This window comes from Diadema setosum, chromosome 11, assembly GCF_964275005.1.
Source record: "Diadema setosum chromosome 11, eeDiaSeto1, whole genome shotgun sequence".
Classification (NCBI taxonomy): domain Eukaryota; kingdom Metazoa; phylum Echinodermata; class Echinoidea; order Diadematoida; family Diadematidae; genus Diadema; species Diadema setosum.
The window spans coordinates 17,001,771-17,133,373 of record NC_092695.1 but is presented as its reverse complement, the minus strand read 5'-3'; the positions used below and the strand labels follow the sequence as shown (position 1 = coordinate 17,133,373).

The 131,603-nt window shown below is 37.8% G+C and overlaps 4 protein-coding genes across 5 annotated transcripts; 2 read left to right on the top strand and 2 right to left on the bottom strand.

Annotated features, from left to right (window-relative positions):
- Positions 1 to 11,492: 11,492 nt before the first annotated feature.
- Positions 11,493 to 14,882, top strand: LOC140235319 (leucine-rich repeat and fibronectin type III domain-containing protein 1-like protein). Its single transcript, XM_072315344.1, has 2 exons — positions 11,493 to 12,108; positions 14,104 to 14,882. The coding sequence occupies exons 1-2, from the start codon at positions 11,493 to 11,495 to the stop codon at positions 14,880 to 14,882; spliced, it is 1,395 nt and encodes a 464-aa protein (XP_072171445.1).
- A 6,355-nt stretch (positions 14,883 to 21,237) lies between these two features.
- LOC140234784 (putative defense protein 3) lies at positions 21,238 to 36,012 on the bottom strand. 2 transcript variants are annotated; one of them, XM_072314819.1, is made up of 5 exons: positions 35,872 to 36,012; positions 31,585 to 31,793; positions 28,135 to 28,354; positions 27,144 to 27,211; positions 21,238 to 22,401 (listed from the first exon to the last, which is right to left on the bottom strand). In XM_072314819.1, the coding sequence occupies exons 2-5, from the start codon at positions 31,784 to 31,786 to the stop codon at positions 22,325 to 22,327; spliced, it is 567 nt and encodes a 188-aa protein (XP_072170920.1). In that variant the 5' UTR covers positions 31,787 to 31,793; positions 35,872 to 36,012; the 3' UTR covers positions 21,238 to 22,324. The 2 variants fall into 2 exon arrangements, with proteins under 2 accessions (XP_072170920.1, XP_072170921.1); XM_072314820.1 differs by having other exon boundaries at positions 35,876 to 36,012.
- A 9,712-nt stretch (positions 36,013 to 45,724) lies between these two features.
- Positions 45,725 to 69,912, bottom strand: LOC140235318 (coiled-coil domain-containing protein 22 homolog). Its single transcript, XM_072315343.1, has 17 exons — positions 69,863 to 69,912; positions 68,182 to 68,353; positions 67,391 to 67,523; positions 66,301 to 66,428; positions 63,375 to 63,459; positions 61,919 to 62,088; positions 61,139 to 61,342; positions 60,682 to 60,747; positions 57,962 to 58,081; positions 55,486 to 55,605; positions 54,504 to 54,620; positions 53,094 to 53,195; positions 52,401 to 52,508; positions 49,804 to 49,899; positions 48,683 to 48,742; positions 47,756 to 47,830; positions 45,725 to 47,211 (listed from the first exon to the last, which is right to left on the bottom strand). Exons 1-17 carry the CDS (start codon positions 69,910 to 69,912, stop codon positions 47,098 to 47,100), a joined length of 1,920 nt encoding a protein of 639 aa, XP_072171444.1. The 3' UTR covers positions 45,725 to 47,097.
- Positions 69,913 to 76,710: 6,798 nt separating this feature from the next.
- Positions 76,711 to 106,410, top strand: LOC140235227 (uncharacterized). The gene is made up of 2 exons (XM_072315261.1): positions 76,711 to 77,320; positions 105,860 to 106,410. The coding sequence occupies exons 1-2, from the start codon at positions 76,711 to 76,713 to the stop codon at positions 106,408 to 106,410; spliced, it is 1,161 nt and encodes a 386-aa protein (XP_072171362.1).
- Positions 106,411 to 131,603: the final 25,193 nt, after the last annotated feature.

The window sequence follows — 131,603 nt, the reverse complement described above, 5'->3', positions numbered from 1 at the left end:
CTCTAATATATGCTAGAAAAGTGAACATAATATGTTGAATTTTCTGTACACTTTATACATGACGTAACAAAGTGTTGCAGTCTTTTCCATCCATAACGATGGCTAAAAAATAAAAAAAATAAAAAAATCATTTTACAGTAATTTAGTCTATACTTTCCAACGGATTGAGGAGTGTGATTTTCCTAAACTTCGCCGATGTTTTTGAACAGATTGTCCCTTTTTTCTTTAAACTTCCTGAAGTACAATTATACTTGTTGTATTCTCTTATTTCACATACCATATTTGGATCTTAGTCTCCATAATATGCCAAAAATTTCTTCACGTTTCCAAAATTTCTAAGATCTATGTGGCCATGACTGTATAATGGAGTGTTACATGAACTATATATACGTTATATAATGCAACTACTACATTGGCGTAGGTTATATTAAGTACTTTATGGTGAGTATAAGGACTATACTTTGCTAATGCTACGTGCATAACATTAACACCGACTTGAAATGACAAATTAAATTAACTTTAAGGGGTTAATGGTCCTAGGAAAATAACATGTATGAATTGCCAACAGGAATAGTTGGGTTCGATTAAGCAGACAATAATTGCAACAACGGGCGTAACCCACCGAAACTTTTTTTTTTCTTCGTCAGAGATTTAGATCAACCTGCTAACGGGTACACGTCACAAGTCCGACACCACGGGTCATACAGCCACGAGTCCTACAGACGTAGTCATACAGCCCACTATAGGCATACAGTCAATGAGTCACACAGCCCACGAGTCCGACACTTTGCAAATAATTCCCACGAGTTCGACACTACGCAAAAACGGCACACGAAGCCGACATAACACCACGGGCTAACCTACAGATATATGTGCCTTGCGCAGATTGTTTGTTTGTTTTTTGTTGTTTGTGTCCTAGTCAAGTTCAAGTTCAAGTCAAGTTTATTCAAAGTTTCCACAATACTAAAATTTACATATAAACAATAATATGTAACAAGGAATACATTGTTGAATATATACAATTAAACAATTTGCAGAATATTTGAATAAAATGACAACATGTAGATGCATTATAGATGTAACGTGGAGGGGTCTTAGAAAAGCAAGCTTGTATAATAAGACCCCTGAAAGGCAAGTTAAGACATGTATATAACAACTCACTAATATGTACAAACATATTAAAGCCACAGAATAATTTTAGTGGAATCCCTCAAGAAGCGCAGCAACCCACCCCAGAGACCAAAAAAAAAAAAAAAAAAAAAAAAATTGACAACAAATTTTATTGCCCCCCCCCCCCTTCGAGTCAATTAAAAATTTATTTTATCGGCTAGTGATATATGACCACAAGAGGGAGCAGTATTTTTTATTTTTTTTTTAACTATTGGTATGGTCTCAGAACCCTCACTTCTCCACAGGTAAGAACCCTTTCAAAAGGAGAGTTTCTAATTTTTACCATAAACCAGAATTATACAGTGCTTTAACATACATGGATGGATTCTAAGTGCACACACACACACACACACACACACTACCTATGGAATTTTAAAGCAAAACATAATTGGCATTTAGACTATGTTACTCAAATGGAAAGCGATGAGATGAGTCATGTATCTAGAATTTAAAAGGAGCAGCATCAATGAGACTGAGAATATCGATGAAGCATATACTTCCGAGTCAACACTTTAAATCTGGAAAAGTGGTACTATCTTTAACATCTGAGGGTAACACGTTCCAATCTTTTATGCAAGACACATAAAAAGAATTAGGGCAATACTGGTAGCTACATAAAGTAGATGCAGAAGGTTTTTCTGACGTGTATTATGGGAATGAACAACTGAGTTTAGACAAACAAATCCAAAAATAAGGAGGGAGAACTGGACATGTGAAGCTTATACATGAATGCCAATGAGTTAAAAGACACTAACTCGTTTAAAGGTAAACAACGCAGTTGTAAGAACTGGGGGGCACTTGGCCTAGTAAAGTGTGAGCTTGTTATTAGCCTGATAGCTCTTTCTTGTACAATAAACAAGTTATGAAGATGGCTGTTATAAGTATTACCCCAAGCAACATTACAATACATCAAGTGAGGCGTTATGATGCTATTATACAGTGTAGTCAAGACACTTTTAGGAACAATACATTTTAGCTTATGCATCACACCAACACCCCGAGAAGCTTTGGACATACATTTAGAATGTGTTGCTTCCATGACAGAAATTCATTGATAGTAATACCAAGGAATAATACATTTTCGCTTGTAGCTACCTGATGTCCACCAATAATGAGAGAAGGGTGTTTAAAGGTATCCTCTGATTCCTTGTTCTGAAAATAACACATTGTGTCTTCTGAAGATTAAGTGACAATTAATAAAACCAACGATAAAGTTTATTAAGTTCATAATTTGCTGAAGATATTAACTGCCACATCCTTGTGGGAGGACAGAAGACTTGTATCATCAGCAAACAGTGAGTAAGTAAACAATGATGTAGCACTGATGATATCATTGATATAGATAAGAAATAATAGTGGGCCTAACACTGAGCCTTGAGGCACTCCACAATCAATTTGGGTGGAAAGCGATTTGGTCCCATTGACAACACAAACTGCATTCGGTTTTGCAAATAGCTTTTGAACCAGTCTAAAAGAACTCCACGAATACCATAAAATTTAAGTTTGCTTATAAGAATGTGGTGGTCAATGGTGTCAAATGCCTTGGACAAATCTAAGAAATGCCCAGACAAAATTTCCCTTCATCAAGTGCATGAGCAATAATGTTAGTTAAATGCAATACACCCATACTGCAGGGCTCGACACTAACGGTGGCCCCGGTGGCCGGGGCCACCAAAAATGAAAGTCGGGCCACCAATTTAAAAAAGGGCAATTTGGTGGCCCGCCTCGGCCACCAATTTTTTTTGAAAAGTATGTCAGTAAATTCCTAACTTTTTGCGCCGGAAATTAGCAGTTAAATTTGTTTAAAGGATGGATGAAAAGGACTGAATGAGTGCCTGAGAGTGAGTGTTGCAAGTTTGTTAAAGTTTATTTATGAGTAAATATGTCCAACTTCTAATTCTTACTATCATAAAACTTAAATATTTGACTTTTAATGTTTTTTATTTTTTTTTTCGGGAACCAAATTTTCTCTCGGGCCACCAAAAATTTGAAATTTAGGATTTTGGTGGCCCCATCGGGCAACCAAACAAAAAAGTAGTGTCGAGCCATGCATACTGGTAGAAGAATTTTTGCGAAAACCAAATTGCTCGGGGATCAAAATGCCATCTACAGATAAATAATTATTTACTCTTGAGCATACAATCTTTTCTAACATTTAGAAAATACAGGCAGCAAGGCAATGGGTCTGTAGTTTTCAATGTTTCTGTTATCACGTTCTTATACACAGGAACTACTTTGGCAATTTTCATCTTGTCTGGAACTATTCCTTGCTAAGAGACGTTATTAAATATGTCACACAATGGGACAGCAATGCTATGAATACACTCTTTGACAACCCTATGAGCTATATCATCAGAGCCTGATGACTTGGAGGATTTTAATGACAGAGCTAGCGTTATTATTTCAGATGCAGTAGTGGGCTTCAAAAATAAGGATTTGCTTGTTTTTTGCAGGTTTCAAATAATCCTGAAAAGTATTGGATGTACTTGGGATCTTTTCACTTATCTTAGCAGCAATTCCTGCAAAATACTGATTGAAATGTTTCTGCCTTTGGCGTATTTGTACTTAATGAAATATCACCATTATACATTTCTGAGGGAAGGCTTTGACATTTCCCCTTTCCGATCAGTTTGTTATATGGAACCATGTTTTTTTGATATCCCTTTTATATCATGGAATAGATTTCTAAAATATTTTTGCTTTGAAATACGCACAACATTTGTCAATTCATTCTTATCAACATAATTCTTCTTATTTATCCAGGTTGGATGTTTAATGAATAATATCATAGAGCTTATGCTTCTTCCTAATGGACCTAAGCAAACTATGTGTGATCCAGGGTTTCTTACATCTCTTCTTGGCACATAATTCAACAACAGGAAAGCATTTGTCATACAAATCACCAAATACAATAATAACATAATCATATTAATCATTTGCACTAGTTAACTTATATATGTCATGCCAGTCAACTTCTAAAAGCTTCTGTTTGAAGATAGATATGTTCTCAGCACTGACTGCGCGCTTAGCTTTTATACTTCTTTCACCATTTGATATGCTTACTTTTCCTTTGTCTATCAATAAATAGGCAAATGATCAGATAGGTCTGAAAATATAAGACCACTCTCAACATTATTTTGAATACAAGTTGTAAAATGAATTATCATCAGGGTAGCAGAGGTGTCAGTAATGCGAGTAGGTTTAGTGATGAGAGGGAACATATTATGTGAATACTAGATCCAAGAACCCTTCACACTATCATCATAATCAGAATTTAACAGATTGATAATGAAGTCACCCATAACATAAACAATCTTGTTCTCCCTAGATAACGTTTGCATATGCTCTTCAAATTATCACAAAATGATTCAACATCACTTCTTGGAGCCCTATAAATACACCCAACTACATATGCTTTTCCTTATCATCAACTTCAATAAAAATGACTCATAACCAGGTTTACTACCAGACAAATCGCACCGTAGCTTATAATCAATGGAGTATTTATATATAAAGGCAACACCAACACCAATGCTATCAGGTCTACAGATATTGATTAGGGAGTAACCTTGTAACTTGAATAAATTAGCATCAGTTGATGTCTTAAAGGGGCATTCCAGACGATTTTCATAATTTCACATCATGCAGTACATAAATCGACAGCTCCGTGTATAGATTCGTGGAATTTATTGTGGTCCTTTGAGCAGAGAAACCAATGAATTTAAAATCTTAACAAATTACTGAACAGTGTTGATGACATCGGAGCCTCATATATTTCAGAAATGTAGCAGTGTAATTCCATTACAATACCACATGCTCAACAAGTTCACCTGTGAAAAATCTATGCATGCCTTCTTCTTTTGTTCTGCTTCCTTGAGCCCCAACTCCTACATTCTTATGGTGAGGCTGCCATGTCATCATCCTTGTTCATTGCAATTTGTTATAAATTTTGAAAACATTCTCATTCCTCATCCCAATCACTATAAATTCTGAAACTCTGTACTCAGTTTAACTAATTTATTGTTGTTCAAATGTAAAAGTCTGAAAATCGTCCGGAGGTCCCCTTTAAACCAAGTTTCAGAGACACAATGAAAGAAAATCATGGTGTAAACACTCAAGCAACACTTGCAAATTATCATGATTTTTAACAAGGCTGCTAGCATTTATATGAAGCATAGTAAAATTCTCATGTGGTTTGCAGCATGCAAACTTACATAATTACATTCCCTTACTGTGGAATTTAAGTCATCGTCAAGGTGAACACCCGGTTCAAAGTCATTGGGCAACATCTTTCATGTTATTTCAAATCTAAACATGACAATCTACATGTAGGCACTTGAAAACAGCATATTGCTGCAAGAAAGGTAGACAGTATAAAAACGCTTGCATTAAAAGGTTCATAGGCACACATACACACATAAGAACATACACACATACACACTCAATAACACAAAATATTTGCAAAAACTTCAATGAACAAACACATTAAAGGTAAAAGAGGCAATGAATAAAAACCTGGGGGCTTTCTGCCAGGAGAAATTGAATACTTACATGTACATGTATCCACCCTATACTTACTATAACTAATAAATGAACAAGACCCATTAGTACAATGTACCTATGCATGTAGGAGTGGCAAATAGTATTGAAACGTGAAGTACTAATAATACAGTACTAGGTAAAATTGTAATGTGTCAAACTGATGAGCATATTCCTCAAAACTATAGCATCGCTCAGTGCCTTAGCAACGACAATTTTTTCAACTTTACAGTAAATGCATGTTCCGTGTTTTTGTGTCTATAATGGGTGTGTGGCGCGCGTGTGTGCGTGTGTGTGTGAATGCGTGTCTACAGTGCTGCTCTGTTGACTTGAATTAAACAGGATAATGGATAATATGCTTGGTTGCATTCATTCAATTCATTCAGGTCTGCTACCTGGTTTGATCAACAACCTCTCTGGATGGGTATCTGTTTCCTGTACAACACACAGGTACTTAGTACCGAGAGAAGAAGAGGAAATAGAAAACAAGAAACACCAAGATGCAGAAAAACCCCAAACACATATACCGCTTTGAATAGTCAAGCATTATCGGGCATTCGTACCATTAAGATGGAAATAATGAAATGCCCTAACCGGGAAGCTAGAATATCTAAAATCTACACTGATTATTGTAACAGTTGTAACATTGCCTGTCTTTTTGCGTAGGCTGCTACACGATTCATGAGATTTCAAAAATAGCTTGCAAAATGTGCAAATGTATACCTGTACATAATGGTCTGGTGTGATTTTAGAAAATGTAAACGCAAAAAGGATTCGAAAATTAAAGCTTGGAACCGAACTTTCACTTATACAATGAGAGTGCTGAATCTTACAAACCCAGTTCTAAAGCGGGAAGTTAGACCATTGACGCACAAAAACAATTTAACTGTCTACCGGATCATCAATTTCTTGAACTCTTCGAATGATATCCTCAACAGACATACTTTGAAATCTGGGTAACAGACGAGGGGTTTGCAAAAATCAATACGCTCATGATATTGATTGAAGGAGACTTCCGGATGATTTCCAGGACTTTTACAATATAAATCAGTTATACTCAGTATGAGGAGGTTTCAAAATATATAACGATTGGGATGAGGAATAAAAATGTTTTCAAAATCTATTACAAATTGCAATGAACAAGGATGATGACATGGGTAGCCTCACCATAAGAATGCATGAGTTGGGCTCAGAGAAGCAGAAAAAGGAAGGCATGTATAGATTCTACACAGGCGAACTTGTTAGGCAAACAATAAACACATACAAAATTATGTCCATTTTGATCTAGGTGGATGCAACAGGTTCTACCAACACGCTTCAACTCTCATCAGGTCACTTCATGATTACACGGGTAGAAGTATTGGTCTCTTTACGGCCAATGTGACATTCTACCCTGTCCAAATTAATCGTCAAAAATGGAATGCACTTTAGATAGATTATATAAACAAGTCCGGATAAGACGTATGTAGCCTGATTGAAAACAGACAAACAACAAATCTAGTATTGGATACGAATGTTGATACATGGTGGCACTTCGCAAGCAGTAAAAACGCCTGCTTCATGTACTTTGTCCCTCATATTGTCATGAAAGGTATACGTGAAATAGAAACAGATTTAATTGAAACCGGGCGCTAAAAACTAAACTGCAAAAGATGCGAGAAAAAAAAAAAATCTGCTTGTTTTGCTTATGTACCCCTCTTTAGCTGACTGGCCCCCAGTATTCATCCTCCCCGGAGATATAATTAATTTGATGTGACTTTTGCGTTTTCCTAACAACAAAAATCATCTCTATAAGTCTTATGCGTATAGGCCCTACTTTGTTAAACTAATCAAAGAAGAGTCATCAGTATTTTTTTTTCATGATATAACACTGTACACACTAATGAATCTCAGACCAAAGTATATCCTGTCTTCAAACTTATAAAAAGTAATTTTAATACAAAACAAGTTATATTATTAGATTTTTTCTACTCCCGAACTGAAACTGATTAAGAGAAACAAATTAGAAGCAGTCATAATATGGCTGCTCCTCGTAATGATATCGTTGCAAAGAAGATATTAAACCTTCAGGCTCTTACACAGCGTAATTGTAATCTCATGCGATGTAGCCAACCTATTATCTCATTTCATTTCATCCAGAAAATTGCGTTCGGCAGGCAGATACGTCTAGAAGAATTCAGGGAATGGCGTGATATGAAACCTTCCATTTGATTTGTTGTGGGTCTTTTTTACCAAGCGCTGGAAGGACACCTGATTTCACCAGAAACACTGACGGTATATTATACGTGTAGAAGCCAAGTCCGAGAGTATAATCTGGAAAGGAATGCGCGCAGACATTCATTCACAGACTTAGCTCTTTGGAAACCGAGTCGAACCTTCTTCCACGGGCATATTCGTAGTGAAGGGGTAGGTATACGCTTATACATGTATCTGCTTTCGTTCACTTAACTCGAAAGTTTCAATTGGGGTGGGGGAGGGGGAGGGTGTCGCTGATCATGCCGCTATAGAAATAAGAGGAAATGAACCGAATACGGGCAAGCGAGGGAAGGAATACCAAGACTTCTTCTGCAATTCTTCTAGAATTTCACATACATGCGATTCCTCCGTGCGTAGTCAGTGAGATAAGATAATGATTGTATCATAATTAAATGCTAAGTGAGAAAATCAATTTGATTTGCGACCTATTGAAAATAATCAATGACTTAAAAGTACTAGGAAACATGATTGATCACACTTGATTTTAGAAAGTGATTCAAAAGATATAATGGTGCGTACTAACGAACCTCCGGAATGATACAAACCTTATTATATTTCGTTTTCGGATCAGCGAACCTACGGAAAGAGAGTGAGTTTTGCCTCTACTGGAGGGGACGGCATGATAACACACAACGTTGCTGAGCAAGACTCACTGAGCTTCTAATTCTAGTCCAAACCCGAGCCCGGCAGATACTCTATCGAATGAGCTACCTCCTATATTTTGATGTGCTGGACTGAAAGCGTCAATAACGGAAGTAACATTGTTTGGAGACTGACCTGATAATTATTATGTGAACGATGACTATTGACATTTATTACTCAATCGCTCGATCTATATTTTTTCCTGTATTTATAGCCAGTGTGACACTCTTTGATAGTAAATTTGCCATACCAAGTGACTCAAACAGTAATTCATTTCATAACTTTCATTCAGCAATAAATCATGTTTTTTTTACCACTTTACGAAGCCATCCATCTTTTCTATGCACTGTTGGATTACTGTGGTATAATTATTCTAACATAATATGTCTTCCTAGATGAGGCTTCGAATTTGAAAAATTTGTATTCTTTGTTCGATTTCACTCGAAGCGAGATATCTTAGCCAGTGTCTATCATGATCTGATATACCAACGCGTAGTAGGAGTAGGTGGGCTTTATGAGAACCTGAAAATACTGGGGTGAAACCCGTAATAATAACTGTTCTAAACTTCTTGAGGAACCAGTCCACTATGTGTTCGCCGAAAGATGTCATCTAAATTAGATGAATAACTGTTCTCATCATTTCATGTCTTATCATTACTATCATCATTCCCATCAAAACTTTTTTTTTTCATGCTCCATCATGCCATATCTTGAAGATGGGCGTTCAAAATCAGGAGTTGCTAACATTCCTCTGATGACCTGGCCCCTACCTGTAACTTGCCAATCGGCTATTTGCGCTTCACCTCCGCAATAGCACCTGTCGGGAAGGACCGTAGAACTTTCCAATGGAGTGACTGTTCAGCGCATGCATCTTGGCGCCACAACCCGCACTAATTGATGCTGGATAGAATAGTTGTGAGTATGCTTGTATACTGGTTGTTGTCGACCACGCTGTCTATATAATACCTGTTTTATTTTGTTTTCTTACACTGCAAAAACTCGGGTGTTAAATGTAAAACACCAAGCTCGACTTAAATTTCCCGTGCTCATTCGTGGTGTCAAATTAACACCTCTGGGTGTCAATTCAAAATACAAAACTTTTTTTTTGATAGGTAATTATTCATTGTTTTCTTATTGATTTTGAAGTCAGCAAGACGGACACCAACTCTTCGATAAAGTAGGTATACTTGATTTTTGAAAAAAAAAGTTGTGAACACATTTACACCACAGTAACACCAGTTAGTGTGGTCTCCTATTGACACACTGCGAGTGTTATTCTACTGACATTAAGACCAGTAGTATCAAAATTAACACCATGCAATGTCATTGTTGATTGAACACCAGCGCAGTGTTAAAAATATCACAAGCTACAGTGTCAAATCAAAATCACGAAGTGCCAGGTGAGCACTTTTCAAAATCATCACAACATACTTTGTATAATATACACCTTTTGGTGTGGTCTTTTATTGACACTTGATCGGTATTAGAATTGACACCCATAGTGTTAAATCTAATACCGATCTTTTTGTAGTGTAACAAGTGCGCCTTCGCGTGAGGACAACGCTGTTTTTCTCCTAAAAAGAGCAAGGATGATTATCTGTAGCTGCGGCAGGCTTGGCAACGGGAAAATTCTACCTTGATGATAATTATCATTAATTTTTCTTTCACGAGTCTGACATGAGTGCATTTTTTCAAAGTTGGAGTGATGAGCTAAAAACTAAGTGTCCACGGAATCTATGACCATTGCAACGTGTTAGGTTAAAGGTACTGTTTACCATTGGGAGCAGTGATTTAAATAAAAGATGTTCAAGATATCACATTTGATGCATGTGTGTATAGGTTAGTTGTATCACAAAACATCCTTCCATGTGAACTATTGTTCACATTTTGTATATTCAACAATACTTAAATTAACTATACTGATTCAAATATTTACATTGGTTGTTACTATCCCTAACTCGCATTTAAGAACTATTTTGAGCACTAAATCTGGGTTTTTGTTTCATCTGCAAATGTGTTATAATGCAGGGCCGGCGCAGTGTTTTCAAATGTGTAGGGGCCCACTTCCGGGTTTCATGAGCTAACAAGCAAAAAAAAAAAAAAAAAAGGCTCATCTCTTCTCCCCGTCCACTTCCGGGTTTCTTCAGCTGACAAGCAAAAAAAAAAAAAAAAAAGTCTTCAGAGAAAACATAACCTTACCGCCGCCATACTTCAAGATCCCTATCTATTTCTATTTTAGTGCCACTTACGTATTTCCGGGTTAAAAAAAGTGTGGGGGCCCAAAATGATGACACCTTATGTATTCCTTTGTATGGTGCACAAAAAGTGTGGGGGCCCGAGCCCCCACGGCACCCACGGCTGCGCCGGCCATGTAATGTCTTTAACCGTGTCCAATCAGTTGCGTTTTACTTGTTGACTTTATTTTCTTAAGGAGGTCAAATGTCCTCTATGGAACTTTCATCTTGTGTACCATAAGATATTTTTTTTTTGAAATAACAATATTCAAAATCATAGGGACTTCAGCATGATAACACCACATACCTTGGAAGTGAGACTGAGACCAGAAAATCGCTTTTATTCTAATTTCATGACCGTCAAAATGATGATTATGATTCTTTGACATGTAAAAAAAAAGTAATCCTAATGATCCTTGAAACAAATACCTTTGCTTCCAAATTTTAAGTGGCATTTTTTTTTTTTGTAACTAACATATTTCTATTAGGAGAATAATCTAACGGAGAGAGAGAAAAAAGATATTACAATTTGAAGTTCTTTTTAACATTTTCTTTTTCATCTCTGTTGATATTAAAATCACGTTTCCTCGCCCCCCCCCCCCCCAAAAAAAAAATCTTCTTCAGCTTACGGTGACTGACTGAATGTCCATAATGGCTCTTACATCTCGACACCTCCTGGACCTTAAGTCTTGCTGCTTTATGCTGCTCCAATTGGCAGTTTTTGCTCATGGCTCCGGGCTGTCAGCCTGCCCCAACGTCTGCAAGTGCTACGCATTGCGCATGATTGATCCATGGGTACGCGTTGACTGCCGGCGTGCTCACTTGGACAAACTTCCAACATTGGGACCCAAAGTCACGATTTTATATTGTGCAGAGACACGGGTTGATCGCCTGCTGCGAGAAACATTCACTAACGCTTCTAACCTGGTCTACGTGTCAGTTGTCAACAACCCAATCGTGCATATTGAGGGCGGATTGTGGAGTGTTTTGCAAAGGCTCACCCACCTAGAACTTGTAAATGCTGTCCTGACAGACAGTCAGGTCGCTTTGCTACGTGATTCGCCTTCGGTTCGTATACTTCGTCTAAGCAGCAACCTCATAACGGAGATAACCAAAGAGCACTTTGAAGGTATGCCCTTCTTGGAAGAGCTCATACTTGACAACAACCGCATCAGTCGATTTGCATTTTCTCATGACTCTGTGAAATTGGTGAATCTCAGCGGAAATCTCATGTCAGAGGTCCAAGATGACTCTTTTGCTGAGATGAGTATGTTAGAAACTCTAGATCTATCGAAAAATCGACTGACTCATGTGAGCAGAATCGTATCCCCAACTCTAAAGACACTCATTTTATGTGGTAACCAACTTGGTTACATTGACAGTCTAATCTGGCTGCGCTGCCCACAGTTACTTTCAGTTAATGTCAATGATAATCGGCTGGAAGACTTTGGTAATCTTTCGAGGTTGTTACACCTCGAAAATTTCAGGGCGAACGGCAATATGGTAACTAGCATCGCCAACTTTAATGGACTGGGTAGGCTGAAAAGTTTGGATCTTGCGTGCAGCCGAATCAAGTCAATCATAGATGTGCCCTTCTTTCCCAGTCTGCGTAGTATTAATCTGAGTAATAACGAGATAAATGAGTTGCCCAACAACCTGCTTACTAACACACCAAACTTGCGGTATCTCCGTCTCTCGAACAATGCCCTGACGAGAATTGACGGAGTTTTAAATGCGCCGTTGCTCAACGCGCTCTACTTGACGAACAATTCCATTCATTACGTGGACCCTCTCGCGTTTTCAGTGGCAGCGTCATTGATGGTGCTCGATGTTGGACAAAATAAGTTACAGGATCTTCAGGCCTTCTCTAACTTGCCCATGCTTTATTCACTCAATATCACCGACAATGAGGTCTCTTCACTAAACTTTCCCGCTCTTCAGAATTGTCCCCGTCTCACAAATCTTGATATGTCTCGAAACAAATTCGAATCTTTGCCCGTATTTCCAACTATCTATGATCTCGCCCAGCTCGTCCTCGATTCGAACCCAATCCGAAGTGTCGTGTGGGAAAACCTGGGCAATCTAGTCCGGCTCAGGCTGCTGTCTTTGATGAACACGGAAATTGCTCATATCCCTCGACTGACAAGTCCTGCGACACTAAACGAACTGCGTCTGCAGAGTAATGTAGCCATGACGATCCAAACAAATCCGTTCTCTTCTCTTCGGAGCCTTCGAGAGTTACGCATCGACGGATTTAGCCCTCCGTCACTTTCCGCTATTGGCACACCGTTTGTTTTAAACACACTTATTTTGCGTTTCGGAAACCTGACGCAGATTGCAGAAGATGTTTTTCTCTTATCTGTAACACATATTGACATCTCTCATAATAAAATATCACATTTTGATATTAATTCCCTGTCCATGTCGCGGCTAAAGTATCTGAATGCCGAAGACAATAGGATTTCCAACATTTCTTTTATGCGATATTTGCCTACTGTCGAAACAGTAAATCTCAGAAATAATAGAATCCAAAGAATTTCAATCAATACGTTTCAGGGATGCACTGATTTACATACGCTCGATCTATCACTCAATCCTGTTGAATTTGTACCCTCCACTACTTTCCATGACTGCCAAAGTTTGCGAAATCTATATATTTCGAATACGGCGTTAGCAAACTTTTTGCCGGCGTTGCAAACTGTAGAGATAAGTGATGACAGGAGAGTAACTGGACTTCATGACCTCCACCTCGACGGAAACGGAATCACAAATATCAATTCTTCACTTATCCCTCGTTTCTCAACCCTGATGACACTGAACCTTGCTAACAATCCTCTTCAGTTTATAAGTGCGGATTTGGGACTCTGGATGCCGTTGTTGTCATCTCTAAACTTATCAAACACAATTCTTCAAGATGGTCCCGCTGGTATTTTGCAACACCAACCTTTTCTGAGGTATATCTTTCTCAATAATATCACTACATTACAGAGAGTTGACGACATTGTCGATCTGGAACTGCCTCATGAGATACATATCGAACGGCTAGAACTGAAGAACAATCTGCTCTCAACCTTGCCGAATCTTACCGGCACGTTTGTCGCAGAGCTTGTTGTTTCTCACAACAATATTTCGAGTGATTTTTGGCAAACAGTGGACAACAACAGTGACATCCTTTTTCTTGACGTGAGTTATAATAACATAGATGCATTAGAAAGGCAAAGTTTTCAGATGTTTCCTCTCTTAACAAGTCTTAACGTGACAGGAAATAGACTAAGACGGGTTCAGGGAGATGGCGTGAAGACAACCCCGCTGCTGCGGTCTCTTGACTTCACACACAACTTGCTTCACCACGTGCCGCAATCGCTCTTAACTGATGCTCACCACCAGGCAAGAATCAATGTTTCAGACAATCCGTTAGAGTGCGACTGTCGTGCAAGATCCTTCTCTAGACGATTGAGGGATAACTTTCTTCTCTACGGCGACACAGGTCCAGAATCCGGGGTCGTCTGCGCACAGCCAGACAGGTTATCGGGCAAGCGCTTGGCTGAGGTTGCTGAAGAAAAAATGCAATGCGTTCCCATCCAAGACCCGACGAAATCGCAGTGGGTCGGAGCTGAAGGCGACACGGTGAGACTTGAGTGTCCCGTCAATGATCCGACAGATGTAATGGTATCCTGGACCATTCCTCACAGCGTTCCGCACACGACAAATACTACTCATGAGGGCATGACTGCTTTCATTGGCGGTGATTTTATCATAACCAACATGAGTTCTGATTACGTGGGTACCTACAAATGCAACGCTTCAAACCTCATGGGATGGACTATTTTGAACATCAGTCTTCAGCTGACGCGCCAAGCTCCCATGTCCCAAAAAATCTGGCCAAGTAGCGGAACTGCAGATGATGTCAAAGACGGCATTTGGGAAAATAGTTCTAAAGAAATGCTCGTGTCAAATTCTCCTACATTCAAGCAAAGCTACCTGTTGGTGGCAAACTGTTTCTGTGCCACTTTGTCTCTCTCCTTGACAACCAAAACTTGATCTGGAGATTGCTTTTCTCTTCGTGTAGTCATGCGTTCATTCGATAAAACGCTCGTTTTTCCCCCTGTAATTTGTAGTCATACATTAATCCAGTTTTTGTAATGTATGTTATGAGAATTTATGGCTTAAGCCAACATTTTCAAGGAGCCACGTTTTAATGGTTTGTTTCTTTTTTTTTTTATTGTACATGTAATTTTCTTCTGTATTGAAGTGTATCATTGGACAGGATGAAAAAAAAAGTCCTTTGTTGTTCATGTATATTCTGCACGTTTTAACAACAAAAAAAAAAAAAAAAAAACCTTGCTGTATCCATAAATGATTTGTGAAATTGGCAACACGTACATTTTAAAGTTCCCTTTTCTCTGTCAGATTTACTTGTTTATATACATATATTTCTTCTTGATTTTGCATAAGTTTCATTAATCTATAGCAAGTTGCAGCTATTCTTGCTCCAATGTGAAATTTACAGTTAAATTCGGAGTTGGCTTTTTAAGGATTACAAGACAATAATTTCTTTGGGAAAATTACCCCAGGACTTAATGGGTTAAGGCTATACAAAGTCCAAAGCACCGTCTCAAAAAGATCATCCTCTCAATCCAACCAATCGGATTAAAAAAAAAAATGTATGTAAACATTGTGAAAAGTTTGATTAAAAAATGGGACAAGTGCAATCTTTAAACTATGCCAGTCAAGTATTCGCTCTAAAAAAAAAAAAATCTCAATTAAGCACAGTATAGATTAATGGATACGAGTTGAATACTTTGCTGTCCACTCCTTTTTTTTTTCTTTTTTTTTGCAATCATATTCAATGTAGATATTGGACCTGTGAATTTTATAATATATGATGTTATTCTTGTATGTGTGTATCACATGTACATCATAATCATTTATGTTGGTCAATATGTATGTATTTGAATATTTCGATCTGTCTTTAATGTTTATGACACAGAATCTCCTTGAATTCTCAAACGAATGTTTCAAAAAACGATGTGTACGCAACAATCTAGGAAGTGACTGTCCTGAAATTTCCAAATACTGAAACTAATTTTTGACCAGAAAAATGATATCTATAATACTTGTCTCAGATTTTGAATTTTCAGACTTCTATCGCTAGAATAACTGCAGCTAAAACAATATTTCCAAGTATCATCCTATAAATGGTGAATGAAATTTTAGTGTGAATGGTGTGAAGTATATTCAACACGCCTTTCTACTTTTACTTGATATGTACAAAACAATGAAAGAGTTGTGAGATGAAGGCATCACCTAATCTAATCTCATCTAATCTAGTTACAAACAACATTACAATATTATATCTTATTTAATTGCATGAAAACATTAAAACTTTGAAAACTTTCTTATTAATGTCCATTTCTTACATTGTGCATATAATCACTTTGATTTTATAATATGTTCGTTTGTGCTCTTTTAACAAGGGTAGCTTAGATCCGACAGATCATTGCACTATACCCTTTTTTATACATGAAAATAATGGCAGCTCAATGTCGCAATGGAAAATCAGCCGTTGTCGCATAGTAACCTATTTTAATGTCTGTTCGCGACTAACCAGAATTCGACAGTAACTTCCTAAGATATGCACTCCTCTTTCTCATCCATGTGGTACCACTTACACCTTGCATGTAATCTGTGAATGTAGAAGTGACATAGAAAAGTAGGAATGGATCAAGAAATTAAGGGAGGGAGGAATTGGTGCTTATCATCCGCCCATTTACTAGAATTAACGTATAGTATAGCATGACTTAAATTGTATTTCTATTTATCGATGCAAATACTTGTAGATATTCCTGTAGAGAATGTGTACTCGAAAACTCACGCACACTGTATATCTGATACTTTATACGTTTGTATCTATGAACATTTAATATTCTGTAGCTTTTGTCGAATTTGCGTAATACAGTTGTATAACTATCGACGTGAATGATCAACAGCTTTATAGTCTGGTCTTACAACATTTATAGTCCGCATTATACTCACATATTAGTCAAAGCCATCAATGCTTCAGATCAATATACATCAACTCAAAACGTTTCATAAAAAATATGTGATGATGATTAAAGAAAAGGTTATCACTTTGTTAAATAAAGGGAAAATCCCCAAACTGCAAGAGTGTTTTTTTTTTTTCAATCAGCGTCGTTATGAAGTGTGAATGATGATCACAATCCTTATATCATTCTGTCGTTTAGGACAACGTGTGGTTGAGTCATATACTCTTATTTTATTTCTTATAAGGGTGAAGAAAAAATGCCGTCACGTCCAAGTCGTCCTATCGGCTAGATTTCTAATTTTCATGATTTTAATTCAATCTTGCAGTGCCGAAAATTAGAAACAACAAACATATCAATGTGACAGAGTACCTATCCCCAAAACAATAAAGAAATCATTTGGACACATGAACATCGGACTACATCAACCGTTCATATTTCAGTATGATTTCCACATTGTTGTGATTGCTTATAAATAATAAAGATGTGGTTAGTAGTTCCACACTTGCGTAATATGCTATTTTGTGTGTTTAATGTTTATGTATATTGATACAATGGTAGGTTACGTATGGTCCTGACGCATGCTATTTAATGCCCCTCGGCGCCTATGTAGATGTCGACGCACGCACACATGCAAAAACAGATAATTAAGATAATTATTATGTAGAAGTGGCAGTTCAAATTTCAAATCAATCAAAGCCCGCATGCAGATATTTCAGCATAATTACCGTGGCTCAGTGGGAAAGTGCTGGATGATATATCACCTAGTTGCTTTTTTATGTGTTGTAGTTTTAAGTTTCTCCTCAGCTCCCCATTGGTCACGAATATTGTTTCATACACACATACAGTGGCGTAACTACGGGGGGGGGGGGGCATGGGGGGGGGGGGCACGTGCCCCCCCCCCCCCCATCCGCTGGTTAAAAAAAAAACAAAAAAAAACAAAAAAAAAAAAAACCTACCAAAATGGTAATTCAAGGGTTAGTAAACTGCTTTTGAAATCGACATGAAAGGATGATCAAGAAAAACGATATTTTTCTAAGATTTCTTTTAACCATATAATTCAAGAGGTATTATAGTGAAACATTGTTCAAAAAGCCCGGAGACGACAAAAGATTGTGATTCAGTGTGATTCCTGGTTGGCATTTTGAATACAAGCAGGTTGTGCGCAGTGTACTCAGAACATCGGAATGGCAAAAAGAGTCGCTGCAATGTTGCGCAATGTGATGTTTGATAGGTTGTACACATTTGCTATCAAAGCTTGATCATTGATTTTGCAGTGTCTATGTTGCTTTACATACTAGTCTATATTAAAATGCCTTGCATTGCCAATAATAAGACTTGACCTTGGCTATTTCCTAACTTTTTCATCTATATGAAACACACACACTCACAAACACAAACAAATTAGGGGATGCTCTATATAAATTGCAGATTTTGGACAGCCTTCTCCCGCTTGGTCACTTCGACGCCCCCTCGCTGGCAGGTCATACCTCCCCCAATCATAAACATAAACCGACACCCTTGACTACCAGTGGCGGATCCAGGGGGGCGCACCGGGCGCCCCCTCCCTCCAAAGCGAAAAAATATATATGTAGCTACAACGACAGTTTTTGGACTGTAAAATGTCAACATTTTCAAGCTCACTCGCTTCGCTCGCTCGCATTTAATCGTTATGCCATTCTCGTGATGTTACTGCCAGCAACTGCCAGCAGTTGGGCCCGGTGCAACCCCCTTAATTTCCAAAGCAAATATATATATATATATATATATATATATATATACATACATACATATATTATTATATATAGCTACAAACGGCAGTTTTGGGACTGTAAAATGTCCAAATTTTCAAGCTCGCTCGCTTCGCTCGCTCGCATTTAATCGTTATGCAATTCTCCTGATGTTGCTGTCAGTAATTGCCAGCAGTTGCGCCCGGTGCGCCCCCTCCCCTTAATTTCCAAAGCGAAAAAATATAGCTAAAAACGGCAGTTTTGGGACTATAAAATGTCAAAATTTTCAAGCTCGCTCGCTTCGCTCGCTCGCATTTAATCGTAATGCAATTCTCCTGATGTTGCTGTCAGTAATTGCCAGCAGTTGTGCCCGGTGCGCCCAGGCCCTCTCCTTAATTTCCAAAGCGAAAAAATATAGCTACAAACGGCAGTTTTGGGACTGTAAAATGTCAAAATTTTCAAGCTCGCTCGCTTCACTCGCTCACATTTAATCGCTATGCAATTCTCCTGATGTTGCTGTCAGTAACTGCCAGCAGTTGCGCCCGGTGCGCCCCCTCCCCGTAATTTCCAAAGCGAAAAAATATAGCTACAAACGGCAGTTTTGGGAATATAAAATGTCAAAATTTTCAAGCTCGCTCGCTTCGCTCGCTCGCATTTAATCGTTATGCAATTCTCCTGATGTTGCTGTCAGTAATGTATTTGCCAGCAGTTGCGCCCGGTGCGCCCCCTCTCCTTAATTTCCAAAGCGAAAAAATATAGCTACAAACGGCAGTTTGGGGACTGTAAAATGTCAAAATTTTCAAGCTCGCTCGCTCGCATTTAATCGTTATGCAATTCTCCTGATGTTGCTGTAAGTAATTGCCAGCAGTTGCGCCCGGTGCGCCCCCTCCCCTTAATTTCCAAAGCGAAAAAATATAGCTACAAACGGCAGTTTTGGGACTGTAAAATGTCCAAATTTTCAAGCTCGCTCGCTTCGCTCGCTCGCATTTAATCGTTATGCAATTCTCCTGATGTTGCTGTCAGTAATTGCCAGCAGTTGTGCCCGGTGTGCCCAGGCCCTCTCCTTAATTTCCAAAGCGAAAAAATATAGCTAAAAACGGCAGTTTTGGGACTATAAAATGTCAAAATTTTCAAGCTCGCTCGCTTCGCTCGCTCGCATTTAATCGTAATGCAATTCTCCTGATGTTGCTGTCAGTAATTGCCAGCAGTTGTGCCCGGTGCGCCCAGGCCCTCTCCTTAATTTCCAAAGCGAAAAAATATAGCTACAAACGGCAGTTTTGGGACTGTAAAATGTCAAAATTTTCAAGCTCGCTCGCTTCACTCGCTCGCATTTAATCGCTATGCAATTCTCCTGATGTTGCTGTCAGTAACTGCCAGCAGTTGCGCCCGGTGCGCCCCCTCCCCTTAATTTCCAAAGCGAAAAAATATAGCTACAAACGGCAGTTTTGGGACTATAAAATGTTAGAAGTGCTGACCATCAACGCTTTCGCGCTTCATCACCTGCACACGCACTCACAGGCACCACTCCTGTTTACCAAGTAATTGTATAAAACTGGATTTACACGCACTTTAACATGGCCCATCTGTATTAGTGTTCAAGTACTACAATAAAAAATGGTAATTTAACTCTGGCTGTCCGTCTGTTCAAGCACGGCTTATAACGGCGGCCCTCTGCATCATATGTATATATTATATATTGTACTGTGAATTAAGTCATTATTGGCCATATAAACATTTTGTATGTTATTTAACGTTTCATTTGTCTTTACATACAAAATATGACTTACTATGTAATATGTCAATAATTTTCAGAATTGTATTTGTGTAATTGAACCTGCCTTTGTTATTTTTGTTATTCTGAAAGGAAATATGAAATGCAGAAAATAAAATCTTTTCAAACAAATGTAACCGTTATATGCCATTCTCCTGATATTACTGCCAGTAATTGCCAGCAGTTGCACCCGGTGCGCCCCCCCCCCCTGAATTTCCAAAGCGAAAAAATATAGCTACAAACGGCAGTTTGGGGACTGTAAAATGTCCAAATTTTCAAGCTCGCTCGCTTCGCTCGCTCGCATTTAATCGTTATGATGCCATTCTCGTGATGTTACTGCCAGCAACTGCCAGCAGTTGGGCCCGGTGCAACCCCCTTAATTTCCAAAGCAAATATATATATATATATATATATATATACATACATACATATATTATTATGTATAGCTACAAACGGCAGTTTGGGGACTGTAAAATGTCAAAATTTTCAAGCTCGCTCGCTCCGCTCGCTCGCATTTAATTGTTACGTTATGCAATTCTGATGTTGCTGCCATGAGGTGCCCCCCCCCCCAATGTCTTGACCCACGGTACGCCACTGCACACATATCTAAGTACATGTGATGATTATGTATGTATACACATACATACACACACACACACACACACATATATATATATATATATATATGTATATATATATATATGTATATATATATATATATATATATATATAGTATATGCATATCATATAAATGTTTATGTAGTTAGAAATGAAAAGCAGTTCCATTTCATGTCTGTATTTGATCAACAATGTTTAAAATAACATTTACATATTCATGTGGATTAACACCACTTGACATGTGCAACACAATGCCAAACAACATTCACAAGCACATGTATTAGATATTTATTTTTGCTGAATCCAATACACTACATAAATGTAAAAAAAAAAAGATAATAACAATTATAATAAACATAGTTGAGTGAAAGATACCGTACTTGCTATAATTCAAATTAAATGAAAGGAGAAGTCCACTGATTCTGCTTCACTCAATGGCTCACTGAAACATCGCGATAGTTCCCATAACTCGGGGGACAAGAACTCTGAAAGATAATGACAAATAACTACTACACAAAGTACAAACCCAATAAACAGGTAAAGAAGCTTATAATGCTTGAAAACGGCCGACGGTCGGAAATGATCCTTAGGCAAGTGAACAGTATACGAGGCATGGCGAGAAATAAAAGGACGACTTTGTTATTACGAGGATCTTACCGCAGCTCTTATAGTCCTTGACATGTTTTTTAACAAACCTTCGAACCGAGACGCCATCACCTCCTTCCCGTTAGCCGTGTGACACAATATCCCATGAATATTAACGTATCAACGTGGACACTACAAACGGTTTTAACTTGGGTAAGTTGAATTTGAGTGTTTTCTAGTGATATAGTATGTTCATTTTCAGGGACCTAAGTAATACAAGCTGTGCTTTTAATCTACCTTTTTTGTGTGTTTTTTAAAAATCTAAATTACTATTTTGTTTTTGTGTTTTTAATCTAAATGACTATTTCCTTTCACCATTTAAAGTAAAAATATACGTTATTAGAGTATACGTTTCGATTATTTTAAACGTCATGTTATTGTACAGTAATATAATCACTGTAACTCGGTTAGGTTTGCCTCTTTGATTCTGTGAACACAAAGTGGAAATAAATTCAAGTCTAATCAAATCAATGCCAACGTCCGTGGCTTCATTTCCTGGTATAATATCTGTCTCATAAACTTCAAACGTTTTACGGGTAGTATATACAGAGGAGTGTTGTAGTAGCTCACTAAGGTCATGTACATGTCGTTGAACAACGACAGGCATCATAACTTGAGGCCATAAGCTTGATATTTTGTTCTTTCTTTTATTTTTAGCAAGAAACTACTGATCTTCTACTGTCTCATAAGATATGCAGCAGCTAACAGCAGACCAGCGAGCAACCCGGAGTTCACAGAGTTCCATGGTGCACCTGTATTTGAGAAATAATGAATCACAATATTATGAATATTATATATATGTACAAAATTCTATGAAGGCTTCCTTTGAAAAGACGTTATCAAAGACAATCAGACCTGTATCTGAAGTTTGTAGAAGAGTTTGTCTAAACTTGAAAAAAAAAAAAAAACCTCATAAATGCACTTTAAACTTTCTAGAATCTAAGCAGTAGATATCAAACAGACGGAGAACAAAATTTGGCGGTCAAACCATGGGTCAAAGACAAGCACAAGCGTAGATCTTGCGTTATTCAATTAAATCCATTTATTTCATTCTCATTTTTCTCCAAACAAAACAACACAAAGTAAATCAGGAATCTAAGCATTGTACTAAAAATAAACAATTGTAAAAATAATAATGAAGATAAATCATGTGTACATACCGGAAAATACAAAGTTATGTTTAGAGGGGGGAAAGAGAACTGAGAGGTCAACTAAAAAAGCAATGCTTGTAGATTATTATGCATTTTAATGGATGCTTCAGTCATAAAGGAGAATTGTTGAGGTTCATTATCCACTTCTTCCGACGGTACTTTTGAAGCAAAATTCTTTCACATGCCTTCATGTCCCTGCATGGGACATTTTTTTTCCCCACAGGGGTGCTGAACCCCTAAGCCACCCGATAGCATAAGCAGCATGTCATCATGAGGGATGGATGTGTTTCACCGCATCCTCACGCTGTCACGCTGATATCAGCATCTCTCGCGCAAAAATAAATAAATAAATAAATGAATAAATAAATTGATTAATTATCAAATTAATTAATCAATAAATAAAAAACACCAAATAAAAATGCATTGAACATATGCCCATGCAAAAATAAGGAATTCCTAGACTTCGATTCTGTCTTTACTTTGGAACAACAATGAAAAGAATTCAATTCTATTGCCTTCTCAAATCGAGAGATTGAAGATTATCAGTACAGCTATAAATAGTACAAAAAAGTAAGGAAATCCGTTTTGATCTGTTATATTTCTGTAGAATGAGAATAACAGACATCTTGGTTTGGTATCGTATTACAGCTAAAACAATTTTCTATCCGACAGTACAACACTTGATATGAGTTTGCGGGCGGCGTAATTATGCGGAAGGATCAAAAACAAAATGTTGCAAAATAAGCGATATTTTAACTTTGAGTGTACATACATTATGATGTTCTTACAATATTTGAAGATTTGGATTCAGTTTCAGAATCATTCGCCACGTAAACCAGAACTTTCAAATGACATCTGAATATCGCAAAGGAACTAATCGTTTATATTTTGTGTTAATTATTATTTTAGGGGGGGTATAAAACATACAAATTCATCTGAAGACATAAACCGGGGGGGGGGGGAGGGAGGTTGCACCCCGCGGTTCAACAGCCCTTGTAGATACAACTCCACACACAAACAGTTTTAGCTATATACCCAGCACAAAAACTGAAGAGACTCGACTTTGATCGATATTGTGGTCGGGTATTTCTGTAATATTATTATTATTATTATTATTATTATTATTATTATTATTATTATTATTATTATTATTATTATTATCATTATTATCGTTATCAATGTAATTATACGAGTAACAGTTGTCATGTTTGATATAAATCGTAAAGCTTGAATGATTGTTTCATCAAACAGTGTACCGTACCACATTTTAAATGCTTATTTAGATCATGGGCAAAATTCCTCACATTGGTGTCCATGCCAGCACGGAGTAGGCCTACTTACACTGGTAACTGACTTCGTCGCATGTTCGTGCAATGTCTCAAGCGGACTGTTCTGAGTATAACCCATACATACATTGATATGCCTTTCTGTTATACCCATTGCCCAGCATAAGTTTGTAAACTCAACTCTGATCGATTAGATTTTTGCAATATTAGAATAACAGTCACCATAATTATGTTTGGTATCATCCCAAAGCTTACTGTCTTCGCTGCTGTATGGTCCGAGATGGATTACTTAGTTACGCACAACATGCCTCGGTGATGTCATTGTGTTCCTGTAGTATTTATACATTCAAACTCGTTGTTCCTTCAACTATCTAAGAAAATAACTAGTAGATCAATCACAATACATCACAGGGGTCCACAATCAAATTCGTGAAACCATGTTCAGTGGTCTGGTAATGTGTTTTGTTTTGTGTGTTTTTTTTTTTCATTTTAATTTTACCAGTGTAGTCACTGTTGATGTTTCATTAGATTAGAACATAATACGTCTATGCCTCCAATTTGTTTTTCTTTCTTTTTACAAGGTGCGAGCATGGATAGCAACAATAGTGTTAACAGATATTCGGGCCAGGTGAGATTGTTTAAAATCAGTTTCCATGGCAATGAATTGGCTATAACATAACACTTTGGTACTATGTTGTAGTTATCTAAATGAAAATGCGCCAACAGTGCTCGCCAAACGAGTTTTGAACAAGGAAAAGTAGAAATTACGCGGTACGTAATATATGTCCCCGCCGGAAGTAGCATTTTGTAGCAAAATGTACAATATAGGTCAAAAATCGAGGTCAAAGGTAAAAAAAAGTTAAAGGTCAAAATTCTGTGTAGAAGTTTTGAAGCCCTCACCTAGTGCCATCACATAAAGCAAACGGAATCGAAATCGGGTTAGAAATGGCGGAGTAGCATTTTGTAGCCAATGTACAATATAGGTCAAAACTCAAGGTCAAAGGTCAAAGAAGTCAAAGGTCAAAATTCTGTGTAGAAGTTTTGAAGCCCTCACCTAGTGCCATCACATAAAGCAAACGGAATCGAAATCGGGTTAGAAATGGCGAAGGAGTAGCATTTTGTAGCAAAATGTACAATAAGGTCAAAAATCAAGGTCAAAGATGTCAAAGGTCAAAATTCTGTGCAGAAGTTTTGAAGCCCTCACCAAGTGCCATCACATAAAGCAATTGGAATCGAAATCGGGTTAGAAATAGCGAAGGAGTAGCATTTTGTAGCAAAATGTACAATATAGGTCAGAGGTCACAACTGAAATTCTGTGTAGAAGTTTCAAAGCTCCCATGTAGTGCTATCATATAAAGCAAACAGAATCAAAATTGGCTCATAAATGACAAAGAAGTAGCAAATTGAACATTTTGATCACACACGGACGCACACATACACACACACACACACACACACACGGACACACACACGTACGGAGCCCGTTTCATAGTCCCCTGCTCGAACTCGTTCGGCGGGGACAATAAATCCAGTCATTTTTCAACCTATATTTAGGAGGGGGTCATCATACAGGGACTCGTTACAAGCACTACAACGAGCAACCTTAGTCCTCGTGACTTGTATGTTGTCAAAAAGTCTGTTTAACACGTCTAACTTACAAGAATTGAAACGTGCATCATCAATACTTCAGCAACCTTAAAGGAGGCCTCCGGATGATTTTCAGATTTTTACATTTGAACAACTATAAATTAGTTATACTGAGGACAAAATTTCAGAATTTATGGTAATTGGGATGAAGAATAAGAATACTTTCAAAATTTATAACAAATTGCAATGAACAAGAATAATGACATGGCAGGGTCACAATAAAAATGCATCAGTTGGGGCTCAAGGAAGCAGAAAAAAAAAGAGGAAGGTATGCATAGATTATACACAGGTGAACTCGCAAGCAAGCCCTATTATAATGGAATTACACTGCTATTATACATTTCTGAAATATGTGAGCCTCTATGTCATCATCCTTGTTCAGTGTAATTTGTCTAAGGTTTTTCAAAGTATTGTTTCCCTGCTCAAGAACCACAATAAATTTCACATCTCTATACTTGGAGCTGTTGACTTATGTACTACATTGATGTGAAATTATGAAAATCGTCTGGAATGCCCATTTAACCCTTTCTGTGGCAGAGTGTTTGGACAGTGTGTATAACGCTATGGGGGTTTCTGTGTTTGTCAGCACTCAAAGCACACAATAGGTTAATGACGATGGCTTGTGCCGAAAGGGTGGGTTGGGTGGTGGCGCGTCGCGTTAATGGGAACACCACCCTTCGTCCAAAGCCCCCCCCCCCCCCCCGGTTTTGCCGAAAGGGTGCGTTGGGAGCGTTGGGTCGCGTCGCGTTGACTGGAACCCCACCCTTCGTCCAAAGCCCCCCCCCCCCCCCCCGGTTTTGCCGAAAGGGTGCATTGGTCTAATAACCAGTTGGTCTAATAGACTGTTTACTATCAGTTGGTCTAATAACCAGTTGGTCTAGTCATCATTTCGTCCAATTACTGTTTGGTCTAATTGTTATTTGGTTTAATTACTATTTGGTCTACAGTCAATTCGTCTAATAAATGAAATGGTTGTTTGAAGGTTAAGTATAAATTAAAAACTCGTCTTTTAATATTACATGAGAAAAAGTACCAACGCACCCTTTCGGCAAAACCGGGGGGGGGGGGGGGGGGGCTTTGGACGAAGGGTGGGGTTCCAGTCAACGCGACGCGACCCAACGCTCCCAACGCACCCTTTCGGCAAAAACGGGGGAGGGGGGGGGGGCTTTGGACGAAGGGTGGTGTTCCCATTAACGCGTCGCGCCACCACCCAACCCACCCTTTCGGCACAAGCCAATGACGATATCTATATCGATATATTCAGATTCAAGAACCGCATGTCACGTCACTAGAATACAGGCGATGAAGATAACAGACAAAACATCTTATTCCTAAATTATGCGGAAAGGAGATAGATACACGTGTAGGTAAGATACTCTGGAACAAAGACTGGTTCTGTGGTGGCCTTACCTGATGCTTGCAGCGCTTGGGATTCAAGTCCTACCCAGAAAATCTCGTATTCCTGCAGCAGCGTTGCCCTGTGACGTAGGGAATACAGATATGTATACGGCGTAGTAGGAGCATTACATCAAAGGTGAGAAAAGAAGATTTATAGAAGATTTATAAATACCATATCCCTATGATTTGCATAATATGAGACATCGTTTTGTTGAGCAAACTTTGTAATGTAAATCACTGATCTCCTTGCTTTATTCTAATGAATTCATATAACATCAATCATGACAGAATTTAGCAAATTCCATTCCCTAATTTTATCGGACACCGGCGTGTCGTTTGAGAGACTAAATACATTTTCTTTCACATTCCGAGGTATATGCATGTGTATTGACCTACTTATGTAGTTGATATATCTGCGTTCTTTTTGAGGGCCTACCGCATATCTAGCGTAGATCGTAAGATACTCCGTAGCCTGATATCAGTGTTTGTATCCTTGCAAATAGACGTATACGCTGGTTGCCATTGTATCTAGCTGTGCATACTTTCTGATATAAGTACTACATTATTATCATTATCACCACGGTTGATATCATCATTATTATTGATGTCCTCTTCCCCTTATTGCTATCTTCATGGATTTAGCAGCATTATTATTCTTTACAGAAGTTTACTTATTATTGCGAGTGAGTTTTTGTTTTGTCTTGTTTTGTTTTGTTTTGTTTTGTTTTAACTCGGTTAGGTCCTACTTTCAATGAAAGTCCAAGGGAACATGAGTTCCAATAATGTATTTTGGTTTTTGTTAGTATAGGTCAAGTTCATAGGGCTACACGGGTTTATATCAATATCTGACCATAAATTGCTGATTGCTGTAGGCCCTACACACTGTAAAGTATTGCACCGACTGTAGGAATCAAAGCGGTCACATCTTAATGTTGACGGCAGCTACCGGAGCGACAATGGTAACGCTAAATGGATATCGTGTGAAAAGATGGGTTTTACGCACGTGAACTTGACCGCGCCTACGTCAGAGTCTGGTGCGGTCCAAGTGAAAGACGTCCCATCGCTTTTCGGGTCCTGGCTCGAGTGCGTGACGCTGTCGTCCGCGTTGCTACACTGCAGCAGCTTCGTGTTCATGGGAGGCGAGGAAAACGTTCCGACCACGGAGTCGTCGTCTCGTCTGGCTTGGAGTAAAATGCCTCGGAAATCTGCTCCAGTTACCGAGACTGTGAAGGAATGAAAATAAATGTACAAATATTTTGTCGTTTGTGTGTTAATTTGATTCAGTGTGCCTGCATATTGACTGTGTAGGCCTATTTGACACGACTAATAGTGGAACACATTGATCTACTGGATTTTTTCAACGTCCACCTCGTAGGAGGTGGACGTTCTCTTTAACGATAACATATAGCTGCCCCTGCTGACTCAGGTAGGTAGATGCACGTACTAACATATTCCAAGTTATGCAAAGTCTTTATGCAAAAAATGTTGATCACGATAGCCAGAAGAAAAGTTACATTTGGCGCGGCCGGGCCCTACTTATATAGCAGCAAACGGCATAAGCACTATGCACATCGCATTACGTGCAAATGATTTACGCACATTGGACACCAGACTGCACTGATCAGCTTGTCTCTTGGAATTGAAATTATTCATCAAGTTAAAAAAAAAATGCTGTAACTTGTGTCTTATTCGCGTGTGTATGTGTGTGTGTGTGGGGGGGGGGGGTGATTGCGTGTGTAGCCGGATTTCCCCCTGAAACCCCTTCCGCCTCCGCTCTCTTTGGTCGTCATGGTAACGGAAAATAAAAGTAGGCCTACCCATGATGATGACCAAAAAGATCGGAAATGTGATGATGGAATGCTATGAATTTTTTTTTTCTCATAAAAATTCTTCTCCCAGAAGTCTCGGTACGTGTCTCGTTGGATTCCGCTGTATAAGTAAAGCAAGACTTTACCTTCGACTTTTCTCCGCCCCCCCCCCCCCTTGAATGAATACATACGAGGAAGACTGCAAGAACAACTGGGGAATTGTCGCCTCATAGGGTATATAAGAATACGCATCATGGCGGCACTGGCGTAGCCAGGGAGGGGGGGGGGGGTGGGACGATGGGAGCGGTCGCCCCCCCCCCCCAAGATTTGGACCGGGGATTTGCGGGGGGGGGGGGGGAATACGTGTATACTGTATGCATGCACATGAAGCGGGTCTTCTTTTCAACCTTTCATATCTTTCATCAAATAAGATCATCATTTTTTGAATATTTCACTCAAAGTGTGCACCAGATCGTTGAATTTCAGTTCAAAATATGCAAAATCTCTCGTGCTTGGGAGGGGGATACCCCCTCCCAGACACTCCTCCTCCGTGCCTCTTTCCCTAGCCTTAGTACACTTTTTAGATTTACAAAAAATTATGAATAATTCTGAGTGCACATGACTTATCACTTATATTCCGAAAACTCAATGTTCCCTCATGTACAAGGGGAATTTCCCCTTTTTATCGACCCTTTCCTCCCTAAGCCCCCCCCCCCCCCACATCATTTTTTTTTAATGATTTCTCATATATTCCATCAAATATGCGTATACGAGATATCACAATTTCAACCTTAAAAAGCTCCATCGTACGGGAAGGGTGGAGATAACACTCGCCCACGCCTTCTTCCTGCTCGCCCGCCCCTCCCCCCCCCCCCAGCATGTATAGACTGTGGCTACACTTTGAACATAAACAGTTTTCCAAATATGACACAAAATGTGTGCACCAAAACGTTTAACTGCAATCAGAAAATTATATAGAATCTCTTTCCACAGACTTGCTACACTTCTCTTTTGATTGAAAATTTCCAGATATTCCAACAAAAATGTACGCCAGATTGTTGAATTTCAGTTCTAAAAGCTTAAAACTGAAAAAAGGCTCCTTTGAATGTGGGAGAGGTATCTTGCCACCATTCCATTGCTTGTTACTCACTTTAGACCTAGTAGTAGTACATTTTTGGGAATGACAATTTCCGAATTTTCCACAAAAAGTGTGCTCTAGATCGCTTTATTTCAATTCTTAAAACGCAAAAGCTCCGCCGAGCGGGAGGGGGAATCCCCCTTCCCCTAAGCCCTTCCTCACTAGATTTTGTACATATACACACAGATGATGCACATTCGGAATAAGAGCTTAATTCCGTGATTTTAACACTTCGATGAAAAAGTATTGCACCAAAAATTTGCACCAGATCGCTGAATTTAAGGTCTGAAAATGCAAAATCACCTTCGTGTGGGAGGGGAAATGCCCCTATCTACACCCTCGTGTGCATGCTTTTTCTGTTTGGTTGCTGAACAGACAGCGTTTATGATATTCAGTGTAAGAATTGATACAAGACGTTTATTTAAATAATACCATTTTATAGCCATAATGTTCAATGATAATCGACATGAAAATATATTGCTACCTTAAACAAGTGGGACTGTTTCAAGTGGATAAAACACGCAAAAACATGCATCAAATTGCACCATTTGCAACATCATAATGCAAAAAGTTCTCACCGTGGGAGGGGGCCCCCTCCCACACCCTCCCCTTCCCCCTCGCTCGCTCCGCTCGCTCGGGCTCAGTCGCGTTCATGATATTAAGAGTAAGAATTAATACAAAAAGTTTATTTTAATGATACCATTTTATATATATTATTGGCAAATTGTGCAATAATAATCTACGCTAGAATATACTGCAATCTTAAACAAGTGGGACTGTTTCAACTCGTTAAAACACGCAAAAACATGCATCAATTTGCACCATTTGCAACATCAAAATGCAAAAAAAAAAATCTCACCATGGGAGGGGGACACACCCTCCCCTCCCCCGCTCGCTCCGCTCTCTCGGGTTCAGTCGCGTTTATGATATTCAGTGAAAAGAATTAATACAAGAAGTGTATTTAAATCATACCATTTTATAGGAAAATTGTTCAATAATAATCTATATCAAGATATACTGCTACCTTAAACAAGTGGGACTGTTTCACGTCGATAAAGCGCGCAAAAGCCTGCATCAAATTGCACCATTTACAACATCAAAATGCAAAAAGTTCTCACCGTGGGAGGGGGACACCGCCTCCCACACCCTCCCCTCCCTCCCTCGCTCGCTCCGCTCGCTCGGGTTCAGTCGCGTTCATGATATTCAGTGTAAGAATTAATACAAGACATTTATTGAAATGATACCATATTATAGCCAAATTGTTCAATGATAATCGACATGAAAATATATTGGTACCTTAAACAAGTGGGACTGTTTCAATTCGATAAAACGCGCAAAAACATGCATCAAATCGCACCATTTACAACATCAAAGTGCAAAAAGTTCTTACCCTCCTCCCCGTCTTTCAAATAACCAAGCAATAAGTAAAAAAATAAACAAATGAACAAAAAGCATTTCAATAACATAAGAAGACAATTACACAAGAACATCACTGTGTAATTCTCACCCGTCACGGTCCCCGATAGACTATAGGTGGCGGCATCGGTGCTGACGGTGTACGGACTGGCGCCGCTCTGGGGCGAAATGATAGTTCCGTTATCTCTGTGACCTGGAGTCATATGGCTGCACGCACCGGCTGGAGCCCCGGATGGAAAGGCCATGGCAACCGGGAAAATCAAGAGGAGGACGAGGTTCCTTACATCTGCCATTGTTATGCTGTGAAATCGAGATATCATAAGAAGAAAATGATAAATAACTTAAATTGACATGTGAACTGAAATGGCGTGTAGATAAAAGTTTTGAGTGACACACGAAAAGAAATGAAGAAGAAAACAAAAAAGAAAAAATCGATTTCTTAGAAGAAGCTCCAATGCAAACAAAAACAAAACACAAAAAACATACAAATAACTGGTATATATATATATATATATATATATATATATATATTATATAACGCACCGTTGACTGGTCTGACAATTTTCCAAAATATCTTGTACACTGTTGCTGATTTTCCAGAGAGTTTAAAATCCATGCAATGAGACACGGTCGAGCTTTCGAGGCAATTAATTTCTGGGCGAGGATATTGTGATCAATGCGATCAATTTCAGCATATGCTGAAATTGCCGGGGCAACTATATGCGTGTGTATGTGTGTGTGTGTGTGTGTGTGTGTGTGTGTGTGTTTTCTTTCGCAAAACATCTCAATTCAACAGAGATATTGATATGAATAAACATTTAGGTAATAATAGTATGGCAACAATGATGAAAGTGATAAACGTTGCTGGCGATGGTAACATCTGTATCAGTGACAAAAATGATAATGATAATAATAATGATTAGAAAGAAACAAGATGGTGAAGAACAAATTAGAATGAAAAAGAAGTTTCTTTATCACAGATACAGACATGAATATCAGTGAGCTTCAAATCGTTCAACATAGCATGTAACAGATAATCATTATAGCAACAATTACAGCAAGGCAGCAAACAATGGAATTCTTCCGCGTCAGTGATCATGAGCGTGAGTGACGACACAGATACGTCATTACGAGTCGTGACGGTTTTATTGCGCATGTGCAGCAATAGGCGAGGTGTTGTAGAATACAGACAGAGTATAGACTACTTAGTATCAGATTGCAGCATCATTATAGACGGATATTTGATCGGATGCGTCGAAGACAAGTTATCTAACCGCGACAATTTGCTCCTGGCACTCTATCACCATTGTTTGCTTTGTGTGTTTTAAAGGTAAGGGATACCTTTTACAGACCTCCCAAAATGCAGCAAAACATTAAATATGAACTTGAGGGGACTTGTTTAGGCCACTGCTGAGAAATTTGGAAGTCAACAGTTATCTACAATTTGAATAATGCACAAAACTCAACTACTCAGTAGTTCTGTGTGTCAGCCACACTTACATGTAAGCCTTTTTGTTGCAGTCTTCTGTATTTTTTAATCTATAAACACAAATCTAAAAGTATAAGAGCTGATGTGATAACATATAGAGTGTGTGGCAAGAATGTATATAGAAATGTGTGTAAGTTTTGATGAACTTTCTTCACAAAATATACATGATGGACAAACATGCAGTGCATGGGTCTGCAAAGGTAGCCTAGTAATGTACTGGAATTTACGGTGAGCCCCGAAAAAATTCAATTCAAAATCAAACGGTCAATAAAAATGTGCTAAATGTTACCTTCCACTTTCAATACTTTATGGGAGTTTCTAAAATGATACTCTCTTCAACATACCACTGTATTTATACAACTCTTCATTTAAGGCATGCAAATGGGATTCCCTACCTTTAATGTCATGATTTGCTTCCCTGGATTTTTTTTTGCAACCCTTTAGAAATTAACTTTTTTTAAAGCGAACTTAATCCATCCGGGAACCTGTGGTGGCCTGCATATTAAGTCTATGGGGATTTCAGAATTTGAGTATGGAAGGAGTTAATGTTTTAAATGCGATGATTGGGACGATAAACGAAGTCTTACCTTCTTGCTTGTTATAATCCGGTATGTCCTTCCAAAAGCCTATCCTTGCCAGTATTTAACTTCTTTCAATGTAAACCATCATTTGAATATTCATGAGGATTTGGTAATGATGATGATGATGATGAGGAGGAGGAGGAGGAGGAGGTGGAGGAGGAAGTACATTAATTTTGTGTGTTGGTGAATGAAAGGGCTTGGTTTGGGGCAGGTATTTTCATTCTGTGTTTTCATGATTTATTTTTTTTAAATCTTGAGACGGATTACGGTTTTTTTTTTAATGAAATATATAAACGCAGCGTGTGATCTGCATTTTGGACCCCTATACCGGAAGGAACGTTTCGCCTTTTTGTCGATGGAGAGCTCTGACCTGTTTTCATCCATAACAATTTCCCCCTTCTATTCGGGTTTTAATTTGAGCCCTTTATCACAATAACGAACATTGCAACCTATGCAAATTGTACTGTAACCTTGGAAACAGGTATATAGACATTTTCGCACTTGTTCTAAATCATGTATACTTGAAAAAGACTTGATGCAGTTGGTGCTTGTTTCACAAATTGGTTCTGCACAGGGATCGAATGCTCCAACTTTACTTATTAGTCTACGCCTGCAGTGTCGTTATTTTTAAAATCGTCCTTGTCATCTGCTCTTAATCAAACAAGCGTGTGGTATCGGTGTTGTACTGACATACACTGGGATCGAAGATGTTACAACTTACACTCATAATAGTTTACACCTGCATTGTCGTTACTAAAAAAAAAAAAAAAAAAAAAAAAAAAATCGTCCCTGCAATCAAGTAAATGTGTGTGTGGGGGGGGGGGGAGGGGTAATATTTTAGCAGTTCAAAAGAATGAGATTTGAGCAGGTGCAGAGTAAACATAACCGTAATGACCCGAGTTCGGTTGTGAATCAAGTGTCTAAGCCTGCTTAATTGTTGGCATCGCAGTCTTAAATGAGGGGAAAAAAGATAAGAAAGAATTTCCACTGATAATAAAGTAACGATCCTAACTGCAACACCGTATCTACAATAAGCCAGTTCGGAGTTCCACTTTGCGCATGAGCAGAAACAAGGTCATTCGGACCAACATGCATGTTGGTTTTTAAATTCACTCGGATAAGCATCTGTGATGTAATGATTATTCATGTAATCCTTATAAATGCCGCTTGCCAGCACATCCACCTGACAGCAAAAGTGGTATTTGGCAATATCAATAAAAAGAGATTGTCAATACATCCAATGCAAAATAACGAAATGAATGCTTTCTCAAGTGTAATTGACAGATCATTCTGCTATCTGGTCTTCGCAAGTTTGTTCTTTGTTTGAACAGGATTGATGAATCCCATAAATTGTTACGTAAAACTTATATGCATATGTCAGGTGTATGAAAACGAGTGAAGTGCCCCTAACCAACTGAGAAAAAAGAAAGGTCATTCGTACCAATGTTCCCATGAGCTAACTCCGAACTGGCTCATACAAACAAAATGCGTTATACTGGACAGGATGAGGAAAAGAGAACGAATGACCCAGGAACTATTTAATGACTTAATCCGCTGAGTAATGCAGTTCGCAGATCACAACAATCTGGATGACATGAGACATAGGGCACACCTGTCGTCAGAGCCCTATGGCTTTGGGTGTATTGCGTTTCCCCTGTCGATGGAATGCCGTAGATTACTTTAACTCGTTTATGCAAGGATCTCACCTCACTGGTTTATTGCCATAAGAAAACTGGGATTCTTTTTTTTTTTCCATTTCTGTGCTCGTAAATTTTTGATACATTAGAATTAATGAAGGAGTCAACAATAATACGTGGCTTTGGGCGTTTTCAAGATTGCTGGCGCGTATACTCGTACAAAGAAAACCATTCTGGCGTTATACCTGCGGGCATATCAAGTGTTATGAGCCTGAATCAATACGGAAAAATAAAAAGATGTTTACATATCTTATCAGTGCAAGTCCAGTCCAGTACGACTGTCTGTTATTCCTTTCAGGTAAGTTCCGTTGAGGCCTTTTTTTTAGGCCAATTCATATACTTACTCTCTGAATCTTCACAAAGTAGGAACAGAAGGAAGAATTTTGCAATCTTGGCATTGATCGGTTGTATGATTGATCGAAGCACTACACGGGAAACGCGTGTGTTTGTCCAAACAGTAAAAGGATCACCATATCGCGCTGTGCAGAAATGGGTGAAAACATAATGTGCAACTTTGCAAGATTAGCGCTAACGTAATCTAATCTTAATGTTGGGCAAACGATCTTAAATGCATCGATACGTAGTAAAATTCAAAACAGTAAGTGACTCACCTACGTGGTTAATTCTCAAACGAAGAAAACTGTCAGTGAGCTAGAGACAGGACTTGTCAACCACCTGCTGGAGCGCCCTGGGTACACTAAATGACAAAGATACACTTAGCGATGGGAGCGCAAATTTCTCATTACACTTATACACCGCTGCACAGCAAGAGTTTGGACCAATCACATTGCATTTTAGTCGACAGGAGGTAAACCACCACAGCCCCCCCCCCCACCCTCCACGCACACAAATGCGATCATTTTTATTCACCGATACCTTCAGTCACCCTAAAGATCGTTTAGTGGGTTTACCATCAAACTTTAGTAGTTTTCGATGCTATAATACATATAACTCACTAGAGAGAACCATTGGATTACGAACAAAACCTTATGGGACACTGTATTGAGCATGCTTACAGCAACAACTTGCTAAATCGGTATGTACAGTGGTTCACACCACTCAATAATGTGTTGCCATGCGGTACCCATTGCTTTTTCGTTTCCTTGAGGCGCAGCGGCGCGGCGCTTTGAATGCGGAAGTAAATAAAATGATCTTCCATAAAAGGTATGACGGTGTTCATGTATCAATACAATTCGCCCCTCTTCTCTTACCCCCCCCCCCCCCCTTTATCCTGGCTAAAATTGTTTTCCCATATAATGTATGCAGCCTAATCAACAGTATAAGAATGCTTCGTTAAACCTAACAACAGCAAACAAACAAACGTTATTTTTTGTCACCGTATAAACACCATTTAATTACAACAAAAATGTTCATCTTCTTATGGTAGACACTATAAAAAGTTTCACTTTGGACACTGTACATCACATATAATTGCTTAACCCTTTCCGTAAAAGTTTATAATATATCTGTGCCTGTAAACTGTGGGCATGATCCCGAGTTTTGCCTCAAACTGTGGATAAAATTTTCCCTTGAAAGCAACGACAGCATAACAATGTTGATCTGGCTACTTTGTATTTTTTAAAGAATGTTAATTAACTTGAAATAAACTTTTGACAACTTTGATGCTTAACCATTTCTTTTTTTTTTTTTGCATAATACACTTTAATGTTTCATATGGCTTCTATTAGTATTACGAAATAATGCAGAACTGTGGTTTGTTGATTTCGAAACGATGCAAGCTGAAATTGAATAAAAGTATATGCCAGGTTTAAGCTTGCCATTCTTTAGCCTCATTAGCAAGCTCATTAGACCCATGTTGTTCGAGCCAACGTGACACTAAGACTCTACAGAAATGTTGTTAATGGATTACGTTTCTATTCATTGACATACTGGGTACATGCCTTGTGACGTGAAGCAAAAACAAAAACAAAAACAAAAAACAAACAAACAAACAAAGACAATATTTAGATATAGTGATAATGATATCAAAATACTTGTTTAGTTTAGATTTGTCATTGTGTCGTAACTTGCACCGATACCGGCAATTTTTGCGTGGTCATTCAATATATTGTTGCATTACAAGAGACATTATTCACTATCAAGTTAGTTGGGTAGATATATCTGCACACAGTCTCCGATTCCGAACAATAGGTAATGCATTCTATAGCTACAGCAAAAATGATCACTTTTTCACGATTTTACGACATGCATGTTATAGCTCATTCGTTTTGTTTTGTTTTGTTTTTTGTTTGTTTGTTTGTTTGTTTGTTTTTGTAATTGTGACTATGCTACAGAATGTCAAGATTCATGGTGTGCAAATTGGGTACATTCCATTCCCGAGCGTGCAGTCATAATCATGTATAACGCACAAACGCGTGGTTTTAACGAAATTTGCATCGGTACGTCTACAGAGCCCCATATACGTTTACAAAGTCATGTTTAATGTCAAACAAAGCAGAATTATCCCATTAGATCACTTTCATAAAATCAATATCACTGGATGAGTATAATTATAGTCCAGTCAAAATAGGGTTGCACCCACCACTAATTGCAACAGTAGGAATTCCACTGCAGTGCAACTTGTAATGGGCTCCTAAACACCATACTAAAAGTCCCAAGAAATTCAGTGGGGCAAAGTGGCTAAATTTGCACAATATACAAATTAGCTCCCGTAATGATAAAAATACGGTGTTTCCATAAAAACTAGGCTTCTAGGTTTCAGACTGGAACACCAAAAGTGTTGAAACCTATGTTTACAATGTGAGTTAGTGCGATGCAAACATTTCCACGTACATAATCTGGGCCTCATTTGCATAATATGCAAAGGGTACCGAGCCAACGGAATGTTCTAATGCATCAAAACTTTTCTACAATGTGTATATTATATCTAAAAAGTGGTGCACAGTCAAAGCGACTCGCAGGGAGGTACCCGAATTTATCCCTGTACCCTCACGGCCCGATACAAAACATAATTATACACACGTGAATACAGCTGTTTGAAGCGAAAAAAAAAAACCCTCTATAACGTCCTTTTCGTTTCATATCCATTAAGATTCAGTGAAGTTATAGAAGAATTATTGTTCTACAATATCTATAAGGTGAAATGGTTCACATACGAAGACAACCACGTGGAGGTGCCCAAAATTACCCCACCCAAAGGCAGTCTAAGACATGCAATAATCTTGTACCAACGCAAATGCATATGGGTCATGCCTTTAAACAGTCCTCCTGGTCCTCTAGCAAAGAAACATTTATCTAATGAAATTCAATGGAGTTAACAGACAATATATTGCTCTGCAATTTTGACTAACACTGACATAGTTAAAGTGGTTATCATTCGAAGGGAGCCTACTATATGGTAAGTGCTCACATTAATTGCCTATATACATGACCCTTGTAACGCAAATACCAACGCAATTACAGTCGTTCCAAAAGTGCGTGTCTCAAAAAAGGTCGTTCCTTGAGTTTTATGACTATCACTTGAGTTTTATGATTATGTATAATTATCGTAAGGTGCTACAATCATTGTACATTCTTTTCATCCGACATAGTTTTACGCACCTCATTTTCTGTTACAAAAAAAAAGTGATGTCTATTACACTTTGTTCTTGTCGAAAAATGAAATAAAAGTTGAATTGAATTGTATTGAAATGGATTCCTGCCATATCAAGACACTTTTTTTAATATAAAAATTGCCGGGGTAGAGATAAAATAACAACATTTATCTACAATATCTATGCAGTCCAAAGGGTTCACTTGCAGAGACCACCTTGTGGGAGGTGCTCAAAGTAACCCCATGCATCCTAAAGGCAATGAAAAACATGCAGTATACGACCGCGAAAAATTGTCCAAAGGTACACCTACGCTCAAGCCCCCTTAAGACAAAATACAGATATTAGCAACGCGAACACAGTTGTTCTAGCGTGGATGGTTTTAAAAGTAGTCCCGGCAATATAGCAAATACACTTTTTAACAATGAAGAGTCGTGAAAATGATAGAAGAGGTTTAACTTTACAAGATCTATACAGTGAAGAGGATGCACATTAAATGGCAACCCTGTGGGATGTGCCAAAAAATATTCCACCCTCACGGCAATATAGAAAACATATAATATCATATAACGCGAATATATATATGTTCCAAACGTACATGTTTTCGTAATTCCATCGTGCCGTATAGCAAAGGCACTTTTGTATCCAAAAAATACAACCAATTACTAGAGAAAGCATTGCTCTACAATAACTACATTGTCAAAAAGGTGAACATTCAAAGGTAATCTCTGGGGAGGTGTCTAAATTTACACCTACGCTCACAGCCTTTATTACAAAATACGTATGTTAGCGACGCAAATACAGTTGTTCTAGCGTGAATGGTTTTTAAAAGTAGGTCCGGCAATATAGCAAATACACTTTTAAACAATGAAAAGTCATGGAAATGATAGATCTATACAGTGAAGAGGGTGCACATTGATTGGCAACCCTGTGGGATGTGCCAAAAAATACTCCACCCTCACGGCAGTATAGAAAACATATAATATCATATACCGCGAATATATATGTATCAAACGTACATGCTGTCGTGCCTTATAGCAAGGGCACGTTTGTTTCCAAGAAATGCAATGTTATCAATACAGGAGACATGTTTACAAGTACATTTAAAGCGGCCCCTTGAGAGGCGCCCAAAGTTACCCCTCAACCCCGCGTCCCCTTCTGCAAAACGTGCATTATGCCAACGTGAGTACTGTTGTTATGAATGTGCTCTTACAGTTACAGCTAATTTGCATTTTATGTAAATTATTTTTGTATGACCAATTCGAAAAGGCATCCATCGTGTTCATTGACCTACAAAATATAAGTTTATAAATCTTAATCTTTAAAATTGGATAACGGGAAGCTGAGATCTGTCAATTTTCTCTCATATACAGGTGCTAATTTTACTATTTTACCCCACTGGATTTTCTGGGACTTTTAGTATGGTGTTCAGGAGGTGTCAACGACTTGCACTGCAGTGAAATTCATGCTGTTGCAATTAGTGGTGGGTTACCCCCTAAAAAGCGCTAGATTGACTGGACTAGTTATTTCACGTTCAAAGAAGTCGCGAATCTTTAAACGCGATCATTTCGTAATCACGTTTCAAATATTTGCCGATTCGTAATGTCAGCGACAATATCTATTATCCTTTCTCGTTACTAATCAAAAGGGAGAGGAAAATGGGAACAGTTCCACACTAGTTGTTGTTATTTTGTTTTCTCTCTCTCTCTCTCTCTCTCTCTCTCTTTCTCTCTCTTGATGAATATTTCGATTTTGTTGAGACGCATTAGAACATAGACGTTTCTTGACTGAGCGCTGTAACGCGATGCAACAAACCCTTGCGCATTTCCTCGTATCACATAGTTTGCTTTTGCAAGGTCAGTTTAATTGATTAGCTTATTTAAATAGGCAGTCTCGGAATAATCATCAGTCGGGGCCCTTCAATGACCAGGAAATTAACTGATGAGACTAGTGTTATGTTCTTGTCATCTTGTCTGTGTTTGATACGGGCATTACTTTTGTTCACGGTTGGGCTGTTTCTAATGAAAATTGACTGGCCTTTTATGAGTAATGTGGACACCAAATCACAAAGATTCATCAAATCTGATGACTTTTGATGACTTTGGCAAGCTCTGATGGTATTTAAGCAACAAGCTAGGCATCATGCACCTTACGAATAAAGGTTTGCACGATTATGTCCCATAGTGTGGAGCCCCGGGTGCAGAGCCCAGCCTGTTGTCGGCGGCCCTTGCGCTGTTGGAGTTCGCACCTAACAAAGATACTAGTGATAAACCAAGGCTATATACAGCTCTCTTCGCGCACCGTCAGAATTTTTGTCTTGATATCGACTGTACGGACTCCAACAGTGCCAGGGTCGTCGACATGAGGCTAAGCAGTGGACCGGAATGATGAAAATGAAGACTGCCGACTCTTTTTCCAATTTCCTTTAATCTGTCTTCATTATCATCCTTCTTGTTCGAAGAGTGACGGAATGGTGGGCAGCAATTATAATCACCTTTGTCAGAATTTATCATCTTGGCTGTGATATGTCCTTGAGAAGATCAGCGTGGCTTTCATATTTATAAAATTTTTAAAACCTTTATGTTTGTTGATGTCCTTTGATTGGTAAATGACAGTTAACTAGGGCCTACTACTGTATACAAGCTGTGACAAATCGAGCTTTTCACGTAGGACTGTATTTCAAAATAATGAACTGGATTCCTTTCCTGTTTTTACAGTATCATTGGGCGATTCGATGCATATTATGTACAGGAAATCTAGATACTGAGGTCCATACACTGAGACAGGCCTTGGTTATTCATGGGATTTGGGGTGGAGTTAACAATAGATCTTTAATAGCGACGAAAGTAGACCACGGTTTGCTATTAAGGGGTTAAAGGGAGACGTGTGCACTTTTGGTTTGGTGATCTTCTCGAAACGTTCGACTCGTGTACGGGATAAATCTGCCTTATATCATTAAGAAATCAAGACAATGAATTACCAATGGAGGTGATACAAACTGGACGGGAGACGGAAAAGTCTCAGTCCATGTTACTCCCTCCATAAGTATCCCACAAACCTCCGCTGATCCACATCGAAATAGTGTGAGCCACTTCTACCAATTTAAAGTCCATACTCCTGGTTTAATGGTGGATGAAACGTAAATCTTTCTTTCTTTTTGTATCTATCTATCTATCTATCTATCTATCTATCTATCTATCTATCTATCTATCTATCTATATCTATCTATCTATGTCTGTCTGTCTATCAATCAATCTATATATCTCTATTTAGCCTGCAGTGACTGAAAACAGACAATACGGTAAAAACAATTCTTTTCTTTGTATGTGCATGTTACATTCATTACAAGAACTCTCTTTTGTGCCATCAGTATCATATATTTGTTTAGTTCCAGACCAACTCCCCCTGCTGCCGTTGCAAATAGTCATATTCAATTCCATGCAAGGAGCAAAATATTACACAATGTATAATCGAACAATACTCATGTAAACTAATTCCATTATAGGCACTATATACTTTTTCAAAACTAGGCGCAATAGGAATGCAAGAAATATTAATCGTTTTCTTTACTCCAAAATTCTTTCATTTACAGACTTAAAAAAGATAGCTGAGCTAAGAATTCCTAACAGCTGACCCTGGTTCAATGTGTACCTTTCTCTAATGCTCGCATAAGAATAACTCAATTCAAATGGACTTGACTAACCTGTCTAATTCCTGTATTGAGAAAAGAGGCTCCGAAGTATAAGATCTAATCAATAATTTGTAGCGAAATCAAATGTATTTGATGTCTCAAGGTTTCTATCAAATAGAGCTAGCTATACCTATACGAACTGACTGGGCAATCATTGGCAATAGGGGGTTATAGACATACCATATAATTCTTATAGTATTATTATGAATAAAAAAACATGACAATCTGGTGGTTTTTTGGTGCACACAAAAAATAGAGTGATGCGCTGCGGCTTCGATCACCGCAATTACTTTGCATATAATGAGGTCACGAGCGATATTACTGTTTCGTAGGAATGGGAAAATTAGGGGGTTTTTGTACTTTATTTCATATGGCCTATTTCAATGAAATTTCCACCCTTCTGTTCTATTTCATATGACTTTATTACAGCAAACTGGAACAAGGAGCGGCATTTTAATTCAAGTCAGATTTACTGAAGCACACACATCAGTATTACAATAACACACACAAACATACACGCGCGCGCGCGCACACACACACACACACACACACACACACACACACACACACACGTACATGCACACAGATCGCCATCGGTCTAAGAGAGGGGTTTCTATTGTTTACATTTTGTTAATACTTGGATACTAACAGGTATACTGCCCTACTTTGGCAAAAGGAAACAAGTGACATAGCATCCGAATTTGAGTTATTGATATTTTCATAATTCATAATTCACATAATGAGCTCTTCTTCCAGGCCAAATTTCATGCAGAAACACTCATCCTACTAAGAGATATGTTAGATAAGACATCATGATAGTCCATTGACGTCAGTTGTAAATGACAGACACATTTTGTTCTTTTATGAGAAATGTCACTTTTGTCACTTGCTTCCTTTTGCCAAAGTAGGGAAGTATAATTCATGATTGCTATCTGTTTTTGTTCTGTTGAGGTAAGGCACATGTCGTGTTTGCATGTAACAAGTTTAAAGGAATTGTATAGTTTTGGTTGAGACCTTACTTCAGGTTTCTAACATTTTTTGTTGAGATAATGAGAAACCTCTTACGCAATGTGAAAGAGCGTGTAATTCCGAGAAGAATTCAACTTTTATTTGATGAAAATTGGTTTTGAAATGGCCGAGATATCCAAAACAGTGCCATCCAATTAAAAGGTGGGACCCACCTTTTATCACGATGGCTTGTTTTACTTTGTTTTTGGATGTCTCAGCCATTCCAAAACAGATTTTCTTCAAATAAACTTTGAATTTCTCTTAGAATGGCATGCTCTGGACTATTTAATACACTTCAGTGGTTTCTTGGCATCTCGCAAAAAGTTAAAAGTCCAATACATGTACTATACGATCCCTATAAATTTTCATGTTTTTTCCCCAACGTCACATCAACCCCCACCCCTTCCCCGCCCCTAGAAAAGAAGAAACAGAAGGGAGAGAGAGAGAGAGAGAGAGAGAGAGATGGAGGGAGAAAGAATTGACTACTGCTGCGGGCTGCATTCAAGACTTTTTAGACTTACATGTCCCCCCCCCCCCCTTCCCTCGACATGTGGCGGCTCCAAAAGCCCTTTTATTTCATTTTTCATTTAATTTTCATTCATTTCCAATTTCATCATTGGATTAGCAAAAAAAAAAAAAAAAAAGAATACATGCTATCAAATATGATAGTGGCGGAATCATGAGAAGCTGAGACATGTATGCTTATTGAAAATGATCCTTTTTTGCGTAGAATTTGAGAGTTTACGTTACATAGGAACTACACTGTACTTTGAAAATATAATTACATGTAATCGCCTTATAGAGAGTCGAAAGTCTCTTCAAGTCCTCTTTCCTGACATATTCTGTTGGTTTTAGTCCCTCCTAAGTCAAATTTTCTCTGAGTCAAAGCTTCAGTCCAAATACAATGTACTATATACAGTTTTAGATAAATGTACAGCATGTATTGATGTGTTTTTGTTTGTTTTAGTTGAGTTGTTAGTTTTTTCAGTGGTTTCGTTTAGTCTTTTCATTTCTCTTCCATGCAGTTTTTGAAATCTTAATTTGCACTTATTTACACAATGTAAAGGTTATTCTTTGACCTGTTCTTATTCTTGTTTCTTTGTTTCACATTTACATATGATGGGAACATGTCATCATATGTACATGTACAGTTTGTCTAATTTTGTGACTGATGCACTAAGAAAGCAGAAATTAACATGATCTCTTCCTGATAAAAGTGGAGTATAAAATCTAAATGGCTTTCATTAAATAAACACCGGCTTATTAACTGTTAAGGTTTGAAAAACCTCATTATTATAATGCCACTGAAAAAAAGAAAGGTCACAATTACAACATACACTGTACCATGCTCACTGTCAATACAATTTATTGACATTATATAGCATGGAATCAATCAGTGATCAACAATAGTGATCACAAAAGCATCAAGATTATTAGTAATTTCAATGCCATCTGTGGGTCATAATGTAAAAAAAAAACAAATTCTCTGACTTGATTAAGCCTGGATGATTCATATATGTGTACATAAATCGTACATTATGAGTCAAACTTCATGATTAAAATTTACCCCACTTGGTTGTCTGATTAATCTCTTTAACATACAATGTAAGACTTAATAAACTTGTATGAAGCATTATGCTCGCAACAGGTGAATACCTACAATACAGTTGTATGCATAATTTGAAGAAGATGAAACAAGTTGTAAAGCTGCCTCATGGAAAACACAAATGATGACAAGATTCAAAAGGCTACTAATTATTAGCCTGAACCAACAGTATCATGAAAGGACAATTACAAAGGGTTTTTCACTTTCACATTCAACACACACTGGAAAAGTACCAATGTAATTCAGTGTCTTTCGGTTTAGCACCTAGAATGGGTTTCTATTCTTTCAATATATCAAAACCTCAAAAACAATGTGGTCTCCAGGGAGTATTTCCATCTCTCCTTAAAAATGAACCATCCGCCATATACCACATGTCATTGGGCTTCTACAGTGTAAAACTGGGTTACGGTTTGCGAAGTACATAGCTTGAACAATACTGGATGGTTTCAGACAACAGCCAACTGAGTTTAAACAAATTCCGCATCTGCTGCTGCTAGCAATATGTAATATATTATTCCTGATAATTTCCCATAGAGTGATAATGAGAGTTCCAGTGGTTAGTTTTGGATCGGTGGGGGAGGGGGGGGGGGGGATTTCATCAAGTGTTATGTCAGATATTTTTTCTAACAAATTTGCTCTCAGACAATCAGATGCAGGGATTTCAGTGGCTTACAATAGTTTGTCAGAAAAAAATATCAGACAAAACACTTGTTGAAATGCCCCCCCCCCCATATGATGGCAACTACCATTATAACAAAGTTGTCAGGACCAGCAGTCTTCTCTCGTTATGCCAAATAAGAAATTTCCTGATAGCCAAACAGTAAAGAATATAAAGATATATAGATGATAATTTTGGGACCTGAATTTTAATTTCATTGCACCAAAAATTTTGATGTAACGATGTTGGCTATAATGGGAGTGCACTGTACACATACTATGTCAACAAATTTCCTGTCAACATGGGTGATTTGTTATTCATGTCATTCTTTAACATGTTAATAACTCAAGATGCAGGGCAAAACATTGGTTGTCAATGGATGCTAGGATTGTTAAGTAGTAGTATGAATGACTATAAAATAAAACTATTTAACGACATTGAAAAAAAAATACCAAAAAGATTTGATCTGCACTTAACTACTGCATGCACTGGCATGCACACTAAGAACGATTACGTTGGGCCAAGATCGTTCTTTGGTATTCAATATTAGTTTGTTATAATAATTAAGACCAAAATGGGCAAACCATTCCCCAAAGCAATGTTCATTGTCTCAATATCATACGGGTTCATTTTCCTCATATATGTTGCTACATGATTGGGCATTTCACAGACCTCATCTTTCAGAGGATCTTTTTTTATTGTAAGACCTATCAAAAACAAAAACGAGAAAACTGAACAACTGAACATACATAAACTGAAGAGTTGAACAACAGAATAGGTGGAATACTACACAGGGTGTATCATGGGAACATAAAGCACACAGAAGGATGGGAACAGTGATAGTTTCTGATTTCTCTCACATTCAACATTTCAATGTGTATTCTCTCTCCCTCTCTCTATAATATATGATACAGCATCATTGATGGGGTAACAAGACCTTGTTTCTCAAATTTTTGGTAAAAGTCACTTTTTTTGGATAAATCATCAGATAGGCCTACACGAATAAAGTAATCAGTTAAGTGATGCCTGGTCAAAATCCTGGTTGTATCACCCAAATAATGAAGCCACCATGGCATGTCAAAGGAAAGGTGATCCCATTTGTTATAGTGTACCATTGGCTACCATGTTGTTTTTGCTCAGCTAAACATTTGACATTTTGTAGGTACAAGATTTTGTCACCCTAACAGCGTTATATCTCTCTCCATCTCTCCCTCTCCCTATCTCTTTCTCTCACTATCTGTTTCACACTCTCATGCCATAAATGCAAATGTGACCACATTGCCCCCCTCCCCACACCCCCCACTCCTGGCTGGATGGGCGGGGCTACTTTCCCTTGAGTTTGGCAATGAGGGCAGCATTCTCCTGCTTCATTTGTTTGTAGTCTGTGGAGATCTTCTCCAGGTTCGCCACCGTCTTCTTGCCACTCTCGCTGTCAATCTGCAGCGGAGGAACAATCAGTGCAAAAGGAGTGAGCTGACAAGATCAGCCAATACACTTGCAGCCAACACCATCGTTGCTTTCAATGCAAATGTTATTCAATTTCTAACATTCTTTTATGCTATGGACTGTACAGCTGTATTTGCTTTGCCCGTTTGAAGTCATTGCATGCTGAAATGAAGGTCATTAAAACACTTATAATTGACATTCAACCTCTGTTTAGTACACAACAGCGATCACTTGAAACTGTGAAAATGTTACAAGCAAGGCCTTCATCTTTTGATACCTCAGTTCAAAGAAAACATTCCGAAGAAATTATTAAGATGCTGATTGTAAAAAAAAAAAAAAACTAAAATAATATGTGCTAACACAATACCATGTCTGTATGAAATAAAATTTTTGGATGATTTCTGGGACCACAGTGTTGTAAAGGTGATCACACAATCATTTGGAGCATATATAGGTAATGTGGGATTTAGAAAACAGGAAGTGACAATCAACTAGTTCTTTATGAATCTTTACCATCCCAAGGATTAATTCTCACCTGGTCTTCAAGCTCTCTGATTTCTCTCAGTATGGTTCCTGTCTCCTCCACTGTCTTTATCAGCTGATCAAAACTCTAGTTGGGAAAAAAGACATAAAATTGTTCATAAATAATTGTCCAAAATATCAATTCAAAAAATGTGATATGAAAATATTCAAACTTCAATTACTTTTTAAAGGCCACAGATACGAATGCATATCACTCCCAACATACATGAAAGTGTGCAGATACAAATCTTACCTTTTAAATTCATGTTTCTCTTGTCAGTGCAAATCCAGTGGTATAAATCAAAATTGGGCTATTAAAGCAGTATGCAACTGAGTAAACCAGAAAGATCCCTACTATTTGCTTAGGCTCTTACCAGCAACAAAACAACTACAAAACAAAACACAAAGCATGAAATTTAAAAATTCTCCATTTTGAAGAAATATCAAACACATTACAATTTTGATCTTCAATGCAGGAAAGTGGAATTTTTTCATCTAAGCTGTACTTACTTAGATGAGGAGTGAAATCTTTCCTCAAATTTATTTACAAAATATATGCATAGTGTTTTGAAAAGATGGTAAACAGCAGTCACGTTACAACAAACATGCTTTATAATGAAAAATTTGTTATAATAAAGTAAGAATTCCGGTTCCGAAATCATGTGTACATTTCATTTGTTCGGTGATACAAAATTTCTGATATAATGAAAGAAAAGTGAAGGTCCCGAGAACTGCATTATAACGGGAGTCTCTTGTATTGAATGGATGATGGTAACTGAAGAATGCATGCCATATTGGTTCAAACCAGAATTGTTCACCTTAGTATGTGGCATTATTCCCTGCAGAAGGAATATGAATGGTTTAAGTATTACTCTGCAGCACTGGAACAAAAGAGACATCACATAACATGCTAGGGTTGGTTTAACATTATTTTTCTCACCTCATGTAACGCCGCAAGGTATTTGTAAGCCTTCCTCACTGCTTCGTCTTTCTTGGCATCCTGAGGGACACGGGAAGGAAACGTTCACATTTCAGAGAACATATTGCTGTTTGTTTGTTCTTGTTTATTCTTTGAACAGGTGAAGTAATCAATAAGATAATCAGCTTGACTATTCCCTCAAACTTAAATAGTGGGCCAGACATTAATAATGAATGCTACACTAACATTACACTAAACTCAATTAAATCATTCACTCAAAACTAAATGAACATATTATTAAATACATCGATGACAGAGAGAAGACAACGGTGAGAAAGTACATCACACCACACTAATGAGTGGCGGATCAAGGCGGGGTTGCACCTGGCTCGCGTCCCTCCTTTAATTTTTGTTAAAACAAAAGAAATAAAACTTAAAAATGGGGGGGGGGGGGTGCATGCACCCCCTTTAACAGAATTCCTGGATCCACCCCTGCTAATCTTCTTTGATGTTTTACACAGAGTACACTAACTGTGGTATTTACATATATGTACCAAGTGAATTGCTAGTGTCTGTGATTCTGTACATATGTAGAATTACATTCTCTGGTATATAGTGTACAATGGGGCTCTTGATGTGTTGCACATGAAAATTTAAGCATATTGCTCTACTATGCCAACAATTTTTTTTTTCACACAAATGTAGATGGTACAAGTTGATGATCCCCTTATTAAAGAAAAAACAATGCCATTATACATCAAATAAAAGATATTTGCTAGCATAGATACAAACTGACTACATTTAAAAGTCTAATCAAGTCACATATCACATATTACACACAACGAACACAGAAGATTACATATTTCCATGATTCTTTTGTAGTCCCAGGTCATACTGTGCACTCCCATTATAACGAACACAGTCATAACGAAATTCCAATTACAACAAAATAAAAATGCAGGTCACAAAATCATTGGTTGTATTTTTTTTTCATTGTTTACTTGTTTGGTTATAATAAAATTTTGACATAACGAAAGAAATCTGCTGGTCCCAAGGACTTCATTATAACGGGAGTCCACTGTACCACAAAATGATGGTAATAACTCTGTATTGCATACACATACAACTATACATCCCCTCACCCTAAATATGAGTTCATCAGTGACAGTAAAGGTTCTGTCAAGCTTGCCAGAGAGTTGATTGATTTCCTTCTGTAAGGTCCTCGTGTCAACCAGAACCTATGACAGAGACACAGAGAGAATTATAAAGGAAATATAAAAATCACATTCATAAAGATTTAAAAGACAGATTTGGGATACAAGAAATTACAGTTGAATGTTTTCCATTTTGACACAAGTTGTCCCCTAAGAGGTGAAAGAACTTTGCATTTCATCATGGGTACGCACAATAGCTTTGCACTAGAACCATGACAGGTGGGTAATGCCTTATGACTGATTCATACTGTAAAACGAGGAATGTTTGTGTGCATTTTAATTTTGCGAATTTTGCGAGCAGCAACATTCGCGAAATTAAAATGCACGCGAGAGTTCTTGCCTACACAATATGCATTGGATACCAGTGGCAAGTCATGAAATATCATGCTGCGAGAAAGGCCGTCAAATCCAATTCACGAAATTTTCATGCAGCGAATATATTGTGTTTTACAGTACCTCTTTCGTAAGACATTTTCATATGATACAAGCAAGCGAGTACAATCTCTTATCGCCAAATCTCTACTTGCTTCCCAGCACATATTCAAAAGTTGCTGAATATTAACCCTATTCTCACCAGGGGGGTTGCCCCCCTCCTCGACGTGATTATTCTGCAACGCGCGATGCTCTCGCCGCGACATTTTATGACTTTTTTCTTTCAAGTATGGCGCAACTTTTGAGACCAAATTTGACGCTCTCACGCATACCATTTTGAAGCCACGCTCCTTTGAAAAAAATTTGTCGACCCAAAAATTGCTCAAAAACATGATTTTGTGTACAATCCAATGTAAATTGTGTTTTTGCAATTAATTCATATAAAAATAAATATTTTTACTTTCAATGGCAGAAAATGATTTACTTTAGCCTGATTATGCTTTAAAAAGTTTCTGCGACAAACAACAAAAACAAAAAGTAAAAAACAAAGAAATACATAAGAAATGCAATAAACAATAAAATACATAAGAAATGATTATGAAGCCAAATTTTTGCTTCAATATTATTGTTGAGGATATTGAAAAGAATATGTTCACCAAAAATTAGAAGTCTTGGAGCTTTATTTCTTAATTTATAGGCAAAAAAATATTACATATATTTGCATAAATTAGCATAAATTAATTGATATAAAATACATAAATTAAAATTTGAAAAATGTAAGTATACAGTCTTGTAGGTTACATTGGCCTCTACCTTTAACCCGGTGGGATTAGGGTTAATGAGCAGCATTTGTAGTGACATGCGTAATCACCACACAATTGAGATTTTAAAAACTTAAAACAATAACCTCCTTTCTTCTCTATCTGGTGCACACATTAATACCTTTTTAATTCCAAGATTTACATTAGACACAGAAAAAGAAATAAACTGGAGGAAGAAAAAGTACTCGCTGGTTTTCATACTCCTTTTTAACACATATGTACATCATCTCTAATGTTTAGAGACATTTCCTTTCTCACAATGATGCGAAGCATCGGACGGACTCTCTACACGCAATTCAGCCTCAGGCCTGCTAGTATCATTCTTGTTTTGATGAAATAAACCAATATCTATCTATCTATCTATCTATCTATCTATCTATCTATCTACCTTTCTATCTATCTATCTACCTATCTAATCTATCTATCTATCTATCTGTCTGTCTGTCTATTTACTCCCAAAGTGCAAGTTTGACCTCTCCAGCCCCTGCAAAGTTAGTCATGCTTTATCATGTTCCCCATCAGATACTGAAATTCAAATTGACCTCTCACACGCCTCCTAAGGTTCCCAGAGACAAAGGATTAACCCGTTGTGTGCATTGAGAGCCCATTGGTACAGATCCCATAGCACTATACACACTGTCAAACGTCCCTGACACAGAATGGGTTAATACAGTATTCATCGCATAATCGGGCATCTGATAATCGGGAACCTCGCTTAAATGACATACGCTTCCCAGAAATATTTCCAATGCATGTTATTTTCACTGGATAATCGGGCGGGGACCTCTGATAAACGGGACAATTTTTCTTCAAGCGATCTTTGATTTTGTTGATATTTTACACAAAAAATCTACCAAAATACCACAACAATATTTCAAAGATTCCCTATCAGTTGTCGTTTACATCGAACTTACAAAGCAAGCTTCGGACTGGTGTGTTTTGACCTCCGTCCATCCAGTACACGTACATGCATAGCCACGAAAGCGCCGTGTATAAGTATCCATGCCATTGCGAAACACATGCTTTTGCGAACATTCTTCTCCCCTACATATAAGCAAAGCCATGTGCAGGGAGAGCTAGAGGGTCGCGCCGAGGGGTAGCGTGGTTTTGTATTCATGTAAATGTACAGTACGTCAGTATGCATGTGTGTGTGTGTGTGCACTACATGTACATGTCGTATGCCGTTAGTGTATGGTGAGTACTCATCGCGAAATTGGGCACCTCGCTTAAAGGGGCCGTGTTTGCTACTCCCAACCTGTCCCGATTATGCGATGAATACTGTACCCCCAAAAGAAGGACATAAAAATGATCCCACTCTACTGAGCTCCTCACTTTTTCAATGTCATCCTTTTGTTTGTGGATGTTGGCAACGATCTCCAGGATCCTTCTGGTGTAAGCTGAGCGGTTCACATCCTTGGCCATGCGTTCATATTCGGCAACCTGCAAGATTGGGATGCACATCAAGACACTACGTAAATATTTTCCTCATTTTTGTTTTCCATTCCAGGTACACATTAGTAAGACTGACCATAAACACTTCAGTCTGAATTATAGAAATACAATTTCTAGATGGATATCAGAGTCACAGCAACAATCTTTTTTTTTTTCCAGGAAATATGCAATATTTGAAACAGTTTATTATTCTACATTCAACAGAACATCAAAGCAAAGTCCCACTGAACCAACTTTTCTATTTTGTGTGTGTGTGTGTGTTCAATGAAGATCATGGTACAGTTAATACGGAACTAAGTCTCATCCTAAATGATTCCATGTTATTTAAGAAACTAATGGCAGTAGTATATCTTTAAAGTATGTTCGCGTGTCATTGTAATCTGATATTTCAATTTGATGCTTTAAAGAATGTCAAATATACATTGTTTTGAATTAAAGATAACAGTAATTCCTTTTCATCAAATCAAAGACAAACATTACAAGAAATTTAATACAAAAATTGGGTTCCTTGTTACATGTCTGATTCTCTCCATTATTGAGATTCATGAATCTGCAACACATGAGATTTCTCACCAGTTGTTTCAGCATGTCCTCCTTGGCCCGCGTTTCCTCGGCAACCTTCTTCATCTTCTCCCGGAGTGCCTGGATATCTTCTAGTCTCTTCTGGGATTCAGACTGGGGTCAAGAGGAATGGAATGCAGACAAAAGAGATAATATAATAAAATAATGAAAAAAATGATAATAAATGCTATAGACTGCACTGAATTGACAAGTTGTACATTCTCCTTCCATCTTAACCCACTAATTCTTAAAAAAAAAAATATGACTTGCATATTTATCTATTTAAGTCAGGGACCAACTCTCAGCAAGTGTCACCTTTTCCAGCTCTATCATGTTTCAGGACATGATAAAGCATCAAAATGGATTGTACTAAAGTTTAGGTCAAACTACCATCAGGTCTACCAAAGAGAACTTGGAGGGCACTACTTCTTGTTGTGATAATGAGAACATTGTAACACCTTCATGTATGGAGTCCTTAATAAAAGCAATCACTATATGATCTCTGCTCATGAACACGTGCACTTAGCACTTTGTGAATTAAAGGGGTGGTACAGTTCTGGTTGAGATGGGGGATGCAGCTTCTAAACCTCATATGAAATATTAAAGAACATACAATTCTAAGAGGAACTCAAAAGTCTATTTCATGAAAATCAGGTTTGAAAGGGGAAAGACATCCAAACTAATGTCAAACAAAGTGGTCCTAATAAGAGGTGGGTCCCACCTCTTATTAGGATCCCTTTGTACTGGATAGTTAAGCCAATTCAAAGCTAATTTCATTAAATAAACTTTGAATTCCTCTTAGAATTGGATACTTTTTCATATTTCATAAGGTTTCTCATTATCTCTAAAAAAAAAGGTTGGAAACCTGAAGCCCCATATCTATAACAACTCCAACCTTATTGGACATCATATACCAGTTCTTTTACTTCAGCACAGTTAGCTGCATTTTTTCCTGACGTCTGCTTACATAATCTATTATACATATCAAATGTAGGGATACATGCAATCTTAGCTACCCAGGACATTAAACTTGTGTGTAAATAAGACATCAAACATTTATGAGAGAGAGAATATTTCACTCTAAGAGCGAGGTCATTGTAAATCCCTACCCCCCCCCCCCCCCCCCCCAATGCCTGTGGACAGGGCACACTTTATAATAAATATATTGGTTAATTTCAACACAGCAACTGTACAACAAATGTCCAACAAATCATGGTCCAATTTTAACAGATGGCCTTTCCGGGAGAACTGATATCAATTGGCTCTTTAATGGCTACATGTAAATTCACCAGATAACAAACAGAATTGCAGTTTTTATTCTGCAAACATAGCTATGCTTGCTAATGGGATGAGTACAGTATGTCGGGGGGGGGGGGGGGGGGTGGGGGGTGGGGGTGGATGACAGTGTTCACTCCATCATACCTCTTTGTTGGAGACAGTGTCCCTTGCCTGGCGGTAGTCCTCGATGAGGGGCGCCCTGTGCTCCTCCCATTGGTTGGCTAGACTCACCAGCTGCTTGGCACTCTTCTCCACCACACCCTGGTAACAACAATCATTGTTAACCCATTGAGGATGAACTGATTTTGCTACAACAAGCATTTCCCACAGACACCCGCCCGAGTATAATCAGGACTAGTCTTCAATGGGTTAAGACTCAAGACATTCATAGCATACACTGTCATTTGCACACCATTTTTTTTTTTGTTTCTTTACAAAAGTGCACCTTCCTTAGCAATTGCTATTGAGATATAATAGCATATAGAAATATATAAGAGTATATTGTTACAGCAGTTGCGCAATATACATATAAGTGTCCGTACTTGTATACAAATAATGAAATATTTGCAAATTGAAAATGCAACTTTCTGTGTCTTCTGCAGGAGCTAGGTTTACTGCTCTTTTCATGTCTCAGAAAAATTGTTTTTTGTAAAACTCTTTGTATTTCATTCCAATAATTCTGCTATTGTGATGTCATAACATGTTTTGACTCCGGAACTAGAGAAGGCAGTACAAAGCATTAAAACCAAAAGTTTAAAGATTCATTCAGGCATATCTCATGATCCTCAAACCTTTATCTAAGTGTTGTTTTTTTTTCTCTCGTTTACATCACTGCACCCATATGTATATCCGGGGAAAACTTCCCCTGTAATTCGTAGAAACCCTTGTATAGCTAAGTCAAATAATGTGAAAAAATTATTTGATTTCAATGAATTGAACCAAACGAGTCACAAAATAATGTAATGTCACTGCATGTGCAAGTGCTATGTCCAGCAACCATTTTAGAGAGAGTTTACAAGTTTGTCAAATTTATGAAATTCTTCCGTCGAGATGTTTTCATTGCAACTGATTGACAAATTGCCCTACATTTGTCAATCAGTTGCAATGTTTACAAGTTTGTCTTTACCTGTAGTAACTTGATGTTGGTCTCTGCATTGGGCAGAAGGTCTATGGTCTTCTTCTTAACTTTGTACGATGCCTCCTTTTCTGAGTTGCTCCGTTTCTTCTCAATCTGCTGTTCGTCCATCTTTTACGGTGAAGAAGAAGCAGATTGAAATCCATTAAAACCTACAAGGCTTCATTGTTCAAATAAAAATACAACTCATAGTAGATCTCTCTCAAGATAAATACAGTTGGGAGAGCCTGTATCATAGACTATGCTATCAATGGGGACTGTTACAGTTGAACATCAACAAAGCAGACTGCTAAGGGATGACATTACTATGAAGTGCTTCCCAAGTTGAGGAGGTGTCAACATCATCTTGTCATCATAAATCCAGCATACCACGTTTGCAAGTGAAGTCAAGCTCAGCTTTACACAACATTTCCCTCATTTCCATCACTGCTTGTCGATGTAAGCCTACCCATCACAGAAATCGAAGCAGGAGCAGTTGTGTATGTTGAATTGAATTGAATTGAATTGAATTGATTTTCCATTTCCATGTCAACATGAACAACATGAACAAGAACAGAGGATATGATACATAGCATTAACACACAAGTAAAAGTACAATTTACATATAGACAATTGCAAAAAAAAAGATAGAGACAATATGAATGGCAAATGGATGGATCTCCAGAAAGTAATAAAATAAATAACACACATGACCAGTTGACACATAAACCCACACAATCTGATAGTCCCTAATTACTTCTTTGATCACTTCCTGCATCTTGTATGATAAATTGTGGCATATTTTGAATTTTTAAAAAACTCTTTGTGTGCCACAGTGTATTAATCTCCCGTGTGCCACGATATTCTGAGACCGCAATGCACAAGTGCTTTTGGTAGACATTCTTTTTTTTTTCAAGGCCACAAATGCAGTCAGCAAAGTTGTAGAGAAAATTGCAAAATTTGCTGTCATGTCCATTTCATGACAGAGCTTCTAGGGCTTTGACATTTAAGCATATTTCTATTTATCGATTGGTTTGTGTGCAGTTGTGTGTTTGAGCAAAGTACGTGTATACAAAGTTGTAAGTCATACTGTATAAGCCATATATTTAGCGAGTATAATTTTTTTGCGAATAAGGATTTCCCAAGAATTTCGCAAGTGGTTAAATTTGTGACTGTGGAGTAGAGTACTAAACAGAGAAATGAACAAGATGTATGCATGCACGTCACATTCATGTTGGGATGAGAGTTAATTATTTTGCGTGTTTTTTAATTCGTGAATAGCATCTCACTCATAAAATTTACGAAAATAAAACCCTTACAAACTATTAAGAATATACAAACAGTACATTGAATCAGGCATAAAACATGGCACACACAGTGAAGCTGATAGGTCTGGATCCTTGCTGCTACCCTCAACCAGTATCCATATCACAAATTCTTATCCTAATCAAAATCCCAAACATTGATTATCGACACTTTATCCCTGTCCCTCAGAGTCTGGACATACTATCATTAAGAATCGGAAATAGGCGGCATGTGATATGACCAAATGGCAATTATCTTATATCTTACAGCAACCAGTTTTACCGTCTATCTAATCTGTGAGGTATTATCTCATTTTCAAAGCACTGTGTTATTGTACAGGTTTTTTTTTTTTTTTTACAACATGACAGAACATTACAATCAGTGTATGCTGCTGATGGCATTGTGTTACGACAGTATCATTACAAAAGCTGTGTACAAAGACCATGTGTAGCAAAATTCCACTTTGGATTTTGCTGCTAACACTACTAACCCCATTTCCTTTCTAAAAATGTATACAAAATACACAGACACATGGACAAATACTCACACACACATCCACACACACAGATCAAGAAAGAACAATAACAGGGACTAATCTAAGCTCACACATCCTATCACTTTGACAATCACATGTGGTAATCCTACAGATATACACAATCTCCACAGTATCATCATCCTTATCTATTGCCAGGTACTTCTTGCCTGGACCAGTCACAGCTGTGGTATCCTTTTTACATCCTTTTCTTTCCTTTTAGCAATTCTTTTTTAACCACAATAATCAGCTCCCTAAAGTATAATCTCGCCCTTTTATCTAGCACCAATCCAGGCCATTTTTTCTTCATGTTTTGTATGTATATAAATTTTTTCTCTCTATGTGATCTTTTTTAATCATTTTGTACATTGAACCTGTTGTGTTATGTTTCTTCTACATTGTGTATGAGGACTTGCAGAATAATAGTCACTAGCTGAGTAACTTCCTTTTTATCACCGTGTTGAAATAAAATGAAAATGAAAATGAAATTAATTTAAATTAAATGAATCCAACCCTCTGCTTTAGGGGAAAAAAAAATATCTGCCTCAATCATCAGCCATTACAACTGACAGTGTCTCCATCCCGTTGCCTAGCAACAGCCCCAGCTTCCACACCCCCGCCTCCTCCTCTTTTGTAGGACATGCTTAATACCTGTTGCACACTGGCTGAAAGTTTCTTGGATTCTGTCTCCATGGATTCCAGCTGTGACGTCAGCTGGCTCAGCTGCTCCTTGAGTTCAGTCTGTTCATCCTCACGCTTCTGTCTCAGTTCCTAGGGTAAAGGAAAAAGACAGCAAAAACTTACCTCATGTGGAAGCACAATAAAAGAGAGCTGGTTCACTATCATGGTGACCTCAGAAAGCATGTCTCACAATAAAACTCATTGTACGTTGATATTGAAAATTTACTGTAGCATTCTCAAAATATAGGGTAGTATGTGTTGAAGCTCGTATTATGAAGCTGAATCTTTACACAGTCCTTCCCTCAAATTCAATAACTGTAGACACACAGACAAATAAGGGCATCCACAATGAATGGCGATTATAAAGATTTATCGTACTTATCAATCTATTTCCCCTTGCCACTGTTTTGAGTATTATCACATTTTGATATGGTACATGAAGAATTTGGTCTGCTCTCCTACCCCTCTCCCCTTTCTCTCAATCTCTATATCTATATCCTATTCATTTGATGGGGGTTGGGATGGTGGAGCTTATTATTATGTCCTGCTATGAATCATCTTGACAATGTTTTAATTATAATATTTGCACTTGTAACTTCTATTTTTCAGATCTTTTACCACATGTATGTACACCCCTGAACAAATGAGAACAGTCTTGGAATGAAACTACAATGGCACCACTTATACGATCACCTGAAACTGCTATTGCATGTACTGCTCACAGAAAAATTGCTACTGTAAAGCATCATCACTGAGCACAAGGTTTCATAAATTCCAAACATCAGAGTACACTTTTTCACTGTGAATGAAGCAGACCAATAAGCCAGTTCGGAGTTCCACTTTGCTAATGGGCAGAAAAAGATCATTTGTACTGACAGGCATGTTGGTTTTAAAATTAACTGATGTAAGCACCTGTAATAACTAATTATTCATGTAATCAGCACATTAACTTGACAGCAAGTCTGGGAGTTAGCAAAATTCATAGGAAAAGTTTGCTAATACATTAAATGCAGAATAATAAAATGGAAGCTTTCCAAAGTTTTAACTGATGGACCATTCTGGTCACTTGGTCTATGCAAATTTGTGCTTTGTTTGAACATCATTGATGAACTCCATAAATTGTTACGTCGGGCAAGCTAATGCATTATATTGCTTTGAAAACAAGTGAAGTGCCTAAAACCAATAGGCCGGTTTACTAATGTATGCACGGATCTTTAATTTTGCACACGGCCGCAACCTCGGGCAAACAAAAGATGCGAGCCTGCAACGTCGGCTGCTGCAGCCGTCCCCGACACGTCCCCACATGTAGACTTACGTGTATGTTGTGTACATGTGTGCGATGCATCAACTTCGACTTTACCTCCTGGCATTTCGTGTGGCTCTAAATCAATTCCCAACCTTAGATGAGGGAAAATTCTGCTGTGATCAAACGCAATTTGGACTATAGTTTTGATTTTATTGAATTTTGGCTTCGATTTTGTCTTCAGTAGTTCTGAAAATGGGTGGAAAACACTGCTGCTACGGAACATACAGTATGACCGCATCACTTCAAACTTCAATGAATTTAAGCATTATGATTGATTGTGAAATCTAAACTAGACCACGAATCTCTCATATCGATATGTTTCCAAGGATTTTTTTAAAGTTAGACTCAGACTGATTAGACTTCATGAAATAGAATGACGATTTTGACCTATTTTTCTATTAACAATAACAGTTAGGGGGCCTAGCCCTATATAAACTAGATCTAGAGTAGATCTAGACGTAGACCTAAAATTAAAAACAAAAACAATGATAAACCTAACCTCCCTGACATTCGCAGTAGGCAACATTTATTTCCCCCGTTGACTTAATATTCATCACGACCCAGGTCTGGTACATTGGTTTGTTGAGGTATGTCCGGTCGGCCTAACCTCACTCAAGGGAAACACGAAGAGGGCTCATGTCCGAAACCTCATTGAACTTCAGGCTTGAAACACTTCCATCCGCGAAAAGACGGTAGTCCTCAAATGACTTGTATCCCTTTAGCTTTTCCAGTCATAGTCAGTCCGATTGATGATCAGGTAGTTGAACACGTCAGAGTCCAAAATCTGGAATACTCTCGATGTTGGATGTAAACCCAGCGAGCTTGTTAGGATCGGAGAACGAGCAGCCTACCAGAGCGAGTTTCTCCTGCAGTGACCGGCCAGTGTCCGCCCGGGAGAGGTCGAGATCGATGGGCAAATCTAAATCGGCTACGGCAGTTGCACTAGTTTGATGAGTTTCTCCTTGTTGTAGCCGCTTGTGCTCACACCTATATCCCTAAAATACTCAGTTAATTCCTTAACTGTCCAATTCTTCCATGGCTTGCTCGAACTTTGGCTAGAACTTGAAGCTGACGCCATCTCAAAGCAAGATTATAGCAAACAAAAGTTGTCGATTATCCGCAGCGAGTAATGATCGTAGACAATACACGCGTGAATGCAAAAACAGTGTGGCGCGCGCGTCCGCGCTTATTTCGCTTGCCCGACTTAGTTACAATCACTAGGGTCGCGTGGGGTTGACGTCATTATGCATATCATTAGTAAACCGGTCTATTGAGAAAAAAAGAAAGGTCATTTGCACCAATGTGCGCATGAGCTATCAACTCTGAACTGGCCATTGTGTCGCAGTACAGACAGACTTGGGAGAAAAAGGAGGTCAAAGGTCACCTCTTCAGTGTCCGCTCTTGGCACGCCTTCACCGATCCCAATCTGAGCAGCTGTCTTTTCCTCATCCTGTTTAAGGAAACAGACAGAGGATAAAAAAATGACATTCAGTCCAAGTATATCATTACATCTGATGATAACATCACAGTCTTAAAACATCACAGCACTCACAGAAAATCGAGATTGGAGTAACACAGACCAATGGCTCTTCAGTAGCATGAAAGAGACATTAACATTATTTGACTTTATTTTTTAACTTGTGTTAACTTTTCCTTGTGCATGCCTTTTGTTGTGTTCCTTTTCTCATTGATGGCAATAAATTTCTAATTTCTTGCTCTCCGAAATATGCACTTGACAATCATGCTTCAATGTAGATCATACACCATCATCTAGTAGTACCACAGGACTAAATGATACTGAGAAGAAAACAAAACCAAAGTTTGGGATGCTGGAATCTGACCTGAGCAAACTGCAGCTTCTCTGTGTGGGTGAAGCGCGAGCCCTTCGTACCCTTGGTGGCACCCTTCTGTCCCAGGAGGTCCAGCATCTGCATCAGGTCGGCGGTGGCGCTCTTGCGGTCGCCCTGCTCGGACTTCTGTAGCCCCTGGCGGAGCTCGCTCACCATCCTCTTCATGAGGCGCTCCCGTTTCTTGGCCTTGTACTCCTGTGTTGGTGGGGTCAAACAAATGGCAAGAGAGGACTGATATTTTTCTTCACTTCTTTCAGGAGCAAATCATCCACAGTTTATACGCGACAGGAATGAAATATGAAATTTATATCTGAATGTCTCCGAGGAGACTTACCCCTATTCCATTCAAAGATGCTGAATGAATCATTACAGTGGTTTATTAGATGTGCACTCTCGCTCTCTCTCTCTCTCTCTCTCTCTCTCTCTCTCTCTGATTGAACAACATCAACATATAGAGTTAAAGGACACCTCCAGATGATTTTTAGAATTTTGCATTTGAACACCTATGAATTGGTTATACTGGGTACAGAGTTTCGGAACTTATTGTGATTGGGATGAGGAATAAGAATGTTTTCAAAATCCGTAACAAATCACAATGAACAAGGATGATGACATAGCAGCTTCCCTTTAACAGTTTCAGAGGAAAGAGCTGTCATCTCTACAACTTCACAGCAAATAATTCATGGTTAATAAAGACTGGAAGGAAGAGAATTTCCTGCAAGACTTTCCCTGTGTGAACAACATAACACCACCTATTTCTAATTTTAATACCTCTTGTGACAGTCGAGATGGAAGACCTGTTGTGTTCCATTCTGTCTCCCACTCCTGTGCCGCAGTTACCGCGGCAGCGTTGCGTTCCAACAACGAGGGCACTATGTCCTCTTCTCTCGCTGGCTGATCTTTGACCAAAGGCATGTGGTTGTTGTAGTAGCTCATGATGTCTGTGAAATGAAAGAATGTCAGAAAAAGGGGTGTTACATCATCGATAGATCATATACACATGTACCTCAGACTGGGGTAAGCACATAAAAATCATTTGTATGCACCATGAATTATCTCTGTGTTCATGAAACAAATACATCCAAGTTTTGGAAGTGATTACAAAAATTTCAGAATTTATCTTGGCATCATATGCATTATGCTGCATTAAAATGACTCATAATGTGAAAGATGCCACAGCTGATGTCTACTTTCAAACATAAACTCACTTTGAAATTTCTGTCAGTCAATGACATTTTCCTACAGTTGTACCATCACCTCACATACACATTTAATCACTTCACTCACTCAACACTGATCACAATTTCCACAACCTCTGTCATTCATTTCACACACACTTTCTTCGGTAACAAAGAATATCTATACAATTGTTTAACAGCTGTGCAAACACAGTATCGGTCCTTTTGGAATTATTACATTATTTAACAATTATGGCCCGAATTCACGAAAGTGGTACAAATGAAACCACGGTTTAAACCATGGACAAAAACCATGGAGCACCAAGTGTCGCATGGAATATTTCGTTATGAAATCAGTCATTTTGTCGAAATGATTATTTTGTAACAAAATGACAACATTTTGTAACTAAATGAACATTTCGCCCACGAAATGATAATTTCTTTAATGAAACGGTCATTTTGTCGACGAAATCACCAACTTTGTAACGAAATATTCTGTGCGACACTTGGCGCTCCATGGTTTTTGTCCATGGTTTAAACTATGGTTTCATTTGTACCACCTTTGTGAATTCAGGCCCTTATGTTTATCTAGGTCAAGGCAGAAGAGATGATGAAAGTGGTTCATGAATGTATAATCATTCAAGAACTTGTATTACACAGTTTTGCCATGCAGTGCATGGCTCAGCGAATGAATCAAAATGATCATGACAAAAATTCTCGGCAGTTGAGACACCTGATTGGTTGATTTGAGCCACATAAATTTGTGAGCTTTCAGAGACAGATGTCATACTGGAAAACTAGACATACATGTATTTGGGGCATGAAGCTTAAGCAAATTCGAGCTGATAGCCTTTTTTCTCGACATGAAAATTTTGCAAATCACCTCTGGCATCCAATGCCCAGTGTACACAAACACTTCTGTGTGCATTTTGCTTTCATGAATCTTTGCTCATGCGAAACTCACCAAAGTTTCATGCATGTGAGAATTTCTAGTTTTACAATATTATTTTCTCATGAAAAAGTTTTAAAATCTACGCAAGATAAACAACCTTTTGGAATCTTCCTGGTAAGGTCTCCCAAACCTTCTGGAACAGCCAGAGGAACACTCCTGAAGGCATGGCTGCCTGATGCTCCCTGTCACAATAATAAAAAAATAAATAAATAAAATATACACACTTAAATATGCATATCAGACACACATACTTTAACCCTTAAACGGCTGGGGGGGGGGGGTTTGAATCAACCCCCCCCCCCTCGACATTTTCTGCAACCATTACGGCAACCATTACAGTGGACAACTATTTGATCATGTTTTGAAACCCCATGCATCCAACATTTCATCTCGCTCATCCACTACAAAAATTGAGGAATTCAAGTTCACCTTGAATGCACCTTTATCTTAAATCTAGAGTTACATTCTTAATTGTGACATCACATCCTAACTCTCATAACATTCATGCACCCCAAAGACCTTGATTGAGATGATGTAGAAACACTTTTCAATAGCACTTTAGTAGTTGATACCTTTACTATTAACACCACTGGATGAAAGTGGGGCTCTTGTTTACTTAACTGAAAAATGTGTTCACAAATGGAACATGAAAAATTGATGATATCTACACCCAAAAGAATGACACCATTAAGGCAAACAAAACACTGCAGTAAACTCCCAATCATTTCACATGGCAAAGTGAAATTATGTTTTGGTGCAATGTATATCTCTCTGGATTTGACAGAAATTATTTGACATGAATACTGAACTGAAAAATGCGTTCACAAACGGGACATGAAAAATTGATGATATCTACACCCAAATGGGTGACACCATCAAGGCAAACAGAATTCTGCAGTAAACTCCCAAATCATTTCACATGGCAATGTAATGTTATGCTTTGGTATCTCTCTCTGGATTTTACAGAAATTACTTGAATGCACCAGAATGAGCACAACAAATTCTCCTACCAGATGTAATAACATCATGGAGTTACCTACCCAGGTTAGCTCTCTTGGATGCCATTATTATTATCACAGCTTTGCCTGATAACCATCTTTACACCTGGGTGGAGGGGGAGCTTTATGGGTTAAAACATGTTGGACATATGTTACCCGCCACAACGAGAAGATCAGAAAGTCCCTGACGGCTGAGCCAAGAAAATTGAGTTTGAAGTCAGATCATCAAAATTGGTCAAAACCATCAAATTTCTTTTGTTGGCATAATGTTGCAGTCTAATGTTTCACCCAACATATGATGCATCACGCGTTACCCTGAGGTACCGTAGTACCCCGGGTAACCACGTTGTGTAGCGCCACCTCACGTCCACTCGAGGACAGCCAGAGAAAAATGCATGCACTGTGTGTGCGTGTACATAGCATTCCCATGCCACTGCATGTGATACTATGCGTGCATGGAAGCTGTGATACCTCAAGCGTGTGCTTTAGTGCAGTGCAGTGCAGTGGCTAGCGCGCGCTAGCTCCAGCACCAAAATAATTTCCTCTTTTTGGCACCCAGGGTACAACCTTTTTAAAAAAATAAATAATTCAACAAAATGGCTGATTTTTATTTGGTACCCCGGGATACCATTTATGTCATCATATGCCGAAATTTCGGAGTTAAATGATCAAAGGAAAGGAAAGAAAGTAGCGTTTGTCTGGGTCATGATTTTCTGGGTTTTAAGGAACAGAAACTTGTCCAAAGATTTGGATTTAGCGCCGCAGATACATGTAGACTCTGCCCCTAGCAACAAGGGAGTGATCTCATTGGTCAGTGTGTGTTATCCTGGTTACTGATTGGTCGTGCATAGACTGCTGGCGCTAAGTTTGAATGAATATTATGGAGGTTGCTAGGAGCATACCTTCCATTGTTGAGAGGTGAAAACTGTCTTACTCCCCTTGATCACGATTACGTCAGAAGGAAAACTTTGAAGGCAGTTTTCTCGAAATGCCGATTTCCTAGACCACTCGACATGCTCGCATAAAATCATCGATATCTCTGCACCCGAGTACATTTATGAGTTGTGAAAATTGACCTCCCTCAACTTATGGATCCTTTTGTTGAAGCAGTTCACATATGCACTTGGCAGGCAGGACTTCTCCACTATACCACAGATATCCTTCTGGTGATAAAACAATACCCCCATGTAATTGCTATGGAAATGGTGAAGATGCCAGATTTATCACATTTTTCTCTAAATCTTAACAGTAAATTGCCCATCATTCTATGTCTGTTCATTTGCAGTGTGACCACAAACCCTAGTGGGTATTTATGCAAGGCCAAATTTTCAATGGCTATGTGACCACCCAGCTCAAAACCTCTCAAAAATGATACTCTGAAATGGACAGAAATATGTGATTTGGCCTGATCAACTCAAATCTTAAAATTTTGTCTTACCTGGAAGAGTAATCTTTTCTCTGCCTACTCTCAAACCAAAATCAAGATATTCATAGTTTTTTCTAGACCAATTTTTTTGGGGCAGGCACTGCTTACACTAGGAAACAGAACAAGTTTTCATTAATACCTCTGACCCTAATCTTTAACTCCTCTTTTCTTCCCTTTCTGTGAAACTGCAACTCCTAACTCTCTCTTATTTCAATCACTAATTGAATGGGTTTGGATGGTTCAATTTCAACAAGTTTTAATGTATCATCTTCAAACTTATTACTTACTGTGAAACGAGGAATGTTCGTGTGCACTGTAATTTCACGAATTTCGCGAGCACCAACATTCGCAAAATTACAATGCGCACGAAAGTTCTTGCGTACACATTATGCATTGGACGCCAGTGGCAACTCAAGAGAATTTCATGCTGTGAATATATCATGTTTTACAGTATCCTTTTAAACTATGCAAAAAAGTGGAAATTAATTTTGGCCTACTTTTTTGTGGGTTTTGAGCTGGCTGGTTGCACATGAAGACGGGGTGGACACAGCATTACACTACCTGTGGTGCATTTAAAACACCAGTAGAAGCCAACTGACCTCTCTATGCCACTCCTTTGGCCCAATCCATCTGACAGACCTTCTCTTACAGGGCGGAGGCACCCATGGACACTGGAGCTGGCGTGAGATTTCTGCTGATATCCTCCGGCTCAGCATCGCGGATGTTCCTGGTTTGATGAATTAAAGAGAAAAGTATCAAGTTTGGACTTCTAACTCTCTGTTTATCTTGACCTCCCTCACTCTCTTACTCTGTCTTTCTCTGCTGAAGAATAAACCTGTCATTTCAGTCTATCACAACATAGGTTACATTTAACTGAGCCTCTTGATAAGATCAATTGTTTGAAATAAAAAAATTAAAACTTCCCTGTTTAATGATTACCTAAATTGACCAGTATGAATTTTTCCACTTAATGAAATTGTAACAATTACATATAAATCTTTATAGATCAACGACAGAGTTCCAGCATCCAGAGGAATTAACATATCAAGACTAAACATTCAAATATTAGGAATTACCAAGCACATATATTTCCTTTTTTCACTACTTCCATAGGATGGTGATAAAATGCTGTCCAGGAAAGACTACAATAGTTCTTTTTGGCCATCAATATGGTTCTCCAAACATGTCATTTCTTTTGCAAATAAGATCTATCGAGAATTACTCTTTGGCATGCAGGACAAGGGCATATTGCCATGGTGACAATGACAGTGAAAACTTCACAATTGAAGAATACATCTATTGATCATATATGCAAATACAAGTGTATGCATGTATGTGTGTGTGTGTGCGCATGTGCGTGTATACTGTAAAGCTGTTTATTTCTAGGAGGGTTTGATTTTCAGGAAATTTTGCAAATCACTGTAGGGCTGCAAAATTATCAACAATTAAAAATATCACCATGTGCAGTAAAGTGGTGGAGTGTACAGACAGGCATTAGTGCACTCAGGATAGCCTGGTGTCAATCGCGAAAACAACATCTCGCAAAAAGTGTGTTTGACCTCCTCATTTGCAAATATATCTGCCCACGAAAATAACAGCTTTTACAGTAAAACAACATTTTAAATTTCCTGAAAAATAAGAGAACAGAGACCTACAGATCCCTAGTATTATCAAAGCTCTTGTTCTTGCCTAATGGCTCATCTGTGCTTGCTGCAGACTCCTTGGGCAGCTTCTCCACCAGAAACATCATGAGTCGACGGATGTCTGCCTCGTTGGGGTACAGGAATGTCTGATAACCCATGTCGCCACGGAAACCAAGAGACTAAAGATGAAGACAGCAAGGATGTATAAGCATTCATTATGTTATTCCTCAGCTGGGCCATGAACATTTTTCAAGAACTGCAATGAATTTATGTGGTTTTGAAAAAGAATCACACTACAAAAGCCTCATATTAATATTGTGATGAAGAGCAAAACAGAACAGAAAAATCTTACTTTGAGAAAAACTTTTTTTTTTTCCTGACAAAATTGCAAATGGTATTTTTCAGTACAAAGAAGACATTTTTGTGATATATTCTATTCATCATAACCACAAAAATAAGATGATGAATATAATTGTTCTGAATACCTTGCACAATCTGTTGTGTACAAATGACATGTCAGGATTTCTGTTTGGTGTACAGGTCTGTATACAGCCATCATTATGACTGTGACTCCTATTCTGTTGTACATTTGTATATTACAATCTTGTGAATTTTAAAAGGGATGCCTTTTATTGCTCCCATAATTTATAAAGATAAATTCTTTCTATTTTAATCTCAGCAAAACATAGCAAAGGAAAATATCTAAAAAAGGGACAAAAATACATAACTTTTACTTCAGGCTTATAATTGTCTTCATCATCTTGATCACACATGACATTACTTATTTTCATGTAACAAAGTAACAATGCATACTGTACATGATGGACCTCCTCTTACCTGCAATGCATTTGCCAGATCTGTGCCCAGTCTGAAGCGAGCTGACATGCCCGGTGGCAACGAATGGGGGAGGTTGGTGTTGGTGTCGATTAAACGCAAACATCGTACGGTCGCTTCTACAACATGCTCAGGGGTAAACTGGCGAAGAGTCTCGATGTCTTCATCCAAATCACTAGGAGGTCAGAATTTAGATAACATAATTTTCTGTTAAATCATTTACATGTACAGGGCTCAACATAAGCGGTGGTCTGGTGGCCCCGGGTCCATTAAGAATTGATGTTGGGCCAATCTGAACCGAGGGGTGCGTCATGGTACGTCACTTGGCTATGGAAAACTGCACGCATTTTTGCACGCTACCAGTACCACATACACGTACACCGCGAGTGAAATTACAGTGAGCGCTTTCCCGCGGCAAGTGAAAATCAAAGTCGGGAAGCGTTTTGGAATGAGAGGGAAAAATGCTTGCCCGAATCTGGCAAGCAAATAATTCAAAAGCCATCCTTTCTCCTCACATTTTCCCTCCAACAAACCCATGAAATCATGCATACTCAATCTCAAACCAGACAAACTGTTTAGCGATGTAACGATTTCAACCTTAGTACTAATGTCAAACACTTACTTGCAGCCCTAGTGCCTATTTGCTATTGCATATTGCAATGCAACACCAACACTCATTGCTATCAAAGAAAGTTCGTTTATATTCCAATACAAGGTGCCTCTAAATAATGTTTTGTGGTGACAAAGGCGAATTTTTGACAGTGAAAGAAGCGGCAGCAGAAGAAACTCCTTCATGAATATCTTTATTAATCTTGGAAAACTAAAATACAAGGAATTATCGTAATCTATGATAATCATTCAATAATCGGTATGCGATTCTTTGTTTAATTACGTTAAAAACTCACCGAAATCTGTGGCTGAAATCAGGTCTGTAAACGTCCTTATTGCTTCACTCCTCATCTGCGTGTTATTATGAATGTCATTCACTCTCGTATACATGTACTACAACGTACAACGTAGGTAGTTGGAGAGGCGCCCTCTAGCTCTCCGACTACCTACGTTGTACGTTGTAGTATACGAGAGTGAATGCCATTCAAATAACACGCAGATGAGGAGTGAAGCAATAAGGACGTTTACAGACCTGATTTCAGCCACAAATTTCGGTGAGTTTTTGATGTAATTAAGCAAAAAATCGCATACCGATTATTGAATGATTATCATAGATTACGATAATTCCTTGTATTTTAGTTTTCCACGATTAATAAAGATATTCATGAAGGAGTCGCACAACCACACTGAAAAATGACAACGTCTGCGAAGGAATACAGGTGCAGCCGCGTCGCTTCGCGACAGCGGCTGCGTGTAGTTAGTAGTGGGGTGCATCATTACATTGACAAGTGCATTCTGCTTTGCTCTTACTTTGGTTGATGGAAGAGCCAGTGGGTACTATATTATTAGTGGTAGTGGCAGTGCGCACTCACCCTGAATAGAATGTAACGTAGACTGAAAGTTACTGCACGTCTCTTCTCTACGGAAGAATGCTCTACCACACAACACAAAAGCGAATATATGGGATCACAGGATATGCCATACAGACCCTCCCCTTCCGGTCAATGATCTCCCGCTCTGGTCCTACGACACGAAATAAGGTCCATAGATCTACAATACTAGTTGAAATGCTTACCAGCCAATTTCCCGAAATGTGTGAATGATAATGTTGTCAACTTCAGCCATAATTTCTCCTGTTTAGCTCTTTTTTCTTGTAGAATTTTACGACGTTATCATGTCGTCTACCCTGTCCCTGGATCTGGAGCAGCTGCAAGCTGAATCACATGACTTGAGATCACCTGATCAGTGTTAGGGCTGGTGGCGCAGTTCCACTGCTCCGGCGCGCGTGTTTTTTTTAGACGGCACAGATTGGGGAAACTAAAAATCTATCGGGGACCCTATCCCTAAACCTAACACTAATCCTAATCCTAACCCTAACCATCAACCCTAACCCTAACCCTAACCCTAACCCTAACCCTAACCCTAACCCTAACCCTAACCCCAACCCTAACCCTAACCCTAACCATAACCATAACCAAAAACCCTAACCCAACGTTTTTCCCATAGGTTTAACACGCGCCATGCCCCAATCTGTGCCGTCTTAAAAAAAACGCCTCCGGCGCGCGGCGCCCAGCGAGAACACGGCCCCGTCTTATAAAGATATCTATTGATTGAAGTCAATCGCAACTTTACGATTGAATGCAAATCCATCTTATAAAAAAAAAAAAAAAAGTTATGACTGAAATTAAGACGGAGAACTGCAATCAGTCAATTACAGGCTGCGATTGATTGCAGCTTTCAAGAGATTTGTGATTGATTGATTTCTATCACAAGTTTTATAAGACATGCAGGGCCCTGGATTTTAGAAGTTCTAACATAAAAGCAAAAAGTCAAGTTCTATTTGGATGTTAGTTCTTATTTTGTTGAGCTTAATGTTGTCTTATTCATATAATAAAGAGTTTTGTATTCATTGATTTATTTCATTCAATAGAGAACATCAAATTACAATTTTTTTTTTTTTAAATGGGAGGTATTTAAGAACTTCTATAGGGCCCTACATTTTTTTAAGAGCTTCTATAATATACATCGTTTATGTGTCGTGAATGATAACTGGCAAGAGTGGAGACATTTTGGATAGGAATGGATATCGATGATAAGATGATGTGCGTAATATACGTACATAGTAAATATGTACATGCATGCAATACATATGACTTTTCCCTCACTACTCAAAAAAAAAAAAAAAAAAAAACCAAAACAAAATGGACTCCTGAAAATGTTTGGTGTATGATAAAGGCAGAATTCTTCTTAAAAGCAGTGAAAATAGAATGCAATGATGAAACGCTTATCCCGGCGAGATATCACACTACCATCAGTCTGTTCACAGCTTAAAAGTAATGGGCTGTTGTTTAACATTAGAGATTGCCGCTTTAGATTGTTTTTCCCCGTTTGGTAGGGCCTATGTTGTTTTATGTGTGTATGAATACATGATGGCACACCAAGAATTGTTGAGTTATTGATCCAAACAAGTAATATGACAGTCAGTAGTCCCTTAAGGTCCTTTCCCCCTCCCCCTGGATATTTGTTTTGGGATCATTAAATTCCACAAAAATTCACTCACGACTAGCAAAATGAAAAAGCATTTGACTAACCGCTTTCAGAAAGCAGGGGGAATAAAAGCTACCCTTAACATAATAATTATGTCAGTATCACGTTGATGGAATGTGTAATTTTCTTGAAAATTATTATCATTATTATTTTTTTTTATTTTTTATTTTTTTTTTTTTTTTTTGCGGACGTTCCCTTCATATTTTCTTTATATTGTTGTCCACATATGACGCCATAGCCTCCAATAGTAGTCTCCTCATCCGGCTGTTCTGACACCCAAAACTCAGTAAAAATTCATAACCATTGCATCAATTGTCCGATTTTCCTCAAACTTTCACTGATATGTTCTATTAATGTTGCTGTTTTCACTCAATCCACATTTCTCTTTGGGTTTGGTTTCCTCTACTAGAGCTACTGAAATTAAGAGGAAAGGCAATAGATTTCTCGAGAAATCAGCAATGTCTCTCCGTCATTATCATTTATTTGTCCGATTTCACTTGATCATCACTGACATCCTGCCATTTTTCATAGCTTCACTTCAAAATGATCTCACCTTCAGGGAAGAATCTCCCTTACCATCGAACAAGCTTGACGTTATGGGAGCTTCCTAAGGGAATTCGAAGGAGCATTGATACACTGTACATCACATATTAGTTTATGGCTTCACGCAAGAGAGTCGAGATGGGATTGGCAGATGAAAGGAAAGAAGGGGAAAGGAAGACATGTTGTGAGAAGGAGGATAAGAAGAAGAAGAAGAAGAGGAAGAAGAAGAAGAAGAAGAAGAAGAAGAAGAAGAAGAAGAAGAAGAAGAAGAAGAAAAAGAAGAAGAAGAAGAAGAAAGAAGAGGAGGAGGATGGAAAAAATGAGAAAATAAGAAAATGGAGCAGAAGAGAGGAAGAATCAAGAACGGATGGCCGACAAAAAGGAAGAAGAAGTAAATGAAACGAGACAGAAGAAAGATAAAGACAAGTGGAAGAAAGAAACACGGATAAGGAGGAAAAAGAGAAGAAGAAGAAAAAGAAAAAGGAATGAAAAAAGAAAAAGAAGAAGAAGAAGTAGACGATTGCAACAAGGTATTGTTGGCAACTTGCTTCAAGTCTCATAGTTTTTGGTAGTAGCGCGCCAGCTACATGTGGCGCTTGAGTAATAAGGTTAATTCGCCCATGGACCTAATATACAAGGACATTCAGCGTATCGTTGATTAATTTTATTATTCATGCACTTATACATCTCAAAAGCGCCACAAAGACATCTTTAACATGCTTCACTGCCCTGATCCCATCATCGTCGCCGCCAGCAAGCCGGGAGAAGAACAAGATGGAGATTCGAGAAATCTAAAACTATTATGTGCAGAAGAAAATAACTCACAAAAATCAAGTAAAGTGAATGTGCAGTTGCGGTGTATAGGGAATCATGCCTCAAACAATTTCGCTCGGGTAAAGCAGGCAGTTTTTAAAAGAAAGCTAACATTTTGGCAGAATGATTGTCATTTGTGATCTCAATATTTTACTTTTCCGCAGCTTATAATTCCAGAGCAAAAAGGGACGGTAATGGTAGAGAACAGGCATATCTTGCCATTAGGCAAGGTCTTATGCGTGAGCGAAAATGTGCGAATCAGCAATTACCCATCTTTTGACACAAAATTTGTCATGTTCTCAGGTTTTGCTGCCCCTCATCATCTGTATTCATTCAAAGACATTTCCGTCTGAAAAAAGGCACATCAGCGAAACAAGACTGAAATGAAGACACCTGAATGTACTCATTAAGGTGCACATAATCATGTGTCGGCGACGATGATTACATTAAATATCTAATATACATGGACTGTTCACTGCCGTGAACAGTCCATGTATATTACGTCCATGATTCTCCTCATCCATCTCTTTTCTTTGCTGGCTGGTGTTCACTGATAAAGATGTATAAGTTTTCAATAATTTGCAATAGCATTCTGCGTAATTTGACATTTGATTTTGAGATCAGACCTACAAGAATGAGATATTACGTAAAACGTGGGTGTGTTTCTCAACTTACTGTTTTATCAATGGTAGAGGAATATCTGCTTTGACTTAGTAAAATGAGTGTATGTTTGTGTGTGTTTGCCACATGCTAGTGTGCCCCTGTATGAGCTTCCGTGTGCGTGCTTTCCTTGTTGTGATTTACGTGAGGAGATGTGAGAAGTGATCTGGCAGAAGTCGTATAATACGAAATTTTGCGTCAGCACTGATGGGGAGGGGGGGGGGGGGCAGGCGATGTCTTAGACCACGACGTCATACCATATACAGGTTTCACCTTCTCATGCTTTCTCTTCTTTAGGTAGTTCTTTTTAATTTTCATTCCCTTATTCAGAAATGAATGGTGACTTTGGAACCAAAAATGCTCATAAATACCCAATCCCCATGAAATATGTATCTCATTATTTTACCCCGACCACTGGTGGGAACTCTGTTTCTGAGAGAGACACATTCCGAGATTCGAGACAGCCAACCAAGATCACCTCAGTGTTGGTAAGTAACAGGGTTTGCTCTTTAAATACCTGCTGGAATCTACTGGTTAGTTTGGTTTTTTTTCACTAAAAACAATCATCATTTTCATCATCAACAACAACAACATGAAAAGCAATAACAATAACCTTCGCCTCCACCACTGCAACCCCAACCCCAACCCCAACAACAACAACAACAATTACCTGTACCTTTGAAGATCATTTGCTGATCTGAATGCCCTTAAATTGGTGAACAAAAATGTGACACCGTTTCATACGACCATAAGTCTCATGGCGCAACTGCTTGACTATGTCAGCTTTAATCATTTCCAGAACCATGTTAAGACAATGGTTCACGATATAGTGATTAAACGATTGAAATTTATTTATTGACTATCTATGAAATATTTCTTAGTTATGTCACTGATCAGCAAAGCTGACTCCAAAAGAAGAAATATTCATTGCATTCCAAAAGCTTGGGCATAATGCCAACCTTATTCAAATGTTTATTTGTTTAAACCATGTTGTTGTTTTTTTGCGTTCAATATCGGTAATGGTCCTGTCGTATAGAAATGGACGTTTTACATAATGATAATAATAATGTGTGTTGTTTATTACATAAAGCACCTGAAACTCATAATCCATTGGAATGTGTATCAAACTTGTAAAAAAAAAAAACAAAGTTTGCGTGTTTTTATGGATCTGTTGTTTCAGCACATTGTTGAACGTGCGTGATACATGCATTGTGTTGGAATAATGTTGTTCTTTTATCAGTTTCCATCACAAACTGATTTGTCTTGAGCAAATTATATTGCCTTGGAGTCAACCTATTTTTATGTTACCAAATTGAGTAATATACTTCATTTCTTTACTCTCTCAATATTTCTGGGTATCTCACGTGAATGCATAACTTTGGACACATTCATGAATACCTGATCATTGAAAAAAGAAAAACATTGTTTTTCTTTGAACCCTCAGCCAAATGATTCTGGAAATCTCCGAAGAGTAATGTAGTCTTTCTCACATGCATCTGAAGAAGACATCGTAATTATGACAGGCCCACTGATAAGACATTTTCGATGCTTTTGTTTTGGTGGTCGGGGAACGCTAAAACTCTTATAAAGAAGAAACACAGCATGAAACGTTCTATGCATTTATAATCTTGTTTAATCATTAAATGAACCAGCAAATGGTCTTAGCTAGTTTGTATAATGTGTTGATAACATAATAAGTGGTAATCTTTTAACACTGTATGCTATACGTCGCTTTTACATCATCTACTGCATGTATCAGCTTTGTGTTTCTTCTGGACGTTGAGGACATGTACTTCTTCGTTATACTTGAATGGTCTCAAGTGACAGAATGATCCCTGAATTGTCTATTGCTCATGTTTCGTTACTAGCTAAGTTTAGTTTGCACGACGGCCAGCGTCGGTAGGTTACTCTAAAGTCATGCAGAAGCGCAGAATGAATATATCATTTTTAAGTCAATCTCTGCTCTTCATCGGTTGTCGGACAGCTGTCTGAGACTTTACTTGGCTGCCACCACGTGTTCTATTCATGACATGGTCTCGTCCCAGGCACCAGAACTCTGTTTGTCTTTCAGATTTTATAGCTGACAGAAAACAAAATTATTCTGAGGTGCGTTGGACAGTGTACCTGTGGTGCACGTATTACAATGCTTGAAGAGTCTCTCCTTCGTTTTCCTCTTGTGTTCCCTATCATTTCTTCTTCTTTTCTTCTTCTTTTTCTTCTTCTTGTTCTTCAGCATTATTCATCATAGTTATCTTTTCTTCTCCTTCATCATCTCCTTCTTCCCCTGTCTCCTACTATTCTCCATCTTCTTATCACAATAATTATTATCAAGATTATGTGTACTATCATCATCATCTCATTCTTGAACTACTTCTACTTCCACTTCTACTACCACTTCCTTGTCTCCTCTTCATCTTCTGAAAAGATATAGACTTTTAGTTTACAAGCGTTATGCCGAACAGCTCGCTTTCGAACTCTATAAGAAAAAATAACGATGAGAAACTCAAATGACCATTCAAAAGCGACTTCAGTTAATAAACTACGTGAGTATATTTTCATACATTGTAATGAATTGTAAGATGGACATAAAAACATTAAAAAGTTTTGTACTTCTGGTACAATATGATGCCATATCACCAAGTTGCTGCAACATTTTGAACTGCCTAACCGTTAAGACAATAATAATGCATAAATCACGCCAACGGAGTAAATGAAATAAATCTTGTATCCTTATTTCATATCTTATCGTTTTACTTATTTCATATTTTAATATGTGTCATCAGAAGACAGTGTTAGCAGCAGCAGCAGTAACAACAGCAACAACAACAACAAAAGAATGTTACTCAATTTCGTCTGGTGACGTTTACATGAGCGCGCCGGACACCATTCTAGAGGTAGAATTGCCCCATGGACAATGTCTAACAAAAGGTTCCCCACGGAGCACAGGTTATTAACTTTTAACTGATCCTGACTTATTAAAGCCATTCTCCTGTGTCACCCACAGCCTACCACCGGGGTGGTTGAGTTCTGTTATGTAGTAAACTCGGCATCGCGCGAGCTGCGTCGTCTGGTCTCGAATTGGTCGAAAATTAACCCGGCAAAGAAGGCGTCTTGCGCAGAGTGTGCCACTATCACGTGTCTTGGTTTGTTTTCACTGACAGGGTTCAAGGGTGAGCAGCTCCTCCGGAAAGCCTTACTCCATCATTACTAGATAGTTAATCGAGGAGTAAGCCGCGTAATTGATGACATTTGATGCGTTAATTGCAATCCAACGACCTGGTTTTACAATCTCCCGTGAGTGATTCGACGCGCTCTGTTTGGATTCGAGGACCCCAGCTAGCCACCGGCTATCGCTGAGACATGGACGGGAGCAACCCGGCCTACTACCCGTATATCACGAAAGGGCAGTTCTCGGCGCCCATCTCCGCGGCCGATGTCGGTGGCTTTCCCACCAGCTATAGCCCCCAGCCACCCTCCTGCCTCTTCGAGACCAAGCCCATCATACACTCCGAGGATGTCGTCGGGTACGGCGCGGCGGCCGGCATGCCGGTGATAGACGGTCGCGGCGAGGATGGGCTTGGACTCCAGCAGCACTACGGACAGATCACTAGCACCAACATGCCCATGCACTCGCCGACGACGCCTCAGGACCTCTCAAGGCCCCTAGCTCTTGGTCAACAGGCCTGTAGTCAGGCGCGCCAGTGCGAGGGGCTACCCATCACCATGTCCCAGCAAACATACAGGATGCCGGGACTGTCGGCGGCTCACCAGGCTGCCGCCAACGCTGTACCGGGACATCACGGTCACGGCCACGGGCAGTTGCCCCACCAGCCGCTGTACACCATGGCATCTGATTACAACATGCCAACTGCTAAAATCCCCAAGAACCCGAATCATGGGCAAAGCCTTCCTTTTCCCTGGATGAAGACAACAAAATCTCACGCCCATATGTGGAAAGCGAATTGGCCAGGTAAGTCAAATCCGTATTGACAAATTATATTTTCTGCATAACAGTCAATGAGAGCTTACATACATAGACGATACTTATATCCAGAGCGACCACGTTTGTGAACATGATAGTCTAAGTGTCACAATAACCTTTCAATGTCTTGGTTTAAGTATACCTAAACAAGGCATTAATAGTTTCTTTGGTATACTTGGGGCGTTTTCCTGTTTTGTAAGCCATATGAATTCAATCCAACTTTGAATTGTACTTTTGCAATTACAAAACAATTTGCTCTTTCACAACATCGACATAATAATATATCACCAACATGTAATTACATACACTTGCTCTTCCGAACAGAAAGTCAATTATATTTTGTACGCCTAAATTCTATGTGTACCGGAATGATCAACATTAGTGTGTGAGAGAAATGTCTTTCGTATATAGAAATAGGCATTATCAAGAGAAACCACAGAATTTCGTTTAATCAGTATAATTACTGTGCTTAAATACGATATATTGAGACGAAGTTCTGGAGTGGTTGACATGTCTTAGTTATAAAAAACGAAATAAAAACAAAGAACAAAATATTCACAGGTATGTTGTAAAATACTTTTAGGCCACCACAAGAAGGCTCTGAATCAGAGTCTTCACGAGGTTATGGGGACAGTCAGAACTACTGAAAGATATTGCTAATCGTTGTCATTTAATCCCGCCACGTATGTGTTGAAAAGCATGTACTGAAAATGTCAACACCGCAAAATAGTGCGACAAAGCCCCGTGACATAATGATACTCGAGCAGTCGACAGATCTACCTGTGTGTATTTACCAGTGCATGTTGAGATGGCTTGGAGGCGGTTATGTCACAATGGTGTTAATCTGAGATTAACCGCAGTTTAATCGCCGTCTGATAATTATACATGCTTGTTTATATGCAGATTGTAGTCAAGATTCAATAATCATATATATCCAAAATCACAATGCTGCTATTTTTCTGCCATCAAGTAAATTCATAATCCTCGTCACTAAGTTTGATAATTTTGTTATATGCATGCATTGTGCTGCTGAACATCCACCACACAAATTCGAAAATTAGAGCGTAGAATGAAAAATAACTGCCATCATCAAATGATTTCTGCATGGTTGCACAAAGTTACAGCTTCAGTTTTTGAAGAAGTTTTAGGACGTGCCCTTCCACCGAATTCTACAGTGAAGACAAGAATAATGTGAGGTGAAGTGAGCTTCCTCCCCCCACACACAAAAACAACAACTATGTATGCATTATATAAAGTCTTATTATCCATGACACTCGGTGTGCACTACCATATAGACTGAAACGTGTGTTTATACATGAACAAAACCACTCTGAATCGATTGACAATAAAGTGTGCATGTAACGAGGTACTTCAATTTCTCATAATTCACATTTGATCGTTTGTGTTTGCGACAAATAATGAACGCATTGGATATGCTTTTAACAGCGATGCTGTTTCCAGAAAGTGACGGTCAAGATATTATAATGGCATGTACTATTGTTTTGTAATGTGTGTGTGTGTGTGTGTGTGTGTGACTAGAGAGACTACTTTGGTTAAGTTCAGTTAAAGGAATAATTGCCGTGGATAACGTCCTAATGTTAAGGTAGTTAAATTGTGTTGTACCTCATAACGGCACCTAATGGAACTCTTGAGCGGTTTTAAATCTTTTATTGAGCAATAAACAATACTCTTATAAAAACGCATGAATGTATACATTTGAATCGAACCGTCATCAGAATAAAGCATAGCTAGGTCCAATCAAATGAAACCATGTGTCAAAGGATTCATAAAAGTTAATAATTACCGCCCAAATTCAAATAAAAAAAAATGAAAAGCGTCATAAGCTTTCTCTTTCCATTCTTTAGCACGTGAAATTTTTGATTTCATTTACCAGTTTTCACGTCAGCAACGTTTTCTTATTGTACAATTACGTTTGATTTGGCCAGGAAACCCTAATAATCTGCCGAAGTACTTGATCTACTCAGACAGAAAAAAAGGCTGGATTAATCATCGATATTCACATTAAAAACATGATATTATGTAAAAACATTACACCACTTTTTGCTTCCATAACAGAAGCATAAAATATTTGGAAATGAAGTGAAAGATATTCTGATGTGCGGTATGAAGTGTCAGTAAAACAATACATATTTCAAAACACTAAATAATTTTATATAATATATATATATATATATATATATATATATGATTTGTATACATGATTAGACAATGTACATTAGTATAAAAGTAAATATAAATGGTAAGATTTTCATTTTCTTTGTTTCGTCACTGTTATTCTGAGAAATTAAGCTCATGCTAAGAGGCGCTTTCCAAATCAGCGATGACGAATATTTATATTATATGATGCCGTATTCTTCTTCTTTTTTTTTCTTGTGCGAACGAAACTGAACCACCGAATGAATGATTAACTCTACTATAATCACGAAATTTATTAGTTAGCTTAAACTGTAGCGGGTGGGAGTTCTCATTATGCGAATCCAGCGTGAAATAGCCGGTAATTAAAACTGGCAAATTGCGTGATTGTCGTGACCCATAGCGCGTGTGAGCATATTATTGTATATGGATCCAGTTCTGTCTTGAAACCCCTGCCACAGCATTCACCATTTGTGTATGAATATTATTGTATATGTGTGTAAGTGTGGGCTTGTATCTGTGTATGCGTTTTATATTCTTTATAAGTACGTTTAGCTCATGACAACTGTATGTTTGTATGTGCATGTGTACCACAGAAAGAGAAAGAGAGATGAAAAGAGTTTACATCTTATATTCTGACATGAGGTTCTTGCAGAAAGTCATTTGTCTAGGATTAATCAACCATGCCTGATATTATGCATGGCTCAGTACTAGTGCGATGATCTTTAACATTGTTCGAGGATGTTATGTTAGGTGATGTGATTTCCATACCATCCCTATATATTGAATTTAAATCTTACAGTATAATTCAGACTAAAAGGGTAGATAGTGTATGATTCATTAAAAAAAGCTTATGGAACAATAAATTTAGTAATAGCAGTGTTTTCAATCACTTATTCGTAAATGTTATCTTTATCCAGTGATTTTAATGGCAATCGTGTGAAACACACTGGACTAACGTGGAGATTTTAAACTCGTTGCTTATTAGAACCCATTGAGATTCCTGCAAACAAAACAATGGTGATAATGTTGTTTTCCAATTCTTAACTACCCTAATTCCCATATCATGTCAAGGTAGCCTTATTCGTCGGAATATTGGGTTCAGTCAGTGTGAAGCGCTTCCATCGATGACTTCAAATATTTTTATTACATTTAACTTCTTTGGTTTGATTTAAATCTTTTTTGACAATAAAGAATATGACTTTGTTAACGGACCGTGCACGCAATACGCTCTTCCTCCGCCTTACGGGACGTGCCGACGGCCGCCTCTATCATGCCCGCCCTGCTGGCGAGCGCCCGGGTAATGCAAATGACTGCAGAGTTGACGTGCAATAATAGTAATATTCTCCTGTTGTCAGATCGTGTGTAGACGAGGGTGGACGCAATTCACCGAGTGTAAAATGGCCGGTGGAAAACTGAACCTCTTAAAGATTAGTTAAAGTATTATTTGGAGAGATAGAGAGAGACAACAAAGGTGGAAAAAGAAACAAAGACAGGGAGAGAGAGGAAAGAGAAAATAAAATGAGCCAGAATATGTTTTCATGCAGATGAGTGCATCGCTCGTGCTTTATGAACACTCGAAGCAGCAGCTCGCTGAACGCTCTATTCGTGCATTGGTAGACCCCGACCTCACGTTTCTTAACGACCACAAGCAATTTGCAGTGTGTAGACAACCCAAGGGGGAACACTCATTAAACGTTACAGGTTTCATTCAAATCAGTATTTACGACCAATAGGCAGTTTATGACGCCATGACCGAAGGAGTGTTGATTGTAAGTGCCACCCATAACATATAATACAAGAGGCAAAGTGCCGGTTAAGGGCTACATATCAAATTAGTATAAGCGGATTTATTACAAAATGTATGGACAGAGATGTTGATAAAGTATTATACATTATGTTCATACAAGTGTATTCGTTCTTAATAACGTTCTTGTGCCAAAATTGAGTACGTCATTATTGCTTTGAAAAGTTTTGATTTAAAGAAGTGCAATGGAAGCAAATAACATTGAACAATAATCAAGGCAAAATAAATTTCCAACGTTGTGGAGTACATCCTCCATTGCAGCACTGACTTACTGCAACAGCAACAAAAATTAATTCGATATTTTCGAGATCAAGCATCTTTGGTAGATCGATAATGTCTTTTAGGTATTAAGGACATGGGTATTATGCACAACAGGTTAACGAGATAATATGCCAAACGTGGGATGTTATGAGTGTAAAACGTATTTTGTGAAATTTACACATACACACAAAACATAAAGCTTTGTATAGAGCATGTTACATATTCTAAATACAAAGGAAGAATAGTAATGAATAGAATAATACAATAATACAATACGCGTATGAAGGTTTCTGGCACCATTAAAAAAAAGATACTAAAGTAAGTCACTTCATCATAAAGAAAAAATGAGGAAAAAACATTATAAATTTACAAGGTTTTATGGTGTGATTTTTTGATATTTTATTAGGAAATATACACACATAATTCACATCAACAACACACCATGCTGTGTAATTACTGCCAGTGGCTATTTCAGCATTGTCACACGGAAATATCACTTTTGACATATACCTTGAGGTGAGATTTCTCATTCTCAAGTTATTTAAAAATTTGATATCGACGAATATTGTCATAAAACAACAAAGTGCCAAAATATTACTGACTTCCTATAAACGTTTGATTACGGTTATAAGAACGGTTATAAGAAGTTAAATGTATAAACAGGCAGTTTTCTCTTTCCACCTCCTCAGTATAAACTCGCATAAAAGCACGCCTATTTAGGCACACATGTGTACTACTGTATATTTACGGTGTTGTAGTTGTGCATTATAACTCGGGTACGTGTTTGTATTTGATTGTATTGTGTCTTTATGCACTAGACAGCTGAGCTGTTTTCTATCTCAGCACTGAAAAAGATACAATATTCGGGTGTGCGTTCAGTGATATTGAACCACTTTGAAGAATGTTTCACTGTCTAGAAAATATAGACTGCTTCGTTTGGCATTTACAGATCATGTAGACAACCTCTTAACTTGGTTTAGTTTGGTTTGGTTTATTTCTGCATTTTCTTTCTCCAAATACAATAACAAATGAAAACAAAGTGATACAGAGTATGCAAAAAAGGAGAGTTTAACATACAAATCAATATAAGAAATGTCAATTTCATAACAACATCAGTCTGTAATGACATATTAATCAAAACAACGTATTAAGGCATACTGTATTTATGAACAATAATGAGAAATCAATACAGGGGACCGTCATCATAAGCAGAGCTTGACGTGGATGAGGCCCTTATGGAATACGAATATAATACACCACCAATTTCTTAATTTTGTTTAAAAAACTGCATTGATTTATTAAGTCAATATTCACGAAATGAATTGCGTGATAGGACATCAACAGTGGAATAAAAAAACAACAACTTTGTGTTGTTCGTCAGAACATTTTGTATTCACCAATTGTGTTAGGAAAGTTCTGGAGACACATTTTTCATCAGTTGTTTTTATCTGTATTAGTTTTATTTTATAATGTCGCTGTGCAATTTTCAGTTGGGATAAGGTAATTATGTTGAATGAAAACTTCATAAACAGTGGTATATACGCTCTTGAATAAGAGGAAATGGCACAATGTATTTGTGATAATTTAGGTACCACTGTTGGTGTGTGTAATTCACAGACACTGGTTTTGTTTATGTCCCAGTGTTCAATGTTTACCCTGATGTTAACCTGGAAGCACTAGGAAATCGTCATTTGACCGTTGACCTTCTTGACTAGTGCCCTGTAACATGAGAAGGCCTGCACTCAAACTGATTAATTGACGTGTCATCTGCACATTCTGCCCAACCGCTAAGTGCTTGATAACAATCAATAATTGTCGGCCAGGAATACTTGATATCAAATTTCTAGCATTAATACTACAACCAAATCACTGTGACGAGAGCTACAAACAAAGGCGAATTCCTGCTACCGGTGACCAACTTTATCAATCGCAGTATTGTATTTCCTGATTTCACATCAGCATGACCGAACACCGTTGACGTCATTCGCTCAGGGATAAAATGTTTTGTCTTTTTTTTTTTTGTTGTTGAAAACGTCATAATCACATGATGTCATCGGATGTGACAGCTTGTACATCTTCGCGTGCATGTTTTTACGTTTTATTTAAAAGCTGTGGTGTATTAAAGTGAAGAAAAATGCGTAAAATAGTTCATTGAATACATAGGTAGAGGGCTATGAATGTGTACATGTGGATGTTACTGCATTAGATTAATTAGACGTGTGTTGAAACACACATCCAAGCATTAATCTAACGCTTTTTTTAAAATATTTTTAGACCATCCTCCACACTCTAATGCTAATTATAGCAGTACTTCCATATGCCACTAGGAAAAAAAACCCACAGGATTACAAGTCATTTACTGTTAGAAATAATTTATGGAAGGAATGGGGAATCAATAATTTTGAATAGGGAAATTATAAATGAAGAGGTCCATGTGCGCTTAACTCTCCTAGGACTAAGCTGGATTACTGTCTTAAAGATGTCTTTGACACCATAAAACCTGGAAATGACAGAACTGTTCCACTAGAGTTAATGACGCAGAGGGTGTTACAGACATTCCCGAAGCACCCACTTATGATGCGAAGTTTTCCCGAAGCACCATCATTTCAGACATGGAGTTTTCCCGAAGCAGCAGTGCATGATTGATATAGCCCGAACTTTTCCCGAGGCACCATTCTTGACATGACGTTTAATTCCCGAGGCAATGTTCAAGACGCAATGTCCAGATCGTGGTGTCTGCATTCTGTTAATAATTACTGCATTCAATGCCAAATCGGTGGTGTCGAGTTGATCACGACCTAGCCGCGGCGCCCCTTCGTGCGGGGCACGCACATTTCGCTTTTCTGGCGCGTGCTTGGGGATATATAGAGGGATACTTGGTTTGCGTTGAGTGCGTGAATGCTTATCCACCAACAATTTCATATCGAAAACACACTTTTAATACGATAAAGATGTGCTAAGTCTCTCCTCTCACACTCTTTCATCCTCTTTCCTAATGTTGAAAACAATGAAGGTAACATAATATCACATTCGATGTACACATGCAAACTTTATGTGTGATCTTACAGAGGAGTAAAAGTTACTGCATATAATAATAATTTCTTTAATAAAGATTTCTTCCTTTCCGCAAATTATGAATAGGGGAACTCCTTTCAGTTCCTGCAATCGGGGAGGGGGGGGGGGGCGGTGTGTGTAGTTCATATTGATGAATACGAGAAAAATATCGATAACATATCACACCATTCCATTACGAAAGAGGGATTGGGAATGCGGGACCGCAGTGGAAGAACAACTCAAAGAAAAATTTTGGAACACACCGCAGCACATTGTTGAAAATATATATACATATATTATAGAGACTATTAGATTACTACTACTTCCTGCGTCAATTACTGACCATCAACCCCCTAATTCTAATTGTTCAAACATGGCCTCTGTGCTGTAACAAAATTATACACAAACAGGACATGTGCTTTTGTGGTGTGCTTTGCTTACTTTAATTCCACATTACTATGATAAAAGCATAAAATCGGCTTTTGTGGAAAGGAAAAATGACATAAATTGAATAAGAACCCATACTTTTTGTGTTTGAAGCACAGAAATGAAGTGATTAATCCGTTCGCATTGTCTACTCGACGCCTCTTAGAAAACCATCACCTGTAATGAATGCATCAGAGATAGATTAACCATCGATTAACAAAGATCTGCTAATGGACTTTTTCAGTGTAATATTCCACTATGCATCAGGCAGTTAATGAAGACCTCACGAAAACCTGAAGGAGACCATAACAACGTCGCTAGTAATGATATATACACAGCTTTCATTTCGATTTGCTGCCGAATTGCAGCGGGGGAAAAAGTGTAATAAAATTTTAGGAGAATGGACCTTGGCAAAGTGTAGTTGAAATTTAGGGAAATTAAGACCTTCGGCGTAATGCTAAGAATTAGCGTGGCACCAATTCTATTACCGACGCCGGGATTAAAACAATCAAATGCCGAATTATTCAAATGAAGACTTCCAAACGAGGGCCTTCTCAAGCGTTTGTAATTGGCTGGAATGAATCAATCGTGCCGAGTGCTTATATTGCATTCTCTGCTCTCGGTGGAATATTCTTATTAAGTCCTCAGAGAGGGAACAATAGGGAACACAACTAATAAAGAAAGGGCAATATTTCCAAATCATTTGTTGTTTTCGTCGTTGTTGTTGTTACCTGTGGACCTAAGAAGTGTTCACCTATAGTCGCTTATGCAGGATTGTAAAGTAGAGCTTGACGGCGTATATTGATATCACGACGATGATCACGTACCTGCTTTAATGCAAGATAATAATTACTTTAGTTGAAAATCGGACCAAATTAGTGTGGTTGATTTCTCTGTTTATTACGGAGCCCTTAAAATCTGATGAAGTAGAGGCAAAATTGACGCAAAACTTTGGATAACTCACAAATTTTTCATACACATGCAATCTAATTCCAGAGCAATATGTACCTCCTACCTTTTCTGGTTAAGTAGTAAAAAGCGCGCTATGTGTAAAGAGGGAGTTATAGTGAGCAGAGTACATTATAATCAATTCACCTGGCAGATAGAGTACATTGGCTTTGTAGGGAATGTGTAGACAGATAAGCTCAGGCGACATGTAATGGAGATTATTTTTGTTTTTGTTCTAACCTTCGCGTCTTTTCATGATCGAGAATGCGTCATTTATCTTTTAGCCTACCCTTGAAAATGTCTTTATTCTTCGCTTTTACGTGATGTTTTTCGAGCTTCGCCAAAGGGGAGCACACTTCCATCATGGCCAGAACGTGGAGAGGGTGCTTGAAGTGGCACTACTTTTCCGCGGTTCTGTCACAACTGAAACATAGAGCATTGATAAATTAATAGATGAAGAAGAAGAGCAAAGAGATATAGAGACGGCGAGAGTGGGAATGAGGCACAGACGATGGGCAAGAAGAGAGCACACTCTGTAGTTGATTTTCCTGGTTGCGTCTGATGCTCATATTAACTTAGAAATATATCATGTGATTTCAACCGGAAATCTGAATAAATAGATAAATAAATAAATAGATTTAATAAATAAATAAATAAACATATATATATATATATATATATATATATATATATATCTTGGAATTTTCCACGTGTTGGACTTCGAATGTTGTAATTATTAGAAGAAAGAGTCTCAAGTACGCCATGGATCCAACGATTACAAAAAAAAAAAATAAATAAAAATAAAAATTAAAAATTGTAATAAAATTTTTTTGTAATCGTTGGATCCATGGCGTACTTGAGACTCTTTCTTTATATATATATATATATATATATATATATACATGGTGAAAACTTTGAGCAAACTTTGCTCAAAGTTTTCACTATTTATCATTAATAATTTTGTTTCTGGTCAGTTTTCCCTTATTTGTTTCAATACGTGTATATATGTATGTATATATATATATATATATATATACGTGACATACACCACTCAGTTATTCTCTCTACAGACATAATATGAAGAACAAAAACAAAGCAAGAACGAAACCAAATTAAAAAAAAAAAACCAAAAAGTCACATAACATACTTCTGTCGTATTTGACCTTCAAATTCTTGGCTCCGATATCATCACGAATGAAGATCTATTTTCATAATGTAATTTCGGACTTTCTACGTTTATGTATATCCCCGTGTGTATACCTACATATTTTGTGTAGGGCTTACGTCAACATTGATCCATGCAGCGCTGTCATACGAATCGAATTTGTATCAAATTGAATGAAAATAATGTTGAACTTTGAAAATATGTTTGAAATTCAATGCCAAGTAATATTCTTGTAATAAAGTCATCATCTTTAAGTCTGAAATTACTGGAGCCGTTATTACCGACCACAGACCCATGGTCATGGAAGACCAGTGCACACATTATTGCATGCTCCCTTTGCCAGGACACGCACAAGTGCTGTTGCAGGATGATAAAAATGAGGAATCAAACAATCTATACACGATTTTGCAAAATGAGGGACAGCGTTTTTTTTTTTTTTTAACAAATTTGAATTATCTCAAACTCGCTTGTCTACGTCATAGGGAAATCTATAATTGTAGATTTGGTTGTAAGTAACATTAACAACCCAAAATGTCTACGACAACCTGGTTAGTATTATTGGATTTCAGAATCTGGTAGGCAAGGATTTACAGAGTAGTTCTCTCGGTATTGCCCCCTCCCCCCCCCCCCCGTTTTTTTTTTTTCTTTTTATTTCACCATACGAGAACGATAACATGTATGATTTGTTTGGTCATTTAGTTGGTATTATACCTTTCATGATAGTGACATGCGCATTGTGTTCATGGCAGGATACATAGACACAAATGTATAGTGTACGAGCAGTATTCTTTACCCTCCAGTAAGTACACGTCATTCTTTACAGTGAACTGCATACTATGACGTCACAACTAACATGAGATGCACTACAACTGAAGCAGAAGAAAGAGACTGAAAGAAACACAGCGACGTAGAATGACACAGTAGGAAAAATAAAAGAAATAAAATAATGTGAAGCTTCTAATTGAGAGAATCTCTGACCCCGAATCGATATCAACCCATACAAACCTATGGGCTGATGACGATTACGATTGTTATGCAATAAGGACGACTTGTGTGATTGTGTACGTCTGTTTCGGTAACTCCTAAGATGCCGCCGGAAACTCGGTAGATATTTGATTAAGCTCCTAATCTCCACTGCTTTCTCTGAGAGAATAAAGGCGGATTATGGTGATGACAAAACGTAGAGTGATGTGGTTCATCTTACATGCGAAATGCACACAACGAAGACATGCTTCATAAGTAATGTGCATTATAATGTGTAATACTTACATGAAGACAATTCTCTCCATCAAATTGTAGTGATTGCTTAGGTTATTTGTTCTTGTAAACCAAACGTTCAAATGTATTGGACAGATTTGGAAGCCGAGTTTGGATTTGTTTAATTCTATTTTCTCATACGTTTTGAAATTGAAGACTTTGCTGGGTTATCTGTGTAGTAACATTCGAAAAGAAATCAGCATTAAAATAGAAGTAATATAGTTTGCCATGCAACATTTGTCCAACATAATTTTTGCAACTGCACAATCTGTGTGGTCAAACTGACCAAAGGTTTTTGTTTTTTTTTGAACATGTCAGTTTTTTTTTATCTTTAGTAGCAGATCCTTTTTTAAGACAGGACCATTTTTCTTGGTGATTAACGCTATTGGGTCGGCATTATCTAAAAAGGCGTTATAACAACAAAAAATGCAATATAAAGCAAAAGCTTCCAGAATTTTTGTTAGATGCATCTACATGACATGGTCAAATCGTTTACAGTTTAACATTGTTCCTCCCCCTCCCCCCCCCCCAAAAAAAAAAAAAAATGAGGCAACAATTTTTTATTTTTTATTTATTTTTTTTTACAAAGGCTACAGATGATTTCAATTGAAATTCATGACATTTTATTTTTAATGATTTTATTCATCTATTCGATGATATTCCTTGGGAAAAAGTGAGGAATTGTAAAGTGATGTCATATGCAGAGTATAAGTAAATCAAGTTAAATCGTAATCAAACCAAACGTTCATATACGATGTGGACTGTGAAATTAATTGCACAAGATACAATACCGCTTTTGGCTGCGTTTAGGGTCCGTTGTGACTTACTGACTTTGTATTTAAAACAAAGCATTACATGATACCACATGTATCGACGTAAATCGAAATCGTAGAATCTCTTCCCAGCACTTGTACGTGATATGTCACAATTCGAAAGTAGAAGAAAAGGAGATAATTAATCGGATACTCATCGTCATCCTACTGAACCGGTACTCTTAACAAAGTGGAGCGTTTTGAAAACTTGTCACATGTGTCGGCCATTTTGTACCAGAGGTTACGAGGACACGGAGTGGTGTTTGTCAAATTCTGCTGTTTATATCCACCCTCTGTCAACGCTGCCGACATAAACCTCATTTTTAACAATGAAGGCATTAAGCTAATCTTTTGCCCCCAATCGCTAGGGGTTGAATTATTGTGTATTGCTACAGAAATTTCCTAATGATTTTACGACTTTTCTGTTGGTACAGCATGCTTTTATGAGGGACAAAATACTGTTACACGATAAAGAGATATGCATATGAACACTGAACGACTGATCCTCAAAGGCCGAGAAATCACGTGACCGGTCCAAAAGAGGGCAAATTCGAAATTCGTAACTTAAACAGAGAAGGCTTGTACGTAGTTTCTACGATTCGTATCCTCTTTTTTTTATTACGGCGGGTATGGATGAAGAAAATGCAATTTAATATGCTGTATTATAATTATGATAATGCACAAGGCTTACCTATAACATTTCTGTTTGGGGGGGGGGGGAGAGATAGCCCGTTAAGACAAAAAAATGATAATTTTGGTGGCTGAAAAAAATACGCAAAAACATAAAAATAACATCATTTACATAAACTTTGAAAAAATAACGCAAACCGTGACATTCATGTCAAAATTGGCAAGTATTACAATTATTTGAAATACCATTTACGCTGAGACTAAGAAGTAAGAAGGAAAAACATTAAGAATGAAACTTTAAAAAGAAATAGTTTTAAAAAAGACTGGGTTTGTCCATGAAGCTAAAATGCATGCAGCTATCAAGCACTGAGCCGGGCGTTAGTCTCCGCTGTTCCAGATGAGAAAAACAAAACAAAACAAAACACAGAAATCAATGTACATATTCAGTCACAATTTTGGTGACCCGGTCGGGCCCCTAAACATGTAATTTCTTAAAAAGTGGCGGCCCGACATCTATTTGTGGTTCTGGGCCGCGGGGATACTGCAAATGTCGCATCTGCTGTTCCATCTCAGCTATTGTGAAATAGGATGTTAGCAAACTTCTCCATGCTATCACAAAAATCTTTATTTTAGTTTATTTTATTTCATTTTATTTATTGATTCCTGTATCATCATTGTACATGAACATCATGTACATAATCAATTATACATACATTGTTGGATAATAAAAAAAAAAATCGTATTTTTTTTTTTTTTTTTTTTAGTTTGGGTTACCACAATTTCGATGAAAAACAACAAGTCATGGTAGAATTCCATTTCATAATATTATTTCATTTTATTCAATCATTTTCATTTTCAACAAAGAATTTAAGTGCACAAAAGATATGTAGAAAAAGCAATATACGTATTCTATACAAAATATCGAAATATATTGTAAGTACACAATTAATTGTGAGGCCAGGATGCATATTACTTACTAGGAAATAATGTTGAAAATGGAGGGGAAACTAAAGCAGGGCTTGCAATTTGCATTCCCCTCAAAACCATTATTAATGAGGTACAGAAAATGTTACGACATAAAGGGACAGAGAAAAGTATCTATGAGGTGACAACAACTCATCGGACATCGACAATAAGACAGAAACCCTTACAATTTGCCCAATTATCGTATATACAAAGACGTGTTTGTTTTTTGTGGAGTTTCTTTTTTCGGGCGAGGGGATGGGAGGGGGTTATACATTGTCAGGTCAATAATTTTTCTTGAAGAAATTATGTAATGCGTTTTCATTTGCTTGAAAAAAAAAACCGTGTCAAGTTTGTTTTTTTGTTTGTTCGTTTGTATGACTGATTTATTTTTCTTCCAACACAATTTCATACATAAATGAAGAATCATTTCAGTAGTATCACATTAAAAATCAGTAAACAGATTACAGTAGATGTTTGTGGGGAAGAAATTGAAACATTAGTCTCTCGATTTGCGTTAAAAGAATCATGAAGGAGTTATGTTGTATCGATTCAACAACACTAATAGAAATTAACTAGATATCATCGTAATGAAAGAAGTTCAAGAATATTACACATGCGTCAGGCTGCAATTAATTATTTATAAGTGTACCTTTTGTAATGTAGAACTTTTAACATATATTTTTAAACCAGTGGATACATGTCACGTTGAAATTTGGCTATCCCAATCGATTTTGTTGTCTATTGATAAATAAAACGGCGAGTTTATGATTTATCGTTTGTCCCCGCGAAGGACAGTGGAGATCGGGATCGTTTTTGAAAGAATTCATTGTGCAAGCACGGTTTACTCTTCCCAAACTATGCATCCCACCAATAATTGTTGTTTTTATTCTGACAGCATCGCAATACAAGTGACATAACCTCTGGTCGGTCAGTATGGCCAGAGTGTGTTGAGGGAAAAGTGAGTTCACGTATCACATTTCTCAAAGAATCATAACCAAATATGTCAATAGGTCTCAACTAAGGTTCTAGCTCTTCTTTGAAATGTCAAATATAGCTCAAGTTGTTTCACATAACTCATAACTCAAGTTGTGTTACAGCCGGTGCTGGATTATGACGTGTACACCTTGTTTGATTGTCTATTCAGCGAACACTGTGTAACTCATGCTGCGCGAATGTTTTCAGTTCAGTTCAGTTCAGTTTCATTTTATTTCCATCCGACATCCAACAAAGAGTACAGCAAAATACAAAGTATGCATTTCACCATCACATTATTTGGTCAATTTGAAAAAGAAAATACATAACGCCATATGACACGTAAAGTATAATATATGATAGGATATAATGTGAACAACAAAGTAGAATAAATACGAACATCAATGCATACTTTGAAAGGTTGATAGAAAAGGATGAAAAAAAAAGAGTGGTCCACTAAAAAGCAAGGCTTGTAACACGTGGATCAGTCAAAACGTAATATTATCACCAAACTCCTCAAACTAAGATGGTAATTTAACGTGATGTCTTTAAAATGCAAGGGCAAACTAGACATTTGTAAGTGTAACTCACCACAAAGGGTGACTGAAACGTACAAAATATGTTATGTGGGATTACAAAGAATTCTTAGGCATTTCTTTGTCGTCACAATGTGAACAGAACCGGCATCAAACAAATTATTACAAATTACATGAAAACGGCACCTCTTATTAGTTTTTGTTTTTATATTTTTAGTCAATTTCAGTAAGGTCAACGGTTTCTTTGATTTTGTTTTTTATTCAAAACCTGTGGGCAAAGTTTTTTAATTGTATTTGTTACACAGTAAGTTGTGTTTAATGTCTTTGAGCTCACCGAGGAATAGGTCTGAATGGAACATTAATGCGGCTAATGAAACAGACGGTGCTTCTTTTCAAAAAGATACCTATACAGTTCACCCCCTCCCCCTTTATTGTTTTCCGTTCGGCCCCTCCTATCAATCTTGATTTAGTCACAATTTTGACGATAAAAAAGGCAACAGCGCTGGGTTGTCTATAATGCCAAAGACGCCTGGTTGGAACTCGCATCCTTTACTTGCCTTGCAGCCCAGATCGCCTGAAATCAGGCGACCGCCGCGCCGCGCTCCTCTCCGACAGCTCCCCTTGGCTCCCGATCCCTTCTCTTGTCTACCGTGATTGACGTGAAATCAGAACAACCCAGGCCTATTCATTCAAACTCTAAATTTATGAATTGGCATCATTTAAATTTACATTGATTTCAAGTAGATTTCGTATGGATATTTCTCGGTGACGTGCCTTTTTAAAATTTTATCTGTAATTCTGTTCTTTTCTTTTCAAACTGCAATTGTCAGTGATTGTGTTGTGCGTAGGAAAGACCCCTTACTTTTGCTCATTTGTCACACTAATTAGCCGTAAACCTAGGAGAAAGGTTACCATAATATAAAACGAAAATTTATCTAATGTTATAGTTTATCATATTTGTGATCACGATATGTATTACGACCGTGTTATGATCAATATTATCCCCGAGAAGAAAGAAAAGTTTCTGCAAAGCTTTCGTAAAATTGGAACCATCATTGTTACGTACGTACGATTTCGACATACTCTTCGCTGCATCACTTTATACATGACATTCCGTGACATTACTGTATACGATATATTACAAGTCGATGACAGTGAAACTTTACTTTTCCGTTTTAACATGAGTACCAGGTTAAAAGCATATGCATGTGTGAGTGATATCAATACAATGTATTCCCGTTTTTTGTTTTGATAAGGAAATGCATATCTTTGCGGAAAAAGTTGATGCATCAAAATTATCATTTATCATCGGAAGGGGTGCCCGTAATGATGTATTCAAATATTCATATTATACTGTTAACATTTGTAAAGCGTTGGGAGGGCTCAATTTTCGTAACAATAAATGCAATTTTTCAATTAGCATTTACTAAAGGGCTGCCGATGTCGCATTGCAAAGGAAAACTTTTCAGCCAGTCATGATATATTGTTACGTCGCATTTTGACTAATGAGTCTAGCCTTCATGTGCGTTTCTCCACACTTCAAAATGCAATTAAACACTTGACTCCAGATGTGAATCTGTAAATGCCTCTGTCTGACCATCTGTGTGAACATTATCAAACAAAATCCATTGGTGTATGCAGACAAGAAGGAGGAAGTTATATCCAGATTTTTTATTTCTTTTTTAAGATAAAATCGCAGTTTGGAGGATTGTCATTATAGTTGTTAACCTTAAAGCCAACGTTTTTATTTTGGTCTTCAATTCTTCCAGAATGATATCAAGATATTTGAAGAAAAAAAATAAAATGGACCCAATTTTTATTCAATTCCTTCCTTTAATATACCAGTTTCTTTCTAGCTAGATCTAACAGGAACATGGTAAAATTATCTTACTTCCCAATATTTTGTCCATTTTTTAAAGGATAAATGGAAATTAGTATAACTAGCTGTACCGAAATCGTTCAATTTCCTTGCAATCAAAGAATAACTTGTAACACGTAGTCTATAGTCTATTGTCTCAAATGATTGCTTGTTCAAAAACAAAAACAAAAAAAGAAAATAAAGGGGAGACACTAGAAAACACAAAACATTTCGAGCAATTTCCATTGTTCCTGATTTGTTTTCCTTCTGCTACGTGAGAAGCCATGATTTCGCTATGCTGCGATGCTGATATATCTAACACCGTCTACTCTGAGCTACAGTCGAATTGGTTGACGCGGATATTTTCAGTCTTTCGTGTCATATTACTCCTTCTTAAATAATATGTGTCTATTGAGAGAAATACGTGAACAGCATCCAGCTTCCACCAAATCTTTGTCTGTCCCTTACATTTTCTCGCCCTCGGAAGCCTTGCTTTTGATAACTGCGATTTTAGCAAAAGCCAACCTTCAACAAGCGTGCATCTTCCGCCCATTCACTTCGGGGTGCGATAGTGCGAGAGGTGCCGTACCGCCATTCGAGCCACGCCAGGTCCCGGGTGAGCTTCCTCCGGAATTCGGCCAGCCGTGTGGGTCTTCAGGAGGATTTTGTCTGTATGATTCCGCGACGTTCTGTATTGTTTGTCAGTACACGCCTACCCTAGCGTAATAGTCTTCATAGGATTAGTCCAAGACTCTTATTAGTGCGTACAAGTGAAGCCAGACAAGCTACTCACAATAACATCTCTTCTCCTTGTAACCCGAGAGGTGGATACATTTCTAATTGTCTCAGTTTTGTTTTGTCATTGCTTTATTCTTTTCTAAATGCCGTGCCGATAAGCTCAGTAAAAAAAAAAGGGGGAGGGGGAAACGGAATTAGATTGCGACGACAATTTTTTTTCTTTTCAGCAGTTTCATCCCGCTAAAATCATAGAGGAGGTCAAAATGATAGCTTTTTACGTTGCCACATTGCAAATTTTAAATTCAGTGGTTAAAATTTACCATAATGATCTCTGTAAAATGATTTTAGCAATGTTTCATATCTGAAAGGTATGGAGTGCTAGAAGCTACTTTTTGTATGAGCATTCATGGTTTACCAGACCCCAAACATTCTTGTTTTAATAACACCCGTGATCTCACTGTAGCATTTCGCCGACAATGGTCGCATTCGGTCGTGTTTCATTGTGAAAGCACTATACTTGCATTATTTGTGTGGAATCCGTAGAAATGTCTCGTAATTAGATTCGCTACGAACCGCTTTGATGGTAATCATGCATGCCTCATTTCATTCCAGGGACGGTAAAAAGACGGCCAAAAAAGAAAAAAAAAAGAAGAAGAAGAAGAAGCAGAACGAGGGGAAGAAAGATTACTAGACTACGACAGTAACAACCCCACATACTAGGTGTAGTTGTACCTGAAAATTGTTTGAAGAACATTTCGATGTGACAGAAATATATTCATTTATCTCCGGCAACTGGATCTTTTGTAGTCGCAAGTTGTCATAATTATGATATATATAATTATATAAATATACATGTATATAATATATATATGCTATATTTGTATGTATTTTTATGTTAACACAAGTGTATACCTGGTAGTGCTCATACCTTTTAGTGAGTGTATTTTCTGTCACTAGGCTGTTTGTCACTATATTCCATAATTTACTAAAGTTTTCAAGTCAGAGACAATCAATATCTTGACAATTACTTCAATACTACAACACTTTACAAGTCTCGAGGAAAATAACTATTAATGTAATATTGATGATTATGATATTAAATAAAAGCAAGAGATTATTGAGCAGAGGAGTGAAAATGTATAAGTTTTCTTCAATTTGTCTCCCTCTGTACGTACATAAATTTCATTTGTACAAAGGGAGACGAATTGCAGAAAACTTATACCCCAATTACAATACTATGATTCCCCCGTTCATTTTTTCTTCTTCTTCTTTTTTTTTTTTTTTTTTACAAATAGGACGATTTTCTTTCCTTTTTAATTTCTGAAAATATCAGTATCCATCATGTCGATTCATGCAGGACAATATGAGTTATGAACTCATCAACACTTTTAGAATTTCAGAATTGTAAAAATTTTATGTTTCAGGATTATTCAAATTTTGGAATTTAGAATTTCAGAAGTTAACTTCTTAACCAACCATGTGCTCTGTGTCTCTTTTGTTTAGAGTTTATACTCTTGATCAAATATGTCGGAGGTTTTATGTATTCTTTCGGAAAGCGTTTCTGTCGATGTGGAGTTTCTAATGTTTTTAAATTTTGGATAATCACTATACATACGACAATTAGTTGACTTGCTTTAATGAATAGCCCTCCCTCTCTCCCTCTCCCTCTCTCTATCTCTCTCGCTCTCTCTTTCTCTCTTTCTCTTTATCTCTCTTGTTATGTTGAGTGTTACATTTATGGCCACATAATGGACTTCTTTCCCCAAAAATATTGATGCATGGGTAAAAGCATTATTGGAATTTGTACATTTTCATCGAATACGTTTACCTACATCTGCAAAGATTTTTCTTTGTCCGTTGTAATAAAGATTGATATCATGATCAATGCTATATAGGTATGTTGAAGGCAGAACAGATCCAACGCTATTCATAATTCTGTGTTGTGCACTGCAAACTTACGCATGTAATGCTAGTTAGCAAGGCAGCGATCCACCGCATTGCTTACGTTTGTAATTCTAAACAAGCGTCCCTTTTCCTGTGTAGAAACTCGAGATGTTATATCATGTATCCTCCTGTTAAAATCGGTCAGATAACATGACGGATGTAGACAAAAAAAAAAAGTTTAGTATGAATTGTTGTAGTTTTGCTCTATGCTACGAATAGAGAGAAAGAGAATATTACATTGCATAGGAGTGTTATGTATCTCTTGATAATATACACCTCAGATGTCTACTCTGCTTCTTTGGAAAGAGCTGTCACGCTAAACTCAAAGAGAAGTGTGAGAAACCCAACGAGGTATTGATCTCTGGCCAAGATTCTCTATTCATCTGTCTTTTTTTTTTAATCTACCACTGGTAGGAGATAGATCATATCGGCGGCTTATATGACACAATGTAAAAATATGCCTACAGGTGGTTGCAAAGTGACATGGTGTATTTAACATTTCATTTTCTTTGGCGTGAGTTTTACGGTTTTAAATCGAACGTGCTAAACTGAGTCCTTGCGTGTTTATTTATTTTTTGGCCACGTTAAGCTCAAGACATCATGTTGTATCAAATTACATACTCTGTCTCTCTCTCTCATCTCTTTTAGCGTAGCCCAACTGTTGATGAAACCAGTAGTGGGCACAAATGACGTACTTCACGTGCAATAACCAATTCCATTTATTGAATCATCCCATGTTTAGTGACTTTATAGTCCTTCGGAGATATTGTCACCTCAAACACTGAATGCTGGAATTTTTTGCATCACGTTCTTTACGAAATGCTCTAAATGATTTTGCATCATCGATTCTACCAGGTGTCTATAAAAAGGAAAAGTAAAGAATGTGATAGCTAGTACCTCGTTCGTTCATTCAAGCTCTTTCTCTCATTCACCAAGCCGCTAATCGTGTATCAAGAAAACAGATTGTACATCGACAATTTATGCATGTATCTCATACAAGTTGTATAAAGACAATTAGAGCTCATTGGTCCCCCCCCCCCCCACACACACACACTTTCTTACATTTTGCATGTTACAAAAACGGACCAACAACTTTCGCATTATCTCGGGCTTCGTATGAGGAGTTTCTAAGAAGTCACTTGACTGGTACTGAAATGACATTGGAACGGAGATAGAAAGCAAGAAAAAGCTCGGGTATGTGAGTCCGCCTGTGTTGTTTCGAGCGAAAGAAAAGGGGAGAACAAAAAAAGAAATGAGAAAAAGAGGGAAAATGAAAAGGACACGAAAATAAAAAGAAGAAGCGAATGACAAAGAAGAAAAAATGAGTGCGAGACCGGGAGATAATTTTCAGCCAATCGTATAATTGGGGACTTATACCGGCGGCATACGTGCTTCTGTCGACCTCACTCTACTCGGGTGTAATAGACTGAGAATCGTAAGCGTTTTTTCACCTCCCACCGAATCAAAATTCCCCTATATTCTTCATTATGGCCAGACAGCTATATGAAGATTACCCACTTAACGTTTCTAAACAAATCCCGCTAATGAGATCATGAGAACTTTAACGTTCAATCGCCGCCCAGAACCATCGATCTTTGTAATTACCTAGCAATTAAATGTGACAGGCAGCGTCCTGCGCATGCTCCGTATGCACTTAGGGGAGTCGCGCGTATAAACGCAGAAAAAGTTAATATCATATAATTTGATGTGATCTCTACGACGCTACATAAGAATGTAACATTTTCTTTTACTATTAGACTGATAGAGGAGGGAATGTAAAATTCAAATAAATAAACACTTTAAGTGGAGAAATATTAACACGTAAACATGATAACATTTAAAACATAATACTAATATTACGTACGTTACACGTGCGTACACCGAGATCATGAGCACAATAATTCATTATGTTCTACTGACATAATACCATCATGAATATGTTGGCATGTCATGAAAATTATAACAATGTATAAACCTACGTATTTCTGTGACAGTTGTTTCTGCTGAGTTGTTGGTTATTATGTCTGGACAAAATGACACGCCATTAAGTTTATTTGTTTTTCTCTCTTTTTCTCTATTTTCATTAGTTTTCCTGAAATGTTACGTTTATCATTCAAATATATATCATGGTGTATTGTACTTCTCCCATGGAATGTATAGTCACAAAAGGAAGTGAGCTGTATGTTCTTGATACAACCCATGACTAAGTGTAAGATTGACCTGGGTGTTTAAAATATATCATCTCTTGTGTATTCACAGATGCTTCTGAAAGGCATCTTAGTGTTAAGTACATAATGTTTCAGCCCTGTGCCAAAGGTATTGGAGAAAAAATACTTCCCCGTATACATATTTTTGTCTTGAAAATTAGAAAGCAAAATATTGCTTTCAGAATAATACAATTCTAAGCATCGTACATAAATTAAGACAACTTGATATCTTCAAGATAGTTTACTCCGTGGAGTGCATTTTTATCTGCTCACAAGTTAGATGCACGAGTGCGTAACTTAAGAATACAGGACAGTCTCTCTCTTCCGAGAGTAAATACACAGTATTATTGTAAAGAGTCGTTTTCTTTTGCATCTGGGGCTGTTTGGAATTCTTTACCACAGCGCGTTTGCTTGTTTCCAAGTTTCTGTTTATTCTGTTTACAAAATATCTTCAAGAAGAGACATGCTTTTATTTTAACTATAATATTCTGTCCAGGCCTTAGGCCCAGGACTTACGCTTGTCGCCTGTCGGCAACGGCATAAGTTATATCCCCGTATATTCGCAGACATCGAAGTACAGAAACCTGCAAAACGTTTGAGTTTGGACGAAAGTACGAAAATGGATGTTTACTGCAAACTCGAAAGTTTGATATTCTATCTACCTTCTGTCTAACTTCCGAATTCTAAAACTGTTGCATGATTCTAAACTAATATAGGGATTATCATTATTGCGTTTTGAAGTAGGCTAGTGCATTTTAATGGCTGTCCCGCTACAGTAAAACCTTGACTGCATCTGAATTGAGAAGTGTATACTTGTGTGTGTGTGTGTGTGGGTGGGTGTGTATGTGTTTGGGGGGCATGCTTTCTTAAGTTCTCGTCTTTGTATAATGTTTCAAATATGTGTAATCTGACTGTAAACGTAGGTAACACTAATTACAATCATGCTCTACAATGCTTGGAATTGATTATGATTGTTATGAAATTCTTTATAGTTCATTTACCTGAAGATAGGATGACAAATACATTGTACATACAATTTCTAGATATCATTAGGAATTGATATAAGTCATAAGATTCTTAAGAGAAATTTCTCTTCGATTATGACGTGGATGAAAATATCATTCTTTGAAACACGTAAGATTGTAAACTTTCATAACTGCATTATTCCACATTTATTTAGTTTCACTCTTTATTAAAATCAACTCAGACATGTAGTCGTTTTACTATTGAATTTCTAAAAGTCATGTGTACACTTATGCTTCTCGGCTAGCAGTTTGTAGGTGGAAATGAAAAAAAAAAAATTAGGGTTTTGCCCTGCAGATAACACGTGACTTGTATCTTACGCGGTCTTTCCCCTTTACACTCATGCGAGTAGTATCGGAGAATTGATTGATACAGTTGTGAGAGCGGGAACAACATCCACCAAATCAACATGGCCTCTGGCGATACACTGATTTAGATTGACTCTTCAGCACGAGTGATAGGAGGGGCATGGTCCTCAACAATAGGAGAGTAGCCTAAATAATGATGATTACATGGAGCCTATAAGAATTCCCTGCTATTGTCCGGGGCTTACCGTCTACATATAAAGACTCGAATTATACATTGTTTAGTGCTTGCTGTCTTTCTTTCTGTTTGCGTGTGTTTTTTTTTTTTTTTTTTTTGGTGTGTGTGTGTGTGTGTGTGTGTGTGTTTTACTTTCTTTCTACGCTACGGCGAGAAAAGTCGCACGCACAGTCCAGTCGCTACCATTTGGGTTTTTTTTTCCGAAGGCATTTGCTATCTATGTAAACAAGAGTAGATTTTGTTTATCTCGTCGTTACGTGTCTATTCGGTGTTTAGTTTGTCTTTTTTGGTTTGTTGACATTGATATCATGTCAGTCGGTCATCCTGAGTGTTGAATTTCTCGTCTCAACACCGCACATGAAGAAAGTGAAAGTGACCCATCGCGCTCCAAGACCGATTTTGCCGCGCACGCTCACGTGACAAAAAGTATCGCTTGCTTAGTTTGCCAAATGGATGATCATAACATCGTGGGAACCGTAGAGGAAGTGTCTATGAAAAATTGTGAAGTTTGAGACGCTGTTGTTTTGACGTTCATGGATTTTCAAATTTGATGGCATCATTGGGAAATATCATAATACATCTTGAGTTTTTGTAGGATCTATGAAGATATTGGGACTTCCTGATCGAAATAACAATATGCAGCAACTCTGTAGAAGCACTTCCTGAAAAAGATGCAGTACAAATTCAGCAAAGAATCTGGTACATGTTGGGAAAAGTGACGTTAGTATTCAAAATCATGGCAAAATATGCTGGCTAGAATTGCGGTGACAAAATTTAAGACGTATGTGCGTCAGTTAACATTTTCTCTGGCACAAGAAACACCTAAGATATTTTGAAATGTTAACCAGAAGTTATTGGTTTATGAGTTTAAATGTGTATTTTACGTACATACCCTTATGCGCGTATAGGTGCATCTGCGTACGAATCATGTATTGCTGTTATTTTCGTCTCCCTGTGATCGTTTTGCAAAAGAAAAAATGCTGAGGCTATTATGGGGATACCTAGGATTGATCAGATTTCATATTTCATTTTCTCAGGAAAATTTCAACTGATACTCATGTGTGTGAAAATCTGGTATAGTCATGCAACACCAAAATGTCTTCTGATAATTTAACGATATTTTATGTGGTATATGGACATGCCCGCGTACAAAGGAATAACGTATCGTGGCGAAAATGGTAGAATTACCACAAGGGAAAAAAAAGTAAAGATAGAGACGATCTTGAGAGGTTTTGGAGCTCGTCAATATGTTTGAACCTTGACTATACACAACATTCAGTAGTCAGGATTTATCCATGTATCAAACACACAATTGATCCGCCGATCTCAAAGGACTATTAACATATCTATTATCGTTTTCTCTCTAATGTGTCGGGTAATCATGTCGTCGATGATAATAATCGTCCCCCTTTATCGCATTGAGCGCAGAGATATGTTCACGCAAGACCGAGTCTTGAAGCCCGACATGGTTACGGCAAACTATGTTGTGCGTCGCCCAACCTTGGTCCGCCTTGGTCCTAAAAAAAGGGGGATATTATACATCAAAGCGAGACCGACAAAGGATTAAGACATCCCGTAATGCTATAATCAAACAGAAACTGTGTATTCAACCGTTGTATTCGCTGACTTCGGCAGGGTTTCCCTGACTCCAGCCTGGCGTTTGTTCTCCTTGTCACAGCGAACACAGCCAGAAGCCCCAAAATACTCCTTCGCCTGATGACTCTTTGATCGGTTTTGCAATCCCATATTCTATTCCACTCATCGCTAGATTTAGTCGGATGGAAGCACAAAATTGGGAAACGAGTTACACTGTATGCTGTACTTTCTAACTAATCATTTCTTTCTAACTCTTACCATGTCAGGACTGCTACATCACGATACCACATACCATGCAGTTACTTAGATAGTCGCCAGTAATGACTTGAATTCAGCAGCCAGAATTCGCTTAGGCCCACACGTGTTGCGTGAAATGAGTCGAGGGACAGCCTACTTGGTGTAGTCGCTTTTACATTAGGCCAACATAACGTCTTGAAATTAGGCGTATGCCTTTTTAGCCAATTTCTTTTGGACTATACCGCTCTTGTAATGGTTGATTATCAGGTAGACCTGGGCCCTGATGTGATGATAATATTGGCTCGACAAGCTGGCTATTAAGCTGGCTATTACTTTTGTAAAGCTAACGAATATGGTCAGACACGGCCAATCATTTGTAGATAATTACAACATGAGGGGTTTTTAACGGTCACTCGAGAAACGGTTATCACTTCGGTAGCAACCCGTTAAGGCCTCCGCTCCGTTTTCGGGCAGACACTATTCAAGTTGTATTGACATAGGAGCGTAATCCCTCGCTATCCGTATCATTACTAGCCACAACCGTTATGATACCCAAATCTCGGGGGCAGATCCTTTGTGCAGAGCTTAGTTTGATACACACAGATCACACAACGTGCGACAAAGGAACTGCGGCTTTCTTTGTGATCATCTCCTGACCACTCATCTATCTTCGGTTCTCCCTTTTCCCATCCTCTATCAATTTGGTTGCTCGGGATAAATCCCTCTTCTGCCCATCTACGGCGGGGGTGAAAGGACTAACTGACCGTTAAATACATTATTGTTAATTCTAACATAAATACTGTTACATTTCGACCGTCTTTTAAGAAAGAAGGCGGCTCTTCAGACTAAAAAGACTGAGTTTATTGATAGGATTTCTTACCAGTTGAATGGATTCTTCGCCAGTTCAATGACCCGCACTATAGCCATGGAGGCAAATTATATGCCTTGTCAGTCCCTCGCGTGAAGAGTTTGTGATACATGTACAACAGATATCCTTTTGAACACGTCTTTACTACTTCATTCATTCGACACACTCGAAGTCAGTCACAGAACATAAAATGAACACATTACTCATGTATTTGTAAAGTAAAAGGAACACTTTACACTTTCCTGTATCTTATTGGCTTTATGTCGATATTTAAAAGAAAATTTTAAAAGAAATATTTGCAGGCGATAACTGATAAAGGGTCAATTTTCTCTCTCTTTCTAAAAGTTCATAAAGTTCTGCAAAGGGAGTTTAGGGCGGAATTGTTTGTCGAAATGTATCGCCATATACATTCATGTTACATAATTGTAAAATTTAGAGAAGGTTCATGGTATTTGATGCAATGTCTGTAAAAATTCAAAATGCGTTGTCTCCTGTGTATAGACATTACTACGATTCGGAGAGATTTAATGCCTAAACCACTGGGTTCCCGTTCGCAAAAGGTTAAGACATCTCGACCAAGTCGACTAGTTTATACAGTCTATTATATTAGTCACTTTGTAGTATGTTGAGAACCATTTTGTTGGACATAAACTCTGTGAACTTACCTTGGTTTTAGATGCATAGCATGTCATAAAAAGTGTATAAAACTGCTAAACAGTTTCAGAATCAGAACGCTTTGTGAAAGTACAATAGTGTGGACATAGACAGTGCGTGTTTAAATTGCTAAAATAGTTGCAGGCTTTTTGTAATTTCTCATCCAAGATGTGCCGTAATTTTCTCGTTTTCCCCCCTTTCCTAATCTCAGTCGAACTGAAGTAAGTTGAATTTCTGGTAAAATATCCAAAACGTGTTCATATCGTTGTAGAATACACATGCAGTGTGGTACCATGTGGCAATCATTGATACTGAATAACACACTCCAATTAAAAAGAGCACAAAAATCAGAAAGCGGCTCACTTATTAAAAAAAGAAATGAAAAAAAAATCTCAAATAGGACCCTTCTAAAGTGTAATTACGGGTGAAGGAAAGAAAGGTTGTAGAATTAAATGTCATTGATTTATCTTAATCATTTTTTAAAACAAGGATATTTTCCTGTAAAGTGAACAGTAAACTGATTTTTTTTTTTCAAAATCTACAGTAAGTATACATGCTTGATCGCATTTTAGATTAAGCCATAGCAATTGAGTAAAAGTTTTCCAACTAATACAGATTTGGTGGTTTACCTGAAATGCTTTTTTATTTTTTTCATCCTCGATACATTTTGTTTTATGTATCAGATCAAAAATGTATGCCTGAAAATGAAATGGAAAGCATGCATCATAATGTAGGTCAAATATTCTGTTGAATATTGACTTGTACACAGATTATTGCATATTAAGTTGCGTTTATATCTACATTGAATCTATACATAGATATAAAATATTTGTAATATGCATAGACAAATTGATAATTCAGTCAGGTGCCTCTTAATTGTCATTGGTATACGTTTAAAAAAAAAGAAAAAAAGTTTAATCATTAATAATGACTGAATTCAAACAATTTAATAGGAGAGCCCATTTTCTCAACCTTAGGACAGCTATGATAAAATTACTCTATTATCATACAATACATTCTCCTCGCACATATCGTTTTATACATTCACCAAGTTAATGTATGAAATCATTTGTACGCCGTTCTCATGAAATTTTATCAATTAGTTCCCCATTACTTCACATAACATGAAGTGTAGGGTGCTTCAACACTCATATGCGTGTATATTGACTTTATTGCAAACAAAATCAGCTTACATGAATGGGGGAGAGAGGAATCTAAATTGATTTGAATTTACAGTGGAGGTTTGTATGGAATGTTCATAATTTTGCTTCCTTCGAATTAACATTGAAACAAACATGAACAGCACAAATAAAATCAATTTGAAATTGTCATTGTACGTTTCGTAATGACACATGATATTGCCTTAATCTAATTCTGGCTCGTCATTTTGTTTTATTTTGTTTTATTTTATTTGACCTGATTTTAGTGTATCTGATTTCGAGGAAACTTTCACAATTTGTTAACATAAAGTCCAGCACATAGTCCATAAATTATACGCGACTTTGAATATTGATTACTATTTTTGATTCAACTTCTCTTTATACACTTTTGCGAGCAAAGATTAATTTCCCGCATATTTATCTCTTTTTTGACATTCGTTATGTGGGTCCTTTTTAAATATATTCCATCACATTGAACCGTTAGTGACTAGGCCTATTAATCAAATTACAATGTCATGTCACTACGAGCAGAAAAACAAAATGTTCTCAATTAATCCAGTGGAGTACTCATTTAAGAAAAGGGATTCCACAAGAATTGGTAATTGTTCATTTCCATCAAAATCATGCTTGCACATGAGTCAAAACTAATGATAGCATCACGCTGTTTATCAATAGCATTTATGTTTTCTAATTTTTCTTTCGTTTGTTCAGGGGCATCGTTTGCAGATTTCGACGAAAACAAACGAACAAGGACAGCTTACACGCGGGGCCAACTTCTCGAGCTTGAGAAAGAATTTCATTTCAACAAGTACATTTCTCGACCAAGACGAATCGAACTTGCCGCCATGCTCAACCTGACAGAGCGTCACATTAAGATCTGGTTTCAAAATCGGCGGATGAAGTGGAAGAAGGAGGAAGCGAAGCGCAAACCGCGAAAACAGGATGCAGAAGGTAGCGACAGCGGCGGTCATCAGGGTGATAGCGTCGTCGATGACCACGACGAGAAGAGCTTTCAAGATTCGCGGACCAACCACGAGAACGAGGACTCGGTGGTGGAGAGCGGACCGGAGCGCAATGCGCACGCGCCGGCCCGCCACGTGAACTCGCACAATACCTCATGCGGTCTGGAGAGTCAAAATGCATCTCCCCCGCAGCTTCCCTGCGCATCGCCGGGTAGCGAAAGCAACTTAGAACTGACAAAACATATGTCAGCAGTGACTTCAGTGATGAAGCCCCAAATGATTGACGCACACTCGTTTTAACGTAATTCGACGTTGAGAGCTTATATTGATATCAATTAGAGTCTTATGATATAAGGTTGCATTGTATGTCGATGATAGCGGAAGCATTTAGACAGATACTTTGGTGTAGGACTTTCTCCTTTCGTCTGTTTTCTCGATTTCCCCCTCTGTCACTAATTCTATGTCCCTGTCTGTGTTGTTACAAGACATTTCTGTTCTTCTTTATTTTGTTCGAGGCAAACGTGAAATGATTTACATATTAATAAATTTCACCAAAAAATGAAACACACAAAAATTAAGTATAGCGCCATCCAATTGCCAAACATGTCATTTCTTTAAGTACGTTTGAAACGTAGCACACGAAGCCAAGTCATCACCATGACAGCATTCAAACATCCTGTTTAGAGAAAGTTAAAATATGAGCCGTGATGTACATCGTGTATCGAAATGGGATTGACAGATATCGAAATCAGTGTTATCGGACATGGTGTGAAAAAGAGACAATTAATTCAACTTAAGTTCATCCGTGCACAGGTGCTGCTTCAGAATATCTTACGTTACTCATTTATTAATAAGTTAAACTTGAGTGTTAGCTTTATTCAAAGGTCAAATATAACCTTCGAAGGAATGACCCGCCAAGACCCAGTTCAGATACGAAAAAAAAAAGAACGTTGCAATTTTGCCACCTTGACCATTTCGCCTTTGAGCCATCTCCGTAACATCGTACCATGGTTTAGTATGAACTCATATTTATATTGAGAGATCTCAGATGACTGCAGGTTGAGATCTTTTTTTTGTTAAGGTATACTTCTTGTCCTGATTAAGAAGGAAATGAGGTATTCGGATTACCAACATACGAAATTTGTACAAGTTTGACCTTTCGAAAAAAAAAAAATCCATGAAATTTCCACTTTAGGTTGAAAATTGTCCCAAAGTCAGGTTGCAGGCGTCTTTAAGGCCTCAAATTTGAACGAAATGAACGCACTAAGGAGTTTGGGGTTTTGTAATCATATTCCCCCGTTCTGAACGGGGACCGCATGACCTGTCATCACGAAATATGTCATTTATCGAGAGATAAAAGCCGAGGTGTTAAGTAGCTGACAAAAGAGATAAGGTCTCTTTGTTTTAGAGTTAGCTGCTTTTAAAGACAACAAACGCTCGGAAAAAGACAGAAACCATGATTGGAATTTCACTCCCATGAACTTCACGGAGATGCCAAAATACCCATTTGAGAATTATGAGGTACAAAAAAAAGAAGAAGATTCTTAGTAGATTCTCTGTTATTAACATTGCCTTAAATAATGTCGTCGAAAGCGGTGGCTGATTTTAGAACAAAATGAGGATATCCCATGATGACGGATACATGTGAGTTCGACATTTTTAAACCAAGGGAAATACAGAAGGATCATGAAGATGTTAGAAAGCCAACTGGTCATATCTTCTGATGCAGACGAGAGGCAGCGATATAAAAGAAGAGATTAGCATGTTACCTGTCTACAGATGCTACTGAGAACCAGTGATATCATTATGGGCAACGTTTCACGAAAGTTGTCAGTCCTGACAAGTCTTCAGTCTCTGACAATTATTACCATAGTAACAGTCATTGACCAGAGCTTTCCAGCCAATCAAAACCAAGGATTTTACTGAAATTGTCAGAGAATGACAACTTGTCAGAGAATGACAACTTGTCAGGGCTGACAACTTTCATGAACGATGCCTAGACCCAAGATGAATGTCTTTTGTTAGTTTGTGTGTTTACTTGCTTGCTTGTTTGATGTGAGTATTATCATTATTTTTTTTTTCTGCAGAATGCCTTATCGTAAAGACATACGCTTCCTTTAAGAGGCTGGAGATGGGGCCGTTGGTGAAGGACCTTTCATAGTGTCAAGTTTGCAATCCGTACAAGAGTAAATATTTAGTTTTTATTGTCAAAATAAGAAACCGTTCGTTCCCGCCGCCTCTCCATCTGAAGTCAACACGTCACTGCTAGCTACATTACGGTCATATCAATCAATGAATTGGGTCATCCTAATTCCCATAGTTTTTATTCATATATATATATATACGCCATGTCCGTATGGCGACTATAACATTTTGGATGGGCAATTAATACGAAGTAACCCCTCTTCTGTTCGAAGGTGATCCTCATGGTACTGTTCCATGATCTTTGAGCATGTCCTGTCTCTCCCCCTCCATCTCTCCCTCACTCTCTCTCTCTCTCCTCCCCTTTCTCTCCGTCGTTCTCTCTTTCTTGGATCCCCAAATTGGCAATGACTTTGAGACGATCCTATCTGTACAATTTTGGTTTGGTTTGGTTCGGTTTTGCTTATTTCTGCATTTTCTTTCTCCAAATACAATAACGAATGAAAACAAGAGTTTAACATACAAATCAATCAGACTGTAAAACAACATATCAAGGCATACTGTATTTATGAACAAAGGAGAAATCAATACAGGGGACCGTCATCATAAGCAGAGATTGACGTGGATGAGGCCCTATCTATATATGTAATACGGATATGATATAACACCAATTATAAATGTACTCATAAAAATCTTAATCTTAATACCCGAAACACATTTTGCTAAAGAAAGAAAAAACAACAACGGAAAAGAAACACGGTGACTTGGCGCTTTAAAGAAAAAAGCACGCAGCACTGATATAATAAACAATAGATTTTAGTTGGATGTACTTTAACAATGCTACCTCATACGTTGGTGGATGTGCCATTTACGACTATGTATACATATGGTAATTCATGTATCTATCGAAATGTCGTTCCACGACTTGAAACTGTATGATCTTTTTTTTTCATTTGTGATCAAATAACACACACACACACACACACACACACACACACACACACACACATAAGTCCTCTCTTTTACTATTCATACACAGTGTACAAATTCAGCTATTCTAAAATCAGACACACAAGACTAGTCGTGGTTTGTATTGTAATTAGTCTGAGAAATTCTTATATCTTTATTGTGATTGATTCAGTAACACTAGTGAAAATAATATCAGTATTTTGATTCTTTCTTGTCGGAAGGGATAGAAAGTCAAGAAGTCCCTCTTCAGCACCTCTACATGCAAACCTGTGGATATTCTAGACAACAATGGCTGGGACAATTGTGTGTTTGTTTTTTCCGTGTCCCTCATCAAAATGTCACTGATTATGTTAAAACACATTTGTTCATGACCCCCCCCCCCCTTTTTTTTTTTTTTTTTTTACAAACTGTGCAAGTCATATAATGTTGACACATGACATCATGATAATTAGAGAATATTCTTTTGTGCAAAGCTTGTTCCAAAAGGGATATGAAACTTGTATGTCGATCTCTCGTCCAGTGCTGTGTCTGGCACTGAACTGTTGTTTCAGATGCAGAAACTCTTTCAACATTTTCGTAATTTCAAAATCAAAGAAAATTTCACTTTGACATATGATACCACTGTGCATGCTAATCTAATATACAGACATGCCCGTAATGTAGATTCCTCATAATTCACATGTCCAAATTTTCTTATTTGTTGTTTTCGACAATTCACTCATTCAATTTCTTGTTATGTTTATGGTTTATTTTTGTTAAAACATGGAATATGGAATAATAAACAAACATTGTGTCTGAAGGAAACCAACAAAGCACGACAACGATTTCAATTCCATTTCAATTTATTCCTGCAACTTTTTTTTTAAAGAGTACAACGTACAAACGAAAATACAATGATTATTCAAAGACTTAGGCAAAATAAGATTTAAAAATCTGAAATTTAAAAATCTTCCGTGACATGTTCCGCGTTGCAGGGAAAGTCCCAATAAACATACGCAATGATGTTTGAGATGAGAGCCCTTTGGTCGTGACGAAACGACTGAAAAAACAACGACCTGTTTTCAAGGATTTACTTACAAGAAATGACAAAATAACAATATTACCAAAGTGCAAACGTACCAAAACTTTCCGTTTAGTTATTTTTGTTTTCTAATTCGTGCGGCATTAACAGTCGTGTTGAGAAAACAGTGCTTATACATGACTTAAACAGTGCCTTTTCTTTCAACCTATTTTGACTTCTATGCTTAGATACTCACAATAGGCTGGTATCAGAATCATGAGAGGATGAAGTTGTGGGTCTTTCTTATAATATAGTTGATCGTGACTTTTGACTCCTGAAGCACTTTTTGCATGTTCACCCAAAAGTGTAGCGCGAGCGTGTTCTTATTTATTTTCAGCTACTTTCTCGTTATTCGTTCGTTTCAAACCCTTCGAAAGACTTGTGGGAGTGATGTCAAGCTGTTTTCATTAGGCATCATTTGAGGTTCAATTCCTTTTCCCATAGCTCTCCGTAGCAGGTGTAATGATATACAGAGGCTTAATACATTCAGTTTGTTTTCTTTTCGTTCTGTGAAATACAGCGCATGTATCTGCGTGAACCGTTTGTCAATCATAATGCCATATCGACTTTGATTTTTATAGATGTTTGTTTCCCAAAGCAAGTCACTCTAATAATGATCATTGTTTATGAGTTTCTACGGGAGCTCCTTTACATAATCATTTTTTTATTACATTGTAATGCGTCTTTATCTTTTGCGCACCTGATTTTCTCGTGCCACCGTTCCTGTTTTGGTGGACCATGCACTGCTCCATATGTACATTTTACTTTCTTCGGAAAATGTTCTTGGAACGTGTTGAAAGAAGAGGGTGTAGGGCTACATTAGAAAGCGGGTATGTCTCTACGTAATTCAGATTTGGTACACTTGTCACGTTTTCTGATGACGTTGCAATGTTCTTTGGATTTTAACTGCGTCGTGTACGAGTGTTCTTCTGTTTTGTTTCGTTTTGTTTTGTTAGTTGGTTGCTTGTCTTCTACACTCATAGTTCTCAATTCCTCTTCTCCTTTCAGTGACTTTTGATTCCGCGATCCTGTGTAAATGTTTCTTATAACATCAATGTAGGATGCATCTGTACATATTTGCAATTAAAATGTTATGATATCAAGATGTATCTCGATGTTCAGTGATGTATTGTGACTGATGATCTCATGAGAGCACAATTTTATTGATTCCTTTTGTAACAACTCAGCGAAACTGGTGAAAAGGCGACTGCTTTAATTGTCATAACTGATATTGTTGAAAAACATACCAGAGACAATGTAACACTTTCCGCTTAAATCGAAGCAAATGTGAAATTCTAGAGCTTGATGCTTTAAAACTACACTTCCCAATGAAACAACAGAATGAATACAGTTAAGCCATCCATTGCTTTGGATGAGAGGATCGTGTTCCATTGTAATGTCTTATCTCATACGCTCATACACTCTAGTAACAATTCAAAAAGATCCCATTGGAGTTTATGTGAACCATCAATTAACATAAAAAATTCCGAAAGTTTGAAATACATAATGACACGTTCGTCAATTTAAAAAAAAAAATCATTTCATCTTCGTTAGATTTTATTTGTTGATTAACGATGAAGTCCATAAAAAAAACACCCAATGTCAATATGATAGAATTTTGCAGACTATAAAGACCACTGTACAACAACAAAGAATATTATGGATAACTACACGGGGAGTGAGATATCCATTCATTCATGCGTGGTTTATCAATCATGCTTAGCGGATGAAAATCACGAGTTACCAAACAAAGACACTTATAAAGACATCACCTTTGACATGTTACTCAACTTTGTTGGGTAACGACAATTGTGTTTAAAGGCGGAGTACAGAATATTCTGAATCGTCATAAAACTTCTCAGATTTACCTATTGATATTGTACTAGCAATTCAATCAAAGTCTAACATGCAATACAATCCTTTACCAATCATGTTCAGTTATCTTGATAAAAAAACAACAACAAAGGACTTTTAAAATGTGATAACAAAATGTGCAATTTAATTCGTCTTGGTCTCTAAATCACTCAAAACAGAAGATGAAATTTCTGCTGCTTCATATAGGAACAACGGTATTTATTAATTTGTTAAAAACAGAAAGGAGTTGAGTGTTTCATTTTGACACCACCTACTTCATTAGCACAGTTATCATATCAACAAATTCCTGCAATATCAGAGGAGCAGTATGTATAGCTCTAATCTTAATCCCTTCAGTACGGGAAAAGACTATGTCATATGTTAACTCCAATACTTGACTGCCATATTTGGACTGCAACGGGTAGAGAGAAATTTGTTTGTGGGGATAGATACTTTCAAACCCTGGAGCACTCAGTCTTTCATTAATGTCTTTTCACAGATATTGTTTCTAATGTGTCATAGAGGCATAATGTATATCTGATTCAATGTAGACACGAATGAGCTTTGAAATCTTGCCGGCTCGACATGACCGTGTGAAATAGCACCTGGCAGTTTGGAGGCGTTCGTCAGCATCACACCACCGGCGTCAAAACGAGCTGAGTTAAGATAGGTGGTTTCTTCCTGACACGTTAAACAGTGATGTAGTATTAAGTTCGGTTCCTCCAATTTTCTTATCAGAAGCACTCACGATAGCTACGTGTAAACTACCTGTCCCACAGGTGAGCCATCCGTGCAGCATGTGATCGTGATCAAGATAGGAGGGCAGACACTCGTTTAATACTATAGATGCAGATTTCTCTCAATTTCAAACAAACTTGAGCACGTAACAATATTAAATTTGCAGACGCGAATGGATTTTAATCACTTGGTTTTTGTTTTTGTTTTTTCGCAAACAGGACATTCCAGCAAATATCACTGAATTAATGGATACGTCCCTTTTAATCCTGTGTGTTGTTATTATAGTGCTCTTAGAAGAATAAAGAAGATTAAGAACGATACAAAATGCAGCGACAAAAGGATATATGTTTTGTCGTAATTATTCATTTTGATGATTGTTCATAAAGATAGAAATAAATGAATGATTATTTTCAAACGCGAGAGATGCAATCACCACGAATGGTTATTATCTCTCTATCTCTCCAACTCTCCCCTCCTTCTCTTCTCTTTTTCTTCTGTCTGTCTGTCTGTCTGACTGTCTTTCTGTCTCTCCATCCTATCATATGCATTCTCTGTTTATCTCTTATCTCATTGCGTGTCATGTACTCGCAGCTCGGTAACATGAAATGATTTCGTTCAAGAACAAGAATATGACGCAGCGGGGGAAAATCCCAAAGTTGATTATCACATCAAATAACCATTACACATACACATTCGACTGCCAATTCCATGCGGTAGATCATGAATTTACGACCGACACTTACTACGCGTTGTTGGGGAAGGGGAAGGAAAGCGCGATTGGTGAACGATTATTCCGCTCCCAAAAGCGTCTTGATTTGGAGAACTCTTTTTCGGTTCGTTTTCGGGTTACTGAAGTACGTTAAATGTGATTTGTCCAAACTCCTAGCGAAGATACGCACAAACACACACGCACACATACACGCACACAAACAACACACACACATATATATATATATATGTATATATATATATATATATATATATATATATATATATCATGTATATGTTTATTTATTCATTTATTTTTTTATTTATAAGATTGCGAATGTAGATTGCTGTCTCAAAGTTCTTCCTAATTACTGAAGTAATAAAAATTACATGAGGAAGGCGAGAACATTTACAAAATGGATTCTGTCATTCAAAAAAAAAAAAATACATATATATATATATATATATATATATACCACCGTTGGCTGGTCATGGTCTTCCTACCACCTTATGTCTGTATGCCGGACTTGTCTACAAGCATCATCAACGGACAATTTCTGCAGCTGTCTACCTGTAGATCCCTACAGCAGTACTGCCCGACAGTAGAGCGTATATGGCGCCTCCCGTCGGGACGTGTTTCTTCTCTCGGTGGACTTGATCTGGCCCGTCATCATAGAGAGTGCTCCTCTGCTATAGAAAGTTTCCTGGAGGGAGAGCGAAATTCTGGAATTGATGACAATGAATTGAATTGAATTAATTGAATTGAATTGAGTAGAATTGAATTGAATTGAATTGAATTAAATTGAATTACTGACACTTATTTATATATTTCCATTCATCCATCCATCCATAATTGTAATTTATATTGCTGCCGTGAGAGCTAAAAGGACCACTAGTTGAGGATGTTAGCCCGTCAAAAAAAAATTAATTGTCTTTCGATAAGAAGAATTTCTCGTAATCTTTACATCACCGATATGCTGTAATTCTGGAATAGAATAGAACATGATATATATGACAGATGCAATTAACATTTCTACTTTTTCTAGTAAAGGTCTTTCACGAAAAAGCGATTCGTCTTCGACAGAATAGTTTGCTCACACCAAATTCCGCTTCAACTCTTATGTACATTTTTTCTCAATGTGTGAAAAGTTTGATCGCAACAGATTAAGTGCAATTTTAAAAACATTTTTTAAAAAGCCCATCATCAGATAGTGCAAAATAAAACCGTTCAAATTATACCTCCCTTGTTGCATAACCAACAAGAAATATTTTAGAAATATTATTGGAGTAATGATTAAAAAAATCCCGTATTGTCTTCTTTTTCTAGCAAGTTTAATATCAAATATCTTGAGTTGACAATAATGGAATTAACTTGCTTTGCGATCAAGCTCTTCATGTATAGATACCAATCTCTCTCTCTCTCTCTCTCTCTCTCTCTCTCTCTCTCTCTCTATATATATATATATATATATATATATATATATATATATATATTGGCAACAAATCTTGTAGCTGCGATATACGAGTTGCAACTCCCTTATTAAGCTTTCGGGCTGATCGCCCTTCGTCAGGGTAAGTTCCGCTCTTAATTCTTTTCGGTAATATTACATTCGTTGGTTCTTAGTTATTTGTTCAAGATATTTTGTATCACATCATTGTATATAGACAGATTTCTGAAGGTATCGTTATGTTTAAGTATATTTTTGAATTTATAGAATTAATATGATTAAGTTTAGTTGAGAAAATTTGATTTTACACTTTGTTTGATTCTGTCTGGCTATTGTTCTTGCATAATATGATCGCCCTTCGTCAGAAATCTACAATGACAATATTATTGTCATTGTAGATTTCTGACGAAGGGCGATCAGCCCGAAAGATTAATATATAGGAATTGCAACTCGTACATCGCAGCTACGTCTTCGGTGCAAGATTTGTTGCCAATATTATGAGTCTCCTTGCACCACCCCGCCATTTGTTGCCACTACATATGTGTGTGTGTGTGTATGTGTATATATATATATATATATATATATATATATATATGTGTGTGTGTGTGTGTGTGTGTGTGTGTGTATACATAAATGATTTTTGTTGTGTTTGTATAATTGGCATGGGCGTAAATCCCGGGGGGGATGGGGGGGATATATCCCCCCCTGAAATGGAGGAGGGGGGGATGGCCTGTACAATCATCCCCCCCTGAATTTTGAAGGAAAAGAATGGAGGAAGCAGAAATGTGATTGTATCAATTTTGGCATATTGCATGACGTTTGTACGCCGGCCTTCAGACAGGTAACAGAGCTAAACAGTATTCTATCTTGTAGGAAATCGAATGCATAATTTTCTCAAGCGCTCGCTCGCTTCGCTCGCTCGCGGACATGGACATACACTGTAAGGTATGGCTCAGACGTTGACAACGTCAATAGTGTAGGCCTACATGTAAACATGCTAAGACGAGAGTAACTTGGGACCATCTGCAAAATATGTACGAAAACAAACAAACAAACAATAACAAAACTATATTGCCATAATTGAACCCCCTCCATTTCCTGAATCATTCATGAGGAACGACAGTGACTGATAATTCAGTCAAGATACATCTATGGGTATACCCAGGGAAGATCAGGGGCGTCGAAAATATCTCGGGGGGGGGGGGGGCAAAGGGCATTTGCCCCGCCCTACGAAAGTGTTTAGGCAGGCAAATCATTTATCCCCCAAGCAATTTCCGAGATGAGGACAAATTTCGAACTTTCTTAATGGAATTATTATCCAAATACCGCCAGAACTATGCACCAAATCGTTGAATTGCAATCATAAACATGCAAAAGCTCCGCTATACTGGATCCCTTTCGATAAGTACACTGTTGAGATTGACGTATATTTCCATAATTTGTCAAAGAGTGTGCAGCATATCTTTCACTTAACAAAAGGTCCCTCATATGCAGAGGTGTCGATGGGGGGGGGGGGGTGGTTCCCCCATAAAAGTGGGACAAACCAAATCGCAAAATATAGCTAAAAACGGCAGTTTTTGGGGTGTAAAATGTCAAAAGCCATTCCCCTGATGTTGCTACCAGTGATTGACAGCAGTTGCACCCGGTGCGCCCCCCCCCCCCCCCAATCTCCAAAGCAAAAAATATAGCTACAAATGGCAGTTTGGGGGACTGTAAGATGTCAAAATTTTTCAAGCTCGCTCGCTTCGCACACTCGCATTTAATCATTATGCCATTCTCATGATGTTGCTGCCATAAATTGCCAGCAGTTTTCGCCCGGTGCTCCCCCTTAATTTCCAAAGCTAAAAATAAAGCTACAAACGGCAGTTTTGGGACTGTAAAATGTCACAATTTTAAGGCTCGCTTGCTCCGCTCGCTCGCATTTAATCGCTATGGCATTCTCCTGATGTTGCTGCCAGTGATTGACAGCAGTTGTGCCCGGTGCGTCCCCTTTAATTTCCAAAGCGAAAAATATAGCTACAAATGGCAGTTTTGGGAACTGTAAGATGTCAAAATTTTCAAGCTCGCTCGCTTCGCACACTCGCATTTAATCATTATGCCATTCTCATGATGTTGCTGCCAGTAATTGCCACCAGTTTTCGCCCGGTGATCCCCCTTAATTTCCAAAGCTAAAAATAAAGCTACAAACGGCAGTTTTGGGACTGTAAGATGTCAAAATTTTGAAGCTCGCTTCACTCACTCGCATTTAATCATTATGCCATTCTCCTGATGTTGCTGCCAGTTATAGCCAGCAGTTTTCGCCCGGTGCTCCCCCCCCCCACCCCTTAATTTCCAAAGCGAAAAATATAGCTACAAACGGCAGTTTTGGGACTGTAATAAGTCAAAATTTTGAAGCTCGCTCGCTTCGCTCGCTCGCGTTTAATCATTATGCCATTCTCCTGATGTTGCTGCCAGTTATTGCCAGCAGTTTTCGCCCGGTGCTCCCCCCTTAATTTCCAAAGCGAAAAATATAGCTACAAACGGCAGTTTTGGGACTGTAATAAGTCAAATTTGGAAGCTCGCTCGCTTCGTTCGCTCGCATTTAATCATTATGCCATTCTCCTGATGTTGCTGCCAGTAATTGCCAGCAGTTTTCGCCCGGTGCTCCCCCTTAATTTCCAAAGCGACAAAATACAGCCACAAACGACAGTTTGGGGGACTGTAAAATGTCAAAACTTTCAAGCTCACTCGCTTCGCTCGCTCGCATTTAATCGTTATGCCATTCTCCTGATGTTGCTGCCAGTACGAACTGCCAGCAGTTGAGCCCTGTGCGCCCCCTTAATTTCCAAAGCGAAAAAATACAGCCCAAAACGGCAGTTTTTTTTTACTGTAAAATGCCAAAATTTTCAAGCTCGCTCGCTTCGCTCGCTCGCATTTTATTGTTATGCCATTCTCTTGATGCTGCTGTCAGTAATTGCCAGCAGTTTCACCCGGTGCCCCCTTAATTTCCAAAGCTAAAAATAAAGCTACAAACGGCAGTTTTGGGACTGTAATAAGTCAAAAATTTTGAAGCTCGCTCGCTCCGCTCACTCGCTCAATCATTATGCCATTCTCCTGATGTTGCTGCCAGTAATTGCCAGCAGTTTTCGCCCGGTGCTCCCCCCTTTATCTCCACAGCGAAAAACATAGCTACAAACGGCAGTTTTGGGACTGTAAGATGTCAAAATTTTGAAGCTCGCTTCACTCACTCGCATTTAATCATTATGCCATTCTCCTGATGTTGCTGCCAGTTATTGCCAGCAGTTTTCGCCCGGTGCTCCCCCCCTTAATTTCCAAAGCGAAAAAAAAAGCTACAAACGGCAGTTTTGGGACTGTAATAAGTCAAAATTTTGAAGCTCGCTCGCTTCGCTCGCTCGCATTTAATCATTATGCCATTCTCCTGATGTTGCTGCCAGTAATTACCAGCAGTTTTCGCCCGGTGCTCCCCCTTAATTTCCAAAGCGACAAAATACAGCCATAAACGACAGTTTGGGGGACTGTAAAATGTCAAAATTTTCAAGCTCACTCGCTTCGCTCGCTCGCATTTAATCGTTATGCCATTCTCCTGATGTTGCTGCCAGTACGAACTGCCAGCAGTTGAGCCCTGTGCGCCCCCTTAATTTCCAAAGCGAAAAAATACAGCCCAAAACGGCAGTTTTTTACTGTAAAATTTTCAAGCTCGCTCGCTTCGCTCGCTCGCATTTTATTGTTATGCCATTCTCTTGATGCTGCTGTCAGTACTTGCCAGCAGTTTCACCCGGTGCCCCCTTAATTTCCAAAGCTAAAAATAAAGCTACAAACGGCAGTTTTGGGACTGTAATAAGTCAAAAATTTTGAAGCTCGCTCGCTCCGCTCACTCGCTCAATCATTATGCCATTCTCCTGATGTTGCTGCCAGTAATTGCCAGCAGTTTTCGCCCGGTGCTCCCCCCTTTATCTCCACAGCGAAAAACATAGCTACAAACGGCAGTTTTGGGACTGTAAGATGTCAAAATTTTGAAGCTCGCTTCACTCACTCGCATTTAATCATTATGCCATTCTCCTGATGTTGCTGCCAGTTATTGCCAGCAGTTTTCGCCCGGTGCTCCCCCCTTAATTTCCAAAGCGAAAAAAAAGCTACAAACGGCAGTTTTGGGACTGTAATAAGTCAAAATTTTGAAGCTCGCTCGCTTCGCTCGCTCGCATTTAATCATTATGCCATTCTCCTGATGTTGCTGCCAGTAATTGCCAGCAGTTTTCGCCCGGTGCTCCCCCTTAATTTCCAAAGCGACAAAATACAGCCATAAACGACAGTTTTGGGACTGTAAAATGTCAAAATTTTCAAGCTCACTCGCTTCGCTCGCTCGCATTTAATCGTTATGCCATTCTCCTGATGTTGCTGCCAGTACGAACTGCCAGCAGTTGCGCCCTGTGCGCCCCCCTTAATTTCCAAAGCGAAAAACATACAGCCCAAAACGGCAGTTTTTTTTTTTTTACTGTAAAATGTCAAAATTTTCAAGCTCGCTCGCTTCGCTCGCTCGCATTTAATTGTTATGCCATTGTCTTGATGTTGCTGTCAGTAGTAATTGCCAGCAGTTTCACCTGGTGCCCCCCCCCCCCTTAATTTCCAAAGCGGACAAAATACAGTCACAAACGACAGTTTTGGGACTGTTAAATGTCACAATTTTCAAGCTCGCTGGTTCATGGTAACAGTTTGTCAGAAATATATCACTCTCCTCCCACTTTATATTTCATGCAAAAGAGTGAGACATCCGATCCCTGTAAAGTGTGTGTGTGTGTGTGTGGGGGGGGGTTACCAAGCTTCTTTCACCCCCCGTCCCCCTCAAGGCTGCGCCGGTTCGGTTATGGGCTTGTAATCGTGGTGATGGTGACTATCGCCGATCATCCCCCCCACTCCTCAGTATGGATTTACGCCGTTGATAATTGGGTATAAGGCTGATAAGGTTAACCGAGGGGCTTTTTTAAAAAGCTGAGTATGGAATGCACCCAGACGTTTGTTAAGCAGGCAATTTAACAGACAGGTGACTTTTTGGCATGAACTCTGTAAATGCGTGCAAAGTTTGTCAATATCTACATAACGCAAGACGATAAAATACAGAAAACTACTTGAAAAACCTTTGAGGATCAATGAAGAGGGAAAAAAAGAATGCTGTACGGTATAGTAAGCATATCTGTGTATGCTGAACTATGAACAACTTGAAGTTAAAATGTAATCTACGCGTATTTGCTCTAGACTGAAACTCGGCAGGCGTCACCACTAAAAACAGAGAAGTCGTGTTGATTTAAGGAATGTCCTCCTACAAGATTCCCCTCTTTGCTGAATTCCATAGATTGGCGGCGTAAAGTAAATACCTCCATTGATAACAAATCCGATTAGCAGCCAGACACGATATGGAAATGAACCGTGGCAACAACAACAATAATAACATAAAACAACATGGAAGGTGACAAATAACACAGAGCATCGTGTTATCAAATACTATATCTGCGATTGGAATTTCATGTTCACAGCTACCCGTTTACATACAAAGCAAGCAGTATTGAAAGAAAACAAAAATCATTTGAATTGTCCGAGTCTAAAGCTCTCTTTTACATATTTTTCTCGAGTTATCAAAACATACGATGTAACGATTATCTCGTCTCTCGCATGACATCTTTATTTAAATACAGGGCATTGACCAAACAAACAATTATCTCCTTTCACTTGTACACTTGTCGAGGTATTTGTGTAGTAAAGTGATTACTAAGTATCAAGACGGGATGAGATGTATGGTAGCAGCAAATCGACAATGATGAAATCGAATCCAGCGTTTGCAATATCTGCTGTGACTGAGATGACGAAGTAGCCTACTGCTAATAATTGCGTAGGTGATTCACCCGCAGGGGCAGTCTCCCATTCATTATTTTGCTTCAGTGAATTACACAGTAATATAGATTGTGATATCCATGAAGATATGGATGCGTGTTCGCCCTGTAAAATGCAGTATACGTGCGAGCATGCATACAAAATAAAATGATTTCAATTGCACAAAGACATATACTTAACACACAGCGACAGACAGACAGACAGACAGACAGACAGACACACACACACACACACACACACACACACACACACACACATATATATATATATATATATATATATATATATACATGTATATACAATTGGGTTCATGTAGGTCCTATACCTTTTTTATATAGTGTATACAAATTATTGTATTTCAGTAGGATGTAATAAAGATGTATGTTCATGCCACTGTTTATTTTGAATGTTATATGCAACTTACAATAAGTACACATGCAAAATTTCTCTCTTCAATATTCGACATTGACGAATCAAATTGAAGTTTAACGATGCATGATATCAACATAGGTCTTTTTTAGACAGCTGGGTACTTTTGGCTGTTGTATGTTAACACAATCCATCCCCGTGATGTGTTTCTGTTAATTACGATTTAACAGCCCTGAGCCCTGTTATCGAGACACTTTTCTCAATATGTAGCGAACATTGTCCGAGACGTCACAAAGAAAAGCTCTTTGCGGGGCCCAATATCAGTCCACATCCTCAATGCCATGATTCAAGTTTAATGTAACGACCGAGTTGAGAAAGAAAGAGCGGGAGAGGGAAAAAAATAATTAAAGCGCGTACATGAAGTGTGCGATTGATGTTTGCTACAACATCGTGAATTCATGCTCTAGCTTGTAACACTTCAGATTCCAGACTGGCACGCGCCAAGTCTTGAAAACATCAAACAGTGCGAACGTACATTAAGACACAACTGTCGTCTGAATGACAACCGCTGTGCAACCTAAAAGTCTTTTGTTCCTAATTCGATACATTCAACCTAAAAGGCACACCAATCAAAGACGAAATGATAACAATAATTTCAAAAAAAAAAGTTAGAATAAGCCTCTGGCTACATCATAAACTGTGACATCTGAAATGCAATTCTGTTGTTTAATGTATGAACATAATTATGTACATGTATAGTATGATATATATATATATATATATATATATATATATATATATATATATGTGTGTGTGTGTGTGTGTGTGTGTGTGTGTGTGTGTGTGTCTGTGTGTGTTGTGTGTGTGTGTGTGTGTGCACCTGTGACTTGTTTGTGTGTAGCTTTGGTTTGTAACCGAACTCCTATTTATAACGTTGGAAAATACACTTTTATCATGCAGTTCAATTCAATTCAATCTAATTCAATTCAATTCAAATTTTATTTCATTTTTCGAAAAGACATTTCACTTTCTTTGGTAACAGAGAATAAGGTTGCATAATCAAAACAAAGTAAATCATATGCGTATAATGTCATTCAGATAATACAGTGTTTGTGTTATTTCTTCCTTTGAAAAAAATCCGTATAAGCACACTCTAACACATAATTATTGTGCATACACGCATATACGCACCGCAAATACGGTACATATATGTAAATGGGTATGTATTTCTGTTTGTTCAAAGGCAGAAATTTGATTTCTTTCATGAGGAAGGAAACGTACTTAATGGTGTTATTATGACGGTGATAAGAAATACAGCATGTTTATTGTAGATAGCAGATGTCATAATCACGTAAAAGTGAATCCGAGAATTGTATTAACATGTCAACCTTCCTTAATTCCTCTCTGACAAATCTGTTTCTCATCTTATTCTAACAGAAGTCGACGCAAGTCATAATGATTTCTATCTTGTCCATGTAAGAATCATTTGAAATTATTTCTATACAGAGTTATTAATTCAGGTAGCGCATTTTATGAAGATTTTGTCAAGCCAACATTCTTCTATTTATACATATATATATATATATATTTTTTTTTTTTTTTTGGGGGGGGGGAGGTTGTCATTTGAAACTATTATGACTTTCCGAAGTGATGATATTACTAGTTGGATAACAGTGAACGGGTTCATGAATGTATTCATTTCAATCTCGTGATTAATGTTTGTGCAAACATGAAAAACTTCACACTAAACTAATCTTTTGCTTTGTCAGATCCAAACGAGTTAATCGACCAACCAGAAGAAAATTCGCTGCATTTTGCGATCCTAATACGACATTATTATATCATTGATGTGCCCATTTTTGTTCATTGTGTGTCCTGATGTTGATTAGTTAAGACTAATTTGGGTGGGTCGAGGGGTCTCAATGCGTCCGATTGCAACCTTCATTAAACGCGTTTATGTTCGACCCGAACCAACGCACAACAATCACAATGGGCTCATTTAGTGTCACGATAAACTATGATGGCTCATTCATAGCCATTACGCTTTTAATTGATTTGGTGTCACAGGTATTAACGGCAATCCAGAATGTTTAGTATGAAGTCACGCAGCACAAAAGGTGTTGCTATTACAATTAAAGCGCGGATTGTGGGGTTCTACATTAAAGGAAGGCGTGTTTGTTTGTTTTTTAGTTTGTCTTTATTGTGGAATATAAACATGAATACAAAAATATTGGCGTGATTCTCATTCTCACACAAAGCTATTTCCATTCTCCCATGACAGCATAGTATTCTCATAGCGTTTCTTTCATCTTTCTCTTGAAAAATCTTAGGGGATTTTTTTTTAAGCACGTCACCAAGGGCACCTGTCTCTAGTGTTTTAAATGAAAATCAGATTTGTGTATTAAACTTCGTGTCCCCACCACTAAGAAGAATTTTCTGTAAAACTATGATACATGCTAAAACGAAACGTAGTTCGAAAATTATGGTAGGATGTTTGACGTAGTTGAAGGCCGGCATAGAGAGTAATTACTTTCCAAGCATCGCATGACAACAAGAATCACTTTTCCCTCACCCAGTATCTAAGAGAAAGAGTTGTTTTATCAATACAGGTAGTACTGGTCAGGAAGAATCTGAAGAGTCCCTGGTATTAACATGCTTCTTAAGAATCATGTTTCTTTTCAGCATTGAATCTTGTGTTAGATACATTACATTTTCGTTAAATTTGCAAATAACTGTCGTAGGAAAATGTTATGTTCGTGATTTGAAGACAGCTTCAGGAAAAGAAGAAGAGAAAAGATAAGCAACTCAAAAAGTTAACCGATTTTCTAACACACAGACCTATATCTATCGTTTAATATTATCAATAGATGACGAGAAAAAAAAAATCAAAGGTTGTAACAGCAAACACGCACGGTGAACTTTTCGTCACCCCATGACATTATTGCGTAACATTATCTTCATAGCAACCCAATCCCCTCTGCATTATATCCCCTGCGAACGAACGAACGAGGAGTCAAATGAAGGTAGAGAATTCGCTACGTGAAAATGGCTTACCGGCTGCATCCTTGCGTCTCGGCATTTAAAGGGATGATAACGTTTTAGTTGAGACCTAACTTCAGGTTTCTAACATTTTTTGATGAGATAATGAGAAACCTCTTATGAAGTATGAATGAGCATGTAATTTATTGATGAAAATTGGTTTTGAAATGGCTGAGATATCCAAAATCAGAGCGATCCGAATAAAAGGTGGGACCCACTTTTTATTACGATCGCTTTTGGTTCATTTTGTCTCTTAATTCCTCTTAGAATGGTATACTATTTCATGAGTGTTTTCTTGGTATCTCGCAAAAAAGCCCAATCCTCATTTCCACCAATACTATATCATCCCTTTAAGATAAACGCGTATCATGCCGCCGTGGAGATTCCTGCCAACCCAACAAAAAAGTTCAAAAGGTGATGAGCATATTTTCGCATTCATGTTTTCATTACTCTCCTGGCTAGACTGAGGCACAATTAATCATACTTTCAGGAAATTCGTATTTGAAGTAATTGCATGAAATGGTGGACTACACAGTGACAAGGACCCTGGGAAAAGTAGTGGTAATTCTTGGGGGTTGACATTTGGACCTTCTTTTGCATGCTATATCGGTGGCGATATTATTCTTTAGAAGGATAAATACCATGTCTTGCGAGGTTTGCCAAGACCTGCATCTGTACTTGCATTTTTGGTGCCATGCAGTAAATAATCTATTCTAATTTTTAATTCCCGAATGAGTTCAGTTGATAAATGATAGGCTGAACGTGCCTTAAATCTCGGTCTCCTCACCCCCACTTCTATTTATCTATCTCTCTCTCTCTCTCTCTCTCTCTCCTATATATATATATATATATATATATATATATATATAGTATCTGCAGATTAAAATGAACCATAAAGGTTGACCAAACAGTCATCTAATGTCTAGGGAATGTGAGTTTTTGAAAGTGCTCTCATTTCAGCATTGTTTTTCCCAGTGGCCTTTTTTCATCAATACTGTACATTATCAATAGCAAAATTGTTACGACTTTTCACTTTTGATCTGTCCCCATACTCAGCCGTTTTGCACATTCCAGGAACACCCAATCATAGCAAGTGAGGTGTCACTTTAAAAATAATTAATCAGGCTTTCTTATGATGTCATATTTAATGAAGATAATGCGGGTATAAGAGAAATATGATATATCAAACTTTAATTGCAGAACTTATTTTGAGGAGTTTATATGTATAGATAAATATATATGTATATACTGTATATATGTATATATATATATATGATATGAGAAAGGAAGGAGAAATCGGTGCGTAGCTTTGACATCATCATTCCTCTTACTGTTCCTCCATTTTGGAAAAGCGCAGGAGTTGAAAAATTGGTCTCCGCTGGGGATCGAACCCGGGTCTTTGGCATGGAACGCCAAGTTCAAAATGTAGCGGTGACTTCTTTCGCAAAAAAAAAAAATAAATAATAAATAAATAAATAAATATATATATATATATATATATATATATATATATAGAACGAAGAATCAAGAAATAAGCTGGTAATGCATTTTTTTTTTTTGCCAATAAAGAGTGAGTTTATTCGACTCGAATTAACGAGACTCTTGAAGAAGGTGGAGGCCACCGAAAATTCGAGTCGATTAAACTCACTCTTTATTTGCAAAAAAAAAAATGCATTACCAGTTTATTTCTTGATTCTTCGTTATATTGGAGCCAATACGTGAATTTTCAACATGTTTGTATATATATATTTTTTTCCTTATTACGTATCTTAATATTAATGTTGAAAAACTTCACAATCTGGCAGCAGCGATCAGCATTTTGTTATTTTCATCTCATCCTATAAGCACCCCAAATCATACATGCATGTGGGAGTGTAAATTACCCTTATACTTTATTAATGTTTATTAATAAATTTCAAACAATCTACAATGAGTGTTTTTCATTATAGACAATTATTCAAGGAATTTGTGTAACATCAGTAAATCTTAGATAACTGGAATTTTAAATTTCAGTTACACGCAAGCACAAACTTTAAGAAAGATTTTTTAAAGACCTGCTGACCAGCGCAAATTGATGTATGTAAAGTTTAAGAATAATTTGATCAATGTTATTAGAGTTTCAAAAAAAAATAGTGATTTATTTGAAAATTCCAACTGTAATTTGAAGAAAATATGGCAAAATTAACAAACTTTTAGGAAGTAAACAATAGATAAAAAAGATTCGGAAAACAATGTTTAATAGTAATGTCAGATTAGATTCCAAATTTGATATTGCACAAGAAGTTTAATACATATAATGTTAGTATTGGAAATATATCGTCCAGTCGTACGGTCTCAAAATACACTTTTAAACATTTTCTTTTTGAAAAATATTTGGATTTTTCAAAAAATAAAAACAGCCACTGTTTTTGAAATATTTGATATAAATTCATATTTGGAATATGTAGTAAAGTAGTGGGGCTAATAATTTCGTCGAAAGTTGTAAAGATGTATATATAATATTGTTGATCTGGATTGTGTGATATCGTTAATGAATGTTTTAGTGATTTTATTGTACCAGATAAGTTATTCGTTTATAAATATAACAATGAAGACAAAATATTACAAATTATAGCCTATTGCTTTATTTTCAATTTTGAAATATCGGAAAAACCGATGCCCAAAAGATTGTATAGCTTTCTGATTAAATGTCAAAGCCTTATTTGTGTGCAACTTGGATTTCGAAAATATCATAGCGCCTCATTAAGTTTATTGGATTTTGCTGAATATATTTCAAGTGAAATTGATGCAAGACAATTCTGATGTGGAGTATTCATAGATTTATCGAAGACATTTGCCACGTTCTACTACAAAAAACACAATTAGTACTATAATGTATGCTTCTTGCCAAAACTAATGTTTCATAGTTATTTAACAATCAAGAAAGATATGTGGAAGTCGATGGTGTCAAATATAGCATAATACATTGTAGTATGAACATTAACAGTGAAATTTCTCAGGGATCTGTCCTTGGACCCCTTTTGTTTATCTTATGTTTCATTGATATTGCACGTTCTTCGCTATTTTGTTTTCAGTTTTCATTATTTGCTGCTGACACTGTTGTTCTTTTTTTTTTCTCATTTAAACATGTTTTGTATAATTCCATGATGAACAGAGAACTAGAACAACAGAATGAATGGTTAAAGTGTAATAAGTTATTTTAGAATCTTGCCAAAACTTTCTGTGTACTTTTTTCCCCAAAGATAGCCGTTTTAATCTACATCACGTTGAAGATGTTCACACCGATACAATAGTAATTGAATGGAAAGAGCGTGTGAGTTCCTAAGGTGTCCATGTTCATGAAAAGCTAGATTGGAAATACCATATTGATTTAATTTGGGGATAATAGCTAGGAGTGCCGGAATTTTATATGTTGATCGAACAGTTGGTGTGTTTTTTCACCTCAGAGAATATTGTTAAGCATTTATCATTCTGTTGTTTTGCACACATCGATAATTGCAGTATGATATGGCGTAATACCTATAAATCAGAACTCTAACAATATATACCCATTTACTGCGTTCCATTTCATGTTCACGTTGTGCGTATAGTAGCATGCCACTTTTTATTAAACTCAAAATTATTCCTTTATCTGAATTAATTAGGGTTAACACTTTGGGTTTCATATTTGAGTTTCAAAGTGGGATCAACTCATTTATTCCTAATTATTCGACTTGCCAATGTAATGAAGTGCACACACCGTTTTCACGGCTGACTGCAATCAACTAATCGGTTAGATTTGTTAGAGTCTGTCTATGAAATTTACTAGATCATAGTATCAAAAAGCTAGACTACTCTAGTTAAATATAATAGGATGTTAAAGATGATTTGTTTCAGGAATTAGCTACATTGGTATTTTTTTTTTTTTGCCTACTCCTTGCCTCATTTAAGCGGAGCTTTAGTTCCGTATATCTCTTTTCCACTTTCATTCTTCCTGTATGTAGGTGTGCATATGTTTGTGCTTTGCTTGCATGTCTGTATGATTTCTTAAGTTTAATCATGATTGTTACATTGTAACATTTTTCTTAATTGTAACAAGAGCCCATATCATAAGCAGATTTGCTTCTTACATGGGGTCCTGATCATGTATTGTTGTTTTCGTTATATCTATGTGTTTTTATGGTTAAAAAAAAATCAACTTAACTCAACCTCAAGCTGAAACTGTTCAGTTGATTGAAAATATAATCTCATGACGATGGACAAAGTACTTGCAAGACAAGTTCTACACACACACGCGTACAACCAATGAATAAATGAATGAATAAAAGAAACCTTCAATAATAGATGCGTTGGTGTTTTGATGTTGTTGGGTGTTTTTTTTTTTTTTACAGAAAGTGAATGCATGTCATTTGACACGATTCGATCGCATGTTGGTGTGTTTGTGTGTGTGTGTGTGTGTGTATGCATATCATGATATTATATATAAAATATATATGAGCCCCTCGTACTTTTATTGACCAGTCAGGACGCTATCCTGGAAAAATCGTAGAGCCCAAACTCGGATAGAATTAGAATGACGATAATTTGCTTGAAAAAATTCTGAGAAAAAAAAAAAACGTTGCCCATAATTTCACTGTAATATTAGGAACGTAGGTGCCAATAGATGGACATTTCACAATCCCTGGATTTCAAATACCTAGCCAAATACTATATCCTCGTGTTCTGTTTTGTCGTCCAGAAGCACCTAATCTTTGGCAAGTTCGACATCATCCAAACTTCCGAAACAGATATTTTTTTTCTCAGAATTACTGTATGCTAGTCTTGCAGCCAGAAGTGTTTTCCACATCACCTATTTTGTATAGTGTAATATGCCTATACCTATCCTCTTCGTTATTCGCGTTGAGCTTATATCGGACTGAAGTTTGAAGAAAAAAAATCAATCACACACTTTCTCTTTAGTCTGCTATACCTGACAGTCCCAACTACCCAAATTGTCTTTAATAAGGGATTAGTCCTTTTAGGGTACTTGAAATTATCCATTTGTTTTCGTAATTGTCGGTCATTACCATTACCCGTAGCAACTCTAAGTTGGATGTATAAGAAAATTACAGAGACTGCACCAAACACGATCCAAATGAAACAAACAGAAAAAGAATATCCATATAGAAGGTCAACCGTTAACTTATGCAGTTTTTAGAGATATAAGGTATTACAATGTTGGTGCAACTCTAACTTTGCAGACAAATGGGAAGAAGCGCCAGCAGACACTCATTGACTGGCTCAGTGGCGCTGACTCCGACAAACCAAACAAACTCACTGGGGTATTAACCACCAGCTAATCGAATGATACTATTTCAGAGTTTTTGGTGTTGCTAAAAATGTTCAGATGACAAATTGCGGCAGGGGAATTCCGTTGTCAACCCTAATTATCATGCTGCCATGTTGAATGGAAGGAATAGATTGATGATGATGACAGGAGTTTAGATGGAGAAGATCTTGTCAAGCTTGCTGACTTTCAGCTCACGATGATCACCAGCTGAGTCATCATTTTTGTCTTTAAAGAGTAAACTGCGGATGAGATCAATGAAGTTGCAATGCTTCATACTGTGATCTCAGACACACATTTCTAACACCTATTGCACTAAGGTGTGAAAACCGGAGTTATTATTTTTTCCAATGTCAATTACGAAAATGATGTTTATATCAAATAGTGATTACATGGTAATGTATCGTGGTTACAGGGTCATGTTTCCCCAAAGGGGGTGATTTTTGTTGCTCCGAGGGTATGTTAATCCGAAAGTGAAATAAAGTTCATCATTCCAAACATTCGTTTTTACGAAACGCACAAATTCCCTATACTTGAATGTTCGTCAATTCGACAATGAAGGAGAGTTCGTTGATCAGAACATTATGTTGTGGCATTATTCAGGAGGTGTGTCATTTTGAAGTTTCGTTTATCCGAAAATAAAGAAAAAGAAAAGCTAAGTACTAGTGAAGCTTGGAATTGCGAACCTTATTTCGTCCAGAAATTAATTGCCTCGAAAGCTCGACCGTGTCTCATTGCATGGATTTTAAACTTTCTGGAAAATCGGCAACAGTGTACAAGATATTTTGGAAAATTGTCAGACCAGTCAAAGGTGCGTTCTGGTGTTCCACAGGGAACGATATTGGGTCCAGTTCTGTTTCTTTTAATGATAAATGATGCCTGTGATTCCGTGGTGCCCTATTTGAAATATGTGGATGATCTGAGGCTCGTTGAAAGCAGGAAAGAAAGCCAACCCCAAAACATTCAAAGTGCCCTGAATGATTTCCATGAATGGTCCCTTCGCAATAACATGACTTTAAATCGTGCAAAATGTGAAGTTATGACAGTGTGTTTCTCAAAAAAAAAAAAAAAACCCGGCAATTTCAATCCCTCTTTCAATAGGCGACAAGATTCTCAATACAGTTGACAATACCAAAATATTGGGCATCACCATTCAATCAAACCTGAAATGGGATTCCCATATATCTGACATACTGAAACGGTGTAACAAAAAACTGTACATGCTGAGGTGTCTGAAAAGACACAGATTAGGCGTTTTCACATCAGCCCGATAAAAATCCAAGCTCGAGATATTTTTCGCGATTGCGAATTAGCGCGCTATTTCATTTCTTATTCACATCAGCCCGAAGAGAATTAGCCCGATTTTTTTTCGAGCTAATTCGACAGCTGAGTATGTGCAAACAGCATCAGTAATGTGTGTGTCCCCTCAAAAAATTCCTCATGATTTGTGTGCAGTTTGCCTCGATCGATCGGGTCACACACGCTAGGCATGATGGGATGCATCGCGCTAATTTCTCGAGTCGTTTTCACATTATCAAATAGCGCGCTACTATCCCGCTATTTCAGAAATTTCCCGAGTTGGACTCGAGAAATTTTCTCGATCAGAGCGATACAATAAGCGCGCTAATTTGTGTTCACATTATCAAACAGCGCGCTATTTCGCTATCGGGATAATATCCCAAGTCAGAAAATAGCGCGCTATTTCGAAACATCGGGCTGATGTGAAAACGCCTATTGCCATTGCGTGATATGATCACAATCTATTGTGGATACATCCGACCTATACTTGAATATGGAGCACCTGTTTTCAGTGGCAGCTTAACAAAAGAAGGAACTGATCTCCTTGAAGTCATTCAAAAACGGTCCTGCAGGATAATACTAGGCGACAATTATACCACGTATAATGAAGCACTTGAAATCTGTTCCTTGGATACGCTCAGAAACAGGTGAAACAAGCTTTGCCTGGATTTTTCCACTA

Bases quoted from the DNA above. Each gene is read 5' to 3' on its own strand.
- LOC140235319 (XM_072315344.1), top strand. From the start codon at position 11,493: ATGGCTCTTACATCTCGACACCTCCTGGACCTTAAGTCTTGCTGCTTT. The intron at 12,109-14,103 runs GTATGTTAGAAA...TTAACGTGACAG, and splicing joins TGACTCTTTTGCTGAGATGA to GAAATAGACTAAGACGGGTT.
- LOC140234784 (XM_072314819.1), bottom strand. From the start codon at position 31,786: ATGGCAGATGTAAGGAACCTCGTCCTCCTCTTGATTTTCCCGGTTGCC. The intron at 27,212-28,134 runs GTGCGTAAAACC...CCTACGTCACAG, and splicing joins GTAGGCGCGGTCAAGTTCAC to GGCAACGCTGCTGCAGGAAT. The intron at 22,402-27,143 runs GTAAGGCCACCA...TCTCAAATACAG, and splicing joins CCAAGCGCTGCAAGCATCAG to GTGCACCATGGAACTCTGTG.
- LOC140235318 (XM_072315343.1), bottom strand. From the start codon at position 69,912: ATGGCTGAAGTTGACAACATTATCATTCACACATTTCGGGAAATTGGC. The intron at 49,900-52,400 runs GTGAGGAGCTCA...TCTCTGTCATAG, and splicing joins AAAAGGATGACATTGAAAAA to GTTCTGGTTGACACGAGGAC. The intron at 48,743-49,803 runs GTGAGGGGATGT...CGTGTCCCTCAG, and splicing joins CTGATGAACTCATATTTAGG to GATGCCAAGAAAGACGAAGC.
- LOC140235227 (XM_072315261.1), top strand. From the start codon at position 76,711: ATGGACGGGAGCAACCCGGCCTACTACCCGTATATCACGAAAGGGCAG. The intron at 77,321-105,859 runs GTAAGTCAAATC...TCGTTTGTTCAG, and splicing joins GTGGAAAGCGAATTGGCCAG to GGGCATCGTTTGCAGATTTC.